Here is a 131047-nt window from a genome sequence, read left to right on the forward strand (position 1 = left end):
TTACACCACAATTATCATCACATTCATCATCTTAACTGTCATTGCAATTACTGAGCATAATGTCAGCTATCAGTATATATCTCAAACAGCATTTTTACACTGGATTATGTATTCAGCAGGTAGTTGCAAGGACCCATTTGAGGTTCACAGATAAGTAACAGATAAGATGGTGATAATGATCATGATGACTCCATCGCAGCTTGAACAGATAACTCTGTAAATATGGAGCAAATAAGTGAAGTTGCAGACAATCACTTGAGTGTTTAAATCAAAGCTCAAACTTGAGTGACCCATTTGACTAATAGCAGCATACATGTAGATACATGTATGCTGTAGATACAAGCAGTGTCTTTAAAGTCACGAGTTTTTCTCAAGTTATCATTCATATCATAGATAGATAGATTTATGATATCATTCATATTATAAAAACACCTATTGATAAATGCTTCATAAAAATCAAAATGCCATTACTCTCTACTTCCTGGAAAATAATCGATCACTTATGGGGAGGATTAAAAGCTCCCAGGAAAGTCCTGACCCTCCACCTATCCCATAATACAAAACTAGCTCAGTTTTCCGACTGATGTCTCTTTGGAGCACAATTGTGAATAATGCCTGATTAATGTCCTGCCTGAGAATAATGCTTCAACAGAAAAATACATTAAGTTATGAATGTCAGCTAGTCTCAACAGTGCTGTCTCATTGGGACTTTTGGAATTAAGCTTGTCTTCTAGAGAATGAGCAGTGAACAATGATACGATTGTATTTGTGTCCATACTATGGGGTTGTGCTATAACAAGAACTACAGGTCTCACCATGAAGATTTACATTTCAACATGACAAATTCCTTAAACAGTATGTAGAGCGCTATCAGCATAGCGCTCTACATGTTTGATGCTTTACATGTTGCACTATCTGATGAACATGTTACTGATTAATCAAACAAGCAGCTGAAGTGGGTGTAATGTTGCATTTTGGGGAGGGAACGCACCTTCCTCATTAAACAGAGCCATATGTGGCACTGTGTCTGAAAAGGTTGAGATCAATTTGACTATTTAACATTTCAAAATCAAGATGACTTTGAGGCAAGAGCACGAGTCTCCAAAGAAGCATAATTGAGGGTTTCAAGAAAAATCTTACTTCAATATGTTTTCCTAAACTGTGATTTTCCATCTGTGGCTTCAACCCAATGTTGTACTTAATAGGAAAATGCCATGCTCAGAGATGACATTCATGTAAAATGATGACCACAGGTGGTGTCCCTCACTGGTGTCATTATGGTGGAATAGAGCCATGAGGAATTGGAGAGAATATCATTTATCGTATCACTTAAATGATTAAAATATATTCTCTCCTATTCCTTACTTACCAGCCATACACATTCCTTTGCAAAGACAGAGTGCAGATATATTGTGCAAAATATACTTGGCAAAAAATACAGAAGAAACAAGAGACTATATGTAAGTTCTAGCACAACTTTTCCAATTCATGTTTTGCTTGTTTTCATTATCAGAAGACCCAAATCTATGTACTCTTTACTCCCTAAAAAACATAATTATAGAGGGTTACATGTATTTGTAATGGGCGATGTGAGTGATTGAGTCATTGCCTCATATATACAGCTGACTGTCAGACTGCACTGAAGCTGTGCACTTCTGGTCTTATGACAATGTGACTGACTGAACAGCGACCACATGTGCTTCATCGCCTCTAATCTACAAAACCATAAAACATGTGAGGAGACAAGAGGAAACTATTAGCTGTTTGGTCAGGGAGGCGTTCGGTACAGTCCGATAGTCTAGGAGTGAGCAAACAGCTTTGATTAAGTGTTTATATATATATATATATATGTATAGCCCGCAGACCCTTTTCTCTTTTCACAAACCACGATAAGCACTCACAAAAAGGTCTCCACTTCCACACTTTAAGTGCGAAGGCAAAAGGGTTTTGTTGTATCCTCTGAAGGCCCACTCAGGGTGTCACCCTGAGTGTTTAGCAGGTGCAAAGATATTTGTCTGATATGGAGGGAAGCCTAATGGGTTTGTCCTTTGAACTCACTTTACATGCAGAGGAACAGGCAGCTGCAGTTTAGGGTGGCTCAAGGCTATTACAAAACATTTCTGCTAGAGTTGGACTAAATTGTTCTAATATTACCAGAATGTTCTTCTGATTAGTGGTTATCAGGAACTGTGCTGACCTGAGACTATTATGTTATGGCTTGTAGGATTTGTCATCTTTTTCTTTTTCTTGGAGTTAAAACCCCTTGACAACTGATACACATTGTTGTGTTTCACATGGTGAGGCAGTGACAGGGAATTCGAACTTCAAAAGCTGAATTAATAAAACAAAAATTGTGAGTGTGAATAGAACAAGGCAGCAGCTGAAACTGCTTAGGAGTATTTTGCTCTCTGGGTCATCATGTATTGCATTTCAAAATGCAATGGGAGTTTATGAAATCACAACCGAAATCACCACAGTTACAATTTTCTTCACTCAAACACTCTTGTTGACCTGGTTGTTTTTCCAACTGGGGGAACAGTCGTCAGTGACCAGTTTGAATTCCTGAGAATCTCTGAAAAAGATAGGATACCATCCTCCCACTCTCTGTGCACTGTGTATCCTGTTGCTTTTAAGTACCAATCAGGTACAGAGCACATGGCAGACTACACAAACCAAGCGGCACTCCTATCCTGAAATACAACCTCACCCAATGAGGATTGCCGTGTGCCAGATTGTGGTAATATCAACACAAACATAATAGGAAATATGAGTCATGTAAGCATAATAGCAACTGAAATAATAAAGGTAGCCTGTTACATACAGTTTTCCCCTTTTTACCCCCTTACTGTAAGTAGCTTTAATGTATTCTGCTCTGTGTGACTGGATCAAATATACCATATAGTTTAGTGAAATATTTTAGCCCAAAGCTAAAAATTAATTCTGACATATTAGGTATATCAGTAAGAAAACTTTGGGATCTCCACTAGAAATTAAAATAAAGTTTTGTGGGTCTGAAATCACACACTGCATCAGTGTGTAATGAGCGGTTCAACATCTGCGTGCGACATGTTAAGGGTTTACAGTAAAAAAAAGATTTATGACACAGGGGCCTTCTAGTGACTGGATTATGATTAGCTAGTCAGGGGCCACCATCAGGCCCTAATCATTTTACTACACATTTGGTTCTGTTGCACACTCTGCCAAAGTAATTTGCAATTAATCAAATCACAGACTAAGGGAACCTGGGACTGCAATGGTACCAGTTGCCCAATTTGCCAAGGTAATAATTCATCCACAGTTGAGGCTAATGTTGAGCTGAGTGAGATCATAAAGCTGCATTTATGCAGTAATGTTGTCCAAAGTGCTTTATTTACCTTTAATCTAAATGGCAGTTAGCCAACATGCAATGCGCTGGCATAACAATCAGGAGCAATTTGGGATTTAGTGTCTTGCTCAAGGAACTCTGACGTGTGCAGGGGGAGACTGAACTGTGAATACTGGAGAAACCCCCCTACCTGCAGAGCCGCAGCTGCCTAAAATGTGGTTCACATGGTGCTCAGGATGCACCTCCAGAGTGAAGGGTATCATGCTGTGAGCAGCTACCCAGCAACCATCTATGGGAACTTCAAGTGCAACTTTTGGATTTTCTTTACCCTCTATTGCTCGTGTTTGTCCTCACAATAACTCCCCCAATGGGGTTAGAGGACTTCAAGGTACATTCCCCTGTAGGGAACCGCTGTAGTCCATATCTGCAGCCAACATGAGGCTCAGATATTTGATTTCAAACCATCTAATATTTTCTAACTACTGAGCAGTTCACCTGAGGCAACATTTTTAAAAATGAACGTAATGTCTCGGAATAAAACCCTCCTCGATTTCTTTGGATATTATCTTTGACTTTGTGATAGCATGTCAGCTGTTCTGGTATCTCTTCAATCTTTGATAACAACATGTTCTATTCTGAGAATATTGGGAAGGGTTGACTTTGGAGGGAGTTGGATACGTGTGTGTCTGTGTCTATCCGGGCTCCCCGTGGTCATTCTATTGGTCTTCTGAGTGGGTGGTCTGTTCCAAGAGAGGAGCACTGGAAACATTATACCTACATACACACACACACACATACACACACACACACAAAGGGAAACTGGGAATCACACCAACGCAGCACAGCAGAGGGTGGAACAGGCAGAAGCCTTCTTCCAGATGTGTGACATTAATTTAGTTGATCCAAAACATGAACCGGTAGCTCCCACTCACTCATCACCACAGTGTGTGTGAGTGTGTGTGTGTGTGTGTGTGTGTGTGTGTGAAGCATTCATCCTAACTTTTTAATATTCACACCTCATACTCAAGCACACGTCTTCCAGTCTACATTTTCATATGTTCAAGATAATTTGGCAAGAGAAGGAATCAAGATAAGAAAAGAAAGAAGGACTTCAATAAAAGCTCCCCTCTTGAGTGTTAGGTGGAGGAAAAGATGGAGCGGGGAGGACTACAGGGAGACGAGGTGCACGATTAAAGTAGGAGAGCAGGTTATGAGAACAGTCTCCACTCTGACCCATGGAGCAGCGCCCCTGGACTTTCATACAATACTTTCCACCAGAGAGGAGAGGGGGATACGGTGCATGGAAAGACAAAGAGACAGAGAGAGAAAAAATGAAATTAAATAAGAAGAGCGGAGGAGGAGAATGAGAGATGTAGGAGGACGGAAGTGGTTGATTGGGTCCCCCCAGAGATTCTTTTGTTTAGATTGTTCTGCATTTCACTTCTTTCACTCTCTCCACTCCACCTCCCTCTTTTCTGACATCTGAGGTAGATTACAACAGAGACCCTGGGTCACATTTATGACTTAAATCAAGAACATATGGTGTGTGCGTGTGCATGTGCACGTGTTTGTTCGTCCATTTCAATGCAGTGGGATTCCCCTCTGGTCCCCGAGTGGTGGTCAGATTTATTTTCTTGTCCATTGTCTCTCACTGGGACATCAAAGGACTATTGTTTGTTGATCAGCGAGGGTGCTGCAGGTTACTTGCAGGTCCCGGACGAGAGCGCTTCACCCCCACCCCCACCCCCATCCTATCTTCCCTTCTTATCTCCTTTTGCTGAAACTCTACTTTTAAGTTTGTCAGATTTCTGCGGAAAATCCACAGGATCAGCACTTCCAGAGAAACCATGTTTAGATTTTAAATGATTAAGTGAAGTTATGCCTCATTTGTTTCGTTTAGGCTCATTTAAATGCCCCACAGACACTACACTCTCTCCATCTGCCCAGCATGGCCCACTCTTCAAAAAATGCTTTTAATATAAACCTCATGCACCAACAAAATGCACCACATTCTTCGATCACTGCCACACCTAAGCCCTGAAATTCAGTCGTTAGCAGGTAAGAGATGAAATCTCCCCATTGATTTCAGCACAAGAGCACATCTGTAAAAGTGTCAGTTGACTTTATTAGGATCAGCTTCACTCAGTCGAAGAAAAACAACTTTTGTCTTTGGAACGTTTACCTAGGAAGAAAACAAATCTACAAAATAAGTTGTTGGAAGGACAATATATAAAACAATGGCATCAAAATATCTTTGACAAGAAAAAAAAAAAACAAAGAAAATAGGCTCAAATAGTTTTGGATGCAGGGCATTTTCCTCTTTTTGCCCTTTTGTTTACAAAATAATAACAAAAGAGGGAAAAAAAACAACAAAAAAATCAATAGTTATTTACAGTGCATATATTTACATTAAGGCATTTTTGCTGGGGAGAAAGACGGCTGATCTGATACAACCCCCACTTCTACACAAATAAATAGTCAGATTTACCATGATACATTACAGTGCTATATTATCTTTATGCTACCTGCAGTGAATGAACAAATACAGTTATAGGCGCAGGCTAAATCACGCCATCAACATGGACATTCAAGGGTATATTAAAGGGTAGGTTCACATTTTTTCAAATCTGTCTAGAAGCAACGCTCCCATGTCCGTATGTACATTAAAAGAGTTTTTAGTTGTTGTTCCTCTTGTCCATACTGACTGTGGCAAGATCCTCCGCTCAAGTGATGTCAATGCAAGCGAGGAAGGACAAAATCATTGTTATGTGGAAAAATGACCATGTTGCTATAAAGATGATAATAAAATCAAATGTTATCTTCCAAAGTTACTGCCTTTTTGGTGTGAAATTCCCTCTTTGTGCTGTTCCTCACCACAGCTCCACGTGGGAAAAGTGTCTCCAGGAGCACAAAGAGGCATTGTTTTACTGATAAGGCTAACTTTGAAAGACACCCATACCATTTTACCTTCAGCTGAACTTCACAGTGCATTTTTACACAGAATGAGAACTGCTGATTTTATCTGTCACTTACACTGAAAATGTTTAAAACCCTAACTGGGATCTTTATGGCTGGTAAGGACAAGAGGAACACTTGCAGCGACCGATAACTCTTACAACGTGACATGAGGCTATGTGAGCATATTCTTAAGAAAGATTTAAATGTGCAACTACCCTTTAACAAAACATGTGCCTGTGTTCGATTGACTGATAGAGCCAAATTGTGTGTTAGTTGTCAGAGAAAGGACTTTTACTTAAAACGCTCCCTGTTATGTAGGATGTCCGTGAAGTGGCCTGAGCCCAGCTGTTAAATTACAATGAATGAAGGGCAACCATTTAATTTAAAGAAAATGTACTTTTTTTTTTTTTCCTCCAAGTGGAGCCGAGAGATTCAATAGATTAAGAAATAAAAACAGCACCATGTGTATTCAAAAGAACTGTCTACATTGATCACAGCTCTGCTACTACTGAACAAACACGCATAAACCAGAGAAGGAGGCACTTAATAAGGTGTTGTAAGTTGAAGATGATACTTTGGTTAAAACAAGTAAAACGCTGGATGAGATAGATGTACAGTAGTTGTATTTTAAAGACGCTTAATTCAAGCTTGTGCATCAAATACAGTCAATTCTGTTTTAACTGAATGAATTCTAGGACACGTCTGAGGGTTCTGCTTACTTTTCTCTGGTTGGAAATCCATTGAAAGACAACATGAATAATTCATCACCTAATTGCTGCTCTTTAGCAACCATCCACCTCCCTCTGTTTCTCAGTCGTCCTCAGATCTCTTCTCTCTAAAATCAAAAAATCTTTTTATCTCTCCATCTCCACCCCTCCCTCGTTCTTTCCAGCACTATCTTCCCTCTCTCCAGAGTATAAATGCCTTCAATTTTTAATATCTGAACAGCAATGATTTGTGTGGTGTTCACAGAGATTCAGTCCAGTAGTGATAATGATCATTCCAGTGATGAATGAGATGCATGGGCCAAAAAGGCTCAGACTTTAGATCACCGATTCTAGTGCAAACCCAAGGATTTGGTAAAAAATAAAGTCTGGATATTCCAGTTATATGAAAAAACTAACAAACCAAGGAGTACACAAAGATTTGGCTTGACTAGTTCTGCAAATAAAAGCTTCTCCTTTATAAAACAAAATTATGAAGCCAATTCTATGTTAGAACAGAGACAAAAGACGTACAAGTTTTGAGTGGTAAGTGCTTTCATTCCAGTCACACAAAAGAGTCCAAATGGACTGGAGACACGTTTTTGGAGCTACCATTTTCTTTCTGTTATTATTTTTCTCCTTTGTATTTCTCCACATAAATCTATCCCAAATATATCTGGAGGTTAAGGGACCAGGAACTTCATCTGGCCATTATCTTTCTACTTTACAGCCTCCAAATTGTCCCAATCTGGGTTAAGAGCAACATATTTGTTAGACTATTGTACCGTTTTAGCACACGATGGCAGCACCAGGAGGAGCTGTGGTGTCAGTGAAAGTCGCTCTGCAGCAGGCAGCTTGTAACATTGTAGTTGTGACAGATGGAGTGTATGCTTCATGTATTTCAAGATAGTGCTTGTGTTTTTGTAGTGTGTGTGTGTGTGTGTGTGTGTGTGTGTGTGCGTGTGTGTTTGTGTGTGTATGCAAATGGTGCTAGTTCTGGTGTCTCTTCATGTGCAGGGCGAGGTGGTCGGATCGGGAAAAGGAGCGTGAGCAGACGGCGCATGAGAAGGGTTTGGCGCCAGTGTGCTTCCGGTAGTGACGCGTCAGCTCGTCCGAACGAGCGAAACGCCAATCGCAGCTGTCCCACGTACATCTGTACGGCTTCTCACCTGCAGGACAGGACAGAAAAAAGCATAAATGAGTGCAGCTGCCCTCTGAAAAAAATCTACAAACTGTAGAACTGAGCAGAATTTCTTGCTCATATGATCTCCAGTACTCCATGACAAAGCAGAGATGTGTCAATATGTGGTTAAGCAGTGGTGGTGCTGATGACACTGATTATTATTAAAACAGACGCTTATTCCCTCAGTTATGTGATTCATACAGTTGGGTGGAGGAAGTGGGAAAACAGGCTTTACTGAAAATTCCAGTTGCCTAACAACATATACAGTCATAACACTGTCACAAGCATTCATCAAGCACTGACACTGCACAAGTTTCCCACGGCAGCTCGTCTGCATTGTCTGCCCTTGCCTCTCATTTCTCTTTTGATGGATGCAGTTTGTTTCTCTGTCACTCTGCCATTCCAATAACTGGCGGCTGCAGCCCCGGGCACTTTGTGAAAACTAGTGTGACCTGTCTCCTTCAGGCCCACCTTGCGATGCACAAGCATCAGTCCTGATCTAGGTTAGAGTGGCACGGTGGTGTGGTGGTTAGCATTGCTCGCTGCAAGCAACAGGGCTTCCGGTCTGAACAGGGCAGCCGGGCTGCGTGGGTTCTCTCCGGGTACTCCGGCTTTAGAGACATTCAGGTTAGATTCATTGGTGACTCTAAATTGCCTGCAGGTGTGAATGTGAGTGTGAATGATTATCTGTCTCTATGTGTCAGCAGTGTGATTGCTGGCGCTCGCCCAGTGTCTTGTTGGATTGGTTCCTGCTACCCCTCGCCCACGACCCTCTGAGAATAAGACAGATGATATAGATGTATAGATGATGGATGGATGGACCTGGTTTTGAGATATCTGCCTCTGACATTTTTGCCACCTACCACATACAAAGAAAGGGATTTCATTTGTGGGACTGAAATCAATTTCATTTCATAAATCTAATTAATTTGAATAAAAAATGTGAGTATAATATACCCCAAAGACAACATTTTACAGGAAACACACGTAACTTGTGCCTACTAGCATCTCCACCATACCATACCATTTCTATGTATTTAGTTTCTGTCTGGTCACAGTGGGTATTTAAGATACAAGGCCATCTGCTTGTTTAGCTAGATCCCCTCTCTTTCTTCCTCTTCCTTTGGTCCTTTTTTATGTGCATTTAAAGGGTTAGGTGAGAAAACCTCCTATTTAAGTTAACAAAGTTTTTTGCCTCACCATGTAATTGATTAAAGAGCGACTTTAATATGAGCCACCGTGCTGTAAGAACAAATCTAAAGGAAATTGCTGTCTGGGTGCACATTTTTCCCCTTTTCCTCATTTTCAACACCTATTTACATGTTTATAATGATCAAAAATGGGCGAGAAATATGCAGACTATTGTAAATTTGCCTGCAATCTAAAATAATAATTCAATAACAGTGTGTCTTTCCATAGGCATTGTCCCCGTTTCTTCTAACGGTCCACAGACATCGGTATGAACAGTTTCCATTGGAACTACTATTGAAGAAATAGTGAAAATAGATGATAGTGTGTATTCTTGCCTTTTCAGACTGATAAAATGGTCGCTTCCATTCATCTCCATTAACTTTGGGTGGAAGAAGAAACCTCAGAGATGTGTATCTCAACACCTGGATAAATAAAACAGAACTATCTGCATGTCGAATGCCACACCAGCTAAGCAAGAAAATATGTTTTTTGTGTAATTTGGGTGAATACGCCCTTCAAACAAGCACAGCGAGCTCTGCAGCTTCGCTAAAACAACCACGGTAAACCTGCTATGAAATTAACCAGAGTGTGACCAAACTTAAGACACCTGAAACTGAACACCATGAGGAGAGACAATGAAAAGACACTGAGAGGAGGAAAAAATGAACTGGAGTGTTCAGTTTTCACAATACACTCTAAAACACATGCACACATGAGCACGCACACACACACACACACACACAGACAGACACACAAACAATCAGGGTAATGGATGTTGATGGAGATTAGAGTGGGAACTCCCACGGGGACCCAAACGCATTAGGAATCATCTCATACAGATTACTGACAGGTGTGTGTGGACATGTGTGTATGTGTGTGTGTGTGTGTGTGTGTGTGTGTGTGTGTGTGTGTGTGTGTGTGTGTGTGTGTGTGCGTGTGCGTGTGTGTGCGTGTGTGTGTGCACGTGTGTGTGCGTGTGTGCATTCAAGCAGCTGAAAAAGAGAAGTAACAGACAAAGATAGAAATAGGGAGGGGGCGATCCAGGGCGGATTGAAGTTGGGGGGATGGCACATAGCAGAGAAGAGGATGATTAGATGAATAAAAGTGATAGGAAAGAGGGGGTAAAATAACAAAGCAGAGAGGATACGGAAGTGGCTGCTCCATCTCTCTTCATGTGTCATGTTCTCGTGTTGTGGTCTGTAATAACTGCAATAACCACAATCAGCCCGCAGCATGAATGACGCCAGATCTAATTGTTGTGTCATGTTCCCTATGCTAAAATGCGAGGCATGCACACCCACAATGATGTTCTGAACAAGTAGTTCTAGGTGAAAAGAGGTAAGAGTGAATTTTGTGTGCGTGTAGGTGTGTGTGTGTGTGTGTGTGTGTGTGTTTGTGTATCTAGATGAGTGAGGAATGCGTAGATATCAACAGAAGCTTTGTTTTGTTAGCTGGAGTGAGGTGGGGCCCAACACCTTAGTGCTTGTTTGTTGACTTTATTCAACCAAAACTAGCAGTTCAAATCTAAATGCAAAAGGAGACAGACTGAAAGAAAGAAGATAACGAAGGGAACGACATAAAAAAAAAGGAAAACGAACAGTGAAGTGCACACAGTGATGACTGAGGTGGAGACCTTAGGAACAAGATGATCTGAGATATTTTTGTATCCACACAAACAGAGCTTGTATATATTTATACTGGAAAACAAGCCCAACTCGTCCCAGAAAAGCATATTAAAGAATTTAAACGTCGAACAGGAACTAGGATCCCAAGAGAGATGGCACCAAACGTCTAGCGCTGACCACATAGTCTGAGAGTCATCCCCCTGGCAGAAGTGTGTCACTTCCACCTGTTTTGATGGAATAGTATATTGGGCAGAGGATGGGAATGGGGTAGGATACATTTACACACACATGCCAGGAAGGCAACACTCTGCCTAGCAACATGGTGCCAGTGCAGATACCGAAATACAAGTCGGGTGGGCAGCGTCATTTTTTGATGGGTCCTGTTTAAAAAAGCTGCATTAATCAGAGGAATGTCTTACCCGTGTGAGTCCTGAGGTGGGCTTTCAGATGGGACGACTTGGTGTAGACCTTCTTGCAGCCTGATGACAGACAGGGAGATGAGAACAAACAGCGGGCTTAATCCAGATCCAAATAATTCACATGTCAGATATGTATTTACTTGATAAACTGAGCTGTGGTTCGCTAGAAATGTGAACTAATGAAAAACATAAGCTGTTCGAAATGAGTCATAGTAATCGTTTGTTTTCAAAGTAAGTAGATGTGACTGTGTTAGAAAGTGGCCAACTCCGTCTTCTTTGGTATTAAAACTGTTTAAAACTGGTGTGTTTACAAGGAAATGTATTAAACTGCATTCCACGCAGAATACTACTTTGTTATACTCCTGTTTAATACACCTGTAAGTTGAGATATTTTAAATTCAGTATCACAAACTCTTCTGCACATTATGTTAAGACACATCATGTGGACCACAATGTCGAAAAGGTCAGTAGATTTTTAAAGATTTACAAAGATATTCTTCAGATTTATTGTTACTTTAAATAGGGAAATTTAAGAGAATTTCACATGTTGCAAAGATTAAACAGTGAGCAGCTGCAGCGGTGTGACTAATACACACTTGAGTAAAGTGAGGATGTGTCTTCGTGTGGATATGATGGATCTGCTTCATCTGACTTTAAAGAAGTTAGACATGTGCTTACATGCTGCAGAAGGCTCCGCTTAAGCCTATTTTACGCACTGCCACAGGCTAGCTACAAGTAGCTGCACATCATACATCTACAGTGTGTGTGTGTGTGTGCCAGTTAAAAGAAAAAAAATAATCTGCACAAGCAATATGTGAGTTTGAGTGTGTGAAAATGTGTGTGAGACGAAAAAAGATCAAATGACTTAAGGAGGACATCTATCTAATTAACACCCCCACTCACACACACACACACACACACAGATTCATTCCACAATCATACCAGCAATGACTTCACAGGCACAACAATGAGTGAGAGCTCACGGCGGAGAGTACCCGACCCGTTTGAGGTGTGATAATGAATGCAAAGTAGTATTTAAAGTAGACAGTTAATTGAAAGGCAGTGAGTGATAATCTCCATAGCCAAAATATTTTAATTCCAGTGCTGCTGTGGCTGTAGTGCATACCGTGACTCATGGGCCTGGGAAAGTCATTCACAGCACAACATATAATTTTTTAAAAATGTGAGGTTGTCTTAAAATAAAGGTGGTTTTCTTAAAGCCGACCTTTGTGACTGACTCGATATTCACCTGACCACAGCGCAGTATAAAAATAAACACACACACACACACACACACACACACCACCAGTGACAAGACTCAGCATGCATATACAGTGGTGGACCTGTGTTATTGTTCTAACCTGGGTAGTCACAGTGGTGGATCCGTCGCTTCTCCAAATCTGGGTTGTTCCTCCGGTTGTAGCGGGCAGGCACAGTGGTCTGAGCTGGGGTTGGGGCTGGGGTTGTTGCGGGGCCTTGGGGAAGGCCTGCAGCTGGGCCTGGAACCGGCGTGGGACATGTAGTGAGGGGCAGGGCTAAGCTGCCCGGTCCCGGCCCCGGTCCGAGCCCAGGGGTGCTGCCTGCCAACTTGGAGGCGATGGTGGCTGCATATGAGGGAGGAGGGGACATGGCGTGGAGCAGCTCCTTCTGCCTGTCAGGGCTGCCGGGCTCCGAGCTCGGCGGAGAGGGCGGCAGGTAGGGCACCTGCTGCTGGAGGAAATGGGGGTGCGTCTGAGCGTGAGGGTGCGTGTATGCCCCGCCGCCCAGGCCGCAGTAGCCAGGCTTGGCAGTCTGCTCTTGCTGCGATGCAGACGAAGCTACCGGCAAATCATGGAAAGGCGTGTGGATTGTGGAAGTGGAAGTGTGTTGTATCTGCTGCTGCTGCTGCTGCTGATGATGATGATGATGATGATGATGCTGATGCTGAGCCTCCATACCATTGCCATGGTGATGGTCCAAGCCGGAGTTTAGTAGCTGAAACAGCGAGCCGCTGTTGTCATGGTGGTGGAGAGCGTGCTGCTCGTACTGTGATGACATTTCCTGTTTGACAAACACTTCTGGCACCGAATCGCCGCTGCCGCCGCCTCCCGACTGGTTGAAAACACTGGTAAAGTCCGGTAACCCTGTTAACGTCATGTTTATGGCTGAGGTTTCCATGGCAATACTGCCAGGGCCATGCCCTGATGTGCTGCAGCTACTGGTGGGCGTAGTGTTGGGGCAGTGCATCTGTATGTTGGGGGAGAAACACGGGGAGGCAGATTCTGTTTTGATTTGGGTAAGACCTGTGTGGTTCTGGTGCTGAGGGGGCCGCGCCTGCTGACACAAGCCCATCCTCAGATAGGTGGCGTCAGGGAGGTAAAGATTCATGTTGAGGGTGTAGGGAGCCCCAGTGTGATCATCAGTGAAGAAGTGATCCACCACAGACACACTGTCTCTCTGTGACTTCTGCTGGCTGTCTGCAGGAGGTGGAAGAGGAAGAGACTGAGGGGAGAGATACCTGTCCATCTCACACTTTGCCTGTTGATAAAAAAGACAAACACACACACAAAACGTCTGGTTTAGAAACATCGTTTATGACTATACGATCAAAGCAAACTTTGGTTAAATGTAAAGTACCCAGCTCAGACTTCAGCAAGTGCCTCTCGTGAGCCACCATGAAACTATTCTGAGGCCCTATTTTGAGAAGACAAAGGTTTGATAGGACAGTCACAGCTAAAACATTTATCAAGTAGTCATCAATAGGCGGTTGCCACATTCCCTCTCTGCGTGCAAGGCTGAACTCAAAAACCTACCAGCTGGGAGGCCAGCGGTTGAGGATCAGGCCATGCTCCGGTGGAAATAAAGAATCAGATCTAATACCTCTCATATGAAACATTAGGAAATACGTGCACACCTGCAGTTAGGGGAAAAGATCATGGAATCAGCCTAACATCACAGGTGGGGGGCTTTCTGTCGAAGTGTTCATATTATGATTTATGCTCTAATTCCTGTGAATCTTGGGGGATCTCAGTGGAATAAAAGTTAGAGAAGCCGTGCAGCAGAGGATGAAACAGCAACATGAAAGGGAATGGGGAAACACCCATGCCTCCCTGTCCGCTGCTGCAGCAGCAGCAGCAGCAGCAGCAGTCTGGGGATGGGCTGCTATTTCTAGGCTCCTGATCCTACCAGCTGTTCTATAGGACCCTCTCCCCTCTGCTGCACAAGTTTCCTGCTAAACTGGGGGGGTAGAGTTGCCGGGACCTTTCTGTCCGAAGCTGGAGTCAGTTGTTGTCAGTGTGGTATGATGGTGAGAAGGGACGCCAAGAGCCAACAACTGGTCACCAACTGGCTGGCACAGAAAACATGCGGTGAATGCGTTTGCAGGCGGCGGAGCAGCTCGGCTTCGCGTCCAGCTGGTCGCAGCCTGCTCGCTTATTACCGCAAATAGTGCAAAACAAAGTGATGAGTAACATCACGCAGCAAGGCCGATTGAAATTTTGGAGGCCAGCATATAAATAAATAAAATGAAATTAAAAAAACAGGGTCTACAAGCAATCTGCCACGCCCATTCAATGAAACACATCACTAATGTAGTCGGGTTGCTTTCTAACCGGTTTACCTGAGTGTAGTCGTTCTGCCCAGCCTTGTCTGCGTCTGTGATCTTGCAATCCAAGCCGAACAACGCCGAGTCCTCCAGGGGGAACCCAGCGGGCAGAGTCGCCTTCTGCAGCGGGTAGAAGGGATCCTCCTGCCCGCCGCCGCTCATCGTGAGTGTCGCGGCCATGAAGCTCCGACGCAGCGCCGCCAGTGATCCTTCGCCCTGTTGTGCAAAAAGGAGGATGCTACGGCGCACCGGGGAGAGGAGTGGAGCCGACCAAGTGTGGTGCGTGTGGTGGACTTATTGATGCGTGCCTGTCTGCTACATCTCCTTCCACTTGTTTCCTCCCTCCACCGGCCCAGACAGTTTTGTATCTCCTGTTGTAGGGCGGAGCGGCCCAGTGTAAATACAGCACACGCACCGCCCACCAAACCTTTAAAATGGCTTTGATCATTCATTCACTGGCCACCGCCCTACGCTCCATCTAAATACATTAACAACAGTGTCGTAAAGTGTACACAGGACCAGCCAGACAGCACACACATGCGTGAAGGTTAAACTCACCCACCAGCCCTTTTAAAGCACACATTAGTTTGTGCTCATCTATTAAAAATACCTCTCTTTTTAAGCTTATATCAAAAAATATAAATATGTATATATTTAATCAAATCAAAATCAATCAAATCAAATCAAAAAACGTAATGTCACTAAATATATCTAAATTTATGTTATTAATAGTTTGTGTTTAATTAAACTGGGGGTCTCAAAAATATACATTAAAGCAAGAACGACTTTCTACTGCCTAATGTGGGTCATAATACAAAAATCACTGAGTCCTACATTTCCCATAATGCAAGTGCCCCCCCCACAGCCTCTTAAATGCCCATTTCTGTCAAACCCTGCAGTCCCAGTTGGTAAAGCAGGCTTTCCGTTAAAAATGTTTAAGTCTCAAGCTGAGATCATTTATTTTTTCAAGCCTTTTTTCTGGGACATTTCATTCGTTGTTTTCACAGGTTGAGAAGTAATTCTCACGAGAAGTAAACTAATCTACAAAATCAGTGGAGTGTCTTTTTGATATGTGACAGTAAGGGATTTTAAACCGTTTAAGTCAACAGGACATCCTTGTAATGTGAGCTGGAGGGTGTGTAAAACTGCGCAGTGGCCTTTCCTCCACATTATGAAGTCCTGTCATGTCATGTCAATATTATTTACATAGAACAAAGTTGCGTGCTTAGCATACATTTTATTAGAAGAACATTAGAGAGGAGGGAAAAAGGGATATCCCAGCATTATGGCAGCTCTTTGGCAGAGTTTAATATGACACTTATAAGAGCATGGTCAGAAATGATAACGGTATGCCTACTATGTCTATATTTAAAGCCAAAGGAGCTTCAGCTTGTGCAAATCAGAGGACCCTGCAATGCTGCTTGCCTGTAGACCAGTATCTGCAAACCTGGAAAAGATGAGGAAATAATGATAGACAGACCTAATAAAATAGACCACTGCCAAGAAAGAGGAATTTTTGGGCAGTCAGTTAGCTAGGAATGTGTACCCTGTGGAAGGTAATACCGCTGGTTTTGGACCAGTACGCAGGGAATTTATCCTCTCTGAACAATATGTAACCAGAGATGAGAACAACAAAACACTCAGACAACAGCAACAGTTTCTGCTTTTGTATTTAAAAAAAAAAAAAAAGAAATTTGAAAGGAGGTGTGATTTACAAGTTTAAAATACAAACGCCTTAATAAAACATAAGACTATTAAAGCCCTGAGTGGTCAGAAATGTAACACAAATGACTCTTCATTTGGGTTTCTGCTTCACCTTTTGGTACCAATCAGGAACTTCTTTATTGGTCTGCAAATGAGAGAGACAGAGAGTAAAAATGATGGTTAGAAAGCTATGAAGTCCATGAAAGCAGGAGCTCTTGTTTGGATTCTTCAGATATTCTCACCTATTTGACTTCCTCCTGATTAACGCTAATATATACTATATACTAAAGCATATCTTTGCTCAGCTGACCGCAGTGAATAGCTCAAACGAAACTAAATGAAAAAAGCAATTTATCATTTCCAGTTAAGCTCTAGTTCTTCTTTGTCTGAACTTCTGTCCAGACAGGTTAAGGCGGTGTGACTCATATAAGGATGTTGCCAAATCAGACACTTACAAACACAGTGGGTTTGGGTTTGTTTGGTGACTCTTCTTCTGTGGTCCTGTTGATACGTTTGGACCGGTGTTTTCCTGCACCGGAGGTTCTGATAGCAGTTTTATCTGTTTCCGACAGGTTTAGAGCGTCTCCCTGTCTGGACCGCATGCTGATCAGGACCTGCTTCATCACCGCTAACTCCTGGAGAATCACATGGTTCGTAAAAACAGGGGTGTGAAAACAAGGGTAAAACAATAAACAGGAGTCTTTATGAGAAATAAGTGGGAGTGTAGCGTCCAAAAAGATAGAAATCTTAACTAAATCAACGGGTCATCTTCAACAGAGATCCTGACACTGGAATTGAAACAGGAATATATAATAAATGTATTAAAAATATTACACTGATACAAAAAATATTTGATTTGATTTGAAATGTTTAAGAATTCTTCATTTGTCTTGAATCACGGACAGACACGGCCGAGCTCTTGAAGTCCAAACATGGGACGACTTGCAATAAGTTCAACAAGCTCAAGGGTCTGCGGGGGTGGCGGCAGGGCAGAGGGGAGGACTCTGGGCCATTTCACGGTTCTATTTATCACCCCTGAGGACATGAGCCCCGGCATGTCACACACACGCACGAGCGCACACACACGTACACCAAAAACACACACATACACGCACGCACACTGGTGGCATCCCAAACAGTCAGGCCGAGGAACAGCTGTCTATGACAGGGCACATACTTCATACAGCAAACGGCTGGTTTGGGGGACGCACTCCCACGTGCACACGCAATCTTGAAGGAAGCGTTGCAACACTGTATGATAACTTTAAGGGGTAGAGCTGGAACGACTAGTCCATGTACAGATTCGTTGATCAACAGAAAATTAATCAGCCATTATTCTAATAATCGATGAATCGTTGGTAATATTCCTCAGCACAAATACCAAATGATTCATGATTCCAGGTTCAAAAAATGTGACAATTATTTCCTTATCCTTGTCTTAAATCATAATTACATTTTTTTTTAATATTATTTTAATATTTTTATTATTGGACTATTGGTTCAACAAAAGAACACATTTCATTTTTTTCTTTACAGTGTTCCAATGTCTTATAGACCAAACAATTAATTGATATATTAAGATGGTTAAGAAATTCATGAAAATAGTCCTTAGGTGCAGCCATAATAAAAAAGATTTTCAGATTTTGCTACAATTTCCGAAATGGAGAACAGGAATAACTGGTTGAGTTTGTGTTTCCACAGAAGAATTTCCTGTTTTTCACCATTTTGAGACAGCACAGTACGCGGGGACAGAAGACGCTGAATGCAGTTGTCACAACTAAAACACCAAACACGAAAAACAGCTGAAATCAAACAGTGTGACCATCATGGTCGTGCGTACCTCTCGATGGTTGAGGAGTCTCTCCAGATCGGCAGCCATGTTGTTTTTGACCTGTTGCAGAGCGGTCCGTTCTTTCCTCAGAGCACTGCGGTCACACCCAAAAACAAAAACAGAGATCAGAAAAAACGTGACTGTTTACTACAAGTTATGAATTCAATATTCAATATTATAGTTACTTATAAGGTAATATGAAACCTATACAACAAACCCTGAGAGTGACTGATCAGTGGTTTCAATTAATGATTTATGTGACTCTTTAGGGCAGGATGTTATAAGACTGTAGAAATAGTGTGATGTATGCATACAGTTGATGTCCATTGTTAAAGCGTTTTATTTTGCTTGAGGGTGGGGTCAGACTAGGGTCAACACAAGATCAGACATGAAGGTGTGGTATATGCTGTAATTTGAATGTTGCTTCATTTGAGTGACTGTGTATTGAAGTGTGGTTTCAGGGGATAAATAAAAATAATAAATAAAAAAGTTAACAAAATGCTGGGCTATAAATCAAATAGTCTACATGGCAGCAGTTAGGTTTGCTAGCACTGAGTGTATAAATCACTGGTATAAAACCATCAAGAACTAAACGATAAATCAAAAATGCAAATCATGAATTTCTAGGATATACTCGTGAGAGAAATATTCCCTCTCTACACAGTACTGTCCATGTGTTCTTTCCTGGGGCTGTGAAACATACAAGCAGGGGCTTATTATGGGGTGCTTCACAGCAAATGGTCATGCAAATCATGAAACAGCTTGGTACCATCATCACTGTTCACTGAGAACAGTGGGAAAAAAAGGGGGAGTTTAAACATTGATACATAACTACGCAGTTTTAAGTACAAAGGTGGAAAATAAAGTAAAATAAGATAAAATAAATAGGAAGGGTGATGGATGCATCGGGCTGTCTGCATTCTTGTCTGAATTTGACTGAACTGAGGTGGTCTATAAAAGGTTGTCAAATTTTGTAGAAGTTGGAAAAAAAGATATAAACTCGTGGGTCTTACAGCCTGAGATCTACCTCTGCTGCAGACACTGGTATTCGCTGATTTGAGATAAGTGAATTCTGAATATCGCCAAACAAACGGTGAATACAATTAATACTGAAGACAGAGAGATTGTAGTACATAAGGTGAGAATCCCCCGTGAGTTGTGTCTAAACCGGTAGCACTGCATAGCCACAGGAAAACATCAAAATCTCTGTCAAACTCTCCTGCTTGCCCCAGGTGAGCCTTCAGTGGTAGTGAGCAGCAAGCGTTAACCTGCTGTCTGTCAGGTTGCATATTTCTCAAGTTAAAATACAGAGGGTCACATGCAGGGTTAGGTCAGTGGCCATGGGTGTGCTGGTGGAAAACACTCACTTATTGGACATAAACAAACCCATGCACACATGCAGGTTTTCACACAGACGGAAAGAGCTAGGTGCAAAGAGGATAAAACAGAGACGCCTAAAGGCTGGGAGGTATGGCCTGCTGCCACGACGAGTAAATTACAACAAACAAATGAAATTAATAGAGTTTGGCAAGCAAGACAGAAGACTTAATGGCCTTCACTTTAAAAAGTTCATGTTTAGTTCTTACGTGCATGCAGAGACTTTGTGGGTGCATGCTCTGTGCTTGTACCTGACATCATCCTCAAGCGATGCCATGCGCTCCTTCAACGCGCTGATCTGAGCGTCGCGTTGTCTCACCGCCTCAATCAGGTAGCTATACGGCTGCTGCGTCTGCTGTAAGAGTTGGTTGGCGGCCAGCAACTGTGGGGCAACACCGGAGTTGGCAAATATAGGGACGAATCACTTCACCTACATAGTGTCAGGGTCGAGTCAGGTCAAGTCAGTGTCATCTAGTCAGCACACTTTCACAAATTTGCCTCAAGGGACTTTAATCTGCACAATCACTATATGTTAAATTGCACTTAACATGACTTTAACAATTCACTTGTAAAAGCTAATGTTAGCAGCTATGGAATATTTCTAATTTAAACGTGACTTAACATGTGGTTAACATTATAAAACAGTGCAAATCTGTCAAGACTTTCTTATCTCTGATGTCATTCAGGGGTGGCTTGTGTGCTCATAAAGACGAGTTCTTATGAAGGTGTATGTAAGGTGTATCCTTTTTTATTAAAAGGTTAAAAGTTGGAGTACACATTAATTAAAGATGAAGACATAAAGTGCAAATGCCAAGAAAAATCCCAATCTCGTTCAACCTCTCTTTACAACCTCTTTCTTACAATTACTGTCATAAATGGGCAATTATAATGTCATGACGATCACTAATATAAGAGTCTACACGTACATATCTTAATACAATATGGCTCAGTCAGTACAATGGTTAATCTGCGAAACGTTAAGGTGTTACACATTAACTTTTACAGCCAGCCAGTAGTGAGTAGAAGTGGGTAGGAGGGTAAGGACAATAGTTAGTTAGTCAGAGCATCTGTGTGGGTGGTTAAGTGGTTAACACCCTAGTGAATAAAAAGTATAATATGTCATGCTTTTCTTTCATCAGTGCCAGTCAATCACAGCTGACAGCTGAATGGTTGGCTTATTTAGTCCGTATTTAAACCTGCCCAGCCTCTTGGGTTGCACAATCTCTCCTCTCATTGAGATTATAATAAGTGAGGAAAAAAGCAAGCACGCTGGCTGCCAGAGCTGTCGTTCTCGTAATTTCAAACCTTACTGGGTGATTTTTAAAGTCAGAGCACAAGTAGTAGACATGTGACTTCGCACATAGTCATTCCCAGACAAAATACACACACCCAAAACTAAAGTCTCAACGCTGCACACACATGATACACCAACCACAACAAAAGCCTCAATGATTGAGAGAGTGAAGAGCGTGACGGTCTCAGTTTCACACTGTTTCTCACTGTGTGAACGAGCGTGACAGGTAATAGGAGTCAAACTTCTCGCTCTTCTCATATAAGGTCCACAATGTCTGCTCTCACACAACCTGTCATTTTGTAGACACTTTAAAGGTAGATTCAGAGATTTGTTTGTTTTGTCCTATCAGAGAAAAGAGTCAACCCAAATGCGGCTTCAGCTCAAGGTTCTGTCCTTAAGAAAGCGATAAGATGTGCTCTCCCCGCTGACTTTCACAGCACAGTGTTTGTGTGAGAAGGTAAATGGCAGATGATCAGAGAGGAGCCACCAAGCTTGGCTCTGTGATAATGATGCTGTTATGTCATGAGAAAGAGGTAAAAGCCAGTTAATATAAATCAGTATGGCTTTGACAGAAGATGTGGAATAACCATAAACTTGTGATGGTGGGAAAACAAGAGTGTGTTGCAGGTACTAACTTGAAGTGCTTTGAGTGTATTTTTTCTTTGAGTGTGTGAACATTAAATTAGAATTTGTCCCCATCAATGATGGTCCCAAGGCAGCTACACAGCTGGATGCTGTGTGTGTTTACCTCCTCTGTTATCTGTCCTTCCTGCGACTTGTGTCTCTCCAGCTCTCTCCGCAGTGATGTGTTCTGCCTCTCGAGCTGCAGCACCCTGCGGGCTAGGTGCACACTGCACCACAACATAAACACAGTTTTGGAAATTCCAAAACATGACAACAGCAGCAAGTTTACACTAGTTTATGTAACCAACAGTTGGGATCAATTTAACTTTTTGGCTGCACATGCATGCTCAAGAGAAGTGTGGCGTAAGATGCAAGTATTTAGTGCATAATTTAAAGAGAAAAATCCTAATGATCCTAAAAGTGCGTTTTCGCTTCATAATAAAAGTCACCCATTTTTCAATGCTTTTAATGTGAAGCAGCTCTGATGTAAGCAAACAGTGAGGCTGTTATCAGTAAGATGAAATGGATTACATGCTGCCTTCCTGTGACTGCCTCATCTCTAGGTAGACAATCCAAATCCAGCGCAGGAATGGCGGACTGTTAATGCATTAAATACATTCAGTGGCTAATACCGGCCAGAAATAGTATCAGAACTGGGGGTTGATTTCATGAAAATCTTACGAATTATAACAACATTAAAATGTTGCATTGCAAAAGCTTCATGAGGTAGAGCATGCATTCATAATGTTTCTTAGGCATTATGGATACAAAGAAAGCATTTTGGTGAGCAAAGTTGAATATTATTATATTAGCATGCTGGTTTGTTAGTGAAGTGTAATAGTGTATACAGTATGTACACACAGTAGCGATGGAAGCAAATTCCAGTTTTTGTTTGGTGACAGCTCTCTGGCCTACTGTTATTGTACCTGTGAAGTGTATCATATACTGTACCTCTGCTTTAGTCTTCTCTTGGCCGTTGTGGGAACATTGGCTCCATAGCCGTATGAGAACAAAACCCTCTCTGCCTCCTCTTCATTTTCAACTGGCACCGGACAGAAACACAAACACCTTCTGTATGACTCTCCATGACCATGATGTTAACAACATAGCAATGTGTGGTTAGTTTCCTTCTAAAATCTTTCTATTCTCCTAAACTTCTGTTCCATCCACAGTAACAGGGCTGTCTAGTACAACTCCACGACGGCTATTTCATTTTTTTTTTTTTCTTATATATTTTTATATGCTGGTCCCCTAAATCTTAATCCAATATGTTGCGGTCGTGTTAATTACACACACTCACTGATGCCATACTAAGGCATTTGAAGGAATTGGTGCTAGCTCGGTTGTCTTTTTGACTTCTAAGTAATGTGTGTAATGTAATGGGTGCTACGCAGCTGATACTATGTTCTTACTTTCGGCAGCCTGCATGGTGACTTGGTCCAACTCTTGCTCAAGCCTCTCATACGTCTCCAGCCGAGACGCCTGCTCGGCATTCTGAGCTTGCATCTCCGCCAACCGCTTCTCTGATGACGTCTGCAGCCTGTAAAACTCCTGGGTCAGGAGCTGAAGCACAGGAGGAGAAGAGAGAGAGAGAGAGACAGACAGACAGAAGGAGGAGAGGAGTAGGGGGAGATAGAGAGCAAACGAGGGAACCTTCAGCATTGTTTTCTGTGGTGGCCAGTTGACAAAAACATGCTATTTGAAACTGAAATGGAAATACAAATGGAATGATCTGCCTATGGAATAATGTTCATGTCTGTCTGTGTGATAAAATGATGGATAATGGATTCAAATCTCCATACTTTTAATATAGTAGACAAAAAAGCATCAACTAACATTAAATCAAAGTATGTAAAGTTTTGATGAAATTGTATAATTGAAATGTGTTTCATGTCATTCACACTGAAACTCAGCCTAACACCTGTTGTTAGTCTTTCAGAGTTGCTGTTGTGGTAAATGTGAAAATGACAGATGTGTATATTTACTAAAAAAATGTTCATTGTTACCATGCACCATTCATCGTGCTCCCATATTTACTGTAACACAGTTACAGACAAAGAGGAAAACATTCGCAAAGAGAAGTAAAAGAAAAAATGAGGGGGGAAAAAAATCTAAATGAAAGGACTCAAACTGGCTTTAAAACTCACTAAAATAAGGAACTGGAACAGAATCAAAGCTAAACAACAAACTCCACAGTCAAAAGTTAAACTTGCTCTCAACTCGCTGCGTTTCTAAAAACAGAAAATCTCTTCCTCCTTCCATGAACATGTGCAATGCATCATTACACCACGCATGTCCCTCTAGCAGGCAGGACAGGTTAAACACAGGTGAAGAGTTGGACCTCAGTTAAGTGCATTCAGACATGAAGAATAATCTGCACTCAATTAACTTCTTGTACAAATGGGTTTGCTACAGTGGAAAGAGATAAGAATGGAGCCACTGGATGCACATATAAAGACTGGATAGACATAATACTGAGAGTGGAACATTAATCTTTGGACTGCACATGGACTCCTCCCTAAATGAACAGAAATCAGTTGTGCAATCTTGATTGTATTAATTCATGTGATGTGATGACGAGAGCAGAAAATAAGACTACATTAGGATAAACTAGTAATTGGATATACGCCTGTAACGTAACAGTTAAAACATTTTCTCCTTTTTGTCTTCATGTTTGGGGTACCTCCAGTTTCTTCTGCTGTTTCTCACACTCCACCTGGCACTGGGCCAGGGCCTTAGCCGTCTCTTCCTTGACCATCTGAGCGCGCTCGGCTTCGAAGGAGTGCAGCTTGGCGTGGTTGGACAGTTCTGCTACCCGGCTGTCAGTACCCAGCTGGAGCTGACGGAACCTGCATGGATGGAGACGCATGAGTCAATCATACGCTGCAGATACACACACACACACACACACACACACACCTCACTACATATGAATGTGAGTAGGTGTGATTTGGCGCAGACAGATTAGACGCACACAGATAATAAAGCGGCTGCGTCTCGCACGGAGGGTAAACTCAGCTCTGGGCCCCTGGTTGAGCTAAGACAAGCCTGGTGGTTTCAAACAACTGTTGCAATGTCTTACTTCATATAGATACAATTACACTTGGTTTACAGGATAACATGTTTGTTTTGAAATTGGCAAGGAAGTGACTCTTTGGTATGCCTTGCACAGTAAATATCTTTTATTTGTTGAGTTTTTATATGCTTTAAGTGTTCTGTGGCACCTAACATCTTGGCAACTACAGCATTACACCAAGTCACCGAGCAGGAAAGCCAAGTCTTAAATCATTTCGTGACAGAGGAGTGTTTCTCAATGGCGCTCGCAGCAATGTTTGGTTTTGTTTGATCTTCCATGATTCTTGTTGGCAACTAGAGAAAGGTGTTCCTACATAAGTGTTTAGTAATGAGGAAAGAAAAAAGAAAGAGACATCATATTCGTCCGTTTCTGCTTTCAGATACAGTTCTGCATACATAAGCGGATGGGCAAGCTTGCACAAAACATTTCTAACAGAACCAAAACAAAAAACAAACTACTTAACTTCTATTGGGAACAGATCAACAAAACTGCAAACAGACCGCAACATGAACATAGGAGGTTCATCCTTTCGATATTAATTAATCGAGTTTTCTGCTTTTCTTTGTTTCATGTCATCTTAAATTGAGTATCAATGGGATACAAAAAGCAATTCAAAAACATCACTTTATGCTAAGGGAAATTACGGACGGTGTTATTCCATTATTTTCAGATATTTTATAGACTAAACAATTAATTGAAAAAATAATCAATAGACTGAGAGAAAATTTAAATAAAAATTTGCTGCAGCTCTAAAAGTCAAACAAGGACAGACAAGCAGTTTTCGCAACAAACGGTTAGTACTCTTCCTCAGGCAGCTTTCAAACACACACACACACACACACACACACACACACACACACACACACACACACACACACACACACACACACACACACACACACACACACACACACACACACACACACACACACACACACACACACACACACTCTATTAAACCATGGAAGTTGGTTGGATAATATTAATAACCCTCGATTACAGCTGACCTGATAGGATTTCATCATCCATAGAGCGCAGGGCTGAGCTGTGTGCTCAGACAGTCATGTACACATGGTTGACATTTTATGCTTTCTTTCATTAATGGCGGCGGCAATCATTTTAAGGGAAATATTTACAGCTACAGTAGGTAACAGCACCTGACTCTGTAGCTCCCCAAGGCAGTTTCGTTACAACAAGACAGAACCCATACTCAGTACTTTATCTTGGACAGGTTGATCACAGCAACAGGCCTGTTAGCCGGCATTCTGAAATAAGAGCACCTAGATTCAAGCTGGCCCTCTATGCCACAATCATCTGACGCCATTTCAAGCCTGTCTGCCTCATTCTTTTCCCCAAAAATAGGGGCATGCGTGGGGTTAGGGGTTAAGGGCTTGTGGCTAGCATCTGTCGTTGCTGGCTTGCGATACGACACATAGAGGGAATGTGATCGCAGCAGAGAGAGAGAGAGAGTGTAAGCGAGAGTAAAGTGTGTGTGTGCATGGAAAGACCAACAGCTGGTGGTTTGGATCTAAAGAAATGACCGGTATGTAGTAGTAACCTAGGACAGCAACTACTGCTGCTGCTGCTGCTGCTGCGTGTGTGTGTGTGGCAGATACAATATTGTAAAATTAAGTTTAAAATAGAGCTAAGTATTGAAATGTAAATGCCAATTGAGACATGTTGTGGAAACATATTTGTCTGCATACTTCTTTTTCAATACTTAAACCATGTTTCCAAAAAGTGTATGACTAGAAAATCTGGTACAAATATGCTTAATTTATTTATGGACAAACAGGAGAAATACAGCACAGAAACAGGAGTTGTTCAGGAGACTAACTGAAACACCTCCTCCAAGGAAAAAAACAAACAGATTTAAAGTGTGTGTGCATGTGTGTGTGGGTGCAGCAGGGTTCACAATATATCTGTTGCAATTTTCATGGAAGAATTGAAACTTCCTACAAGGCCATGACCCAGAGGCACCTTTCGAGGCTATACCGAGATGGGCATTGTTGCCTGGAGCAGAGATTGGAACTAGCAACATCCACACAAATCACTAAGAGTAAGTTTGAAATGGGAAATGTCTAAAAAGCAACATTAGAATAATTTGCTATAAAAAAAGCAGAGAAAAAACAAAGGTGCTAAACATTTGTTACCATAAAATTCACAATTTTGCTCCCTTTGTAGAGAACAAGAGAAAACCTGAAGCCTTTTAAAATCATTAGCAACAGTTTGAGGGGATTTCCTTGGCATATAAGCTGCCTCCACGGTATCACCTCTCTCACTTTGCATTCAACCTGCGCTGAAAGAATTTCACTCCCGAGAGGCAGGCAGCCAGGCCAGTGACACCAGTTGCTACTAAAGTGACCCTCAGTGAACTCTGACTTCCATTTGACCTTCTGACCCCTCGGTTACGGCAAAAGCATTCATGTGATCTTTACTAAGAGATGGACCACAGTCCTACCACGCCCACAACATGCGCTGATGACAGATTGCCGCTTGCTCGCACATCGGTGTCAGAGCAAAAACAAGCTCACAGATTTCAGGGAAAACACAGACATTCAGGCTGAATATAAGCGAACCCCAGTAGACAAATTCAGAACCAAGATTTATCTTATAAACTGATTTGTCACCCCTGTACATGACAAGCTAACACTTTTTGGATTGGCCTACAGGGACAATGAATGAATTTAACATATGAAATGGTAAACCTCAACAATAAAAACTGCACCAACGGCTTTCCCTGACAGTTTAATGGGTGAATACATACAGTCTATTAACTGTACATCCAAGAAGTGTTCTACATTTACTGTATGTGCAGCAGTTTTAGTTGGAATGTTTATTTCCTAAAAGGCCACCGGAGCTGTTAAACACGCTGATGCTTGCTAAACATGTTACATCATGTCACACACTACTGATGACACAATCCTTCTCCTTCTAGTCATAGGAGTAGAAAACAGAAAAGCAATGAATAAAAAGCAAAAGTTCAATGTACATCAACGAGGTTTGATATAATCTGTCAAACCTTCATGTGTGTGATGGGTGGCAAAACTCACTGTTCCAGCAGTTGGTCATATCTGGACTGAGCGTCTCTCTCAGCAGCAACTGCTCTGTCCTTCTCCAGCACCGCATTGTCTCTGGCCTCACGCAAGTTCCTGGTCAAACACACACACACACACACACAGACACACACAGACACACACAGTAGAAAGATGCCTTCAATGCCTGTGTGTAAAAGTTACGTTGGAATGTCCTTTTATTTTAACTGTGAAGTAATAAAATGCGTAACTTTCTCTGGCTTGAACAGCGCCCCAGATATTCGTTCATGGTTTTTAACCAACATTCAGTTTCATAAGAAACTTAAGTAGGGGGAAAAAAAAACAGACCTGTTCTCCCTCTCATACATCTCCCTGGAGGTTCTCTGCAGGCTGTCTATCTCCTGACTGGTTTTCAGCCTGATGTTCTCCAACTCCTCTCTCAACTTGGCCTCATACTCTGACTTGTACTGGTCTCTGTAGTGGGAAGAAGATGAAAGAAAAATTTCAACAGAGTTATGCAGACAACATTTCCCACAGAGGCTCTCTTTTCCGACTGATCGGATCAGAGGTGAGATGGACTGAATGATAATGTTGCTGGCAGATGAAACCATCAATATCAAAATTCTGTTAGCTCAGGTTCCATAACAAAAACATTAGCATATTGGCTGCTGATGGCTGATGTAAAACAGTAGAGCCTAACCTGGATGCAACATATTTTTCGTAGGCATCCTCCCTTGCTTTCTTAGCGTCTTCTAATTGTACCTGGACCACAGAAACAAGAGGTGAGAGCATGTTAGACGACCCTTTCCTGTTACTGAATGCCTTTTGAATTACATGAGCCTCCTAGCTGAGAGATCAACTGTTTGGACCTGCAGCCTCTCCAGGCGGTCTTCTTCATGCGCACAGCGGACACTAAGCTCCATGTTCTGCCTGTGCAGGTACTCCTTGTCCTTCTGCAGGAGAGTCACTGACTGCTGCAATGTCGCCACCTGGAGGGTAAGAAGAGAAAGAAACGGTATTAACTCTTAAATTAACTATTACAGAACACAGTACACCAAAAGAGATGTCAATGATGAAGACAGAATATAGTGTGGGATGGTATGTAAGCACCTCTTTGCTGAGTGTGTTCCTCTCTCTGGTCAGTGCAGTGTGAGCCAAGTCTAGCGTCTCAAATCTCCTCGTTAAATCCTTCAGTTCTGCCTCAAAGTTGTCACGCTCACTATAAACCACAGTGTAAAAGGTTAACATACACTTGAACCTGCAGTTTAGGTATCCAGAAGTTAAATAGTGGGTAAAACTATTTTTTTTTAGGTTTGCAGCTTTTTGAAAATAAAATTCAAGCTTTTTCAAGATACTTAAACCAAAAATCTCCAGACTCTAAAAGTCAAATAAGGTTAAATAGAGATAACTAAAGGTTACAGAATTCCTTCATACCCACAGCAATCAATGTATTTTGTCACCTTGTTTATTTTACCAGCTGTTCATATCATCTTTTATTGTATGTCCTGATCATGATTATTCAACCCTGACCCTGACCTCTGACCCGTTTCACTGGGCGTCTGACGTGAGACACGAGGAGACAACAAACAAATATGATAAATGGATTGTTTCATTTCAAACACTGACAGATTTTTGGGTTACACGAGAGACTGTGTAGATGAAACACCAGATTGCGTTTATAAAAGGAGTTTATACAAATCTGAGCAAAATATTTTACACACACACACACCGTTTGATGTGTGGGTAGTTGTCTCTGCGATAGTCTCCTTCTTGGATCTGCTGTTTGGTGTCGGCCAGTTCGAGGGTCAGTCTCTGGCTCCTCAACTCCAGCTCAGTCCGTAGCCGCCGTTCCTCCTCGTAGCTCTGCGCATACACAGAACAGACAACACTTACATCAAATGGACTATTCATAATATAAGACACACTGTGCAAATAAACAGGATTTTACTTCCCGAACGCCCTAATTTTTTACAGACAGGACCTCAGCAAGAATCCCTGTCAAAAAAGTTTCATGCTATTTTCTGTCAAATTCTTACTCTGCATTCAGCATGTTGCATCATTATCTCATCAAGTGATGAATGTGTAGGCATTAACTTGTTGTTGATGCCTGAAGATAAACTGGTTGTTTTTGCTGTGTAAATCACATCACTCTCATGCTGAACACTGCAGGCTGTGAAAAAGATCATGTAAAGGGCAGAGTAGCTGATGCGTCTAGCATAAACAGAAAATGTTTCAGGTGGCTTAGATCTTCCCCATTTTCCACAGTTAGTTTAAAACGGATCCTCTTGAGTTGTAAAAATAAGAATACAAAGCAAAAGTGTGACTGAAAACTTATTGTAAGGGTGCTCACACACACACACACAAGAAGGTCACAGGAAGCAGTGCCTTGTTGATGTGCTGCACAAACAAGTTCAGCAGTGTGTGTGTGTGTGTGTGTGTGTGTTACCTCCATCAAAGCCTTCATCTGGGTTCTGTGTGTATCCAGCTCTTTGGTTAAAGTGCCTCTTTTCACGGTGAGCTCAGCCAGCTGACCCCTCATTGGAGTCACCACCTCATAGAAACGCATCTAAACACGCAGCACAAAGAAAAGGTCACCATGTCGGGAGCGGCCTCGTCATACACCGTGTCACTTTTTGGCGGTGTACAGATTAGGGAGAGCTCTCCCATACTTACAGCTACGTATTCCTGTATGGTGATTTTGTCATCAGGGAGGTTGCGGAGCTCCTGGAACCTGTCCTGGGAGATGTCCAGATCCCTGAGGGACCTCCGCAGCTCTCCGGCCTTCTCACACAGCTGCCGGTTGGTTTCCTCTAGCTGCTGCTGCCTGAGCAGGATGGCCTCCATCTCTTGCTTACGCAGAGTCTGCTGCTTCCTGGTGATGACAAACTTTATTTTTGCACAGTTCGCCTTTCTATTTGACCAACTATATGAAGGAATGGATAACACAGGCGGAGTTATCCTGATTAAAACTCTTGTCATCCTTCCAGTACATATCCCTTTTGAAGTCTTTTGTCAATCATCTTAACTGACATAAAAGCAAGGCAACCACTGGAAATCTTCATCATACATTTCTTTTTAATTTAGTTCATTTGCATACACATTTCGGACTCTGCCGTTCTGTGTGCTACTAATTCAGTGAGAAGTGCGTTAATATCAATAACAATCAGGCGGGATGACTGTAAAACACATGACTGGAGAATGTTCATGAAAACAGTAAAATATGTTGTAGGAGAGACAGTTATGAGTTTATTAATTGGTCAAACTGTGTATTTTTGTGTCAATTTTACTGCATTTTCTGACTTTCTTGAAGAATTTCAACCTTTTTCCAGAGATGCAGATAATTCGTTTTCTTTTCTGAGTGTGTATATACATTTCAAAACAACACAAAAAAGAGCTTTCCTCACCTGGTCTCCTCTTGAGTTAGTTTCAGCTGGCTGTCCAGCCTCAGGGCAAACACTTGTTTCTGATGTAGAGCATCATTCAGCCTCTCCTCCAGCTCCTCAATCTGACACGCACACAAAACACAAGCATGGAAACAATCAAGAGGACAATCACTGCAATAAAGAATAAAGACGGTCACACTGTCCATCTTTTGACTTGGCAGTCTACCTTGGACATGTGGTCGGCCTTCATGTTGTCTATGATCAGGTTTTTCTGAGACAACTCGATTTTCAGCAGCTGGACACTGTGCAGCAGCTCCTTCCTCTCTATCAGCTGGCGGGTCACCTTCTGGGAGCCGTCCCGCTGCTCGTCGGACGAGGAGATGTCCTCGGTGGTGGGCACGGTTGTCTCCAGGCTGATGTCCTCCGACTCCAGGTCCAGGGAGCTGGACACGTTGGCTGCTGTCGGTTTCAGCTGCTGCTTCTTGGGAGGCATTTTGTGTGTGTTGTTTTGTGTCTTGTGTTATTTCTTGCTAACGTTAACTAGCGAGCTACTTAACTTAGAGGTTAGCTAGCTACGTGAGATTAGAAAGTTAATTAGGAGGTCACAGTCATCGCGATGCGTGAGCACCAGTCTAGCTGTGTCGTTTAAAACAGACTGCCGACGTCCGCACACTCAAAAAAGTAACATTTAAAGTGACAACCCGGAGCTGACAAGAGCAGACGGTGGGTTGTTTTTGTTTTTAAGAGTCCCGCTCCGAGCCGTCTGCTAACCGCCAACTGTTTGACTGTGTTGGTGCTGAGTGGCCTCAGCCTACAGCGCCCCCTGCGGTCATTAACCTGCATTACAACCAACGTCTATTGGTTACAGTGCACCCGTTGTGCAGTACCTCCTCCTAACGGCTGGGGCGCTGTCAGTTTAACCACTTGTTATGAAGCCTTCCCGCAGCCTCTCTTCTGCTTTGTTTTCATTTAACAAGTACGGTATGGCCAACAAAAAGTGAACACGGACTTTAATTTTTTTAAAGTTACTTAAAGATAGTAAAATGTAGTTGTGAATTTTTGCATTGCTTTTGTGTAATTTCTTGATACATATTTTAAATAGGGATTAACATACAGAAAAATCCACGATTTAAAGCGAGCATCTAAAAGACTAACTCTCGGCTGTCTCAAAACTCTGGGAATTTTTTTGTTGGCCCACAGAGTTAGTTTACACATGGGCAGCTAACACTCGTTGCTTGCATGTCATGAAATGGTAGGATAAAGAAAACATCGGGATTTAACTTTTTAGAGGCTTTTTATCGTCGTCATGTTGAAATCCAAAACCTTCGTGAAGAAGACCCGGTCGGGTCGGGTGATGAAGATAGTGAGGGAGCATTATCTGAGAGATGATATTTGGTGCGGAAGCGAAGTTTGCACTGTATGCAAACAGGAGTCCACGGTGCTGCAGAGGGACGCGTGTATTGAGAGCAGCCTGTGCTCTTACCCACACTATCTGGTCCCTGACACGAATGTGGTCCTGCATCAGGTAAAATAAGCAGAAAGAAGAAAAGTATTCAAACAAGAGGGGATTTGGATCACCAGTCAGTCTGATATAATGATTTCCAGACATCTTGACATGTGATTATACAGCCACAGTTTGTGCCTCTCACATGCTGTGTTAATACAGCTTAATACATCCCTTAGTATTTCATGTACAACTGGGGCCATCCAAATTCATATGAATGTCTTGTATGTCTTTTTGTGGCTGTAATATTACTGTGGTAAACAGCTGCAGTGGAGGTCTAACATACAGTTAGGTGACAGTGATTCATTGATTCATGGCTATTTGAATTCCTCCTTTTTTATCTGCATCCTTACAATCTTTGCACCTGATTCTGAACAGTTCTGATTCTCCTAAACCTCTTGCGTCCAATTTGTGTGTCCTGCAGATTGACGTGCTGGAAGATCCTGTGATTCGCAATGTGATAATCCTTCAGACTGTGCTGCAGGAGGTACGCCACCGCAGTGCACCAGTCTACAAACGCCTGAAGGACATCATACATGAGAAGGAGAAATACTTCTACACCTTCACCAACGAACACCACGGGTACACAGACACCACTGACTTTTTTACTGCATAACATCTTCTTAATTGCAGGATGATCATAACACATTAAAAGTAATCAGCGACAAAATACATTTAGGATACCACTCATATTACCTTTCACGTAAAGATCTCCCTTTTAGACCTCCCTCATAGTATATATTTCCTTTCCTTTCCATTTATTTTGCCTTTATGCTTGTTACACATTCATCCTTTTAACTTGTGTTCTTCCAGAGAGACGTTCATCGAACGTGAACCTGGCGAGAGCGCCAATGACCGCAATGACCGCGCAATCCGTGTGGCGGCAAAATGGTACAGCCAGCACCTGCAGACATCCAAGTCTGATGCAGATGGGATCAAGGTGGTCCTCCTCACCAATGACCAAGGGAACAAGCAGAAGGCAGCGGAGAGCGGCCTGCTGGTGTACAAATGTAAGTGGACGAGAAAGAAAATATCTGGCACAGAAGCAATTTGTTAGACATTAGTTTTAAAAGCTCTGCATATAGAACACAGCTCCCAAAAAACACTCCTGTAAATGACCATAAATTCTAACTCAGCGGTCGGAGGGTTAACAGTTATACACCATCTGGTATTCGGCAAGTAGCTCCTAAAGCTTCCGCATTTGGTCCAATGGTAGCAGCTGTATTTACCATCTTATCATATGCATTCATTCATTTACATTCTAGGTGAAGAGTACATCAAGAGTCTGATCGCGAACCCTGAGCTTGTGGATCGTCTGGCTTTGTCCGATGATGACAAGGTGATTACTTGCACAATTTTGTACTATGTACGTGTAGAAACAAAAGCTATTTCCGGTTTGAGGTAAAGTGAGACCTGCTCTTTATGTCCCAGCCTTGTCTATGTGTCCAAGCTCGATGGGACACCGTTCTCTCTTTTTTTACTCCTCCTATTTATGTTCTTTTTTTCCACTTCCCTCAGAGTGAGATAACCAGCAGTAAGGTATTGTTCCCAGAGCACCTGCCTCTGTCCAAGATCCAAGCAGGAATTAAGAGTGGCGCCTTCCTCCAGGGCACCTTCAGAGCCAGCAGGGACAACTACCTGGAAGCCACAGTGTTTGTCCAGGGAGAGGGGGAGGACAGCACAGAGGTATGTGTGTAGATTTGTCTGTGATTGGACAATGTTGTAGGGTCAGAACAATTATCCAACATCTGGAAATGTAAGGATCTCCCAGATCTCATCTGGGTTTGGGTGAAAATTCATCATGTTGTATTGAGATGTATGTTTCCAGTTAGAGGAATATTCTACAAGTTAACTGTCAAAAATAGCAAAGTGTCTACGTATGTGTAAAGCTCTCTACTGTCCACTTTGCTTGCTGCCAGGTTCTCATCCAGGGCCTCCAGAACCTCAACAGAGCAGTTTACCAGGATGTGGTTGCCGTGCAGCTGTTGCCACGCGATCAGTGGGTGGCGCCCTCCTCAGTCGTCCTGCAGGACGAAGGCTCAGCAAAAGACGATAACACTGAAGAGGACGACGACGAGGAGAAAGCGGTGAATTTGGATTATGGATTTTGATCAGACTGGCTTTGTCTCTGCTTACAGTTGAAAGGAGATGTGTGTTCTTGTAGCTGGAGTGAAATTCAGAAGGGTGTTTATTGGTTTGGATGGATGGGATAGTATCTGGGCACTGTGTTACATAAAAGAGAGCCTATACCTTCTTTTCACTTTGCCATTAAATGACAACCCCCCATGTGGCCCTTGTAGTAACCTAATGACCTCTGTGTGTCTGAGCAGTTGAGGATATCGGTTGCTGAAGCAGCCAGGAAGCCCACAGGCAAAGTTGTGGGCATCATCAAAAGGAGCTGGAGGCCATTCTGTGGCATGCTCAATGTCTCCCAGATTAAAGAGGTAAGTCTAGACTGCTCTATGATACCACACATAATACACATCTTAGATTTGAATTGGTTTGAAATTGGCCCCAAAGTTGGTATGTCTTTATATGTAAATAATTAAATCTTTGTGTACTGTATATCGTACAAACTGTCCAGCGCTTCCTTGTGCCATACCCACATCACTGACCATCTTTTTTTTCTTTCCTTTTACAATCAGTCAACGCGCCACCTTTTCACCCCAGCAGACCGACGTGTCCCTCGCATTCGCATTGAAACACGTCAGGCAGCCACGCTGGCAGGCCAGAGGATCATGGTGGCCATCGATGGCTGGCCCAGACACTCCAGATATCCAAATGTGAGACTTCAGCCTGTCAGATCTTTAGAACTTTGATTTCCTACTATGAGTTATTACAGTTACATTACAAAAACAGACAGGCTTGTCAGTGGATTTTTTTTCCTTTTTTCCTTGTTAGGGTCACTTTGTGCGCAGTCTGGGAAGTGCAGGGGAAAAGGACACAGAGCAGGAGGTGCTGCTACTGGAGCATGACGTCCCCCACCAGGCCTTCTCTCAGGCTGTGCTCAGTTTCCTTCCCAAGATGCCGTGGGTCATCACACCAGAGGTAACATGAACTTTTCTTGAGATACACTGAGTAACATTGTTGTCACGGTTTTATTTATCGGTGGGTTCCCTTTAATTTAAAAGCACATGTGTACAGATGTGTGTAAATGTGAATGTGGGCGTGTGTGTGGCACAGGACATGGCAAAGAGGGAGGACCTGAGGCTTCTGACAGTGTGCAGCGTGGATCCTCCAGGATGTACAGACATCGATGATGCTCTGCACTGTAGAGAGTTAGGCAATGGAAACCTTGAGGTACACATGCACAATAAAGTAACAGTAATAATTTATTTGAGTTTATATTTCATGTAAGCCCACAATGTGTTGTTTGTTTGCGGTAGGTGGGCGTCCACATCGCAGATGTCAGTCATTTCATCAGACCTGGCAACGCCTTGGACAGAGAGGCTGCGAACCGCGGCACCACTGTCTACTTGTGTGGCAAAGTAAGGAAACGGCATCAGAATTTGAACGACTATACAAATGTTATTAATATTAATATTTGACAAGTCTGCAATATTTTTACCTATCTAACTATTTTTTTGCATGTTTTTACATGCCCTCTGAAGGCGCCAATATTGAATGTTTAAAAAATGTTTGTATGAATTCAGTCCAGTTCTTGGGAAGATATATTTGGGATATTTAAGGATATTGTGACGATTAAAGTGCTTTCCTTGACCACTAAAAAGTTTAATTTAGAATTTGATTGATTCATTTGGTTCATTTTGTGTCCATCAGAGGATCGATATGGTTCCTGAGCTCCTCAGCTCCAATCTTTGTTCTCTACGCTCCAATGTGGAAAGGTGAGGACTAAAGATGCACACACACACATGCACTCCCACAGAAATAACAACAATAATGATGATGATGATGATGATGATAATAATAATAATATCAGTGTTTGCTCTTTTCCTAAAATATTGCAATAAATAAATTGATAATGTGGATAATAGATTTTTGCACTTTTTTACCAGGCTGGCTTTCTCATGTATCTGGGAGATGAACCATAAGGCTGAAATTATAAAGACCCGATTCACAAAAAGTGTCATTAACTCTAAGGTATAGTACAGTGACAAAAAAATAACCATTATCCTCAAAGACTTCGCAGTCCTGACTCATTCAAATGCCCTGTGACTAATACTACCACCCCCTGCCTGCATCAGCTGCTTGTAAGACACAAAATGACAGTCAAAATGTTGTGAGGCATGACTTCTGTTTATTTATTTCTCCTTGTTTTCCCCTCTACCGTTCACTCTGGTAAAGGCATCTTTGACCTACGCTGAGGCCCAAATGAGGATTGATGACACCACTAAGAACGATGATATCACCAAGAGCCTTCGAGGTCTCAACAAATTAGCCAAAATCCTCAAGAGGCAGAGGATAGAGAAAGGGTAAGGACTGTGTGTTAGGATGGTGGTGCATTTTAATGCTACAGGCAGAAAATGATATTGTCTTGAGTTTTTTATTGTGTATTCAATATAAACATATTATTATACAGACTGGAAACGAGTTTAGTTGACCAGAACTACTGTAACTGTTAGATATGAAAACTGGCTGTATTAACGTGTGTGTTTTATGCTGCCTTTGATATCCTTCAGCGCGTTGACGTTGTCATCTTTAGAGGTCCGTTTCCACATGGACAGCGAAACCCACGACCCCATTGACCTCCAGACCAAAGAACTCATGTGGGTAACTTCAAAAAGGAGCATTCTGCATTGTGTGTGTGTGTCAAATTGTGTTTTGTTTTATGTAAATAAACCTGTTTCTTGGTTATTAGGGAGACAAATTCCATGGTGGAGGAGTTCATGTTGCTAGCCAATATTTCAGTTGCCCAGAAGATTTATGGTGAATTTCCAGACTGTGCTATGCTGAGGAAACATCCAGCACCGCCTCCATCTAACTACGACGTCCTGCTCAAGGCTGCAAAGTCCAAGGTGAGTGGAGACGGGCTGTTTTCCATTAATTGGCGGTAGCTTCAGATATCCAAAATGCAAGCCGAATCTTAAACCTAGCTCCAGACCCCTGAATCCCTGCCCACATCTCTAATTCATTTTCTAATTCTTATTAGAATTCTAATTAAAATCTATTTTAACCATACATTTAGCTATTTATTTTAACAGTTTATATAATGTGTTGGGTAGCTTCATCTACAGGAATGCATCATATCCTATAAGAACATCATATGTCGGTAGCTCACTGTTATTTTGCATCACTGCCTATTTCCAGCTTTGTGACGATGCACTTTCCAGCTAATCCAAGGAGACTATATCTATCCCATTAGCTAACTTTTTCTACTTCTCTCTTCACTTGCTAAGTTTCATGCTCTCTTAAAATATGGTGTGGATTTTTTAATTTAAAGGATTATTTTTTGTGTTTAGTACAATTAAAACTGTGATAAAACAACACCTACAGAAAAATAACTATGCCCATGATATCTACTATTTTAAGCTCTCAGTGCTTTATTTTCTTTTCTTATCAGGGTGTGGAGATCCACACAGATTCGGCCAAAGCACTGGCTGACTCCCTTGATGTGGCCAAAGTGGATGACTTCCCGTACTTTAACACGCTACTGCGCATCTTGGCCACTCGCTGTATGATGCAGGCTGTCTATTTTTGTTCTGGCATGGACAGCGACTTCCACCACTATGGCCTTGCTTCACCCATTTACACACACTTCACGTCACCTATCAGGAGGTAGGAAAACAGATATTCTACACATCTTGACTTAATATGTTGGGCCTGGCCTTTAAATGTGCACTTCACTACAAAAAAAACTACCACAGCACAGTTCTTTTTAACCTTATCTAATCCATGTTCTCTGTAAACCTCTACCTCCTCCCTCCCTCCTTCTCCACCCTGTTCATCCTACACAGGTACGCAGATATAATAGTACATCGCCTGCTGGCAGTGGCCATAGGAGCAGACAGCACCTACCCAGATTTGATGGACAAACATAAGCAGTCGGCTCTCTCCAACAACCTCAACTACAGACATAAAATGTCTCAGTATGCACAGAGGGCATCTGTGGCCTTCCACACACAGGTAAACACATATGGACACAGTGGTTTGACTTCTGTGAACTGTCCCTCTATAACCCTACGAACTGGTTTAAGTAAAGATCAAGTTAAACAGACCACATCGTGCCGAGTAATTCACAGTATCCAAATTTTTAACGCAAATGATCTCTTTCCAGTTGTTCTTCAAGAGCCGAGGCATACTGAACGAGGAGGGATTTGTTCTGTTTGTGAGGAAGAATGCAATCATTGTGCTCATCCCAAAGTTTGGCCTGGAGGGAACAGTCTTCTTTGATTCCAAAAACAAGGCGTGTCCAAACCTTGTTTTTGATGAAGAGGTATTAACACATTGTTTTCACAGATGTTTGGCCAACAGTGATAAAATAAAATCAGTGTTAAAAGGTCTTTTGTGAATGTGTTTAGGGTCCCACTCTGACCATAGAGCAGCATACCTTCCACATATTTGAGAAGGTGAAGGTCACCATCAGCCTAGACGACTCCAATATTCAGCACCAGAAGATCCGCATGGCTCTCATTGACCCCGTGGTAAGGACTGTTACATCTTCACTCATAGTTTTAGCACACGAGTTCTGGGTGCTTTCTCTTATTTTGTCAGTGTTTAGGTTTGATTGAGGAGGATTAACATGTTTACTATTAGTACTAATAGGAGAATTCAGTGTTAAATTCACTCATAATTGTCAGCATTTTGTTTAATGCAGATTTTTTTAATTTTAGATCCCTGGTGTCAGTGTTCCAGTCCCAGACGCCGAACCACAAGCCAAGAAATCCAAACTGGACCGCTGACACAGAAAGCAGCAGTGATTCACCAGAGCCACCAGCTGATCCTGTACCACTCTGCTCATATTCTCATTTTCCATTACGTCAAAGACTCGTTGGTAGATAGACAAGGGCAGGTGCAAGTGCAGTGTTACCCCTCAGATAAAAGTGTAGTGGACAACACAATCATTAAAGTGTTTTTTTTTTTTACCTATTGGGTTGTGTGTGTTTTGTAAGCTTAAATCTGAAAACTTGTACAGAAAAATGGTTCAGAACACTTAGATGCAAGCTATTGTCTACAGCCTCTTATGCCAAACTGAATTAAGTTCTATGTACTGTCAACATATGGCAAACAGTTTTGAAAAATGACACTCTATTCTACTATTTTTTACATTGGTCAAATGTGAAGAGCATTTACATGGAGTAACTGAATTATTGGGAGCACAACCCTAAATATGTCTTATTTCTGGACCAAGCCATTACTTCAACATAAAACAGTGCTGAATACAAACATTGCAGAAACACCCACATCAAAAATAAACGTTTTCTCAAGACAAAGTATTCAAGTTAATTTAATGTGACGATCCAGCCCATGATTTTTAAATATCAAAAAAAAAGTAAACAAATGGCTCAATCAGTGTTCAGTTTGCAAGTGGTATTATTCAGTGTGTCTTATTGAGGAATAAATACTCTAACAATTGAAGTAAGATCCACAGGTAACCTGAATTTGAACTTTCAATAAAGAAAGAAGAAAAAGCTCATTTAAAAACATCATGATAACAGTTTTATAAAAATATAAATACAGTACAAATCTGATGTCATCTTAAAGTCAGGATCTATTAGGTCGATCACGTCAACACCACATAAAATTGAAATGAGGTTACTTTTGTGCACGTTTGATAAACTTTTTTCGTCTCCCTTTTCGCACCAGTATACAAGGACCAAAAGAACAGTTGACTTAAAATTATAGCTTTTCAGTGTCTAACTGTGGGACTATGATAAGCTATGGGTTAGTCTTGGCCCTTTTAACATGTGAAGAAAACTATAGTAGAACATGTGCTATCAGTCAGGCAACCCCTCGGTTCTGTTAATATATCGTTAGAATGCATCATTGTCCACCCCATTCAACATTAACACTTCAAAACATAGTGTAAAAGTGTAAGCCTTGTATTTGATTGCAAATAATCATCTTCAGCTGGAGGAGGTGCTCCTGTAAATGCATCAGATGGCTCAGCTGTGAGGATAAAATACCTGGAAAATAAGAAACCTAAGTAAGTAAGATGCACAACACTATCAGTAAAGTCTGCAAGATAGTTTCAGTAGTGTACTTTAGACCTGTAACAGTATCAGCTAAGTGCTTAAAGACACAAACTTCACGCATCCTAAACCCCGTGTTTGTGTGAAATGGGTTAACAGTACCTTTACTTTAGTGTGCCGGGTGATTTGGAAAGCCTCTTCTGCCAGGTTTGTAGTGAAGGACTCCTTGCTGTGACAGTCGGAGCTGAGGCCATCTATTAGACTGGCAGTGCCTGCTGAGGTAGTGTTGTACCCACTGTCCACCTGAACGCACAAAAAGCAGTCCATTAGACAAACATATCAAACAAATGACCAACAGGAATTCATTCAGAGTAATTTAGTATGAAGTGAAATACAAAAAGAACAACGTAGCTCTTAGTTCTGCCTGGATGAAATTGCTCAAACAAACCTGCATGCTGGAATCGTAGCGGATGCTGCTTCCCTCTGCCAGAAGAGATACAAACATCTGAGAGCTTTCTATTGCTGACACATTGCCCATACGAGAGCTGGTCAGCTGCCCCGAAAGCCCTGCACATTCCTCCTCTTCATCCTCCTCTTCTATCCCCGTCTCCTTGTTCTCCTCCATTTTCATGGGTTCCATAGGATCCAGGCTAACTTTCTCAGCGTCAGCAGGGTGAGTATTGCGGTCCATGGGTGAAGCTGGATCTAGCTCCATAGGGGGGAGAGAAGAGGAGGAGGACGATGACAACGACGGGAGTTGTTCCTCAGCCTCTTGACTGTCTTGGAGTTTAGGGTTGAGGATCGGGGAGATGAGGGGAGGGGAGGCCCAGCAGCGGACTCTGGGCCGGAGCTTGGGTCTGGCATTGTGCTGAGGCTCACTGTGGCAGTGGAGCTGGTGTGGAGAGCAGCCACGAATGGGAGAACAACCTTCAACAAATGGGCTCTCATTGCAGGGAGGTACATCTATGTCCAGGGGAACATCTTGTGGAGTCAAACTGCTTGGTAGCTTCCTCTCGGCTAAAGAAAGAACACAGATTTGCATCGAGCTTGGTTAACATCACAACATAGTTTTCAAATATTGTTAAAAACCTACTAGTAATAAAAAGGCCTTTTTCCAAAATCTACTTTATATTAAAAAGACAAGTCTACCTGAGCCTGTGGGTGTGCGTACTGCATATGCAACAATAGGAGAAATTGTGGGGGAGACGAGGCCAGCAGGAGAGGACCTATCAGGGAACAGAGGACTGGTGATGCTGCCAAGGCTGCAGTCCCGGAAGCAGCCATGCTGGATGGGACTGGACGAGAACTGACCCTACAGTTAAGACAATGCAGATGCATATTTGTTTTAACAGTGTAATTGTTCATTTAACTTAAAAAGCTTAATCAATATGCGAAAAAACTACCAAAGTCTTAAGTGCTAAAAGGATTAGCCAATTAAGATAAGATGGATATGGATTCAAATAATAAAAAAAATTATAAAATTTGCCGAAAAAATTTCACTTTCATGATAACTACATTTGTTGCTAACTTAAAAGATCTGTTACGTGACATACAGAGATATATCCACACAGGTACTGTGCTTTAGAATTGACATACCACGAATATGGCTAAATAATATCATCATTTGCACCCCCACACTTTTTCACTCACCGTTGAGGGAGTCGGAGCCGACACGCCACAGGACAAAGGGGAAGAAAAGACAGACAATATAGCTTCAACCCCTCCTACCACTCCCTCTCCTCGGCTTAAAGAATGCCTCTCCTGCTTGGCCTGGTTTCTCTCTGGGGTTGGTGGGCTAGAGCTATCAGAGCCACTGTAACTGCCCTGGCCATCGAGGAAGAGTTTTCGTCTTAAAGAAGAGGAACTGAGACTCTCCTGCACAGCATCACACGCTTCCTCGTGGCGGTAGTAATCCCCTGAAGAGAGGGATGAAAGACAGACAAGCACCGTGACCTGATGGTACTTAGTCATAACAGACTCTCTGATTTGATTGTGGCAGCATTCATTAGAGGCTTACCTAGTACTTTCTCCAAATCAAAAGCCAGAGGTAAAGAGAGAGTTGTCTGACAAGCAACTGTGAAATGAACATATTGAAGAAATGTCAAAAACTAGTTAGTAGATTGTGAAGGAAAGAAGAGGCACTGTAGAAAGTAAATTGAAAAACTCAAAGAAGAACACACCAACCTGAGATTTTTTCTGGCTCCTCTGCAATCATTGCAGACATACAACCTACAAGTGAAAAGACACAATACAGTCACATGAATTGCTCAAATAATGCACAAATCCAGAATCCAGCATGAGGAAGTGCGACTATTAAAGACTTTGAGGAGCTAAATACGATAACTTACTTTTCAGATAGAACTGAGGGCCTTTACGGCTGTTTGGTGCGGCCCAGGGGGAAGGCACGATGGCTTCTTTGGTGAAAAACTGTATTGGGAGACAGACAGATGATACAATTACAAAATGAATCGAAAAATCAATATATTGGCGTCAATAAAATTAGATTTAATTAGACTCACCATACCTGCTCAATTGCATTTTGACGCTTTTCCTCAATGTCAGAATCCATCCTAGATTATGTTATTAAAAAAAAAATTTGTAAGTTCAATTCCCTGCCATCTCTCAGGATTTAATACATCAAAATGGATTAAGCAAAGCAACACTATTTACTCTGTCTTTACCCTCCTCAGGAAACTTCACAACATCATCCTTACAATGTACATATCCACTAAGGCTACTGTGTCATTACATACCTTGTCTGGCTGAGGTAAAAAGACTGTCGCTGGATTTCCTCTGGATCGATGTGCACTGGGAGAAGACTGGCCATCTCATCAATAGACCAGTTAAACTTGGGTGGAGTCTGGGGGGATGGAGATAGGTGAGGAAGTGTAAAAACACTAAATATACCCCTCAGTACAGCAAAATACCTAAATACAGAGTATTTAGGTATTTGTGTCTGTGCATTTGTGTCACACAGTAGCAGGTCTAAAAGATTTGAGGTGTCAGATGATTAAACTTACAGCTTTACAAGGCTTGGATTTGAAGACGGATGGGCTGGGCACCAGGGGTTCACGGAGGTGGTGGTAGTCATTGGGGCTCTCAAAGGGGTTTCTGATGGAAGGCCTGCCTGGAGTCTCTGGAGTGATCTGTAGCTCAGCATGGTCCCCCATCTTAGCTGCAGAGAGCACATTACAGTCAAGGAAAACAACATTTCAGATATAAAACTGCCAAGATATGACCCCGCCAAACGTCAGCCTCGGTTTCATTTAAAGGTTCATAGTTTTGGTGCGCTGGCTACATTACTTTCCCTGTTTCTATAGCGTTAACGACTGGCCTTCGAAAGAGGCAATTAGCTAGCGTACACGCAATTTCTTGCCTTCTTCCTTGACACTTCACTCAAAAAAAGGAAAGCCAAACTTAAATATAACCTTTATACGTTTTGTCGTCGGTACTTACAACTGTTAACGAGCCAGGACTTTGAACACACAGCTACAAACAATCTTCATTGAAGACTCGGCAAACAATCGTCAGTGAGAGGGTTCAAACGTTTATTTCAATTTCGCCCATGAGACCCGTCAGCCAATAGAAATGTTGCAGGAAGTTCTTGGGAACCAATCAGCGAAGAAAGTCATTTCGTCATTTCCTCTCTCAGTTTCAGCAGTGAGCTTAGCGGGATAGCTAGCTTTAGAGCTAATGTTGTCCCTTAGTGATTTCTAATTTTTGGAGAACTTATCTAAAATGAATACGAGACATTTAAAGAGTGGCTGAGCTGTTGCTGTTACTTTAACTAACGTCTTGCATCGCGTCAGAGACCTCTTCAAGTCCTGTTTGTTAGCCACCTGCTAACAAGCGTCGGCTAAATATATTCATTTTAACGTTACACCATGGCAAGTGCTGCAAATGCAAACTTAAACGCAGTCCGGGAGACAATGGACGGTAAATATATATTTAATGCACATTCAGAAGGTTATATATTTGTAAAACTCTTTTAAATTCAGTTGCAGATAACGCAAATGTGCCTATGCTATCCCTGAGCTGTTTTTTATTTGTCTTGTGGTCAAATTAAATGAATCTAACAAAGGTGTGTGTAACTTGTCACCTTTTGCAGTGCTGCTGGAGATCTCCAGGTTGCTGAACACTGGTTTGGACATGGAGTCTCTGTCCATATGTGTGAGACTGTGTGAGCAGGGCATCAACCCAGAAGCCTTGTCTGCAGTCATCAAAGAACTGCGTAAAGCCACTGAATCCCTCAAGGTACAAAATCAGCCTCCTAAAGAGCTAACCAGTTGTCTTAAATTGTCTTATTGTTTAACCAACAGTCTAAAAACACAAGATCTACAAAATAAAGTGATATAACAGGGAGAAAAACAGAAAAACCTCATATTCCAGAAGCTGAATCCAATGTGTTGAGAAGTGTTTGGTATTTTTATTGGTTAAATGGTTAGTGTATGATTATTTAAATTGTTGTATATTGTCTGTTGATCAGCTAATCACTTAATTACCAAGAGTTTGAGCACATTCAGGCTTTGAATTGTCGTCTATAAAATAGCCTCCGAGATGGGAGGCCTTCAACTGCTTTCGTCATCCAGTTCTGGTCTCACATCCTAAATATCTTCTTAAATGAACTGTTAATAAAGATGGTAGATATGAATGTCTCCAGTGGCATGGTATAGGGTTGGTTGATATGACAACATATATATATATATATATATATATACGGGAAGGCGATATTAAAACTGACATGCCGTCTATGCTAAGGTATTCCTCCCTCAAGTATCTCTGGGTGGATCAGGCCATTGTGTATATTTATGAGAGTAAACGCTTTACAGCAACACTGGATTTTTCCAGAAAACATGCCAAAACATAATATACAATTAGTGTACATCATAGTAGTCTAACCATACCCCATTGTCTAAACATGGTGTTATAATGCTCAGGTTTTGCTCTGTGTGAACTGCTGAATTTGGCCACTTCTTTCATGTTGCCATATGTCATATGTTGAGCATATGCACTTATGAGCCACAGTACATGTTTTTGTGCTAAACAAACTGGCAAGATGATATCTGTGATGTGGGGTGTTACTATTCCAGTCACTGTTGAAGGAAGTGTCTTAACATCCAGACTAGAGGGAAGGTTTCAGTAAGACTGAAAGAAGTCAAATTTGCACAATGTGAGTTCCTAATAATTTTTCTTTGGTGTAGCTTTTGTTTTCTAGGCCTGTCAAACTCTATGATGATAACATAATAAATCCTTATGATGCATCATATATTTTCTTTTTCAGGCTTCTGAAAACTGCACTAACTGAATTTGCAGCCTACTCCACTCAGTTTGGGAACTTTAATGGCATCATGCCCCGTTCGTGGATCTGTACCTACAGTGGTCATATTTGTCAGTGTGTTGGCACTCCTTGTTTTTTGAATCAGAAAAGACTGTTCCCTCCAGGCCAAAGTTTTGGATGAGCACACTGTGTCCTCTGCGCCTCCTCGATGGCTAACTGCTCCTGCTTTGTGCTGTGACTTGTGTCGTGAGTTTTTGTGTCGAGGTGTTGGCCTCAGTCTTCTTCCTAAACAAAGACGCCTCCCAACATGAGGGCATGCTCGGCTGTTCTGCCTCAGATTTAGGCCAGATCCAAGTTTCTCCTTCTGCTGTTTGTAAAGTGTAAGATCAGAGAGGTATTAGCCATGACATCCTGCCTTAATTTAAGAGCCTTCTTCTAATGTCAACTTGTGTTGCACTTTTCATGAGGAAATGTTTTTTTATGATATTCTGTAATGTCTAATTTGTTATGAATTGTTTTTAATTTCATGCAAGCCTAATCCATTTTTCAACTTCCATTGACCACATAAGCATCAATGATTGAACAAAATCTAAATTAAAATGTTACAGTCAACAGCCACAAGGTGGTGTTGTGTCTCTCTTATTCAAATCTGAGTTATAGGTTTTCAATGGGTTTTATGCTCTTACTGAGCAAGTTTACTATCTCATGAGTTTTCCTGGTGGTTTAAGAGTAATTAAATACTGTGATATTATCAGTTTTGTTTTCAATCACATTTTCCATTGTAGGATGCAGCAAAGTATTTTTCCATGGTGATATTCTTACAGGCTTTCAAATTTTCAGATGTATTTTAGAAAGGAAAGGAAATGAACTTTCTGTCACACCAGGTGAAAGGTAGAAAGATTGTGGTGGAACATTTCACAACTATAAACACACCATATAGGGGTGATTATATCCGCATGTACAAAAGAGAAGATACTAACGAGTCATTCTTTACAGCATGCTTTCCTATACAACTGAAATCTTGGCCCCTCTTTATGCCCATACATTATTTACAAAAAAGTATGTTAGAGATATTGCAAACTTGACAAAAAACCATGTCTATGATCAACCCCAAATGAAACCCCTACATCATGTATCTAACCACACAGAGCACAGTGTCGTTTCTCCACTGTCTGTAAAATAGCTCTATTTATCTTCGAGACGAGGGAAAATGCTGAGAGCACAGAACATTCCTCCACAGGCCAATATACAGGCGAGATGCGACCTCTCATCCGCAAGGACTTGAATGTGTGTGTCCCTCTGTGTGTGTGAGTTCAGGTGCTCACGCAGCGCTGTAGATGTCTACAAATGAGTAGGCCCTAAGCCACCTGACAGTAACGCCTCACCCCTCACAGACACACCACCGAGAAAGCCAGCGAGTGAGCAGGAGGGCGCGTGTGTGTGTGTGTAAGCATTTCTGTCTTCTTCTGCTTTGTCTCGCCATCTTGACTGACAGGCTGTGAGTCTAAATCTCTGTACTCCTGCTTTGATCTCTTAACACAGTATCTCTCTGTTCCCCAATACCAGCATCGTGTTTGCCGAGTATGAGAGGCATACAGATACGGTGCAATGGCTCTCCTTGATAGCCCATAAGCCTAAACAACCCCTGGGCTCTGTGGGGGGCGAACTGCATGAGATGTTCATGGAGGGAGACCCACATTGAGAATCCTTCTCTTTTACAAAGGAAAATAGTTATGCATGGCTTGATTGGCTACTGTGGGCGTGGGATACAGGATGCATTGCTCACTGTTTGATGTGTTTGAAGGGTTTCTCCTGATCCTGCCCAGCTACTTTGATCTCTGTAAAACAAAATATTCACAAATCCCATAGTCCTCACTGAGAGATTAGCGTCCACATATGCATAAACATCTAAGAGGTGTTCAACTAGGGCACTGGTCAGGTCACATGACTGTATAAACTTAAGCAGGTCTTCACATCATAACTTCTAAAGGTGTTTATGTTTGTATGTCTGATAATTATCCAGGCTGAGGATTATTTTTCTGATAAATGAGGGCAGTCTCATTTAAAAGTGAAAGATCTATGTGTTGCAATTACGGTCCAGGTGTGTGCATTGGATATTACAAAAATAATTAGACTGGACTGATTAGAGTTTCTTTATGTATAAGGAAAGATGGTCTGTTGATGTTTGTACAAACCTAAATTACAAACAGTGTCAGGAAAACAAATACAGTGTACAGAGTGTGTGAGATGATCCAAAAGTCAAAGATCTCCATGTGCACGGTTATGTTTAGGTTACTAATTACCATTAGCCATAAACAGGCAGGTTTAATGGTCTCCCTGCAGAGACACGGCTTTGTTTGTTTGTGTCCATTTCAAGTTTCATTTCTCTTATGATTATTTCAGGGTTAGATGTTTTAAAAGACCATTGTTTCTGATGACTTTTGGGTTGGATGATGAACAAACAAACTAAAGTTTTATTTATTATGCTTGGGGCAGGAGACAAAGTTCTCTTTTTGTAATGTAATATATCTAAGAAGTTGTATTCTCGTCTGATTGTCTCACTACTGCTATGATTTGGTGTTTTAAAAGTCTGTGTGGGCTCGGCACTTGCATGTGCCTGACATACAAACTGAATTACAATAAGAACTCTATGAAAAATAAAACTAGAAAGAGGCGAATCAAAAAATACAGGGTAGATATATATAGAAGATAAAGTACGCAAAGTGCATAATGGTGACTGTAATAATAACAATAGTGGTAATGAAAATGTATGAATTAATTCATAATTAGTTATACTGTTGTATATATAGTGTAAAGTACATAGTATATGTAGTAGACATAAAAGGTATAGTTAAATAGTCTAAAAATATAGAATATAAAATTATAGAATATAAATGTAAATGAAAATACTCATTCAAGTACTAAGCACAGTTCAGAGGTTAATTATGTATGATACTTTTTACTTGTACTCCAGAGGGGAATAATATAATATTTACTCTGGTACGCTTATCTGACAACTACAGTTATGTTGCTGATTAAGAGTTTAAAACTCTTTTAATATACATATAAAATGCAATGCGTCGTTACACACTAGATTTAACCACCCAACAGGATATAATGTAGGTAGATTTAGCCCCACAGCAGCCAACTACAACATTAAAACGCAGCTTACATATTGATGCATCAGGCATAAGAATCTAATAGTATAATAAAATATCGCATTGGCTTTTAATTTAGTAGTTTAGGGACATTTTGCTGCTAATCTTTACATGTCTTTACTTAAAATGAGACTTTGTAACTCCTGCTGAATAGTGGCCATCATCAGGCGACCTGACTGAGGGTGAGTGGAACAGGACCAAGACCACAAAACAACAAAACTGTCCCCTGTTTATGTTCATTATATTTACATCTCATTTCAAAATGTTCATCAGCACCCGTAGAGAAGGGCAACGAAGTCAGCAAACAGCAATATCTGTCTCAACTTAGCTTTAACAGACCATGCGAGTTAAATTTATCAGATTGTGTTCTTTATTCTCACTGAAGTTACACAAAACCACTTTAAGTAAAAATGTGAAGGCAGGACTTTCACTTGTAATGGATTAATTTTACACTGTGGCTTTCCAACTTTCACTAAAGTAAATAATCTGAATACGTCTTCTGGCACTGACAATAAATGACACAACCATCTAAGCAGTGTATTCCTACTGCTCTGAAACCCAATTATAGTCCACCTACAGCAGTGTACACCCCCCCTGAAGATTTATATAGGTCTGTACTATGGCACTAAAATGGTTGATTTATTAATATTTTTTCATATATCTAACTGATGGAGCCTGCCTCTCCCTCATCTTTCAACACTGTGAAGCTGCACCGACTGTATTTGCCTTGAGAGGAGTTCTGTGACCTTGTTAGAGCTTACTCCAACACACCACCCCTGATTAAATACAGGCCACACTTTTACACTGTAAGATTATACTATTTAGGTCCCAATTAAATTCATAGCAGGGAAATTGGATCATAAACTCTTTAAAGGATCGTTAACAATCATTAGACAGGATAATGGCATGGCAATCAAAATATGTTAAAAAAAAAAACAAACTTCTAAAGTCTTTTAGTGACTTTGTTGTTTTTGGACATTTTCCAAGCTGATTAATGTAGAATTGATTGATTTACAGTTGTAATTAGCTGTCTTCTGCATAGATGCATAATAATCGTATATCTCCCTACTTGTTTTAAAGTATTAATTGGTTTCATTAACAAAAGCAGCTAATTGAATAACAATTAACAAAGTTGTTGATGGCATCGAGCGCGTGCAAGCTCCCTTGTGTTTTCCCTATGATGATAATGAAACCACCTTTTTATCAGATTGGAATTTTGTGTGTTGGACTATGTAATGACTAATATGATATTGGGTTTATTAGTTTATTTGAGTGGCTCACTGAGGCGTTAAGCTGGTATTGAACACGTTGTGTTTAACAGGTAGGCACCATATGTTGCCTTAATCAGACACTGGAATCACATTTGGCTGTTAAATTGTCTTCTAATAAAAGCAGGTAGTAAAACAACTTGAGCTAATTCAATTTCAAGCCAGTTTTGGTGAAGTGAACAGCTGTTCATATTTGTTGAATTGCTTTAACATTCCCTCTCATGTTTATTTATTTTTTCTGTCTTTTTTAAGGTTTAACTTCAACAGCCTATTTGTTCTTCAACTTTTCTTGTAGAAAATAGAGATGGAGGGTGGACTAGCTGTCCACTCTCCTTAAAAGAAGACAATACCAGGCATATTGTAGTGACAGCTTGCATTGTGTGTGTGAGAGTGTGTGTGTGTAAGAGAAAGAGTGAGAATAAGGAGACAGGAGAGAGAGAGAGAGAGTGTGTGTGTGTGTATGTTAGAAAAACAGAAAAATAGAGAGCATGTGTGTAAGTGTGTGTGTGTGTGTGTGTGTTACAGTGACAGCTTGTATTCTCCGTGATTAATGATGTGCTGTGTGACTTGATAAGTGCTTCGGAGGACCAACGCTTGTTTCAATTAGACCTTGTGAAGGTCGCGACGCCGCGCCGGCCTCTCATTATCATATCCATAATCAATCCACATTATCATAGGGGAATGTGGAATGGATGTGTGATATCTTGGTCATACACACACACACGTACACACACTCACACACCTAATCACATACCAAAACACAATGACATACTCTCTCACTCACAAGAGCACACACACACACCCTTCACTCCAAGTTGATTTGAATCATAACAGTGGCTGTCGGAACGGATTGTCTGTTCAGATTAAGAGTGTGTTTCTGAGAATTAAGCAGCGGTGATGGTGGTGGCATTTCAGATCTCCTCTGCAGACACAAATGCCAAAACATAATTCTGTCACCCCCTCCTTCTCTCTAACACAACCACATTAACGACAAAACGCGCGCACACACGCACACACACACTTAGGCCTAACCAGGACCCTGGGGCATTTTTAATAGAGGCGAAGTGATTCGTATGTTTTTACTCCTCTAATGAGAACAGATTGAGTGGTATTTACACTTCATCGGCTGATCTAGCCACCTACACATTTCCCTCATGCTTCTGCTGCTCTCTGGCCAAAACAGACATGTGGAAAGGACCAGAGCTTGGCTTTCAAACAGCGACACAACATGAACATTATCTTTGGCTCATGATGGCAATACAACAAGATAAATATGAATTGTTAAAACAGGAAAACTGCAACCAGATTTTTGTCTCTCTAAGGAAGTGTGTATTTGTAAGAAAACCGTAAGAAAATTAAAAGGGAAAGGTGTCGGATTCAAATCTGGCAAGCACATTGGTCCAAGGGGGCGACTCACGTTGGGATCTCATTGTTTCCCAGTGAGTCTTTAATTTAATCAGTCAGGTCTACCTGAGACTGAAACATACGGGAAAAAAGAAGACAGGTCATAACAAACCGATTCAGACCATGAGATACAACAACATGAATCACGGGAAATGTGGGAGGGTAAAACGTAGGAAGATATAAAAAAAAAAAAAATGAATGAACTTGTTTGGAGCAAATGAAGGGAGAGTCTTCCTTGGCAGTCATAAATACGTTTGCAAAGTGTGAGGAAGAGAGGCAGAGGTAAACACAAGTGCCTACAAAACCTTGCCGCCTAGATTTACCCAGATTTTTGACATTTTCAAACTTGTAAGCTTTAACCTCAACTGACGCTGCCTAAATTGACATCACTTGAGGCACTGTATCAGATTTCACGCACCTTTAAGCCAAAAAGGGCTTAATACGACTTCTTTTTTTCCCCCACATACGCAGTAGACCTGAGATCTGTAAACAAAATTGATGGTGTTCCCCTTTAATATTACACAGCTCAAGTAAAAGTATGACTTCTTTCTTCTCCTCTGTATGCTGCGCTGTATTTTTATACAGATTTTGCAGCAAGTATTGGTTCATTGTTTCATTTCATGGGACTTTAAGCACAATAGCTGCTGTAAGACTTAAACCTATGACCTTCCTGTTGTGAGACAAAGTCGCTTCCCACGAGGGCATCCTGCAACTCACTAGTAACAGGGTTCTCTTCAACACTGCGGTTGCTTACCAAACCATGGGTGGATGCAACTAATATTTTAGAAAACTAAACCAAACCTTGCATCTAACGCTATAATCCGTTCCTTAGGCTGACATATTACTCATCAGGTTGTTTATGCCACCTATTATGGGCTAACTGGGTTCACAGTACATAAGGAAATCAATATTATCAGATGATGCCACATAATAAAAAAAAGTTGCAAAGCAGTGGCCTGGGAGGTTAAAACTGAACGCTTGACTACTCATTAAACACTTTAAGGTGGAAATTTACAACATGAATCAGCTCTGCTTAACACTGATGGCTTTATCTGTGTATTTTCTACAGATGGAGAAAGAGAGTCGTGACATTTCTTTTTGGCAAGGAAAAGGCCATACTCAGCAGGAGTTATCAAAGGCAAAAAGTAAAAAGTTCGAGTTAGCTATCTCTCTCTCTCTCTCCCTCTCTCTTCCCCTGGAGATACTCATGTTAAGCATAATTAAGCAGATTTGATTAGCATCAAGCCTGGCTTCCTCTCTTGACTTTTAATGAATGTAAATCTACCATCTACATCCTAAAGATTAATTTCTGCCAATTAAAAAACACAAGAGGGCTTATTGGGGAGAGGGAGGGGGTTGTGAGGAAAAGAGTGTTAAAGTCCTTTGAGTTGGAGTACAGTCGGAGTTTTATCCTCTTCCCCCTTGTCTTATGGTGAGATGGTCTCTGGAGATCTGTGTCTCTCTCTCCCTCACGACCAAGATCATTATCAGCACAATGTTCCGTGAAAGCCACTTTGAAAGGACTGCGAGCTCCATATGTAAATGATGGGAGTGCGTGTGTGTGTGTGTGTATGTGTGTGTGTGTGTGTGGACTGGATGAGGAAGCAGTACAGGGAACAGGTAAAGAGGTCAATTTGTCAAGCCAAGGTTACTGGCCCCCTTATGAGCTTTTGTACAGTCTCTCATTTCTCTTTCTGGATCCCGGTGATTCAGATTCAGATTCAGATTTTTGTTGATTTAAGACCACAACGCTATGGAGCGTAAACAACAGTACAGTGAAGATAAAACAACGGCACCCGGCAGGAATAATGCGCAACACAAATTACTTGAGGTTGAACAGCCTTTAAGAAGTCACCTGATTACCGTATAATTTTTCGGCTTATCCAGCTGTAGTCACAAAATTAAATCAAGCATGGATGTCCTACTAATTTGGCAGGTATTTTCCCCCTATATTTCACTATGTCTGCATTCTTATCTTTTAAAAAAAAAACTATTACAAATCATTACAAAGGACAGAACCCCTCTTTTCCATACCCAGGCCATCATAAGGCTTGGCTACATTTATATTATATTTATACTCTTGATTTAATTTAAAATGGGCGTAAAGAGCACATGGAGATACTTCAGATTTCACTATGACATTGATGTGAGACACTGAAATGAACAATATTTGTGTTTTCCAGCTGTTTATCTGACAACTATTATGAATGAATGAATGAATGAATGAATGAAAGAGCGTTGTTCTGAAGTCTCTGTTTTTGTATTATATTCCAAATCACTCTCGTACAGTCATGTTTAATAAAGTCTCCTATCCATGTTAACTAGCACGTACACATGGAGAATAACAGCTCTCAAGACGAAATAACTACAGTAATCAGATCATGACATTTTCAGGGATAACATAATTATACAACTATTAGTCCAAAACGGTTTTGTGGGAAGATTACAGTGATGAAGGTTTATAAATAAGACAGATTGAGTGCCACAGACACGCTAAGTCCCATCAGAAGCATTAATATTAAAGTGTCTTTTCGTTAGGCGTTCATAAATAGGCTTATCCAAAGTTTATGTAGGCTAATCTTTGCTGTCTCCCTCTCCTCTCTCTCCCCCTCTCTGTGAAAGTGTCTCTCACTCTCTAAGAACATGCCCAGGCTCCTCCTCTTTATGATAATGTGACAGGAGCATCTCCAGCTCGGAGACAAGCCTCCTCTCATTCTGACTCAACTATGTGATCTGTTTTTCCGCACACGGACCCCGTCTATTCTCCTCTCTTCTCCTCTCTTCTCTTCTCTCATCCCCCTCTCCTCCTCGGCTCACTCGATGCGCATTCCCCTCTCGCAAAGCAGCTGCGTTTCTTCCGCGAAGTTACTTTGTTAAAATAGTTCACTTTGAAGTTTACTTCTGATCTAATTCTCGGACATGACTACCATGGCAGCTTCCTCTGCTCCGACTCTGCTCCCCGCCGCTCCACTCGGGCACCACCCGGCGCCGAGTTCCGTCTCTCCGGCCACCAACTCTCCGCCACCTGCGGCCACCTCCGCCGCGTCCTCCCCGGCTCCTCCGGTGGCGCACCCGGCGCTGCTTCACCAGTTCAGGGCGGACCTCTTACTTCCGAACGGGACCCCGATGAAGACCGGTGGAGCTCCCGTGCCCAGCAGCGCCAAACCCGTGTACGCAACCCCGTCGCCCGTGGAGAGCACGCCGCAAAACAACGAGTGCAGGCTGGTGGAGGTGAAAGGTGCCAAGCTGGCCTCGTTCACGGTGAAAGACAAGGAGCTCATCTGCCTGCCCCAGGCTTTCGACGTGTTTCTCAAGCACCTGGTCGGCGGGCTCCACACCGTCTACACCAAGCTGAAACGGCTGGACATTGCCCCGGTGGTGTGCAACGTGGAGCAGGTCCGGGTGCTGCGGGGGCTCGGGGCCATCCAGCCCGGGGTGAACCGGTGCAAACTCATCTCCAGACAGGACTTCGAGACGCTCTACAACGACTGTACCAACGCAAGGTGAGTCAAATGTGGGGGGGCAGCAGAGGGGAGGCGGGGGTGAGTCAGCGTGACCCGGTCTGAATACAGTTGATGGCAGCGCATGATGAAGGGAGGGGTGCAGCAGGTGGGGCCGTCTGAAGCAGGTATGGGACCTCTACACACCTTTATACCGTCTATCTGATGGGGCATGATCAAACTTCCAGGATGCACAAAATATAAGTAATATAGCAAATTGTGTGTCAGTGATAATTATTAGTTTGCAGAGAGCTTGTGGAGTTATGTTTTATATATCACAATGTTTCTGTAATATTTCAGGATGTGGTTGTGGCTTTACACTGATATCAGAGAGTCCTCTAAATTGAAGGCTAACAGAGTCCTCTAGAAGACACTGTTGAACACATAAAGTAGCCTACATGGTTTAAAAGAATATTCCATAAGTCAGTTTTTCTTAAAATATGATCTGTTCCTATTGGGAGTTGTGTACCCTTTGATGCTGGCTGACTGGAGGTCCAGTTAACCCCTTTTTATTTACCACATTAGTGCTGCTAGGCCTGTCACTAATTACCATTTTAACGGATGATAAACGCTGCGATGGTGATGATGGTATTGACGATAATGAATTTTAGTAATCCCAATTTAAAAAAAAAAAAAAACACTTAAAAGTTTGTCATGTTATCATAGGATATGATCTCTCGCTCTCTCTGACACTCACACGCAGCCTCTCTCTCTTCCTCTCTGACATACACACACACATTGAATCTGACACTGTCATTCTGAGAAATTGATTCTTCACAGAAATTAATTAATTTTCATTTGGCCCCAAGCGGCAGCTTAAATCAGGACAAGCTCACTCACTCACTCACTGATCCCTTTGCTCTCCTTCCTCTCTGCCTCCCTCTCTCCCTCCTACTCTCTCTCCTTCCTTAATAACTCGCTGTCTTATCATATCAACACTCTTTAGCCCTGAGCATCAGAACAGAGAGAGATGATTAAATGAATTCTCGGTATTTATGATGCGATTATGCAAATGAGCTGTTTTGCAGAACTCCGATGGTGACCAACTACGTGGGTCATCAATCCAGTGCACCACAGAGATGTTTGGATAAAGGGGGCTAAATTGGTGGGGATTTGTGGTTTCCTGGTGCCTCAGTCTGCTGTTGTGCGGACCACATGCTCATAACAGCATGGGTTTGAATCCAGAGGAGTGTGTGGATTAGCCTTAGTTTGGGGAATTTATATTGTTTGATAGTTAATCCCTGCTCCTTGGAGCATGAATGATCCAATTTACACCTGCCATTAAATTCAGATACAGGATGTGTCAAGATATGTACAGATAGATACATAAAAAATGGATTTTGCAATGTACATTCTATTTTATTTCCATTTCTTTATGTTTCCTGGGTGTAGGACAAATTGTTCAAGTTATTTTTTTTTAATCTTTCAGCTGTGTTTTGATTATAACACCAGGTCTTAGCTTTTGATACAAGCTTCGACTTGTTGAGCAAAACCAGAGACAGTCTTAAAAGAAACAAACTATTGTGAGAATCAGCTTCCAGCTCCATGATGAACACGTGCCCCAAAGCATTTGAGGCCTTCCAACCAAGACTAAATCAGATGCATCTTCTGGTCTGCTTTGGGATTTCTTCTATGTCAGGTGTTAATGGGAATGTTGTTCTACAACCGCTGAAAATACACAGCCTCCGCCGTCTCTAATTATCCACATAACACTCAAACAGCCTTTAGTTAATGAGATCTGAACACATCACTCGTCTGAAGTCTTCAAACGACTTCTGTGATTCTTTGTCTGAAGGCTTCAAATGTGCTTTGGTAGCCATTAGTATCATCCTCCTGCACTAGATGTTTCTAAGTAATCCCCTGTGTGGATGGAGAAACATACAGTGGCAGGTAAAAAGTAGGACTCAAGATCGTTAAAGCAGGAAGGCCGGCCGACTAAACCCACAAGATTCAAGAGCGTCTCGGAGAATGTGATGTTACGGCTCTCTGACAGCGTCAGGCCTCAGTGAGGTTTTTGTTACTGATTAAGACAGCCATCACTTATTATTCTCCAGTCCAGTGCAGTCAGACAGGCTAGAGGAGAAATAACAGGCTTGTCTGATACTTTAACATGACTAACAGAAGACTTTACATGGATCCCTGCTGTTTATTCATTTGGCTGTTTGTTCGTTCACCGGTTCTTTTTTAAGATTAAAACAAAACGTTTTGAAGCTCAGTATGTCCAGTTAAAAAATGTCCTCTGTTTATCATTGTCTTTCCTGCTCTTCTTTGTCTCACTCTTTAACTCCTGCTGTGCACAAACACACACGAATGCACACACCACACACGAATGCACACACACACTCACCTACACACACACACTGACCACTGCCTCATCAAACCATGAAGACGGGCCGACTTCACCCTCAGTCAAAGTCTAGTTATAAGTCATGCATAGGTGGCACACAAACACACACTCTCATCTCTTAACACGCGCACACACACACACACACGCACACACACACACACACACACACAAACTCACATGGTCACGCCTGTGTGTTTGCTGGCTTTGCTGCTAAATGACATTAGTTCCACAGAGAGAACATGGCGTGTAGGAGGCAACCTGATCCTCCGTCCTTTTCTTTCTCCCTCACAAAGGAACAGTTTCATTCTCTGTTAGGAACACACATCAAACAGCTCGCTCAGGTCAAACTGGGCGTGTGTGTGTGTGTGTGTGTGTGCATATATTGTAGATATATATGTATAATTTGTGTAGAGCACACAAATGCCACCCCCAGCATGTTACGTAAAAGTAATACAATGTGCCGAAGTACAAGATCTCTTGTTACTAACAATAGTTAACAACAGCACATTTCTACACTTGTGCATGTGAACATTTTTTTACACACAAAGGCCTGGAAAGTAGCACAAGATATGGGTTTCATGAGCGATGCTACTTTAAAGGGTTAGTTCATCTAAATTATGAAACGATATCTTTTATTATTCGCCACTTATAGTAATACTTGATATAAATCATGCAGATAGTTTTGGCTTTGTTTTCCCCTCAATTTGACATATCTGCCTCTAAGATTTCTGCCTCCAGCCCAATAAAGTGGAAGTGGACCTACCTGTGAAGAAATAGTGTGTTAAGTAGATTATCCAGCATTACAGGGAACTCCATTCACCTTCACTGTATAGGGGCAGAAGCAAAAAAGTAGTTACCACTATAGGTAAAAAGGAAAAAATTTGTTTTTTATGGTAAATTTAGGTCAACTGACCATTTAAGGGATCTGTTGGAAAATGACCTGAGTGTTTCTTTGTAGCTCTAACAACATTTACGAACGCAGAGTCAAATATGAAGCAGGTGTATAATAAACACGAGGCAAAAAAAGTTAGTTAAGTCAAATGATGAATGATAAATGAGATGAGGCGGCCCGCAGAGTACAACAAAAGCCGTCTCTTTGTGTTTCTCTGTGGCAAACCTCGGCCGCGCAAGTTGGCAGCAATAAGTCGGTGGTGTGTGTGTGTGGGAAGGTGGACTCCTCAAAGCCGAGCCCCACTGCCATGCCATAACTCACTGTCAAAGTCGCCAGCGTTAAGATGAAGGGGAGAAGGACTGTGTGTGTGTGTGTGTGTGTGTGTGTGTGTGTGTGTGTGTGTGTGTGTTAGGCTGGGGTGATTAGCTCAACTTTAACCTTCGCACTCTTTTGATGTTTTATAGAGAAGAGCAGGATGAGATAGAAAGGGGCCTCCATGTCTTCCACTATGACAGGTTTTAATAGAGTACACACAAGCGGCCACACACTTGCACACACACACAGTTTTGACATCATCTTGACCCTGGAATGTGGGAGAGGAATGCAAGGCGGTATCAGTTTAGGAGATCAGATTCTTACCATGATCAAACGTCCTGTGTGCATGTGTGTGTGACTGTGTGTGTGTGTGTGTGTGTGTGTGCTGTCCGGCCTGCTTCTTTCATGACATCATCACACAGGCTTTCCTAATAACAATGGCGCATAAAGCTTTTTCAGCCCCCGATTTGAGAGGAAGATCACAACATCAATCTTTCCCTGCCTTCCCTAACCAGCAGCATAAGTCTTCCTGCGTACAGCGACGACGATATGATTTATCAAACCGGACCGTGACGGCGAATACAAACCCGTGTGATAAACACAGATTGAAAGGATGGGAGCATGGGAGCTGTAAACCGCTGCTAATGTATTCCAAACAAAATCTTGTTTCAGCTAGTTCTCTTTTTTTTTTTCCTCCCTCTCCCTCTCCTACACACACTCATATAAACACACACAAACACACACACACATACACACACACAGCTGCTACCTATCAGCACCTCAGTCCCTCCAAGCCAGTAGCTGTTCCACTGTTTTGACTGTAACACTTCCTCTTCTTTCATTACTTTTCTCTTTCCCCTCAGTGCGTGTGTGTGCGTGCGTGTGTGTATGTGTGTGTGTGTGTGTGTGTGTGTGTGTGTGTGTGTGTGTTAGCGAGGAAGAGAGAGATCTGTCATCTTTGTTATGTTTTGTTTCTGTTCCACCTGTGCTAAGCTCCAGCTGCCATGTTTGGCGTTTCATGTTTCAGGTAACACACACGCTAAGCTTGGAGGACAGAACTCAATGTACAGAGTAAAAAAATGTGTGTGTGTGTGTGTGTTTGTGTGTGTGTGTGTGGTCACAGCGTTGGCATGAGGGAGGACGTCTGGGTGAGATTTTAATTAAAGTTTGAGACAAAGAGGTCATAAGCCATACACCCCCTCCTCTACACACACACACACCTTACACACACACACACACACAATGCACTGTTTTCTCTCTTCCCCCTCCTCTCTCTCATTCCATCCCCTCAGCTTGATGACTTTTCCATGAAAGGCTTTTTCATTAATCCTACCTCAGGGAACCGGTGCTCTCCAACCTCACACACACATACACTGACAAAACACACTCGCATGCACAACACACACATAGACCTCCCTCTACGGGTCACTTTGATGTATCAACACACTTGCAGACTAAACACAAAATTAGGTTCCAGTTCTTTATGCCTCCTAAAACGCAACATATACAAAGGCACACACACACACACACACACACACAGAAGCCATTAATTAGTGTGCACAAATAAACAGTAGTAAGGGAAAGGGAAGTGGCTGCAGTAAAAACCAACCACAGTCTTTGGTCTCTGTGTATTTTATTTCCCCCCACTGGTTTTTGCTTCTGCATTAGTGTGTGTGTGTGTGTGTGTGTGAGTGTGTGTGTGTGTGTGTGTGTGTGTGTTCATGTGAGGTGTTTCAACAGCAGTTGCAGTGGAACTGTCGCTTTACCTTCAAACTTGAGACCTAAAAATACATTTCCTGCTTTTGTTAAGCACAGTATGCTTCTCTATATGCACTACAAAAAAATATTGTGTGATGTGAATGCACTCCACCTCCAAAAAAACAACACATTCTTTCACATACTCACACACACACACACACACACACACACACACACATCTACACATCCATCCCTCTTGCACATTCCTGCTGTCTGTCTGTCATTGTGTGTGTGAATATGTGTCTACCTGTGTGTGTGTGTGTCTCTCACTGTCTACGTGCCTGTGTGTGTGTGTGTGTGCGTGTGTGTGTGTGTGTGTGATATCTGATGTCAGCTGTCACATCCCAGTCGGTCTGGGCCCATAATAAGAGACAATAATAACAACTCATTAAAACCGAGGGCAGGAACTGTGGAGCTCATCGGCTCATCAAATTAACCTTTGAACACTTCACACACGCACACACACACACTCACACACACATACCACACACAACCACACACACCAGACTGAACCACACACACGCGCGCACACAAGCTACCTGTTTTTCTCCCACAGTTAGTGACTACACAATCTTTCTGTCTTTTTGTCTCTCTCCATCTTCCCCCCCCTTCTCAGCCAGTGGGTGTGTCAACAGGGGATTGGTCCTTTCTGCTGGGTAATTGATGAATTATATGCAATATGCAAATAAGGCGCCATTAATCTCCTGACTGACAGCTTCGTTTATGGGGCCTTAATGACGGCTGGATTAGATTCTAATTAAAATCTGCTCAAAGACACCCCACGCTAGGAAGCTGCTGCTGCTGCTAGTCTATCTCTCCCTCTTTTTTTTTTTACTCTTTCCCACCTTTTTTCACTCTCGGTCTCACCCATCTTTTGCTCTCACTTCACATCTCCTCGTCTTCCCCTCCATCTCCCTCTTCATCTGTATTGTTCTCTCTGTTTCTTCTGCGTCTCCTCGTTCCCCCCTTCTTCTTTTCCCCTCTTTCACTCACTCCATATTTTGATTCACAGACACATATGCACACTTGTCCACATGCTCATGCGATCCAATGTCAAGCTGGTATGAAAGGAGATGAGCTGCGCTGGTTGTCATTAAGCCTGATGTGGCCCGTGTCATTTCCCCTGTCAGGACATTCACACCGTTTAGTCAGAGCCAAAGTGATGTCTGACAGCTTTTCACATACTTCCTCTAGGATTGATTGAGCATGCCCGGCTCAATCAAACCATGTGAATCTGCTTGTAGTCACAGCCTTTATTGAGGAAATTTGTGACATGGCGGGAAAAAGGGAATGAATGACCAAATGAGGAAGGGATGGAAAGGGAAGGAGGCGAGCAAACACATTTAATAAGCAAACAAATGAATGAGTAAGCTGAACAGTAATGAGGTGCTTTATTGATGCCATAGGGGAACTCCTTTTTTGCTTGCTCGTATCCACAGGGAGGTCAGATTTGCTGTACAGCAGCCTTCCTGGAACCGGTCAGGTTTCAGTGTTTTGCTTGTTGACACTTCAGCAGGATCAGAGGTTTACAGACTGAAGGACAGTTTCTCTAACCAGGCCACCCATCTCAGTCTCAGCATGAAAAACTTTCTGACTGAGGGAATAAAGTATTAAACTGCCTAATGACTAACGTTAGCTTGTGTTTTTCTGCCTGCAGTTCGAGGCCTGGACGACCGCCCAAGAGGCTGCAGAGTGTGACAGAGGGCGGGACTCACCACATGCTGTCCCACAGTGGTCTGCTGCACGCTGGGATCATGCCTCCAGCAGGTGACCACCCAGGCCTCACCATGCACATACACTACACATATACCCTGGTTCACACATGTGCAGTAGAAACAACATCATACTAATAATGTCTGACACTGTTTAAATATGATCCACATGGTCCATTGTGCATCTTAAACTGACTACTTTGCCACTGTACAAAAGTTGCAATTTAAAAAAACAAAAAAAACTAAATTCGACTTCCTCTTATATAAGTTTCCTTTTACTTTGTATGGTAAAGCAATGACCTTTTGATTTTGACAAATTCTCGTTCCCTATTTACTGCTTCTAGTAATTTTTATTTGCTTAACACAAAAAAATCACAAAAAATTGTCCTGATCAGGATCTCAGTCAGATCCGTACCTCGTGCCCTCACTCTGCATATTAATAAAAAAACTTGTAGGGAGAAAGTCTATGCACCAGGAATACAGATGTTAGTGTTTTCAATCACGCAGAAGATTATCTGTTCAACTAAAGTTACAGAAGTCTGGTGAAAAAGAAGTTTTTTTTCTTTACACACTTTTATAGTCAAATAATATTAATTAATAATGATGATCAGAGTCAGGGTCCAACCACAGTGGCATTGTGGGAACATAAAGTTGTAATGAGGAGAACATGGAAATGGATGTATTAATAGAAAAATGAAGTTACTGATACATATATGTAGTTATATACAGCATGTATGTAAGTAAAGGTTAAACATGTGGAATAAAAAGTTAAAAAGTAAGTTTTGCATGCAAGATTAAAGGGAAAATAATATATTCAACAACAAAAATAACATTTTACTCCTTCAATAAACCTTTTAAATCAAATTTAATAATTAAATGATGTGTAATTTATATTGATGTTATTTGGAAGACAAATACAATCATTTGGGTTCAGTTCATTTTATGAAGATTTTTGTCCGTAACTGTCAATAAATTGTCTTTACCAGTAAATGCACACATATGCTATTACTACTTATTGTAAAGTTAAAATTAATTTCATATTAGTGTAGCCCAGTGAAATACACATTTCTCTTTTCAAATAATTCTGTAAAATACAATATGGTAGAATCATCTTTCAACTAGAAATTATAGTTAAATAAAAAAAAAATCACATTAAAGAGTCAAACACGGCCAAATCCCTTCAATTCACTAGCCAGTGTCTTCTGTATCAAAGAGTCATTAAAAGTGGAAAGCCTCTCTGACTCTCTAAATCCCCCTTTTTCACAAACCTTTCATAAGGTCTCCAAAACTGTACAGAAGTCACAGTAGAAATCCCTCTCTTGGCTGTAGGAGCTTGTTTAAAGAGTGAATTAGTGCCATATTGTTGCTTCAGCCCTCAGAGGAGCTGTTCCTAAAGTTCAGATTTTGTTCTCTGTTGTCGGAGAGTGAAGGCAGTGACCTGGCAACCAGCTGAGTTGCTCCATCAGTTTGAAGGAAGAACAGGTATCTTAAGCAGAATAGATGCACAATGGGGCGGTTTTTCTAGTTTTTTCTGCAGACCCTCATAATGACACACTTTACCCATCATCAATAGTATGAGGAGGCGGGGTTCTGGGATGCTACCTGTGTGTTGATGAATAAAATTAGCATACACGCTGCTGACACATTAGAAACAGCTCATAACTTGCAAGTAGGTTTTTTTTTTCTTGAATTATAAGTACACAAAGTCCTCTGATAAGCTGAATAAGAGTCATGATGTTTCATCATCGCGATGTCTAATGAAACCTCTTTGAAATCAATTTTATAATGTCCCTAAAAATGTTTAAAAGCATAAGCAGAAATGAAAATATGTTTGTGGCCCATTCTTCTAGTGTCAGTCGCACTCGAACTCATTAATCGTCTCTTCAAGTTTTGTAGCAGCAGGCAGGTGAAAATTTGAGCAAAAATGTTCATGTGTCTGAAGGAAAAGCTGTTATTTGTAATGTCAGAATCTGTCTTAGTCAACTGCCTGCTAAAGGCCATGGTGCTGCTTGTTCTTGTCACAAACAGTTGTGTGTTTGAGTCCCTATTGTAGTGTGTGAATGCGGGTGCGTGTGTGCGTGTGTGTGTGTGTTTGAAGCACAGAGAAAGGGAGAAAAGTAATTGTTGGCACCTCGCCGCTCTCAAAGTTGCCCTTGGCTTTGTGCTCTTCACTGCAACCTGATCTTTTCATTCCCCGCCTCAAAAGAAGCCATTTTCTGTTAGCTCCGCTTCCTCTCACTGTTCAAAGGTGCTTGAGTGTGTGTGTATATGTGTGTGTTGTGTATGCGTTGAGTGTTCAAGAGCATCTTTCTCAGTGGGAAAAGAGTCTTTTTCCACCAAAGGAGAGGGCACGGCGGCAATGTCAGCGCTACTGATTAGAACTGGCCACATGAGAGGGGAGAAAGAGACAGAGAGAGGGAGGACATTTGAGCGTAAAAGGCAGGGAAAATCTTTGATGTGATCCTCCTTAGTCTCTTATTCTCGCCCTCGTGCACTCACACATACACACATGCAACACGGTGGCTTATGTCCCGCTGTGATGCTGACATTTGAAAAGGTAAAGTAAGGAGAGGGGATGGGAGGAGAGCAGGAAAGAGGGAAGAAAAAAGAAAAAGTGAAGATGAGAAGAAAAGGAACAATTTGTTGTGGTTGTCTACGTTTTGGACAGACAGGCTGTTCACCTCAGACAGCCACCGTGCAAGAAAAAAACCAGTCAGCAGTTCAGCTTGTTGCAAATGTTTAGATGTATCTAAGATCAGGAAATTAAGACTTATGGTTTGTTTGCATTTCCTCTGTGGTGTTTGCACAGTTGCGCGGTTTGTCCAACTTTAATAATTCACTGTGTTTGTCTGTATTAGTGCAAGAGATATTTAATTTTCTGTGGCATAAGATGGTTAAGGTTAAGGTTGCTCTGTGGGTCAGACTACCTCCAGAGGTCCAAGACACAAATTAAAATGTGGCTCAGCCCTCCTGCCACATTTTGTCACGCTCCATTTCGTAGTATCAGAAAGTACACAACCCCTATTAAAAAGTATCTTCACCTTTTTTCTCCAATGGTGCTTCTAATTTATGCTGATGAAGAAGTGCTTTATGGCGGAAAGGTGGAGCTGCTGCCGCCGCTGAGTGTCGTCCTGTGTTGTGTGCTGTGGGATGTGATTGTCCCTGTGTGGGAGAGATGAATGTCTTGGCTTGTTCCTATCGCTGCTGACTCCCTGGCAGACTAAACGGGCAGTGCAGCGGTGCAGTCAGAATGAATGGCTGGCCTCTGTCTTCCCATGACAACCTCCTGCCTACCCACTGCTCTAATCCTCCACCGGGGCCATTGATCTGGCTCTTATTGATTCTTTCTCTTTCTTCCTTTCCTCCTTTTTCTTTTTCTTCCTCTCTATATCTGTCTCTCTCTCAGATCTGTCTGCCCTGGCCAAGAAGATCAAGCTGGAGGCGATGGCCAGTTACCACAGCAACCAACAACATGGCGGGCCAAACGGAGAAAACGGCGACCACAACCCCGGATTGGGTGAGTCTCATCCGTTTGCCCGTCCGCGCACACACGTATGCGTGCATGAGAAATCTTTAATTGCACCCGCATAACACGTTGCACCGTTGTTGTCTGTACACATCTGCGATGCCAAGCCAATATGACTTGCGCAGCTGTGTTTATGTGCGGCTGCTGAACCAAGCTGATTAAAACCAGGATGTGACATCACCTCTGGTGCCTGTACGTTTCCTCTGAGAGACGGTGAATGAAAAACAAACTACAGCAGCAATGAGTCAGTTGTTCAGATTGAATTAGAAATAGACATCTGGGTCAGGTAATCCAAACCATCAAACATAAGGAGCTGTTTTTTTATAACTTGTATATATTTATCACTATTTTTGCCTTTTTTCCATTGTGTTTGTGGCTGTGATAAACGCCTGTAGGGGCGACTATGTGTTTAGGCCGGGATTTGCTTGCATACTTGTGGGATTCACTGAGATTCAGGAAATGCATCCTGAACAACTCAGTGCTCATCCACTCTGTATCCTCAAAATCTTTCCAGCAAATCATTACTACATATTAGTCATTACATCAAGACAGCATAGACCCAAACAAGCTCTGTTACTCATCCTCAACACGGCATTGGTCATCACACTGAGTAACATCAGCTCAGAATTTACTGGAAGAAAGTCTTTTCAGAGCTAAGTAAACCTAATTTACAGTTACATCTCTTTGTCCCAGGAAAGCACAGAATCACCTCATTTTGGAAATGAATCTATTTGGCTACTCATTACTCGTCCAGGTATAATTTTTAGTCCTTTGTTATTAAAAACTGTTCCCTTCACTGCCACCGATCCGTGGCTTTGCAGTGAAGGAGAGCAGGCAGCAAAAAATGGAGCACCGGCGGATGAGAGCAAGCGCACCGGGATGATAGAGAGATGAATAAGATGAGAGGCTGAAGCCAAATCAATAGTCTTCTCTCTAATTCACTATCCTGAATGCAAACGACAAATGCTGGACAATCGATGGCGGAACGGACACACGCACGCACATGCACGCACGCCTTTTCACACAAACATGAATGCACGCACACAAACAAGTCGGACGCACTGCCCCCACTGTTATCGACAGGTTAAAGCAACATCAGTGTGTTTAGACAGATGACAGGGCTTATGGAGGTCTGTGTGGAATACGCTATCAACCTGGGACACATACACACACACTTATGTGGGGCGTGCTGCACGGCTTTGGGGCAGAAATGAAAGAGAAGAATTTGTCCTTGTGTTTTTCATAAATTAAAAGGAGAAAAAAGTAAATGAACTGTAAAGCTTTAGCTTACTACTCCTTTTTTTGGATTTGACCGTGTGTGTGTGTGTGTGTGTGTGTGTGTGTGTGCGCGCGTGCACGTCCATTTTTTTTCTTCACCCGTGTCAGTAAACAGTCCCTGTCTTAAGCGTTGTTTACCATTGTATACACTGAGTTGCGACTGCCAGCATCTGTGCACAGTTAGGTGGCATGGTTACCACCAGCCATTATAAACCTGTAAAGCTTAATCACTGTTAATGATAGAGTCAAGTGGAAACACACACACACACACACACACATGCAAACACGCACATACACAGCGCAGGCATACATACACTCATAAGCACGATGTGTTTTTTCCATACCGCCACCCACTGCCTTATGGGAAGGATGGGCCCCTACCAGAGCTTTAACCACTACAAAGGCAATCTCAGATTACACACACGCACACACTCACACACTCACAAATGCTGAGTGTGACACCTTATGGGCTGGGGAAGAGCGGGCAGCAGCCATTTCTGCATTTAACAAGATCTTCTGGGAAATTTACAGTAACTGTTTGTTTACAGTAATGGTTTGTTTGGATAAACATAAGAGAGGCACTTTGACTTTTGATGTTTTTTAATGAAACATAAGAGAGAGTGATGGGAGGGCCGAGAAAGTGAAGAGAGGGGTAAAAACAGAGCGACGAAGAAGGAGAGAATGAGAGTGAAAATGAAATTATAGAGGAGGGTGGGGTTGGAGGAGGGGGTGAGGCGGGGTGGGGGTGGGGGGTGGGGGGGTGACAAAAGTGGAGCGCTGGTTTCTAACCAAGGCTTAATATTTGGAGTTGGCTGCTAGTTGATTGTCGGAGCATCTGGTTATTTAGCTCCATTCAGACAGATCTTTTGTTTGGATTGGTTTCTGCTCTGGGCAAGTGAGAGACTAATCTGCCAAATGCACAAAGCACTGCACATATGTCCAGTGAGCCCGACTCATAAAGTCAACACCTCACTCTTTATTTTTTAGTTTGCCTTTTCTTTTTCTTTCTTTTTTTTTCTGTCTTTTTTCTCTTCTTCTCCCTTCCCTCCATTATTTGTTCTATTTCATCTCTGCTCTTTGGATAGCTTTTTTTTTTTTGTTTCCATGCACTCGTTCTATTATTTGTGACAATTGTGCAGAATAGAGTCCAAGATTTTTTCCTTTGTGTTTATAATTACCCAGCGTGCATTGCTGGCCCAGCACCAGGACTGCCATCAGCTTCTTTTGTTCCACTTCCTCCCTGTGTTTCTTTTGTTTTTGTTTTTCCTTTTATTAAATGATAAATATTTATGTCATTTTCTCCCCCCCAACAGGATTGTTTGTTTCATGAATAGAGGGACTGCAACAACCGCCTAGGGTGCTGTTGAGAGGAAGGATTTTCTTTAAAGATAGTGGATGCTTGTCTTAAAGAGAGGAATGCGAACAACAGATTGGCCAAGATAATAAGAGTTTGGTTTGAACCGCTGAAAAACGTGTTGGATTATCGTCAAGAACATTCAAAGAGGGCATTGAAGGCAAAGTTAGCTCGTTGGTCTCAATTCCAGAGAGGCTGAATTTGTGTTTCTGCAGGTGACACACACCAGAAAAATTTAATGCATCTTGAGGACAACTGTCTTTATAAGTTTGTGCTGTAATGAGCAGTATTTCTCCGTCATGTCTTCTTCCACTCCCCTCGCTTTTCGTCGCCTGACACGCACATGAACACATATTTTCGAGTCGTGGTTTAGCAGCAGAGCAATCATCCAGGTAATACTGACACCACAGAGGAATGATATTGGTGTCCAGTTTCAATCCTGTCATCAGAGAACCAGAGACGCTGTGGGTTTTCAGTTCGGTACACACAGTGTTGGGTGCATGTAAGGTTTTGATGACAGAGCTGCTGGTTTGAGCTCACAGACTCTCACCGTACTCTACTGTGCTCTCACTCCTTAATACGTCTCTATTCTATTCTGTTTTATTCTCTTCCCCCCTGACCAGTTCTGGATCAGTTGCCCTTCATGATGATGTCACATCCTCTGATCCCTGCCAGCCTGGCGCCGGCCTCCGTTTCCATGGCGATGGGCCAGATGAACCGACTGAACACGCTAGCCAGCATGGCCAACGCAGCGCAGCTCCACGCCAAGCCCCATGCCAGGGCACCCACCTCCGTCATTAAGGTGAACTCAGAGGCCCATCAGCCCGGTGGATCCGACCACCACCCTGTAATCGTGTCCATGTGACACTCAGGAACTCATGACATGAAATCTGAGTTTTATTTACGTAAAAGTGTTATTTCAAAACGGGATGTCTAAAAAAAAAAAAACAAGAGGCATTACTGAATAAAGTAAGTCACCAACTTGATTGATTTTTCTTATCCCTTAAATTTCAAGATGAATTAATCTTTTGATCATTTATATGCAGAATTTAGAATCAAGTTTTTATTTCTCTATCTCTCCAAAGGTCGTGGCTAAAAACCGGTAATTGTCCAACTTCTGGATGACGACCAGAATGTAATCAGTTGTTCCTTGGCTTAAGGCCAATCCTACATCTATTTATACATTTTAGGTATCCTGCAGACGGACATAAACTCTGACCTTCTTAGCCAAGTTGGCCACTTTGCTTAAAAACAGTCTCTTCTTTCAGTAGCTTCACCCATGGTTTCATGATTAAAGAAAGTTAGGAGGGATTTTATACTACCAAAAATTTCATATTGTAAGCGTTACACCATGTCCTCATCAGTCGCAGGAAGTAACTCCAGTCATAATTTTAACGATGCTGACCATTGTGTTTCATACACTGGGCTGAGGCCCAAAGATGGTTTATGAGGCTTAATGAAATGAGCGCCAAATTTTGCTGTAAACACCAATGATAATCACATAATGTCACCCCAAGGCGTTCCAAGACTATCATTTTCTTTGGACTATAAGCCCTGCAAAGCCAACATGCTGCGGCTACATATTTGTATAAAATTTAATGAAGCCAAGAAACTTTTTTGACATCTGTTTTACCATATAAAAATGATTATTCCATAAGAATGTTTAATTTCTGTGATTGCAGTCTGAAAAAAGAGACAGGCTAGGTGACAACTAAAGCAAAAGAGCTGTATAAAGTAAAAGACAGCTTCTGACTCTGACGTGAAATTCACCAAACTTGGTGTGCTATCCTCAAATAACTTATTTGAATGTATTCAACTCCAAACTGATTTAAATAAATTGATTAAATTGCAATAGACAGAGAGTAAGACAGAGATCCAGAATGCCTATGAACTATGAACTGTGAATTAATTCCTTAAACCATCTACTTCAAGTAACCAAGAACATGGAAGCGTGTACCTATTATATTTGCCCCTTGTATTCACTATCCAATCCAACTTGTTTGTTTAAATTTAGGTTAAAAAACATCCTTAAAAGGGGCAAAATGGATTCATAAAACTAAAGTTTGATTCATGTTTTGTAGTTTCTTTTCTTCTTTGTATGTTTGGTACTTTATAAGCCATAATATTCAGCTGATTTTGATACGATAATCATTGTTGGTGTTTGGTAGGAGCGAATGCGTGACAGCCCCTCCCCTTCTCCCTCATTGGAGGAAGCTCAGATGTCATCCAATCACAGCAGCAGCGTGTCGAGCTCACCGTCACACACAGAACGCACTGCAGAGCCCACACGTACGTACTTACCTGTGTGATCTGTCCACAGCAAGAAAGCACGAAAGTATTGTCACAAAAATGAAGGATGCTTTAGGTGCATCAATACCTGTGAGGGATTTATGAGTAATGATCTTTTTGGCTTTTTATATTTTCATTCCAGACCGACTCGATGACGGCCTGTCCTCAAGTCACAGTGTGCTGGGACATTCCCCTGGTGTGATGCCCGGGGCCAGAGAGACCGATGTGACTTCAGTGGAATACAGCAAGGAGAACAAGAGGGGTCACACTGACAGAGGTGAGATAAACTTTTATGTTTGAATCGCTTTGGTCAGCATTGGATCTGGAAAGTTAAAGAAATCACAAATTCAATCTTCAAATTCTAACGTCTATCTCGTATTCAGGTGTCTTGTTTTAAAAGCAGCGTGAACTGTCTCACATCACACACATTTATTGAACAACGTCAGCTTCTCTTCAAAGGTCAAGTTCTTGCTGTTTTCTGAGAATTTCTAGTTGCAGTCATTAATCATTTAATGATTATTAATGAGAAATGATTATTTCGCAGACAAATCAATTTCCTTTGAACACAGTCTGTCAATAGAGTACAACAAGCGTTCAGTTTCCATCCAATCCATCCATCTATGTCATCATTTGTACTCCATGGATTTGAACACTTGTGACAAGTGTGTGATGGTTTATTTAACACTATTTATTTAAAAGAGAAAGGCTTTCTAACAGTTTGAAAGAGAGAAAGACATATTTCAGTAACAGGTCAATATGGATTCACTGTCTCACCACTTCTCTCCTCCTCCTCTTCCTCTCCCCGCTGTCGGTGGCCCCACTGGCTTCCCACGGCGAGCAAAGACAAATAATTCTGCAAAACAGGGCTCCATTAGACCAGGAAGCAGTGTTACATTAGCGAGCCATTTGCCGGGCCGCGGCCTAACGAGCCAGGCGGCCTCCCGCGCTCTCAGCTGGACCTCATCTGCATAACGACCGCCTCCCTGTCGTTAGGGCCCGCGTTGCCACGGCGCTGCAACGTCAGTTGTTTGGTTCTCTCTGTCAGGGAGGTTTGCATTAGCTTAATGAGGACTGCTCAAGGACAAACAGTCAGCAGAAATCTACAACGAGAGAGAGAGAGAGGGAGAGAATCGGAGAGTTTGTATGTGTGTGCACGCGCCTGTGTAAATGTATTCTAATACTGAATCACATTATTCAGTAATCGAATCTAGAAATCACAAAGGCCTCCCAGGTAAGGTTTCAGATGCTGTCAGGTATCTGTGAACGTATTGACAAAGCAGTGATGGCACCAACAACGTGAATGCCATGCATCACACATTGCATTTATGCAATTGATTTCCAATTGATTTTGCTGCATGCAAATGAAATGCATGTACATTTGCTGGATCGCAGGCTTTTGTGTTTGACCTACAACATCACAGAATAGGTTTATCGTGGATTGAACAGAATTTCAAAGCACACTTCAGTGCTGTCACTCTGTCAATCCATTGTATGATAATCTCTTAGTGTATGTGTGTGTGTGTATGTGAGTCAGTTTTGGCTGTGTGTGCTGTTTCAGTGGTCTTTGAACAACGTATCCATGCAGCAAAGATCAGAGGCCATCCCTGACACCTCACTCCCATTAACCAAACATCAGCAGAATTTTATTCTCTCTCTGTCTCTCTCTTTCTCTTCCTCCTTCCCTCCCTCCCTCCCTCCCGTTCTCTTCCGCTGACTGGCAGTCTTCATGTGGTGAAGTTCATTAGCCCTGGGGACGGGTGGGAGAGGAATAAGAGAGATGAAGTTGGGAGAAAAGAGAAAAACAGACAGTGACCTTGGTTAGGAAGATGGGTAAATGATCAAACGAGCTGGCAGCCGTGTGTGTGTGTGTGTGTGTGTGCATCTATGCCAAACGTGTGTGTGAGTGTGAGGTAAAGTAGGCGTAAAACAGTAACTCAATAAAGGATCAGTCACATCCAAGGAGCCTGGGGAGCCCACGCTGCTGACTGCGCACTTCAGCGGCTACGAATGTGTGTGTGTGTGTGTGTGTGTGTGTGTGTCTGTATGTGAGCCACGGGAGTGTAGTTGGATGCCCTCCGCTGAGCTCGCCAGCACCTGCTAATTACCTTTCTCTACAGAGCAATGCTTTTAGCAAGAAAGAGGGAGAAACAGGAGGGGGAGGGGGTGGGTATTGCTTCTCATCTGTGAAACACCTTGAATGTGACAGTTGCCAAGACATGAGGCCGAGGCGGAGAAGGGGAGGTGGGTGGATTTGGAGCAGAAGATGCTGTGGTCAGCTAAGTGGAGAAAACACTGTCATTTGTCACAGACAGAGAAAAGTGCCAGATATCACATCGCACGTTCACACTCGTCTCTGCTCCAGTAACCGTCGGACTCCCAGGACGTCTTCGTCCTCAGTGGCTCAGATGACAGTAAACGCATAAAGCGAGCAACTGCCTGATGTGGAAAAAAAATGCAGAAAATGGCTAATCTTCATCTCCCCCACTGTCACGAATCGGGAACACGCAGTTCTCAGGTTTACAAACAGATGGTCATCCATAATGCAGCTTCTTAGCTGTTTTTATGGGAGATGTCAAGCTGTGATGCATTATCAATAGGCAGAGTGCCATCTAATAAAGGGTAACCACATTTTCAAAACCCCAAACCAGGACTTCTGCGTATGTGTACACACACGCATTAATTAGTGTAAACACCTATTAACTGTTGGGCTTGACATGTTTACAAGATATGAAGTAAATGGTATTTGTAAGCTATAAATTATACAAATTTGCATTCAACCTTGGTTACATATTGTTGCTGGAATGATGATCATTTGCAGATTTGAAAGAATCACCTGATTGCTTGGAGACGGTATATTATAGCAGTATGTTGGTGGTGGTGGTAGTGAAGCTGCTCACGTTAGTCAGTGGCACAGGAAAAGACGGTATGTAAACTTAATTTACACAGCACTTAAAAAAACAGCTCCTTCAAAGTCCTTTACGGGAGGAAGTGAAGGAAAAGGGAAAGATAAATCACTGTCTTGTCCCCGTTCCCTGAGTCGGTCGGACAAAAGCACCTGCCAGACGGATGTTATATAATATAATGTAAAAAGTAGAGAAACAAAGATGTAAAATGTGAGGAGTGGAAAGTATGAAGTTTTAAGAGCAAGAAAAAGACTAAGAAAACAGGTGGAAACAGGTGTTTTAGAAATGTATAATTATTTGAGACTCCTTTGCATCAATAAATGCACTAAACGTTTAAATGTATAACTTTCAAAATGTGAATTTTCTAAAGTAAAGCCACCTACTGTATCACTGCGTAAAAGATGAAGCTGGCTGGTGTTATCTATATTTCTTGTTGTCAACAAAACCCAAGAAAACCGAAACAATATCCTAATGCCATCTGACCTCCCTACCCTGTCTGTCCCCAAGCCCATCTGTCCTCACTGGAGACATGAGACTTTAAGTAATGAATATATACTACCACTGTTATGACTTTCATTTTCTTCAAACAGCTGGGTTTTAGCAGATATTACTGAGACATGAGTAAACGGTGCATTTACTGGGGACTATTTTCAGTTGCAGATTTGGTGATTTTGGCTATCATCAATTCAGTGCCGGTTTTGGCCTTTTTCGAGAGTTTTGTTTAAAAGAATATAGAATACGGCCGCAATTTTACAGTAACCTTTTGTGTTCAACGGATTCAACCAGATGAATGTTGACTTTACCCACTAGACTTCAAAATGTCTCTCTGCCCTCCAGATAACAGCTCCATGGCCAGTCACACAACCAGGGAGAGCTGTGATAGACAAGTCTACCAGAAACCCCCATCGGGCAGGGAGGGCTGTGAGAGGGTGTCTTACCCTGCGGGACAGAAGCTCCCAGCAGGTCTCCACCACACTCCCTTCATCTTCCCGGAAGGCTTGTCCTCCATAGAGACCTTGCTTACGAACATCCAGGTGAGGCTCTGCCGGCGCTTTATTATTATTACACAGATGAATAGGAAGGCTGATGAGCCACTGTTTGGGATTTCCTGAAATGGTAAATAGCAGACGAAGCAGACATTTAGGATATGCAGTAATTGGGATGGGCGTGTGCTGACCTGCTTCTCAGATTTTACACGTCTTTGTTATAGTGGAGTCACAATGAAAGCGCTCACTGGCTGGGTTTTCACATGGGGAAAAAAACATTTTTTTTTAACCTCACCTGACCCTGATGTGATGGCAGTTCCATTTTAGCATGTAGTTAAAAGATCAGAGTTGACTTTCATGAGGTAAAAAAGCATATTTGTTTTTTTTTTTCTTTTGCTGTATTAGTAAATCCAGGATTTATACACCGGGGCTAAAACATTGCCTGAGGAAGAGCCCATTTCTTTGAGATCTTTTTCCTTTTAAAGTGAGGTGGCTTACGTACTCTTTTTCTATATTAACTGTTCGTTTTAAATTACTTTAATCTTAATGAAGCGGTGATGAAGTAAGGGTTTTGTCTGCTATAGATTTGAAGTGTTTGAAGAAGACAGACATCTGTCATCCGTCGTGGCTGCTGTTCAGTGTGTAACCTGTTGATGTGTGTGGCTTGTGTGTCTCCAAGCAGGGTCTGCTGAGGGTTGCCATAGAGAACGCCCGGGCGCAGGAGAAGCAGGACCAGCTGGAGAGGACGGAGCTGAAGATGGAGCTGGTCCGAGAGAGGGAGCTCAGGGAGACCTTAGAGAGACAGCTCAGCATGGAACAGAAAAACAGAGGTAGGTCGCACCATGGCAAGCATCGCAGACAGCATATCAGGGAGAAACTGCTCAGCTAGACTTTACAGAAACATCAGCGTAATTCCTCATCTGTCAGTGGTAACTTTAGATTTTTCCTTGAAAATTATACTCCTTGGCAAGTGTTGATTGGAGTGTCATTTTTCTCCCTTACAGAGCTACTATTCAAAACTATGAGTGTTAAATTTCTCCTCATGAATTTACACTGGCATGGTGTTAATTTTTTCATCAACACTGACAATTCTGCTGTGCAGATAAACACAGTTGGTCACATCCACTTCTCAGCTGACAGGACGTCCAATAACTTGAAAGTCAAGAAAGAGCGTCTGCAGGAGGCAGCATGTTACAAACTAAATCAAAACTGGCATGTTCACAAAGCTGTTTTGATCATTCAGACCAGCAGTGATGCCTCAGTTTTGTCACAAATCTGTCAAACGTCCTCTGTGAACACTTTGGATTTGATTTCCTGTAAAGTATGCCACACTTTTACTATTAGTTAACTGGGCGTCACAGCCTCACTTACTATTAGTTATAAAATTAATATTTCATTCAAACCCTAACAAACGCTCCATGCACTCTACCTTACCCTCCTTCAAAGCGCCACAAAGCTCTTGATGTAAAGATCCAGGAAGGTCAGGAAGCAGCAAGATCGCACAGAAATATAATAAACAATTCCTTCAACAATAGATACAAATGAAGTCAAGTATAAAAATATTAGAAGCACATTGTCTTGCAAACTTTTCTCACACCCTTTGTCATTTGTCTTTCTCCTTCTTCTTCCTCTCCATACAGTTCTGATCCAGAAGCGCCTGAAGAAGGAAAAGAGGAATAAGAGGAGACTACAGGAGGCCTTGGAGGAGGAGGTCAAACTCCGTGATCAGGCAGAGCACACACTGCTGCACACCGCCAGCACACACACAGGTACAGACACAGAAACTCTGTCGGAGAGACCGTGAAGTTGTTACCTTCTGCTTCGTCTCAGAATTGAGCTTAAAGTTATGGCAGCCAGCGTTATTCTCATTTTCATATTAAATGTCACCAAGCGTTCAGTGCGACATAGCCTTGGCTGTTCATTTGCCTCTAATTAAGTGTCTTCATTAATTAATGACCAAACTACAGGCCATCAATCATCAGCAGCGCCTCCTCACACGGAATCTGTGACCCAGGACGCAGACGGGAGCAACCACGATGACAGCAGGCTGGACACCAAGGCAACAGTACAAGGTACAAGAGTCCAGATAATGAATAGCGCTTCCTGAAAACTGTTTCATATTCCATTCAATAAAAAATGTTGCTTGTTTTTAGACGGAAGAGTAGAAAAGCTCCTGTCACCAAATGACAACTTAAAGGAAATAATAATGTATGTAATGAATAATAATGTTCACGTTAAGTAAGAACCCTAAACTTTTGAAGCTGAAATGAAATGAGTGATACTGGCTGTGTGAGCTTGTTACCTTTTCTCTTTTCATCTGGTTCGTTTAAAAAAAGGATGGATGTATTTGTTTAAAAGCAGAGATATGTGCATTAAGGTTTGTGAAAGCACTGCACCAAGTTTGTGTGAATAATTTACTTACTGGCAGTGGTAAACAGACAGTCATACTCACTTTAAAATGCCTTTTCACCGTTAGAATTGAGAAGTAAACTGTGATATATACCTGCTGGAGCTTTATGGAGCTCCTATCCTAACAGCTTAGACAACAGATTTCATAATTTCACCTACTGCCAGCTTTTGATGCTTAACTGACCAGTCTGCTGGAAGGCTTTTCAAAGATTTCACAGGGAGACCGCTCCTGAGAAATTGAACAGAATTAAATGAAGCGTGAGGCTGTTCGCCGGGGCTACCGTTTTAATGGAGACAGGCGTTTAATATATTTATTTTTGCCAACATTGTTGTCTTCATAGGGATAGATTAATGAGAAAATCCCACATGTAACCCTTAAACAGACAGAAAAAGAAATGGCCACGATCTCTAACACGGCCTCATCAAAAGAGAGCATGGTTCCAGCCCACCTCTGCTCCGCGCCGTGCCACGGCCGCTGTACCAGAAAGCGTGCTTGTTCAAAGGCAATTTTTAATTGAATGTCAGTGAAGCAAGAAGAGAACTGGCCACTAATTAACGGCTGTCTTAATTGTCCTCGTGACGAGTTTGTTTGGACATCATTTGCATAATTAACACCCAGTAATAAATCATTTAAGGGGGAATTGTCTGTCAGACAGCAGGGCAAGATGTGGTTCCTTTGTGCCAGGAAGTTTTATCGCCAAAAACAGGATTCGGGGATGAAAAACACTTCTAACTGAGCCTTACTTAATAACGATCTTTTGTTAACGATCTTTGGTTGGACCAAAGGACCTTGTTCAATATGTTATATATGTCAATATACTATCAGACAGCAGTTATCCTCCCGCTGTTACAGTCACTGGGGTCTGTCTTAATGTATTACAACTTATTTCAATAGAGGGTATAGAACTGTATCTGTGTTTTACTAATCTGTATTTCTTTGTGGATTTCAGAGGGCAGAGTGTTCCTGCAGACCACTGGGATGTTCTGAAGACGGGATGGAAAGATGGATGAATGAATGGATAGATGAATGAGAGAAAAGAGTGACGAAGCTTCCTCCTCTATGAGAAATACAATCGACAGGCATGCTCAGTCGCGCAGAGGCATCTGAGATACACCCCCCCGCCCCCCCCCCCTCCTCCTCCTCCTCCACAAGAGGACTCCCCTACATTTCAAGGGTGACATTTGAACTTTTCCACTGTTCTCTTGTTTAATTTATTGCATTTATCACCGAATTTCGGCCGTAGTGGGAGCAGTACTTTATTCTGATGATGTGTTTAACTGTGTTTCTTTCAATCAAGATTTTTTAGATCCTAGATGACGATGACCATAGTTGTTTTTTTGTCAGTGCTGTTATCTGGACACAAGTAATGAATATAACTTGTAACAGAGTTGTGTACATATATATAGTCATCATTTTTGTTATTATTATTATTATTATCATTATCAAAAAAGCATAATGGCATGTTGTACAGTCAGTAAATTACTTGTATTGTGTATGTTATGCAGTAGTGCAGTTTGACAATACAAACAATACAATCCTTTTTATTAAATTGTGTCAGTTCTTTCGTTATTCATTTAATTAGTTTTATTGATTTCTCTGAAATACATTACACCTATGCAAAAAAAAAAGCATTCATATTATAGTTTAGTTGTGTTTTTTTTGTTGTTGTGAGAAACGAAACAGTAAACAGTCAGTAAACCCTTGAGATTTGCATGTGTGGAGGAGGGGATGGTCCACGTGTTTTGCTTGTCCGTACATATGTGAGGGTGTGGGGAGTGATGTGACATTGATTCCTGCTCCATCTCCAAAAACATACACGTAAGTATTGACAGACAGACAGGAAGGTGGTGAGCAGGGTCGCATGTGAGCTGTCCTTTAGTGAAACATGATGACGGTGCACTCTCACTCTGTGGCTGCACACATTTTTATTGCGTTTGCCCGTTGGGATAGACGGGTGGGGTGAGGCACCTTAGAAGCTAAACTTGAGTCAATAAAATACTTTGGACCACATTTTTAGTAAATTTGTATAAAGACGAGACAAGAAATAGACAAAGAATCATAAGACGAAGAACAGACACGTTTGCTGCATGAAGATTTGAGGCTATTTTTGTCATATTTGCCTGCCAAATGTTAGGAATGCAGGAGATGGAAGCATCTCTTATAAACTACTGAATAATATTTCCTAACTTGTTTTGGATTGAAGGAAAGAGAAGAGTCTGTAGCTGGAGACATGCAAAAACACACCAAGTGCCCCATAACTGATGCAGAGGGCTAATGGATGAATAGGCCTATCTAATAAATTATGTAAGGGGCCAAGGATCACAAATGCTGTTGAACATTTATTGTTAGAAATATCTGAAGCTCATAATTTCCTCTAGGATATAAAGTAAATGCCCAGGATCCTAATTGGCAAGCAATATGAAGTTTTCAAAACTAATATATTGCACATTGTGTTCTGAAACCAAATCTTTGAAGTCGGCCAGATTTTGCTCATGCAACCTTGTCTAAATGTGCAGTGTGCCATTTCCTGGACACAAGCAGATAAGCTGTGATGCAGGACTAAAACAATACCTCTGTTATAAGCAATTCTTCCTGATTACAGAGTGGCTGACAAGTGAATTGCTATGATTCACATAAATGAATGTGAGAATGAGTCATCAGCTTTTCAGATGACCACCTCAGAGGCTGTCTTGACTAAAAAGGTTTGTGACTTCATTCAGCACCGCTCTCCGCTTTCACGCTGCCTTGTATCTCTCTCTCACACGCTTGCACACACACACACTCACACACTCACACACACACACACACACATCTCTCACAATTCACTGAGTAGTATTGTCCTGCCGAGAGATGTGTAATGGAAAAGATAAATGGAGGATAAAGCTAAGGTGACAGGACTGAGCATGTGTGTGTGTGTGTGTGTGTGTATTTGCATGTGTGTGCCCGCATGTGTGTACTGCACAACAGACCAGCAAACCATCTGCTCATCTCCTCTTAATGAACAAAGCAAACAGCAGGAGTCAAGGCTGTCTCCAAATCTGGAGTCTCTTTATTGGTAAGCACACACAAACACACACACATACACACATATACACATCTCTGCGCTGTTTAATCTGATTATCTTTGATTGAGAACAGGGGCAAAGCAACCTTTTTAGACCTCACTCCTACATCAGTGACAGAGAAGGTCTGAAACACAATTAGCAAGCTGTTCCTGAGCTCTGCTTTGCAGTCACATCTGACCACAAGCAGCCAAATAGACCTAATGGGTGGGAACTAACCAATGAGAGCTAACACGCTACTGCATCTGTGGATGATGGGGAAATGCAACACTATTAGACAGCTGTTCGCCATATCTTTTCAAATGTACTTGGACGTGACATAAGCATTGGATCAATTGGCTCAGGAGCAATCACAGCCAGACATAGACTTATACACACAATTTGATGTGAATTAAACCGGATTAAAGTGAAAGACAAAGGAAGTCTGGACCTTGACAAGGTATGACACTGTGTGCAAACGGCCAGATGACCATAAGAAAAAGTCATTAATGTGGAGTTTGCACAGCCTCATCCTGCTCAAGGCCCCAAGGATAATTAACACTGTTACCACTCTGTCAGAAAGCTGACCACATGGGTTCAAGACATGAAACACTCCCTGTCTGCTGCTTCTGTGCATATCCAACCCATAAACATATATTACACACTGAGCTAATGGTCATAGATGACAAGGTAAAGGTCAAAGATTATTAAACCAGTGCTTCAGAGGCTAGGAACACCCTGTCTGGGGTGCAGAGAAGAGAAGAGCAGGGCGGGTAAGGAGACTGCTTCAGGAGAGTGATGAAATTGATCAGTGTCCCTTCTGAAATGCCCGCAAGACACTAAATCCCAGTTGCAGGGGTGCTGCAGTTGTTAGATCAGTGGTTCTCAGCCTGAGGATACGGACGTCTGAGTACAACTGTGAGTCACAGTTGTGTGGATACACTACTAAAAAATAATCTTGTGATAATAATTTTCTCAACTTTTTGTATTTTTACTATATGAATAATTTCTTGTATGTGTGTTTTATTATTATACTGTGACCTTAGTTTTTCATCATCATCGTCATCATCATCATCATCATCATCATTATCATCATCATTATTATTATTATCATTATTATTATTATTATCATCATCATCCGTACTAGTAGTGGTAATGATGGTCACTGCAGACCGAAATTCATTTTCCATTTTTAGAATCTTTTAAAATTTGTAAGTAAGTACTTTATGAAAAAATAATCTGAGGATGTAAACTCTTTTTTTAAAAAAAATGGAAGTAGCCGTACACTCCTTCAGCTATCGATCATAGGAATCTCTTATCGATATTGTGCTTTCTCTGTAAGACCTTTCATAGAAAGATGTTATCAGTAAAAATATCTATGATGATCATCTCGCCCTCCACACGGAGCAACAGCGCCCTCAGCAGCTCAGCTTCACGCTGGGCTTGGCGGATTGCGAAGTGACACCTTTTGGGCTTCTCGGGCTTCCGTAGGAGAGCCCTTCTCCACTGTCCCTTTCTCCTCACAGCATGGATTCTCTCTCCAGCATAATCTCGCTGTTTTAGTCTCACTTTTGTGCTGCCTCGGGATTAACCGTCTTCCTGTGGACCCTGTAACCCATCTAGACGCCATGTTTACCACCACCGGTTCCCGGGGCCTCTGTAAGTGTCCCGGATCCTCCCTTAAACGACGGTCGCGGTCCTCTCACCGTTGTCTTCTCCTGTCAGCTCCAACTGCAACAGCTAGTTTAGCTAACAGATGTTAGCATCCCGCTGTCATTCATTTACTCGAGGCTGTATATATCAGTTAAAGTACAGCTTGCTTGGGGAAACTAACAGCTGGCCTTAGTCGTGTCCATTCAGTCGGTTGATTCCGCTACGGTGTCATCATTAAAATATACTTAGACAATAAACTATGTTGTGTTTGTGCTGCACAGACAAGGCTCCTCTGTCTAAAGGCCTCCTGTTGGTTCTCAATGGGCTGACTGTGATGTTCACCCTGCTGCCACAGTACCAGGAGCTGTTTGTATACAGCCTGCAGGCTGTCACACAGCAGCACCAGGTATGTCTGCACCATCCATCAGTGTGTTACTGAGTGATTTTATCTCCAGAGAGCACTTCTACTTTGTGTGAACGCCATTAGACACACTTTGTTTTCATTGGAGGGAATAGTACATTGATCACCATCAAGACAGGTGTTTTTGAGTCATACTGACTCAGATCCAGTCCAGCAAGAAGCAGTTACTGCAGAAAAATAAGCCTTTGAATCAGATGGCTCATCCTCACAGCGCGCTTTGACTGGCATATTGGTTTAAAAATAAGTGTAAAAGTCAATTCATGACCGTGGCTGTAGTTTGACAGCACAGTAACGTTCAACCACATCTCATCGGCGAGGGCAGACTGGCACAGTTGTCAAAGCGTAGATGCTGTGGCCCATGTAACCTAAAGAACTTCGACCATATGATCGCACAAGAAATTGGTGCTATGACCCAGGGGCTCTATCGGTGAAGCTGTAAGGATCCTCGATAAGAGACTGAACAAACTTAAGAAACTGGACATCTGTGGTTTGTGATCACCAGATCAGACCCAGTTGACTCAGACTGGGAAGTGAGAGTTTAAGGTCATAAACCGTAAGAGAGCATTTCACTGGAGTACGATGAAATTCATCCACATCTGAGGCCAAAAACATCCTCATATGACCAAAGATTCATTCTCAGGTCACGTGATGATGCGTGCCATTCCAACCTTGATTCAATATTAATTTGTCAACCTGTTGATGATTTGATATTGAAATGTAGCGCTGTAATATGTCAGATAAGGCAGATATTTATTATTTTATTTAAAGGCATTATTACACAAAGTCATAATGTTGTCTATCTTCCCCTGTGCTCTATCTGCATGTTGTGTGTGTGTTTATAACTTGACTCTCCCGTGTGCTGCAGGTATGGAGGCTGTTGTGTGGCAGGCTGGTCTGTCTAGACGTGAAGGACGCCTTCTGTAGCAGCCTGCTCATTTACAACTTCCGAATATTTGAGAGGAGGTTTGGCACCAGGAAGTTTGCTGTAAGTACCAAACCCATTGACAAGGTGAACACACAGATGGATGCAAAGAGTGCAAATTCAATACACTTGCTGATATTTGTAGCTGAACTGGATTTTCTCAAAATCTAGCATGGATGAATTTGCCGTTTCAGACATTTCTGACATGTTCTGTAACACCTTCTATATTATTTCTTCCCCAGTTACTTTCATAAACAAGAGTAGTATGTTAAAATCCCTTGTAACAGGATTATAAGAATGATCAGTCAATATGAAGTTAACCTGCAACTTCATATATTAAGGAAGAAGAACTACTATTTATTTATTTATTAGGAAATGCTATTTCCTCTTCTGGCACGAAGCAGTTCTCACTGTATTGTTATTGTTACCAACTTTTGGCAATGACTGGTAAAAACATAGTGAAATGTCAGAGGACATGGGCAAGACTTTTGTTTTATAGGTCTGTATTGTTCTAACCATCATTTATGGTATTCTTTTGAATTCCAGTCCTTCCTGTTAGGCACTTGGTGTCTCTCTGCGCTGATGGACTTCCTGCTAGCCCAGGCTTTCCAATTTCTATTTGACTATGAGGTTGAGGAACTGCCGGCAGGACTGTGAGTAGCTTGGTCACTTTAGTAGCCACAGTACATGCCAACAGCTTTTCAGTTATGTTTATGGCCACTGACGATCCCGCAGTTAAAATATGGATACCCTGGTATTGAGTGAGGTTTATTATGTGCAGCAATGCTCAAACTGAGTGCCACTTAAGTGGAAAGTCTTTATTTTTCACCTTCACATCACCATGTAAGCCTTATGCAGTATCCATTTTTGAATGTCTTAATCCCCTCCCTGCATTATATTTGGGTAAACGGTATTTAGATGTTGGTGGCCTGTGACAGCAGCATACAATGCACCTCCACAAAAGGAGATAATAAAAATTGCTTGACAAACTTAGTGAAATAATAAGTTATTAATCAGAGAAAGTATGACACTAAAGTAACCCAATACCCCAAACCCAATTTTACCAGATTACATGAATGTATTTCTATGTTAATATCTGTTGAAAAGCTGTTATCTTAAGCTGCATAAAACAACAGCTAGTAATTACACTGACAAGTTTGAAATTCAGTTCATTCAAACAGAAGTGTGTCTGCCATGTCTCCTTTTGTATCTTCTTCTTGACTTGTCCCTTTCTCCTCTCACAGGCTCGCTCCGGTCTTCTCTCTGTTTGTGCCTTTCTACCTGTTGATCCCCAGGATGCCGGTCACCCAGGTCCTGGGCCACATCCACATCACTAACAAGTCTCTGGTCTACGTAGTAGGCTTGCAGGTAAGCCCATGCTCTGCCACAGGTGGAGTGTATCTATCTGTTTTGCTTTCTCTTTTGCTGTTTGTGAATTGTAAAGAGTACATGAAGAGTTCCTTCATGTGTCTCTCTTCCTCTCTCCTCCCTCTGTGGTACAGCTGTTGACTTCTAGCCCCTTCATGTGGCTCCTTGCACTCAGTGGTCTGGTGAGTATCCAAATTCCTCTTGACATTTACCGTGCACCTGTATTTAAAACTGCAATGAGTAGGAGGTCCATGAGGTGTTTTTTTGAAGGCGGAAGGATTTACAAGGGGCAGAGAATCAAAACAATAAGCTAAAAAAGGGGCTAAATTGCTGTTAATTCTCTGTGAACTTTTCACATTAGTAATTTCATTCATTGTAATGTTGCTTAATACAGTATCATGACTTTAATACTATACTTGACCTATTATTTGATCAATATGTCTTTCAGATGTCAGGCGCACTGTACCACTGCAATGTTCTGTGGTTACAGAAGCTCCTCTTTGTGCCCGTCTGGGTGTCTTGTATTGGACGTTACGTTCTGGAGCCGCTCTTCTCAAGTGAGTCCAACCATTAATAATGGCATATGCAAATCCTGTACAAATCCTTTGCACAATGACCGGCGTTACAGTACTTTTACCTCTCAGTCCTCAGTATTAACATTTGTACATTTTTGGCATTTGAAACGTGCTGTGATGCAGAATGACTTTCTGCAGTAAAACTATGGTTAAAATCAGCTGTCTTAAAAACTCCAGAGTAATCCTTTATTAAAAACCTTTCACTGATATTACACCTATGGATGTACAGATCTTTAATACAGTATTACATGTTACTGTGTTATAAACATCTTTGGCTATCAAGGCTCCCAACCAAGCAACGAGACGCCCCTGGGGATGGGTGCCACTCTCGACATCCAGAGACAACAAAGGATGGACCAGCTCGACCAACAGCTGCTGCTGGCCCAGTACAACGAGGCCAGGAGGAACACCAGACAGCAGCCACAGGTAGAAGGACAAATGATGCACAGACACAGGCGCACATACAATATCAGAAATGTTATTCAAATCAAGCATCACATGCCAGTAATCGCAATGCACTCCAGTATGTGCACAATCACTGTATATGAGCTTGATTCTGCCTCCATGTGTGTGTAGCCTGGTTTGTTACAGTGGACCAGGTTGTTTCCCTCCCTGAGACACAGAGGACAGAACCGACCCGCAATGCAGCCCAGCCCTCAGGCTCAGACACACCAATCCACACAGCCACCACTATTGGACAACTCTCCTGTTGCAGAGGAGCAGGTGGGTGTTTGTGTGTACGTTTATACATATGTGCCTTTATTCTTGGTCCTTTGCACTGTGTTTTTCAGTGGCTGGTTTACTTTGTGTTATTTGTAGGTATTCTGTCACATATTTTCTTGGCCCACCTACACTTTACTTTGTGCAGCCTAAACTCTTCCTCCCAGGTGATGATCTGTCTCCTTCTGCTGTCCTAGCTGATATCTCTCAACTCATGTTCTGTCTTTGCCCTATAGGTTGCCCGGTTGGTGGAAATGGGCTTTTCCAGGATTGATGCCCTCGAGGCCCTCAGAGCTTCAAATAATGACATCAACATGGCAACCAACTTCCTCTTGCAACACTGAGAGAGAGAGAGAGCTCAGCAAGAAAACAGAGGTGAATGAGGAAACACAGACAGACAGACAGACAGAGAGAGAGAGAGAGAGAGAGAGAGAGGAAGAGAAGCAACCAAAGCAGAGGAGCATAAAGCAAAAGAGGGAGAAATATTGGAGAGAATCAAAGACAGTGAACGATGGAGAAAAACGATATTTGTACAGATAATCTGAAGGCTGTGTCACTGCTCCCTGAAGCAGTGTTTGGCTGACCCAACCTGAGCTGAGCCAGACAGCAGGCTGATTAATGAAGAAGTGTGAAGCACAAAGTGGAGGAGATTTGCGTCATAGCTTTCTGGCAGCCGTAGTGTGAAACAGGCGTCACTGCTCAAGGCAGATGAGTTAGACCTCTAAGTCCAAGGGGTTCCTTGTGAAAAATATACATAAACCAAACAGGTCAGAGCTTTCTTCACAATACATCTTAAAAACACCTTCAGTCCAGTTGAGGAAATATAGAGTGGGTATTTTCTTTAAAACGGGGCTGATGCTGAAGCACACAAATCAGCTGAGATCAGCCCACACCAACTCCACATGGATATCAACTCATAGCTGTCTAAATAGAGCTGTCATACATTGTCATGTACTGCCACTCTACTTCCAAACTGGCTACGATGTAACCAGCATCTGATACCCCAATAACTGGTTAGAGGTGCTGAGTGTGAGATAGAAAACAGATTTACATCTCATAGTGGACGAAGTAAAGTCCTTGTCAAGGATTTTAGTCCATCGGTTCTTGGACAGGTTTTGTTTTTCACCGAAACAACAGGAGTGAAAACAGGAGTGCAGCACCTGTGAAATGGTTATATTTAATTCCATGAGGAGATGCAGAGGTCATGATTACAACTTCGGAATTTCTGATTAAAGTATATAACAATATAACTTGCTTTACCATGATTTTGTGACATGCTTGTTATTTGTTAATGTTGGCAGCGTTTCATGGAAGTAGCAGGGCTCAGCCCTTTCCTGCTTGCGCTGTTTTCACAAAGCAGCCTGACTGACAGCTTCTGTAGGAGCCAGATTTCTTCCGTGCTGACCGGTTTGGCCCATTTGTAACTCTATGAGTACATTGTTGGTGACAGACAGGGCTGTTTGTCAGGATACAGGTTAGATTGGCCATCTCAGGATCTGCAAGCCGACTGCTTCTGTTAATGGCCTAATCACATTTACAGACGTGAATGCAGATACGCAGGTCCACAGATGCGCAGTAGCCCTTCGAGGAGGTCATGTTTCACACCAGTGACTTTCTTTCATCATTTCATGCTTTTTACATACATATGCACACACTCCTCAAGGTTTTATTTATTTTGTCTTAACCGAGCTTGAGTCTTTTCTTTGCCAACACACGTGTCAACAAGTCTTAAAAGACTGATGGTATTTATTATGCAATGTCATGATGAGAAATGTATGGAGACTATGCACTGCATAGTAACTTGGTGTGTATAAACGTGCAAACATTTTGTGCAAGAGAAGTAATATTGCAGCCACTATGTATTGATGTCAAAGACAGATGCTAGTTTTCTATTTTGTGCATAATGATAATATTGATAATATATGACCACTGAGATGAGTCTGTCATTTGTGTGTATGTATTTTTTAGAGTGCTATAATAGTATATGGGTGTGATGAGGGAGTTGTTGCATGGACAGCTTTTCCAATGAACTGTAATGAATCATATTTGATCTGTGGAATAAATCAACGTGCTGACTCAAATATTTGCATCGCATAGGAGGTATTCATTATGACAAGCATGTACATGAGTGACAAATAGTCTACAGTGTTTTCTGTATTACTAATCCTGAGTTCATATGAACACTTAATTGCATGAGTTATTCAGTGAAATTGGAAGATCTAAAATGGTTCATGGTGGACTGATTTTCCTGAATATAAGCGCTGATATTCTCTCTCTTAAGCTGGCAGACGCTTTTTTTACCGAACATGATTGATGGAGCACATTCTAGCAATCCAGAGAAAGCTTAAGGAGAGATCCTCTACAGTTTTCCTGTGTAAATTAATTATTGACTGTTGCACTCTAATACCTAATGCATGCTAATATTGAGTTTGCTGAGCGTATCTTTAATCTGCCGCCACCTTCCCAAAACTCTAATATTGAAAGTGGAGGAAGAAACAGACATCTGTTAGGCTGCAAGATTATTATTCTCTATGCCAGGCGGCCAGTGCCAAGTATATGATCTACAGAGATGATGCTGCGAAGTTCAGAAAATACAAATTTACCATTTGAATAACATATCGTAATAGCTTTAATACGATCATCTATTCACAGCGGATCACTACATGAATGTGGTACTACTTTTCAACACATGGTGGTGCTCTTGTGCTAAACTGATACAGGTTCAGTTGTATCAAAGGAAAATGTTAAATCACGATACATATGAGCCGTGTATGGAAATTAAATGAGAGATTGTATGATTTAGACTGCTTTTAAAACCGTAAAATAAAAGTAATGTCTTTCTTAAAATTCCTTGTGTTCAGTTTGAAAACTGAAAAAATCAAATTAATCACAGTTTAATAATAGTTTTAGTATTCAGTTGAAGTTCACATTTTTCTCTTGATTCTTTTTTTGGTGAAATGTTGGATAGTTCTGCCTATTTGTGCCTCTAATGCCTCTAAGTTTTGAGGTAAAAAAAAGACTGTCCACTACCAAGAGACTCATAATAAGGCGTCACATATAGACACAGCTTCAGTTAAAGCCAAAAAAAGTTTGGAACCACTATTCTAGAGGATATAATATCTTCCAGCAGCTATCCTGAAACTCCCCTTTCAAACGTGTTTTGAGGATGTATTCTTTCACTTCCTCCTGAGATGTCTGTTGTCTCCAAGCCTACGTGAGATCTGTCAGGCAGAGACCACAGTATATAAAACAGAGCTATTATGCTTATGCTTTAGTCTGCCTTTCCTCGCTGCCTGTCCAATGACCTTGTTAGAGGTTCTTGTGTCTGCTTTTTAGGCTTTTAAATGAAATCCACTGCAGAAATGTAGAAATATTCCTCTGTGGATCATTACAGTACAAACTTACTCTCACTGTACACAACTGTCTATGACTTTGAGTACTATGACAACAAAAAAAAAGATTTAAGCAATTCATAAATCTAATTTTCACCAAGACATCTCTCTGCCAGCTTGATACTCATCAGGATTTGTAAAAATGGAACAATATTTGTAATTCCTCAAAGGGTTAAAGGAAACATGCACCAGTAATTTGGAATAAATGTTGATTCTACACGTCACGCCTGTAATATTTCTACTCTACACTGGGACATTATGCACGACACTGTTCATTTCATGAATATGCAGTAGATATTAGAGAAAAAAAAAAAATATTGACCAAAACTCACTTTGTGGCTGATGGGCATTTAAAGGGTTGCATATATATCAGGGTACATATTTCTCAGTGTGTAAAGACCTGAGATTACACACACAGAATTCAAACGTTCAACTGGACTGTAAAAGTTCTGAGAAACATTTTTAGAAACGTGACTGTGATTTCTTTGTTGATGAGGATAACTCCACCTTTTCATGCTAAGTGTCTTTGTATCACTAGATGGAGACATTGAGTCACATCCGTGGTGTTGTTGTTGCCAGTTAGCCCTCTGCCACACCCACCCGCTCCCATTATTCCACTGAGCAGACAGCTCCAGCAGACAGTCTCGCTTCAGGGAGGCTGAATTTCAATGTAGAGAAATTATGCACCTTCAGGTCGAAAGAATTTCAGTGGCATGTGGTTCGTCTACTAGTCCATGAAACAAAGGGCAAAATTATACTTTGAGCAGCCTATATTTTCCACCCAGCATATGCTGCTCTTGAGATCTCATCTGACCTCCCAGACACTCAAGAACCATGTTTTCTTCACTAAGAGGTCTTCAGAGTTCAGAGTGACACATTTCCATCCACCGTCAGCCGAAGTCGAGCTCAGTCAAGCGGTGCAACCTTTAAGGCTGCTGAATTGAAAAGCAGCTTAAACCAGAGTGATTAATATCAATGTGTCTCTTTGTGTTTCAGTGTTTAATTAAAGTCACTGATTAAAGAAAAAAAACACCACTGACAACCAACCTAATTAGGCAGATTCTTTTGTGAAATGCCCACATAATGTGCAGCATTAATCACGCCTCATTGGGGGGTAATGATTTTGAATTTCTGAGCTTTGGGAGGATGTTTAGTCATTTTGTATTCCAAATTAAGGGTAAGTCATGCATCTCTTTGAGCCCATAGGTGTTGAAACTTGTTTTGACTTTTTCTTCGTACTTAAACCGCCATGTGAAAATGTAACTGCACATCCCTGTGTTTAACCAGGAGCATCAGCAACAGTAACAAAATGATGATGTATGTTCTGGAGGTTTCTCCTTGTCTGGCAGGGGACCTATTATCGTTTACAGTACAGCCGACTGTGGCCTTGAAGCATCAACCACTGTGTTGGGCTATTTGTCATTTCAGGTAAGCCGTCTGTGGCTCTATTAACCAAGGCCTACTGTACTGTATATCATTACACCTCCATCGTGTGATGTTTGTGTGTATTCTTTTTAGAAAATTAAAGGTTAGGTTCAGTTTAAGATGGCTTTGGGAAAATAATGCTTAAAGGTATAGTTAAACATTTTGGGAAATGCACTTTAAACACTGTTAAATATGAAGCAATGCCTGGAGCCAGGTAGCTTTGTGTGGCACAAAAAAGTGGGGAAACACCTAGCCTGACCTAGTCTGTTCCACCTACTAGCATCTCTAAGCTCATTAATTTTATATCCTGTTTGTTTAAAAACTAGGCAGACATGAAAGTGGTATTAATATACTCATCCAACTTCGCCAGAAAGTGATCAACACTGTCACAAAATGTCAAACTATTCCTTTAAAGTGGTATCAATTGACTTGGGGAGTGTGGTACAGTGCTCTCAGAACAATGCTGCTGATATGGAACAACACTATCATTAATTTGGCATCATGTTCCTGGCACCCTGGCAAATGCAAGTCCAGGATTCCCTCTCCTTTTAGCTCTGCTCCACCAATCCTTGAGAGAAATATTCGGCTCGTTAGCTGCTAAATGCTCCGCACTGTTTGCCAATTTGTCGTTTGGTGCTTTGGATAGGTGGTGTACACTGAAACATGGTTGATGAGAGAAAAAAAAGAAAAGAAAGAAAAACCAAAACAAAGAGCTGAAAGATGCTAAAATGCTGCATCAAGTGTAGAGAAACTGCAAAGCTGGATTTTAATCCTCTATGACCTCTTTCACATAACATGTAGTCATTTGATCTATTGTTAATATGAAAATACAGCTTGTTGTTTTGAAATGTACACTTTTCATGTCAGCACCGGTATTTATTCACAGAAGTAATATGTTAATTTTTATGTTTCAGTGTGAGTGAATTACTTGCTAATGCTGTGCTGCTGGCATGCATGTATCTCTTCAAACAGCCAGAGGCCAGCACCAGCTCCAACACCGTCTCTGCTATATTCCCTCTCCAGCTCTGTTGCCATGGTGAGTGCATGCCGTTTTGTGTGGTTGCCATGGGGACCCCATATTACAGCCTCCCTCCTGCTCTCATCATGTTTCTGCATGATCATTTGTATGCCTCCTGTACACTAATGCTTTAAAAAAAAAAAAACATTAGCAGCACAGGGGAGTGCCCTCAGGGACTGCCTTCTGTAGGAACATGCCGAGGTTTACCTGCTGCTGTTTGAGTAGATGACAGAAATAACAGCTGAGTGGCTTTCTCACTGTGACTTTGCATGTTTGACAGTGAACGTCAGATGTATGAGAATAATTCAGAACAAAGCCGTCTCTTTCTCTGTCTCACTCAGCTCATAGCATTGGAAGGCAAGAATGCCAAATGCCTCCTACTGATATGGTAATAATATTCAAGCTAGTGCGCTTTGCAATAATGACATCATTTGTTTGCTTGTTTCTTTCTTACAATTATAGCCCATCCATGTCTTTCAGACTCACAGGTTATTGTGTCTTTGTATATATGCTGTCTGTGTGTGTGTGTGTGTGTGTGTGTGCGTGCATGTATGTCTGCACCACATGTGTGAGTGTTTGCTTCACATTCTCAGTGCAGCGAGCGGCAAGAGCCTCTGATGTTTTCCTCTAGTCATTTTCAGAGGAACTTCACAGTTAATGGGGCACAAAAATGTACCTGCCCTGAGGCCATTCAGGGGTTTGGCATTTCACTTCCATTGTGTGCTGGCTCCTGTATGCCACTTGTGGTCTGTTTAGTCTCTGCTTGCTTCAGTTATGTCAAAAGAATCCCGGTCTTCTATAATCATCAGGGTTTGGCTAGGTTCACATGAGGCTTTTTGAGTTTGTTCAACCTGCTTTTCATCTTCGAGTAATGATGACAGTTTGTTGATTGGCAACTTGTTTTTTCTTTCTCCTTTTCCTTTTGTTTTTTGACATCTCTCACTAGATCTGTGCCTGTACTTGCCTGAGCCCAATTATAAGAAACCGACAATCCCACAAGATGCTTATCTGGTCATTTGGATCCTCGACATCTCAACAAAGCACTCTCTAATCAGCACTTCTGTGAGGTAAGCAGCCATTTCTCTTGACCATCAACCACCACTGACCCCAAGCACATGTCCATCCTTGTATCTACAAATTATGATAGCTATTGGAAAACTTGTCTTTCCACCGTTGGATTACCACCTCTGTTTGTGCCGAAGTGACAGAGAGCACATTTACTTGACGTGATGTAGCTCCACTGTGTGAGATTTAAAGGTTCTCTATATGAAATCTCAGCATCTCAGACCAAAACAAATGTGCACCTCACCCCCGCTGCTTTTGCTGTGGTTCCTGGTCCCTGGTTCCTGGGTCCGTCGACTGACAGCCTCTTTTAGCTTGTGTGCTGCCATGTTAGCCCGGTGGCTTAGCTGAGTCTGTTGCTGGACAGCAGCTCTAGGTCGTCTCAGTTTCACCGTGCTAGGGGTTTGCTCACTGAACAATTCATGGACTCACATGCACTAACATGCACGTGCAGCCATCCCAAAACAAAGGACAGAGAGCCTCGGATTACCACACACACACAGAGGGAGTGTGACTTCATTCTCTGCTCAGGTTACCATTGCTCCATTGTATCTTTAAATAGCAAATAAATATACTTTATTAATGTTCTGAATCTATCTCATATAGATAACCTTTAAAGACCAGAGCAAAACAAAATTAATGGGAGTTGGTTTTGAAAGAAAGTTCGTCTGGAAAAAACTTGTCGCCAATGTCAGAGTCATCTGTAAAATTATGCACTAATGTGGCCTTAACACTCTCTCAATGTCTCTCCTCCTCACTCCATTTCCTGCTCTCTCGCACACAAATGAAACTCTGATACACGACAGACATTCACTGTAAAACTTAAGTGCGCAGAATGTTGACAGGAGTGGAAACAGCCTTCTTTGCTCTTTCCCTCCTCCATAAACTATAGCTTGCTCTTTCCATGCCTGGTTATAGCACACTCCCAGGAATCTCTCTGTGTCCTCTGACCTTTAATAGGGTTCACTTCCTCTGTAATTGTACACACACACGGTATGACATGAATGCATGCTTCGTGCGCCGGTGCATTTATTTTTATGCATCTGTGTATGCATGCTCATGTGTGTGTCTATAAATGTGATGAACACAGAGTACCCATTCAGACATCTACTTAAGGTGAAGGTGCTAAGCTGATGAAAGCTTTCTCTTCCGTTGCTCCCCAAAGTGAACTTTACACACACACAGGCTCCAGCAGATCCATTACATCCGGTCTAAAACCAACTTCAGTAAACACTTCCGACATTGTCCTGACTGTGGAAGCGTCCAGCTGTTAGTGCATTTATCATGGAGGCTTAGAGCTGATTCTGGTTCTCTTTCTGCACCACTGACACACAGCAGGAGGACATTTTCTTGACTCAACAAACCGGGAGAGGAGCCTTTTTAGCAGACCCATCTTCTTTCTGCTCTCTCCTTTGCTCTCTGCCTACTCATGACCTTACCCTACCTGTTTTTGTGCTCTATCAGTCTTTCTAAGTAGTGCTAATGGGGCATCCTGTTTCTAAAACTCATGGACTCACCATCCTATTCCAGTCTGAGCACATCAGCTACTTCAGGAATCAGCAACTCTACACATGGGTTTTGTTTGCTTTTCAAATGGTCATTCTATTACATTATGTGAGGTTAAGCTCTAATATGATGCAGCCAAATCCTATCATGGTTGTTATTTCAGTGTAGAACATGTGTAGCATTGATATGGGCTCTGACCTTGTCACTCCCCACAAGGACTAAGCTCAGCACGGACAGGGGTTGGGGAGTAATGATAACAATTTTCCAGGATGAACACAGACGTAGACCCTACAGGTGGATGGATGCTGGATCAGGCTTATTAAATGCTATATAATGAGTGACAGCAACATTATCACATAAATAACAACAAAGCATCCATGAACAAATAAAACTATTCAACCAGATAATCACTTGTACTACAACAAATAGTGAAAATTTAAGGGCAAATTGCATGACAATCCATCCAATGGTTGTTGAAATATATCAGTCTGGACCAGTCTGACGTCTCAAAACCATACCAGGTTTTTTTGAGGGGTTGTGAAATTGGTAAAGTGCAGCGACCGTGTTACAAAGCCACGCTATATGCTATGCTGCACTAGAGGTCAATCATGCCAATAGAACTAAAAATGAGATAAAGGGCAAATTGTATTTAATGTGCTGCAAAAAGAACAATCTGCAGCATTACCACCAGATCAAAACTATTATCGATGAATTAATAGTGCAGTGTGAGATGAAAAAGGGGGGAATAACATGGGTGCACCTCCACCACATGAATACTGTTGGTCACGCTGACGAGAACCCAAATCTCAAATACAGACATCTCTATCAGAACATCCCTGGTTCCTTTTCACATCGACATGCATGAATGGTCGGATTCTTTGATCACCTCTGTGTTGGGAAGACACCACAGAGCTCGAAGTGTTCTTTTAGTCATGTTTAAACACAAAGAGACCCTCCCCTCCCCTTCCCTTTTTAGTCTGTGCTGATTCACAACGGTCTGGAGCCAGCCAGCTCTGGAAGCTTGTCTCCATGGAGACAAGGGTGGGAAGGAGCGTGATGATGTTGCTGGCAGAACAGCAGTCCCGAATCAACCATGTGTTTCAGTGTGTGTTTGTGTGGCTATATAGGAGACAAACAGAGGAAGCGGTGATATTTTCCCTCTAAAATGAAAGGTAACTTCATTGTCTAGCTCTGCACGCAAGATGGCTGTAACAACGTGACTTGTCAAATCTGGGGAGGAAAACAAACAGCTCGTATTGACGCCATGTAACGCCATGCTCAACGCTGATTGACGGTACAGGTTGTGACAAGCAGAGAGCACAATCGATTTCTTGTGGCACGCATATTCTCACATATTCAGATAACAGATAGCGACACAGAAAAAACAAAGGAACCCTTTAACAACTAGCACATAATCTGAAATGTCAATATGAAGGCTCGGCCTCATCTTTCATCTCATTTAAATGCTGAAAAGTGAGTTGAGGAGTCTGAGAGGTACCGGGGCACACAGAGGAAATCTGGTTTGACAGTTAATACTAGTGTTGGTCTCAGCTATTTAAATACTGTATTACATGTCTACACAAGTGGAATTTCAGGAAGCAGTTGAGATGTGGACTGTGTGGCTCACTGGTCATTTCTGAATTGAAATCGAAACAAACTGATTAGCATAAATATCAAAATTAGCCGTGAGTCTGCACTTGCACACAGAGTTGCAGTGGTGACCATAACGATGATGATGATGATGATGATGATGATGATGATGATACGTTGTGGTGCAGGTATTGAGTCAGACAGGACAGCTTTTGCTCCGCCACTGAAAACATCTTTGTCTTGTTGACCTGCTGTGACCCACCTTGCTAAGATTAAGCTCAAAGATTTGGATGCCATGGCGATGGAGAGGTGTTAATGGCAAATTTAGAAGGGATGGAGGTGGAAAGGGAGGGGAGGATTGGTTAGTCATTGTTTAGGATGAGGCATGTGTGTCGATGAGACATGAGTGAATTACACTCAGTTGGTTATGAATATGGAGAAATTGGTCGATAGCTGGGATTACCATTGCAACAGTGCTGTATCATGTTGGATGGTTGACGATGTGCCCTGCACGATGAGGTGTCCCTATATAGCAATACAATTGACAAGGCACAAACAAAACAAGGATTCCCTCTAAAGAGTCCATTGTTTTTGTGCATCAGGTCTAACTTGCCCCAAGGACATGACATTTTATGTGAGTCATATGCTACAAGATGCTGAAGTTGTCTTCTAATTCAGTTTCAGAGGTTGAGGGGGAAGTTAAAGGAAAATATAAATGATGATGATTAGTGGCTGTTTGTCCATGTTTGCATTACTTACATAATAGTTGTTAAAAATTATTAGACACCATAGTAAAATCCTTCAGGTTTTCATGTGTTAATAGTGGTGGGGGTTGTTGTTTTATTGTGTGAAGCACATTACATTTTGTTTGATTGATTGAATGATTGGTTGGTTGATAAAGCAGTTAAAACCCACTGAAAGCTTTATTCTATTTGTCTGGCTCAAAATCGAATCAGAAATAGATGAACAGGAAGACTACTGTTTAAAACACAGTGTCAGATTTGCAGAGGATTTTCTTTGGCATTCTTGCCTCCATTTGATAGCAGACAGAGAGACCAGTTGAGGCAGAGAGACTCTGAAAAAACCATCAGGACACCCCTTGTTAGCAGGTATCCGTTTTCCAACATCATTTCAGAACAACTGAGGAAAAACACACAAAGCGCCTGCAGATTAAAATACAACTGTTGCTTTAACCAATCAGATTTAGAGTTGTGACCCCGGGCCTAACGGTACGGTAACGGTCGTATTTTGTCGTCCTCTGATTGGCTGGTCAGAGAGTTTAGCCAAAGCTAGCCATTCTCATCCGTAGCGACCCGCACAAGCTAAAACTTTACTTTAAGTATTAATTGCTGTTTTTTTTTTAACCCACAATGGCTGACGGAGAATTTGTTGATTTGGTCGCAGATCTGCTTAGAAATCCGTTTTCAAGGCGGACTTTCCAAGAAAAGCTGGACATTTTGAGGAAATGCCGGCCAACCCTGAAGCTAGCTAGCCTGTCCCAGCCGGGGAAACGGTTTGTCCTTACCCTTGGCTTACAGGCTCCGAGGAGCACTGCAAGTTGTATTGCCGGGAATAGCTGGTATTGGCAAATGAACGACTCGGTGTTTGGAGCCACGCTGGGTTTGCAAACTTGAGTTGTCTATCCAAGGCAGCAGCGAGACACCAAAGCACGGCACTGATGAAAACTTTTGGAGAAACCCGAGTGGATCTACAGCTCAACGAACAAGTGCGCAAAGAAACGGAACTCCACAACGAAAGGGTGAAGAAAAATAGGGAAATATTGGAAAGACTGATGGATTGTGTCATACAGCAGCTGTGGCTGCAGTGAAAGGAGACTTGTTGAATTCTTTTAATTGGGTGTCTTGCTTTAAGACCTGTTCATACTCCGCAAGAACAGAGAAATTTGTTCTCTCTCTCAGGGCTGCGAGAAAAAAAGACGTCATTATTTTCTTGCAGCTGGTTCTCGACGCATCATCTGAGCAAAACTTTTTTCTCGTGTGGTGTCCGAGAACTATTGTGTGATTGGCCAGAAATTTGAATTGGGCGTGGTCAATGCGGAAAGTGCGGAAATGTCATTCCCGCGCGTGAGCTGTGCTGCAGCTTGAGGGCCCTATGAGGACTTCCCAGGAGTTCTGCACTTGGGTTTCTCGTGAAGTATGAAATGTCCTGGCCAGATGTAACTTTGTTTTTGTTCTTGCCACCTCGATAAAACTAACAAATTGTTTCTATAACTTTTCTATAGCTGTTTTCTATAGCTGTGGCGTCATGATGATGGTATTAAGAGGTGGTTTGATTCAGGTAGGACGCCATTGTTTGCCAAATAATGAATAGTCTTTGTACCATCGTCACTCCATCTGACTGTGGCAAAAACAATATATTGGGTAGTTTATGGGCATTATTGAGATGCAAAGCACCCCCAGTTACGTTTGTTTTCATTGTTAAGCATAATCTGTAAAGATGTATAGCAGATACCTAAAGTGATTTGTTCGTACAGAAACAATGACTTTGATTCAGTTGTGCCTTCAACTCCCCTGTTTGCCAACGTGAACATGTGTAGAGGGCTTAGCACAGCAAAAGAACTCCTTTGCCAAAGGGCTGCTAAGGGAGATAACATAGCAGAATACATTATGATGTTATTAACCAAGACAACAATGACTGACGTTTAAAGCTGGAGGGGTAGCAGACTTCTGGTGTAATCAGATTTCTCAACAGATCACCTCAACATGAAGACATAGTGATGTAGTAGCAGAGCCTTAGGTTATTACAAATGACATTTTAATGAATATAATAAGGCATGTGTAATATTTACAACATCCAAACAGGAGTCTTTTAAAGGGATATGGGTTAATACTTGTTTTTCCATTTTCTCCTCTACAATTAAAGAAATGATACTGACATATTGGATCTCTGTTTTGTTTTTCCTCTCATCACCTCACTCAGAAGCGCTGCCCCTGGATTTGCTCCCTCTGCCCTCCTTAAAAAAAAACAACTCTCTCATGCCGGCTCTCCATCCTCTGGGAATGTCCTCCTGACATTAATGGCCCTTTTAAGCAGGTAAATGCAATTTCATGCTGTTTCAAACGAAGCCATGTCAAGCGGTAATGGTAGGTAATGGTGCTGCGTGCTGAGTCACTGGAATAAGTTATCATCTAATTCCCGGGATAGAATGGCACTATCCAGATGCAATCTCATTCAGTCATTCCATGACTCAACAATTATAATTGTAGAGAACAAACAAATCACTACACAGCGACGATTGTCTTACTTGTTTACACCCGGGGCGTTGAGTATTCATATGACAGTAGAGCTGTAGCACCACAGACCATAGAGCACTTCTAGTCAACAATAACGTTTAGTTTTTTGGATGATTTCCTGTCATCCAAGGGTCTCTTCTTCCTGCAGTTTCATTACAAGGGACTGTTTGAAATGTTTGTATAAAGCACTAAATATATTGTAAATTCATTAAAGATGTATGTGCAGTGTCTGCTGAACATTTATTTTATTTGTAAGGGATCACATGCAATATTTAAATGACTAAATCTGATCTGAGGCTTTTCGCTGCAAAGGAACAACTGAGTCATTTCTGTAAACAAGTATGAACTATTTCAACTGATGATTTTAATGAAATGATTTTATACTGTTGTGGATATCAGGTCATTTGTGGAGTTTCACATTACACGCCATCTTTTGAGTCCTGAAAGTTGTCTTTAAAATTGAATCACGACTTGCAATCATTTAGACTTTAATTATTCCCATGATAGCTAGCGAGCGTTCTAAAGATTGCAGCCCTATTGTGTTTTATTGGATGGGAAACAAAGATGAGTAACTGGGGCAGAGAAGAGAGGTCATATGGAACAATAGGAATGAACCAAATGCAAACCCCCATCATTACTGTCATGGAATGGTACAAATCTATGTGCGCTAAACTCAGTGATTAATAAGGCTACATGAAGATAAACACAATTTCATTTTTCCTCAAGAAGAGGAGAGATGACAGTTTGGATTTTAACTGCATTTGTACAACCTTGTAAATTATGTAGTGAACTGAAGTTCACAGTTACATTACCACACAGCCATGTAAATCAGCACTTGTAGACTGAAGTGAAACCGACCTCCATAAGAGAAGTCGTTCATCATCACTGCAGCAGTTGACTGAGCCAGATCATCAATCAAAAGGGAGCAAAGGCACTTGTTGCTTGTCAATACCCTTTAGCCATATTTAATGTTTCAATGATCTGTGGCTGTTTTGAGTTGCGTCTTGACAAGTTTTGTCATTTTCTTCACCTGTCTGAGACCTGACCTCACCTTACGCTTCAAGATAAATTTCAGTCCTCTATGTCCCATCTAGTCATTACTGAACTGTTATTACCTTAGTTTGGGAGTGGCCACTTTATCACAAAAGTAGCTATTTCATAAAATAACAGTAATTAGAAAGGGCAGTGTCTGGTGCACCTCTCGTACTTTAACTAACTCCTTTCCTCTGCTTCCCATGGCTGCTCCAGCACAGTGACACTGGATTGACTGGAGGCAGCCACTGGACATTGCAGGGTCAGCAACAGCAAGGTAAGTGCAAGGCTCTTTGTCACATCTACCATTCACACTGTGCTCACTAGATACAGACAAATACGCGTTTGTTTTAAAGCCCCTCTTCCACTGACACATGCACACAGAAAGATGAATACAGATATTTGCAAGTGCATGTACTGTGTATGCATGCAGAGAGATGTGAAAAGCATCTGCTTCAGCACCGTAAAACTGAAAGACACCTCAAGAGGAAAATCAGAATGCAGAAATCAATAGTCGGTTCTTTGTCATGTTTGCATTGCATGCTGCATTAATTTTCACAATAACCAGCCAGTTGTGATGGGAATGCCTGGCACCAGGAACAAAGCACTGAATAATGAAATACAACAGTATTGATTTTTAAGAACACTGCATGCTGGAAAGCAGAATTTGCCTCTGCCAATTAAAAGACGTCATGTTTATTTGCTCTTGGATGATGTGTTTGCACAAGCTTTACAATATTTGCAGAGCGGATTAACTGACTGTGAGAAGTGACTCAGTGTGATACAGATTGGGAAACTAAGAAAAACTGTTTGGTGAGAAAAAGTTTCAGGCTGGACATGAATATGTTGAGAGATGATTTTTCCTACATCTCAGTGTGTTTCTGCACATTTTGTTTTGGGACCGTCCACCCTAGAAGAACAAATCCCCTGAAACATCGTCGGCCATAGGAATTATGATTCTTGCCCGTCTCAATCTCAATCTCTTTATTTATATAGCGGCAATTCATAACAGCGTTATCTCAAGACGCTTTACATAAAGAGCAGGTCTAGACCAAACTCTTCAATTAGGAGAGAGACCCGACGATTCAGGAATTCAGAATTAAGGATTCAAGAATCCCCACATGAGCAAGTATAGATATTACGAAAACAGTGGCAAGAAAAAACTCCCCCTGATAATCATGAAGATAGAGTTTGACTAAATACGTAAACTGGACTAAAACCGTTTCTCTCCGCTTTTAATCTTCTCTCCCCATGTCTAAAAAATAAAATGTGTTGTCGCCCTTCTGAATAGAATCAGGTTGCTTGCTATGCTCATTTTTGCGTTAACATTGGCTAGCGATACAAATGACTCCCCATATGTTGGAATGGAATCGTCAGTAAAAACGGAGCCCCATCCTCACAGCTCTTATCAGTCAGGGAGCACCTGTCCGGACATGACCTGATTACTGAGGAAAGTAGGTCTGAATTTAACCCTCATTGTTGTCACACTAACTGAAAGGACACAGCTGAAAATGAGCCCTCGACTCTCTGTACGGATTTAGTACAGTTAAAAAGGAACTGTGGGCATGTGTACGTTTGTGGTCCCATATCTCTGTCTTTTAGATTTTCGGCGTGTGGAAAGTTTTGCTAATTTCAGCGGCCACTTTGATCTCAGTTCTTTTCAGGGCCATTTATGGCTGAGGACCTGGCTGGAGGGTCCTCATGTGGATAGAAGTACAAAATACATTTGCATGTAGGTGTTTCTAAGCTTTTCTCAAGCTCTTTAGTCAATGTTTGTTTAATCATCTATACAACTATGCTGCAGTATGTGGCAGCTGAGTTTTCATGTTGTGATATCAGATAGGCTTGGGAAGAGACATCCTTACATATACTCTGAGGTGTGTGCGTGTAATTATATGGACAGCAGCAGTTTTTGTCCCTCTCCAGTTCTAAAATGAGCGAGTATTACGTTTTTGGGATGGTGTTTCATTTTAGTCAGAATATATTGCATTTGTCCTGGCCAGAGGCTTACCTGCCACATCAGACCAGGCAGCCACTGCCAACCAAAAGGTGCCTTAGAATAACTATGTGTGCCAGAAGGATGCCTCTATGACCAAACATGTTGGTTGTTTGTTTATTCATTGAAAATGCAGTTTTACAAATGTGCTTTGTAAGGTGTTGAAAATACATTTTCATAGTGCAGAGCTTGACTTGGCATATTATCTATAGATTACTGCAATAAAACAAGAGCTGCTGTCATAAGCCGACTGATTGGGGTAATGATTACCTCAGTTGCATTTATTGATTTCAGATAAACATACCGGTCAATTTTAAAATGCGAATTAAAATGAAATAGAAGTTGCATCCGCTGTTGAATTGAATTGATGCTTAGCTTGGTATGATTCATTGGGGGGTTGTTTTCATGGAGGAAGCAGCATTCATCTTATGTGATGATTGATTTCTATTGAAGGGGGCGCCTGATTTGTATGGAGCCCCGATCATCGAGAGCCTTGGATGGGAACCCCCTGTAGAGCTGTCTGTCAGGCCCTATCTGGCCTCTGCATACAGCACATTGATCAGCGGCTTTCGATCCAAAGCATGATGGATGTGAGAAGACACTTCGCTGCGGAGGCTTGTTAATGTGGCTTTAGTCGCAGTCTGGGTAGCTGACATGTCTTGAGTTACAGTTGTGGCACAGAGTCCTTCCCAGAGTTACATGTGCCTTAGAATAGCCAAAGCCATTTCAATGGACTAGAAAAATCTGACCTTTATTCCTAAAGGGTCCCTTACAGTTTGCACACTTAGTGACCTTTGGCTCTATGCATGAAAGTGTTGACCTGTAGGTCGGTCCATCGCTTTATTCCAGACTTAAATACCTCAAGTGATTCTGCATAGACTGGCATTATAGTTTGTACAGATATTTGTTGTCCCCAGATGAATGGATGACTATAAACAACTTTATAGTTATAACAACTTTACCTCTAATGCCTCCAGCAGGTGGATAGTTTTACATTTTAGTCAAATATCTTGAAAATTATTGGGTGGATTACCATGAAATTTGGTTCAAGTGTCCATGGTTCCCAGATGCTAATTTCTAATGACTTTGGAGATCACAAGATTTTATCTACATGATATCTACTATTATATCTATCTACTATCAACTTGTTAGCATGGTGATGCTAACATTTAGCTCGAAGCACTGATATGCCACTAAGTACTCTTACATGGTTGTAGACTCTTAGTCTTCTAAGACACTCTGCTTGATTTCCTAGTGTTTGTCAACAACACATTTGTAGGTCAGAAAAGGAGTCCACATTTTTAAGGTGCAGTTCCAAAGATAAGATTTTATGTTTTTAGATTTCTGTATGATTCTTCATCTCCATCTCTTTTCATTGCCTATATACTGTGAATATCCTCAACTTTGTGGCGACCACTTTCATCTGTGGTTTTGGGGGTCTGAAAGCAATGTGAGCAAAATTAATTTCTGTGCATCTCTTCATGTGTCTGACTGTTTGGATGATCAAAGTCACACTAATGGCAAATCTAACTGCAGCCAAAAGATTACAGTCTGATCCCATGACATTGTCTGGTCCTTGATGCAAGGACAAGACTCCTACAATGATAGATCTGGAGACAGTGGTTGCTTAATGTCTGCCTCTATCAGTTTCTCAGCAAATACTGTCAGGAGTATATTCATTAAATGCCCACATGCTAAATGATTATATAATGAATGAATATCTTATAATTTAGGAACAAATACATATTTTGAAAAAATTACCCCTTTAAACATTGTGTATGCAGGCTAGGAATAATATTATTTCCTTATCATTCTTTTTACATTATCAAATTATCATCATACTCAGCATTCTGCAGTGCATTCAGCACTATCTGTGCTATCATTGCAATATTCATGCTATTTTTCTCAGATTCTAATTACTGGCAGCTCATCAGAGTGTCTCTAAGTACTTAAACATGTCACTGTAAATGTAAACCTTTTAACAATGATTAGTAATCATGGATGACCACAGTACAGTGACATCTGCCTTACAGATGACCTACTGTACTCGAGATAACCTACTGAATGTCTCCTTACAATGATAACCCACCTTTAGTCTTCAGTCTGCAGGCAAGAGCACACACACAGCCCAATATTCTGTAAATCTTTCATCCAGAATTTGGGGCTTGTTGTTGGCACTTGTCGTGATTAAAGACAAAAAGAGAGACAAGCTAGATTTTTTTCATTTAGTGTGTTTTCACCAGAGAAAATGCAATAACAGTGTCAGCTAAATATAAAAATGGTTCAGTAGGGTGTTCGGTAAACAAGAGCTGAAATGAACAGAGCAGAAGCAGTGCAGAAGCAGGAAAAGATGACACCACGTTTGACCGTGCATCTTTGTCTCTTTCTGTTCATCTGTCAGTTGGTCAGATTATTATCTATCTCATTCTCTTTCTCCCTCTACCCCTCTTTCCTCACGCTACATTATCGGGGACATAACGGCTGGTTTGGGGACGCTACGCCTGCCTCTTTAACGGATTACTGCAAGGAGAGAAATGCTCCTTTTGATATGGAAATTCAACATCCTCACCAAATAGAACTCCTGCTCCAAAAAGTATAGCAGGAATAATGTGTGCACACCTTTAAAATACGTTAGGTCAACAGCTATATGCACCAAGTAAGCCAAGCCAAGTGTGTCCAAAGGTAAATAAAGCTGAAAATGTTCTTTACTATTTAGATGGTAATGGAGCATGCAAACTCTTAAGAATCAACAAGATAGTTATGTAACAAATGACAATTTGCAAAAGATAAAGCAATGGGTTGAACAACATGTTTACGTAGCTGATATACAGTTTTAGTGATCAGTGTGGTGAACATATACACTCTACATTGTTATTACACATCAGCTTTAGATATGTATACATGACACTTGTTTTACATTTTACTTATATGAAGACTATGGAAATTTCTTACCGCAATGTGCTCTTTGTTGCTCATTTTATCATGCTATAATGAGTAATATTTCTCATTATAGCACAATCAGTCAGTGTGTTGGAATGATGATTTCTAATTATCTTGAAAATATCTTTTTATAATATGAAACTGGGCCGATTTTTTTTTTTTTCATGGTGGTTGTAATATGTTGTCATAAACAGAAATACACAGATGTGAGTGAGTTTAAATTCTGTTTGACTTTGTGGTGTTTCCCGGTGTGAGGTGTGAGGCTTATAAATCCTAATAAGCGGCTGGCTGGTGGAGCTGCCTACTGGCATAATCAATAATAACTGCTGCTGGCACCAGACCACGCCCTGAAAAACACACACACACACACACACACACACAAATGTGCACAGTGCACATCATCAGCTGGAAGCACCCACTAAATCAAACGTGCACATATCCCCATCAGCTACACTGTATACTGTACGTACACATTTCCTGTCACGCGAAATGGAGTGAGGAGAACATTTCCAGCCGCAGATTAATGTTTGAAGCAGTGTGTAATCCCTCTCTGCTCTTACTCTGAGGACTTGGTGTTGTAGATGGGAAAAGGTGGAGTGAAGAGAAGATGACAGAGAGGAAGATGATGGTCTTGACTGGAGGACATCATATGTCAGTGGGGCTAAAGCCAGTAATCTGTCGTGAGCTTTCACTTAGGTAGAGCACAGAGTTAGTGCTATGAACCCTTTATTGAGCATAAATCCTAGTTCCAAATTCTGTCCTCTTTTTAAAAAGAGTTAAGTAGATTGATAGCTTTGACATCTGTGATACAATATTTTGATTTAATGTGTGCATAAATTACTGTTGGAGGAACTTGTGAATCACCCAAATCCCTTTTCTATTCCTTTTTTATTCAACAATCAATTTTGTTGGTAAAATTTACAGCATCAGCAGACTTGTGGCACAGCTCCTCCCTCCTCTCTTCCTTATTTAATCCTTTAGTATGTTGACATGTAATTAGGTGCAGTTCCATGCTCTCTGAAGTGCCCTATTCTGTGTTGTCAACTACTTTAAGCTTATAATTAGTGCAAATAAAACTCCAATCAAACCAGTTTAACTAGTTTGATTTATGTATTAGTTTGATTTATTCGTTGCGTAATCGTTCAGTCTGATTTCTTTCAGTGATTTGAAATTACGCATGTGCCAGAAAGACTGCAGAGTAACTGAAGCAGAACAGCGTTTCTGTACACCAACAGCAGCAAAGCCAGTGGTGATGGGAAAGTAAACTAAAATGAAGTAAATTCATCACTCCCTCAATTTTACTACTTACTAATGAGATGTTTCCTGTTTGCTACCAGACAAGATTGCAAACATTTACCCAGTAACCACATGGAAGTAGTCACAGTTGTTGTTTCTGGTTGTGTCTCTTGGCCCCGTTTCTGATGTAAAAAGCCTTGAATGCCTCAGTGGATCTTGCCTATTTTACCAGAGGATAGAGTAATACATATTTCAACACATAAATCCTTTTTCAGTGGCATCACAAAGGGGGTGCGGCAACATGCTATAGTCTTCATTATGTCTCTAATTTGATTTCAGTTTGGAACGGCCCTGTCACTAATTAGTTTATGGACTGTTCAGGCTGGTGTCAGTAAAAGTACCAGTTTAACCGATTTTCAGTTAAACTAGATTCACTCAGATTGAAGATAAGATTATTGGTGAAGAATTTGTCTAATTTCTTTGCAAACCACCTTTTACTTTTTATTCTGAACCATGTCTGCTCGACTTACACCTCAAAGCAAACTAATTTGAGATCAACTCTGCCCTTTTCTCATCCTCATGGCACGACTGGTGTCATCGCTCTCTGCTGGACAAGCTATGCGATGGAGACGCTGTCTTTAAATGATCTCAAACATATTTTTGACATTTCTGTTGCAATTTCTTGCTATTTATTGTCTGACATTTACACAGCGACACATCTGCACATCGACCAATTTATCCGCCTAGCTGCAGGATGTTAAGATTATTAATACTATAAGTAAAACAAAATTATTAATTATTAATTATTTTCTAATGATTTATTTATGTGAATTTGTCCATAACCAACAGATGGACGTGATACAGGTTCTTGCTCTAGCTAGCTAACAACACGCAGCCACTCCGTGTTATATGGCGTGTACCTGTAAATGTGTTTGGTACAACCAGGTCATTCATTTGTTTTGTTGAGTTTGTCTTCTGTTGTACGTCTATGAAGTGGAGCTCTAACATTATTGCTTGAGGATATGCCAAAGCTGAGCTTATGCGTCTTTGCATCCATTTGTTTCTTTCCGTTTAGAAATTTCTGGAGACACTGTTGTTAATCTCTCTGTTGGGAGGCAGAGGCCAATTGACATCTAACAGCATGGCAGTGATGGCATACAGCCTGTCAGGAGCAGGAGGGGGTGGGTGGGGGGGGTGGTTAACAACAATATACCACCCAGAATAAAGAACCTGTTGTTTAGAGGGCAATCACCACAAACCCTGCCTCTTTGTGCCTCTGTCTGCTCCTCATTTGTTTTTTCATTTGTTCTTTCATCCTCTCCATGCCTCCTTGGTTTGTCTGTTTCACTGATATCACATTGTTTTGTTTTTTTTCCGCTACCCATCCTCGCCGTCTCCCACTGTTATGTTCTCTCTCCTGTCTGTTTCTCACCCTCAACTCACCCCACCCCTCCTTCTGATCTCCCCCTCTGTGTCACCCAGGGCTTTTTGTTCCCATTTTCTCCCCCTGTCCCTGATTCACTTGCTGTCCCCCTGCCTCATTAGCTAGATGTTTCATTGGTGGAGAGCACTAGCTCGTCGGAGCTGGGAAGGTGTGGTCTTTCTGTCTTTGCGAAGTCTCTGTCTGGTGAGTCGTCACACAGGCATGTTAATGGTTATTGGTTGGATGTGGTTTGGAGATTATCAACCTTGTGTACGTGTCTCCTTTTCACCCTGCACCTGCCTGTCTCTCTGTCTCACACACACACTTTTACACACACACCTCGATCAACCCAGTCAGTCAGTCAGTCAGTCAGTCAGCCAGCCAGTCAGTCAGTCAGCCAGTCAGTGCCGGGTGCAGTTCTGTTCTGTTCCAGTTTCCAGTAAGCTGATCCTGCTGGCAGAGGCTAGTGGGGAGACTTCCTTTTCTGGAAGGACCTGATGCATCGTGTTAATGATCCTCTCTCTCTCTCTCTCTCCCTCTCTCTCCCTCTCTCTCCCTGTCTCTCTCTTTCTCTCTACTGGCCTGTCAGAGCAGTGGAGAGCCTCATTTCATATCACAGCGTCTGTGCAGGGAGCAACAGCAGAAATCATCCAGCCGGTAGAGTGAAGAGCCTGTGTGGATCACGCCCCCCTCTTCTGTCTCAGCCTCACGCTCTTTCTGTCTTTCACTAACACCAGTAACACCATTTCTTTCTCTCATTTTCTTTCTCTGCTTTTGACCCACCAATTTCCTGTCTTTTCTTGCCCTGTCTCTCTTTGTGTGTGTCTCTCTCTACCATTTTTTGTGCGTCTTTGTCTCTTCCCCTTTTGGGAGAGTGTCTCCAGTCTCCAGCCTCAGGTAGGCAGCAACACATCCAACCAGGAATACACTCCTCCGGTCTACTTCTCTCCATTTTCTTCTTCCTTCCTTCATCATACATATCAACATCATTCCCCTCCTCCTCCACCTCCTCATCTTCCACCGCCTCCTCGATCTCTCTACTCTCTTCTCCTGCCTCCACACCCTGCCTCTGAGTGCGCTGGAGAGAGTCGCCAATTGCGCACGGCAAAGGCAGCAAGTGGGAGTGGACCTCCGCGAGCGTGCTTGCAAGTGGGTGCGAGTGTGTGTTTGTGAACGTGGAGAGGAAGAGGAGAGGAGGAGGAGGAGGAGGGAGAGAGCATCAGCACAGTCCTCCCAGTCTCTCCTCTCTTCACGCACACTCCCACTCTGCATGGAACAATCCTTCGTTCACCGCTTCTAAATGGACATTTCTGTGGCAGCGTTTCACCAGTGAAGACAGCAGCTGCTGCCGCTCCACTCCACAAGCTCCTACATGCTGGATTTTAAAAAAAAGTGAGGAGAGGAGTGGAACAGGGGGAGATCTCTGAACATGAGTGAGGAAGCTAAGGAGAAACCAGGCGGCGGGAAAGCAGCCCATCGCAAGAAGAAGGGCAAAAAGGTAAGAGAGCTTCCTTTGTCTTGGTGTGTTTCCTTTTGCTCAGTTGTTGCTTAGGCTCAGCAAAAAATGTTTTATGTGTTTGTATGGGAAGTAAGAGGTTCCTGGATGGGGTGAGGTTAATGGGTGCGATTGATGAACCCATTAGAAAGTGACTGAAGATGTGTTTGACCTTGTTTTTAATGGTTTTTAATAGATTTTTTGCCCGATTTATCCTGATCAAGTCTCGATTTATCAACACATCTCTGATGTGTAAGATTGAGTCGGTCTATATTATGTAAGAGCCAATTAATCTAAAGCGCAGCCTGTACACCTGGTTTTTAAATTTTTTCTGTCTTCCACAAGCTGGCATGTAGCTCTGACACAAGGGAGAACTATTTGTTTTGCCTCACCTTAAATGATACCACAGGCCACTGAAAGGCTGTCTGTCAGTCACCAGTTATTATAATCCTGCCGTTGCGACTGGTTGGTCTGGTTGTTTTGCTTTGGATGATTGGCTGGGGGAGCAGTGGTATGTGAGAAAGAGTGTGTATAATGGGAGGCAAGGGGATGTCCTCAGGGGTAAGGGTGGGGGCAGCTGAATGCACGCACTGCACAGGCATCTGTTCTACTGTCAAACTCCTCCACAGCTGTGTGTGTGTGGATGTGTCTTTTGTGTGTGTGTGTATCTGAGTAATGCACTATATGTAATGTATGCATAGCTTTCCTGTTGTTTTCCTCAGGAGATGATATTATAGCCTTTAAGTGAAGGTGGTTGGAGTCGGTGAATCACGTTTTGAGTTATGATGTGGAATGTTGGTTTGTGTGTGTGTGAGTGTGTGTGTGTGAGAGTGTGTGTGAGAGTGAGTGTGTGTGTGTGTGTGAGTGTAGGCTGTGGTCTACAGTTAAACACCTTGAGCATGTCTGTTTGTGGTATAAGCATCACTAATGCACATCGCTGTCTTGCCCCTGTGCCTCCCATACTGTTGTGTCAATGTGGCCACCCTATGATGAATGTGTTTTTGTGCTGAAAGCCACTAATCATACACAAACAGTGTCACAAAATGCACAGGTTTGCACACATATACACTGTTTTTTCTGGACCATTTGAGCTTGGATGGAGCTGAAGCTATATTCGAGGTGGCCCTTGAGATCAGGGATTTGTAGGACAGGGAAACACCAAAGCAAAGCAGAGAAGCACAGTTACAGCAGATAGCCACTATACGTTTTACAGGGCTGAGTGAATCTGTTATTGAGAAGGAAATTTATTCAGTTTCCCATTAAATAATTTATAGCTGCTGTGATATGTGCAACCCTCAGTGGTAAAGCTGTCAGTCTGGTTCCTCAGCAGCAAGAGACAAAGTGTTCAAAGTATTGGCTTCAGCTATGAAATGTTGACACAAAGGAATGTCACACATTTAGTGACGAAGGGGCTTTGAAAATAAATAAATGTGAGCAAACTGAACCTCAAGACCCAACAGATATAAAAAAAAAAAACAGACAGAATACTGCAAAATGCAAAAACAAGGTTAAAAAAGGTGCAAGTATTAAGATTTATGTAAAATTGTCTTCAGGGGAAATAGTTCGTTACGGCAATTTTTAACCTTATGGAATCAAAATATGTAAAAAGCAGCACAGTTTGTGGAGCAGAGAGCAGTGACAAGCTGATTTGTCAACTGTAAAATGTCCAGCTCTCACAACATTTCTTGGTAGCAATGAAGGGATGCTAAACAAAATGTTTGTTTATGTTGTATAATAATAATTTATGTAAAAAAAAGAAGGAAGAAAAAAACATCCCAATATTATGAAGATTCAATTTTTCTCAACATCAACTCCATTTCCTGGCAGATTAAGATAAAGGAGGACGGGTTAAATTCACCAACAGGATTAGGCCTATCACTGAGGCCCTGAGTTCTGCGTTGATGTATTTTCCCCAACAAGCCTCGGCCTGTTATCTCACCCACACAAGCTCCAGACCGCAGCCATGAAACTGAAAGCGGCGCAGCAGAATGATGCATATTAATGCTTTTTACATGTATGTTGTTTGTTTGTTTGTTATGTGTGTACATGTGCATATGTGTGTCCATGTGTGTCTGTGTTTCACTCTGCGCGCATGTGCGTGGCAGATAACTATGCCAGATGTGTTAGTGATTGTAGTCATGGCAACTAGTTTCTGTTCTGAGCGAAAGATGTCGAGGGTGAGAGCAGGCAGGAGAGAGAGAGAGAAGGAGAGAGAGTGAAGAGGGGGTGGACTGGTGAACTTGGTGGCCAGAACAGAAATATATTTTTCATGAGGCAGCTGCTGTGATGGGAGAAGCTCAAGGATACAATCAAACATCTTTTGACTCAAGGTCCCAGACTTATCCCGATTAAGACGGGGGTCGTAAATCAACACCAAACACAGTATTGTGTTTGCCTTGTTGTGGATGTTTGTGCTTTATGTGTGTGTGTGTGTGTTTAAGTCTACCGTGTCTGCTGTGTGTGCATTTGTGAGTTTGTGTAGCACTTTGATGTTTCTCCAAATGCTCTATGATCTCAGAGAGGCTTAATGATAAGAATTTGATGTAGTGATAGAGATAATGAGGTTTACATAACACACAGACACACAAACACACACACATACATGCAGCCAGTATTAACAAGAATTCAGATGCACATATTTTCACCATACAGAAGCTGCTGTTGGTCAAGTGAAACCCTCACATCAAATATTTGTACGCGTCCGTCGGTTTGTGCTTGTATGTGTGCATGAAGTATGTCCGTCCGACTGGACATCTGGTTTGCTGGGCTCTGAGTGTGTCAGTTTAGCTGCTTAAATTGGACACAGTACAGTTTTCTTCCACAATAGAAGACAGAAATAAGGGAGAGAAATGTGCCTGCAAGATAAAAAGACCCCAGGGGACTTAGCAATATCTCACTTTCAGAATCCTAATAACTATAACTAAGCTCAACAACGTTCAGCTGCTTGACTAAAGGAAGAAATTAAATGCTTATGTCATCAGGATAGTAAAAATACAGCGAGAGACTTGCATAAGTGTCCCACATGTTTATATACAACAGACTATACCCAAGGAAGAGGTAACACAAAGTAAACTGAGAAGTAGAAGGTTTACGTGTTTAAAGGATCTAGTGTGAGCTTGTGAATTTGAAAACTGAAATGAAAGCTTCGATGATGGACAGAAAAAGTAGTGCTAAGGACAACTGTACGCTATGCTCACATCAATGGCTTTTCCGAATAAATCTCAGCAAAGTCAACACATTGTTACATAAGAGATGCTTACATAGCAATGCTGTAGAAACACCATAGTTTTACCAGGATTATATCCTCCAAGAATAAACTGCCCTTGACTGCAAGATGTGCTGTATGTTTACACTCCGGATGATTGTGTAAGGATTATGTGAGGAACGGTGGTCTTTACTGTCAGGAAAACCTAAGCAGAGGTGTTTTTAGTGTTTTTGTCAAATGTGATGATGGATGGAGACATTTGTGAAATGTGGCAACGCTGAAACACAGAAATTCAGTCACAAATAAACTACTGCTGCTGTACATATTTCTCCACGGTCAGTGTATTCTGCTGCACTCCTCAAAGTAGATTTTCACAAAACGGCTAGAAGCAGGTTAAATTTACTTGTTGATATACTGTAAGTGACATGCAAGCTTCTATAAGCCTGCAAAATACAGCTGCTTACAAACTGAACTTTTAATGTGAAATGCTTTATTGTTCTATTGATAAATAAGCAGGAAAAATGAACAAAGACTAAAATAAAAAGGACAGATGACTCTTGCTTTTTCCCCCATCATTCCACTTTTCACTGGACTGTATACATCCCTTCTTTGTGTTGCCTCTGTTGTCTTGTTCCTAATGAGACAGCCAGGCAGCAAGGCTCGGGCAGCTCTGTTCTTTGTCTTGGATGGAAAAACCCTGCCAGAGACAGAGAGCCCCACGTCTGGAGGACTGGTGAAATAAGCCGTTCTGTGACAGTGCTTTCAAAGAGAAATGGCACATCACATCCCCCAGATAACAGCAGGGCACTGGTGAATGTGCTGATGGAAGATGTGAAGTGTGTGCGTGCATGTGTGTGTGGGGAGACACTAAGAGAGAGAGAGAGCGGGAGGGAGAGCAAACGAAGTGCTGCTTTTGTTTTTCAGATTAGGCTAATGGACTTGGCACAGATGAAATCCTTAGGAGGGGTGATTGGAGGAGAGTATTGGGAGAAAATGTGTGCACTTCAATGGGAAATACACTAAATACAGCATTATTCTGAACAGAGCTAAAACAATCAGTGTTGATCAACAAAGTAACTATTTTGATAATCAATCGTTCAAGACATCTTGCAGCAAAAATGCCAAAGATTTCTTACTTCTAGCTTCAGCAACATGAAGACTTGCTTTTTTTGTCTGGTTTGGCTAAATATAAACAAATTATTTTTGGATTTTGAAATGTTCGTCAGACAGAAGACCCTTTAAAGGCATCACCTAAACTGGGATGGAGATTTTTTTTTTACCATCTTTTGACATTTCATAAATGATTAGTCAATTAATCAAGAACATATTTGGCAATATGTGAAGAGCCAATGTGTTCGTTCAGATTGGCCTTAATATATGGGTCACCATTTTTTGATGATATCGCACAAATGAAACAATGATACATAAAAAAAAAAACTTTTTAAATGTCAAATCTGGTTCAGATTGCAGATTTATATTCAACTCTTTAAAACTAGTTGTAGGTATAATGGCAAGCACCAGAAAAAACACCTGACAAATCACTTTAATATTAATATTGGTACCAGGCCAAAAAAATCCTGTAACCTGTGGTTCCCCATCACATTGGCATTCCTTTTTTCTGCAGCATAGAAATGTGATGACTTATATAAAGCTGTACACGCACATGTGCTGTATCAGTTGGAGTGTGGAGGTGTACCTGTGCGCTCCCTCTCTATCTCTATAAATGTATGCAAGCATGTGTGTGTGTGTAGGTGGGTGTATTCCTGCCGTTTCTATGTGGATGTGTGTTTGGGGAGGTAGGCGTCGCAGAGCCCGGGCACAGCTGCACGCCCTGGGGAGAGGGCAGAGGGATCAGCCTGTCAGAGCTCCATCACTCTCAGATGAACTATCTCTGTTCCTCTCTTTCCACCGAGGGAGGGAGGGAGAAAGGGATGAGGTGAAAAAGAAGACGAGGAGCCAGGGGAGAGAGGGATGTGGACGGGAGAGAAGGAGATGAAATAGAGAGGGCTGAAAAGACCGACTGAAGACAGAGAAGTGCGAGTGAGGTGTGAGCCTGGGAGTGACAGGAGTAGATGGTAAGGAAGGGGAGTGTGAAGGAAGGGTGTTTCTTGCTCTGTCGTTATGGAGCTGTCCCTTGATCTCCAAACCACAGTAGGGGAGGTTTAAGGGGCCTGTATGCGTCATCAGAGGTTCTTGCTGGATGGTCGAACAGCTTCAGAAACCCACTTCCCCTGGACAGTTCTTACAAACAGAAGCACACAGAGACCACAGAGAGAAAAAATACTCAGCGGCTTCGGCTAACTAACAAGGCTGTTGAACCAGACCTAATCAACAAAAAGGCCTAACAAGGGCTCGACACTCTTCGCTCTATCCATCCATCCCTCCACAAAGCTCTGTCCTCACCCCCCCTCCTTCCATCAACAAAAGCAAGCAATTTGAAGAAATGGCTTGGTGAGTTTTTTTTATGTTCTGTCGGAGAGAATGAATCGATACCAGTGAGAGCTCAGCGCAATTTAAAATGACTTTCTCCCCATGTGAGAAACGTCTAGAGCCAATGTTGGGTTATTATCTGGCATCAGAATGCTTCTGTCTATTAAACACATGTGAAAACCTGTCTGTAATTAAAACAAAAGGCCAGATTTCAGTCTGAAAGTTATACCTTTGATGTGCTGAATAAGATTTTGGGCTTTTGATCAAAATACAGTCAAAAATAGTCATTTCACATGACTAGAATCGCTGAATCACTATCGAATTTGACTGTAAAAACACCCAACATTTTCAACCTGGGCTGCCTGGTGACTCAGACTGGAGTTGCTTTGAGACTTCTACAGTGTAATAATGTTTGCCTTGATATCCACTCTACTGGTATTTTTCTCTGCTGGCAGTGGCTGCCGCCTGAACCCCGCTGCCTCTTCCGTTTCCCACAGCTCCGTCCGGAAGGCTCTTTACATCTTGCTCTGTTGTGCGTTTTCCTTTCCCCTTCTTCTCTTTTCCCCTCTTCTTCAAAAGACTCCACAGCGCAAGTCGGTAATGGAAAACAAGAGAGAGTCAAATAGAGAGTTCTACTGTCAGATTTAGAAACCCCTTTTATCGAGTTTGGGATCCTCCTTAAGCCTCTCCTGGTTCGCCGTCGCCATGGCAACAGTTAAATGCAACAGAGCAGGATAACAAAAGCTTTTGTTCTGTATCAAAAGCAATAACAGTGGTTTATGCTCACTGTGTTGTTTGCAGACCTTGCCGTGACTGCAGCATTGTCTCACCTGATTTCTCAATTATTTAACATCAGTGGTTTTACTACGGCTTGTATGAACGTATGAAAACGAGCAAAAGGCTAAATGCAAGCAGATTGAAATGGTTGGTATATTTATGGGTCATACTTAAATGAACTGAGTTACAGATGCACTGGCTCTTAATTGTTCTTCACAAAGAATTAGCACCACAGAAATGGATGTATGAATGGATGTAAAACTGAGGTCGTGGTGCAGGGAATCTAGCAGCCATGTGTGAGAGCTGACAAAGATCACACTGTTCCCACACTAATTCCCACAATAAAGCAGCAGGGAAAAGACATCTTGTCATGTGATGTAGATTCCTGTTTGTCATGTTTGATGTGCAGGCTGATTGTGTTTATTCACAATAAATGCACACAGCGAGCTGCAGTGGGTGAAAGCAGTCTAGATTTCAGTTTCAGATTTCAGAGCAGTGGCCCTACCAGGACCTGAATGGTGTCAGTGAAAGAAAACCTGATGTCGTTTATAATTAAAAGAACTTAAGTGAACTAGATTCAATTAACTGAAGGGGAGGCAAATAGGTCCGCGTGGCTCACCGTCCCCTTTGGTTCTCAGGTGTTGTTTGTTTGACTCAAATGATGCATTGTGAGATCATGAATACATCCACAGTGGAGTCAAGCCAGATGGCTCACCCCTGCTTCCTCCATGGGATAAAGAATTAAAGCTTGTTAGTGAATAAAAGAGGTAAAATTAAATGAAAGATGAGCTGCGTAGAGGAGATAGCTGCTGTCTCTCCCAAAAAGGCCATGTGTTAAGACCCTTCTACTGGCCCTCAGCTGGAAGATGCACTTAACAGCACGATCTGGCTTCCTCTGAGAATCAAATTATCTGACAGGTAGCCACAGAACTGAGGCTCTGTTTTGAAATGTAGAGCGGATTGCCAATTTAGCACTATTCATGCTAAACTGCTGCCAGAAAACCGGTGACGGAAACATCCAGGAGACATACAGAGAAATATTTTTTCAGTGAAATTCATTTGCTGCTTTACAATGTTTAGTATTAGTGTCAAGATTTGCTTATGTTTTACTCTGTGGGAACATGTCTTCCCACCGAGAAGGTTAGGTTTAGGCAACATGTACATGCATGTATATAAATTAAACATGTGTCTTGTGCTTTAAGTAACTGTTGACTTTTTCAATATTAAAAAAAGACCATGGTCTTTCCATAACCTTAACCTTGAGTACATAAACACAACCATAAAAAAGTCAAATCATGCTTAAGTCTCTATGAGTGGTAGTGTATATTATAAATTTAGGCATTAAACATTAAATCTGGTGTCACTAATCATTATGTTCAGTTTCAACATATTGCGACTTGCAGACTCGACATTTTGCATGAACAGTGGGATTGTCATCAGCCTTCAGCGGGGCTTCCACACTGTTACAATTCTCTTATTCATGGTTTTATGGCTTTTCTCGGCTGTCTGGTGGCAACCCTATCAGTGGGACTCCTGAAACGGCACTGAGAGAGGTTGCGGGGATGGAGGGCGGTATGCCGAGTGGGAGGACCGTGTCAAATGCTCCTCTTTTTTAAGATTTCAGTTCAGGGATGACAGCAGCGTTATATGAGCCCCAAGGCAACATCACCTGAGCCAGATGGTACAGTAGCATTGGGGAAGAGGATTGGAAGGAATGAGTGGTTAAGCAGAGGCAAGGCAGAGGATGATGATGGATGAGAGACAGAAGAAGACAAGAAGAGAAGAAAAGAGAGTGCAGAGACGTACGACAAGTGCAAACCACAGGGGATTGGGAGGTGTTAGGCAAAGGACAGACTGGGAGGAGAGGAGTTGTGGGAGAAGTGGATTAGTATGGAATTGCAAGTGAATACTCACATGTACACCCAAAATAAACCCCTTCAGGCATGCATGAGATACACATTCCCAGGGGCTTCAGTGACATTGATGGTACAGATACAGTTTTCTCTATCACAGTGTTGCATAACTCAAGAAATCATCTCTTTGCTGCTGTAGTGAAACTGTGACATTTGTCAGGTTTCGGTGTAAGAACAAAACTGTGCACCTCATCTCTTCTGTAACACTCTCTGCCTTCCTCTCACAGCTACAGAGTGGAGGAGCCAGACAAATTTGCTTGATATTGATATTGATAACTTGATTTCTGTTGCAGACAGACCAATGGGGTTTTGATCTGATGATATCCGATGATATTCCATTCTCCTTGGGGATGGAGTAAAAGGTGCCTCTCTGCTTGGTATTTATGTGGTCCTCCATTTGCGGGGAGACATTTTGGACTTCTGAGACACTGACCTCATCTAATGCTGCTTCAAGCTAACTTCAAACATTAATGATGAGACAATCTCGGTATTTATTATTGTGTTGAAACCCTTCAGTGTACTTCTTACTGCACCCTTTCCTCTTTCCAGCACACCTTCCATTCCCCACATCATTGACTTTAATGAGGAGCCGACATGGGTTATATGTGCTCCATCATTTTCCAAAACACCTGCTTCGCTCAGCAGCACACATCCCAGATGTTATTACTTTTCAATCGAACATCTCCATTTTTCGATGTCCACTGTACAAACAACGGTGATGTAATGGCCTATTAAATGAATAAGCTGCAAGCCACGGGGCCACATTTCACTATCCTGTTTGAGATTCCTTAGGATAGGTGGGGAGGCAGCTATCTTTTCCCAAGTCATCATTTATGTTATGTCTCGATAAGGCTGAACACAGAATAAAGCCGCTTTCATTGGCATATCTTTGTTACTGTTGTCAGACGAACATTAGATAGTGGTTTGATTGAAAGTGACGAATGCTTCCTGCTCACCGGCAAACAGTAATTCCTGAGCAGCTGTGTCGACAACCTTGACAGACAGTTGGCTTTGAATCACTGCTGCTACACGGTGTTCAACTATGTCTTTGAAGGTTGACAGTCACGCAAGCATTTTCACAAAGCTCTGTTTTCTGGCATTTTTTATTATAACTAATGGCTTCTGGTGAAGCAATATGTTTATCACAATATATATTTTGGTAATGCTGCCCTTTTCCAGATGGACATTCAGTTTCACATCCACTTCTTTCACCGGCATCTCAAACGAAGCTTTGTGGTTGGATTTGAGTGTGTACTTTGATATGGAAGCCAAAAAATGCAGACTTTCTGGCTGTTGTTGTGTTCATTTGTGCTGTCTCATGTGGAGGCTGTTTGATCTATTCATATTGAGTAAAAAATGTTCAAAGGTCATCATCATTTTTGACTACTGAATTTTATCACAAATCAAGATCGTATCAAGATCATTTCATCATCCAGCCCTGCCTTCTAGTGACAGCCACCATTGTTGTATACACAAACTGTGTCTGAACCGTGTTTACTGGGTTTGCAATAAGCTGAGGCGTGAAAGTAGCATTGCCCGAGGCTTAGATGTGGCATGTGGGAGTTGTACAGTGGTAGCATGATGACAATTTACAGTTTCACAACATTCCGGTGTGTTTCAAATTAGTTTTGCTCGCTCGTTGTGGGTGTGTGTGTGTGTGTGTGTGTGTGTCTGTGTGTGTGTGTGTGTGTGTATGTTATGGAATGCCTCAGCGTTTCTGCAGAGGGCCGATGAGTTGGTTGGGCTCTTCTTACAGTCACAGGGTTTCTCCTGCCCTGTGGTCAGTGACAGTACACACACAATGTGACAACCTCCAGCTGTGAGGGTGTGAGTCTGCTAATGAGATACCCCCTGGACCTGTGTGCGTGTGTGTGTGTGTGTGTGTGCGTGCGTGCGCATTTATTTGTTAATATAACAACCTGGACATCTTACAAGAGGTGATGCAAAGATCATGCGGTCATCAGTCGCCTGTTTTAATAGAATAACAGAAGGCTATTAAATTGAAGCTAAAAGGCAAGTTCAGTGTTTATTGCATACAAGCTAAAGCAAAAGTTATAGAAATATGCTTGTTCGTTTCCTTCTGTATGTTATTTGCCAGACTAATTCTTGGCTGGGACCAATAACTTAATGGAGTCTCAGCTGTTGTTAGGCAGATTTTTGTTACCTTTGTACAGAGCCAGGCTAACTAGAGTGGTGTCAGGCAAGTGAATTTCCCCAAAATAGGGAACTTTTGATTTAAAGTTTTTGCACTAAACATTATATTGTGCCTTACAAATTAAAATCTGAATAAATTAATTCATAATTTTATGCGATTTAAAATAATGTCTTCATAGAAATTCACTACATGCATGCACAGTGAAAATGAATTGCTCCTGACTCTGGGTGATTTGATGTGATTAATATGAGTAGGTAGAAAATGAGAGCAGGGAGGGGGCATGTGGGCAGTCTGGTGGGATACAGCAGAGCGGATATGAGGATGATGTGACGGTGTGACTAGGAGGCAGCTGAGGAAGGAGAGGGCTGAGGGAGCAGGGAGGCGAGAGGACGGCTGAGTCTTCACCCACTTGTGTCATGAATAAATCACTGCTGAGATCTCCTCGCCGTCTATCCCAGCATGGACCAGTACGCTTTCATGGTTGTGGCTCATCCCAGATGGCCTAGTTTACCCACAGAGAAAAAGCCAAGTCGTAATTTGCCAGCTGGGAACTCTTTATGATTGCCTCATCCATCATCAATTATCCAGCACAGCTAAAGTCAAACACCTCAAACACAAGTATGCAGGAGAGATTCTACAATGTGGACATCCCTGGTATTGAATATTACCTACATGAACACAGAATCTTAAAGGGAAGATAGAGTGGAAACTGACAAATATCACCACATAAAACAGATAGAGAGAGGGAAGCCAGGTAATTACCAATGTATGCATTCAGAGCTTTTGATGACTACATTACAGTACATGCACCTGACTCCTCTAAAATTAAAATGAAACATAAAACACTTTCTAAAAATCACTGCCCTCTTTAATACAGTCACAGAGGAGGGTGTTATATAAAAGCGAGTGGGAAGACGAGATGAGCGCCAACAAAAAAAAAAAAAAAAAAAAATGGAGTTAAAATTTCTAAATGATGTAGTCTTGTCAGCTCAGTACAGTACTGCACACCCATACAGACAGAAATGGAGTTGTAAGGGAACAAAGAGAAACCATTTCCTCCCTCAGTGTCATTAAACAATGGAGACATCCTCCTCGCTGGCCAGGACAGAGAGGGATTGAGTGGGTCTGGAAAGACCTATGTTTCACTATGGCTGTGATTGATAATGCTATTCGTCATGGCTTGCCAGTGTCTGTGTGTGCGTGTCTGTGTATTTCTTTATTACAGAGACATGTAAAAGGCACAGAGACAAAGAAAGAGAGAGAAAGTACAATAGTACAATTGAGAGCCAAAGATAAGATATCTGTTTTTCTCTGCAGAAAAAGGCATCTGTCACTAGTAATAAACGATCATCCTGGACTGGACGTCACAATGCAAACATCACTAATTTAATCCTCAAACCTCTCGAGTCCGCTGGAAAATATGTATTGATCAGTGACCACAGCTCACTGATCTCACCAGTGAGATTGCTTTTGTCATTCAGCCGTAAAGGAAACTCGAGAAGAGTTTGTCAAGCCATCAACATTAGTGAAGATTCAGATCTCTTTACAGTCTGCAGTATTTCTTCTGTTATAGTGGCAACTTTCTGAGGCGTGTTTCCCAGCCATCTTTGACCAGACACACTTCTTTAAGGCACTTTAATTTAGACACAGTATGCTAAAAGATATTAATATTTGCACCTTTTGTCTATAAGCACGTTTACTCAACTGTGCTCAGTCATGAACTTGTCCCTTGACTTGACTCACTGGACTCGACTGCATCCCTGTATGTAAGACATGAAGTTTAAGGCATCCTCTTGAGCAACTGACAACTGAAGCGTCTCCAGGGTTCCCCTTGTGCCCTACTTCAGTCGTCCAGATGGCAAAAAATGTTAAAAATGTATTACTTACCCAAGGAAGCAATGCCAGAAAGTCATTTTAAGCTGCATATTTTAATTATCCACATATCATCTATCCGGTGATCTCTGAGAAGTGCCGTCCTCCATATCACTCTCTGCTACAACGCTGTGCTGCTGGAATTTAATTCAATCTTAATCTGCTATTCCATTCTTAATCTGGTATTTAATTCAATAACTTCAACACCCAGATAGTTTTCTGATTTGCATCATTGCAATAATGGCTGTTCATAAGGCCTTCTGTATGTGCTAAAACTTCCAATACATTCCAGGGAAAACAGTATTTCCTAACAGAAACAGGCAGCTAATTGTCTGCTTTACCAGCACAGTCACGGTTAGAATTGAATAAAGACAGCATTAGTATTGACCCTACATAGGCCTGTGCCTGGGTGATGTGCGGAGAGCTGAAGAGATGTGGCTGACAGTGTGGTAGGCAGCGGCAAATGAAGTTAACGTGGCTTCTGCTGCACTTTTGAAATCAACACCTAACTTAGTTTACACTCAAGAGCAGTTTTAGTTGTCTGGGTCTAATAAATCACAGCAAACAAGGACAAAAAGCCAGAGGCATTCGAGGCCAAGACAGAGAGTTCCCCTTTTTGGTGGCTCTCTTGGGTGAAATCTCCACATAACTTTGTAGTTAGATTAGCCTACTGAAGAGGGTTACACATGAGGTTCTGAGGGGATTTTCTCCAGTGTCATCAGGGATGAGATTGGAGAGAGGAATGATCTACGCTCTACAGTGAGTCTTTACCTCATTATTCCATCTATAATACCAACTAATTGGAGCTGTCAAACTGCTGATAATCTGTATTAGAGTGTGCCATTCAACAAGGCACCGCACAACCTCAACATCACTAAGAGAGATGATTAGAGGGCGAGTGTGTATGTGTGAGTACCAGAGGCAGGAAAAAAAAAATTAAATAAAAATTAAAAAGAATCGTTAGAGCTCGTGAGAGAAGAGGCCAAACCCAGCAGTGGTTTGCCCGACAGAAAATGTAATGAAATAGATTAATTCAAAAATTCTCCTCTGCTTTTTCTCTCTGTCTTTGAAGACTTTTGAAGGTTTCAGTTTTTCAGCACAAGAAAAAGCCTGATGGGTAAGAACAGCCTGTGGCTCCGAGGCCCAAACAGAAACATTTTTCATGTGATGTTTGTTGATGTCTTTAAGTACAAGTAGCTTAAAATGATCTATTTTTAAGGACCAACTCTTCAAGTCACATTTGATGAGTTACTTCATGACACTGTACCAACTTCCCTCAGTCACTTCATCCGTCCATTCATCCATCAATCCGTCAATGTCCATCTGCCTCTAAAACCAAAGCAAAACCTTCCACCTCCAGGCGTTCACACTCTCCGGCTCAATGCAATAAAACACTATCCAGTCTCTGACCTCCTTTTCTCCTCACACTCGCTGCTTCTCGCTGCACCACTCTCTCTCTCTCTCTCTCTCTCTTTTTCTCTCACTGTCGTCTCTCTTGTTTCTTCTCTCTTCAGTTTCCTCCCTCACTGTCAGCCTGTTCGTTTTCTCGCAGCTACCTCAGAGTGACGGGGAAGGAACTGTGAAAACCTGAAGGAGGGTAGAATTTTTGACTAAGAAGTCTAGTAACACACGCACACACACACACACACACACACACACACACACTGACACACAGACACACTGTCTCAACATCAAAGCTCCCGTCATTCTCTGCCAGCCAACAAGCCAGATCACTGGGCAGCCTAGAAGGGAGAGAGAGAGAGAGAGAGAGAGAGGGAGACAGAGAGAGAGGGAGGGAGATAGAAGAGGAGGTGAGAGAGTAAGAGGTTGGAGACAGAATGTAAAACAGACAGATCACTGTTGAAATGTTCTCATCTTGGTGCATCTGGGCATCACTATGTGCATGTGTGCTTGTAGCGGAAATGTGTGTGTTATGCCGAGACCTATGTCTATTTCCTATTTCCTCTCTTGGCACAGCCAGCGGCCACTCAGCCCAGCATGTGGCATCTGGAACCTGCCTGCCAGCACACTCTTAACAAGGCCCCCAGAGTGTGTGTGTGTGTGTGTGTGTGTGTGTGTGTGTGTGTGTGTGTGTGTGTGTGTGTGTGTGTGTACTGCATGTGAGTGATGGAGTAAACGTCTGTCCATCTGGGCTGCAAATGTTTGATTTCTACAGTTTCTACTGTTGTGTTGTCTTGAGCTGTCTGTTGTCTAAAGCACAGCTGATAGCATTAGCAATGACAACAGGTCAGAGGGGGATGGTGTTTCCTACTGTTGACAAGGAAAGACCTTTCTCTCTCTCTCTCTGTCTGTGCCCCAGTCTCAGTCACTCACCCCCTCTGTCTGGGTCAGCCAGTGATACTTTATCATCTGTTACCCTCCAAAATATTCATCAGGGTCTGTGTTTGCAACTGCAACAGCATATGGCTGCATAAAACAAAGCTTAAAACTGAACAAATGCGTTTGTTTGCACAAGATGTGATATATAAATACTGTATCAGTATGCACAGCTGTTTTCCAAAAATAGATTTGAAACTGCACATTTTAATCTAATGCATTGTCATTTAAGCCAGCGTTTGGCATGTGGTTGTTGCAGAGCAGCCACTGTTTGCATGTGCTTGACAGCAAAAGCCATTTCCCACTTTTGTGACTGCAAAGTTTAACAAACACTGTCTTAGTGTGTTTATAACAGTTTATAGATGCTCTTCGTGGGAGCATAACAGTTTCTTTATGGGAACTTTAACAGTCATAAGCACAGAGTCATCACCAGGCTGTGTTTACATCCTGTTTTGGAACTCAAGGAAAACTAAAAAGTCTATTTTATTTTCCCAGCCAGGGCTAAAATGTGCCTTAACAGGCAATGATATGAGCTGTCCTTTTAAGGGAAATCTGTGTTGGCTTAAAAATGGATTAAAATGACTGGCAGCACAGCCCTAAAGTAGTTAAATATGTCAGACACAACTGTGTCTGACATATTTTTTTTTATCCAGCTGTAGGCTTATACAGAAGATAAACAGTGAGCGACAGGAGGCATCAGGTGTGCACCGAGAAATGCCCTATTCTGAAAGCGTATCATATAAACAACACTTTGATTCCAGGGGGTTTGGAAACATCTGGACTGGAGTCTGTGCAACGCCAGTAGCAGGACCCATGTTTTTTCTTCCCCTGTGATGGTCTATTCACGGCTCCCGTGTGCCCGAACGTTCCCGTCCTTGTTTCCATGGAGACCAAAAGAGGTGTGGAGAATCCTGGAGCCCTTCTGTGATCACGGGCTTTGTCATACGTGCTGCCAGCCGCCACCACTTACCTTTAATAGCCCTTCACAGCCGGACGCTTTGCAAAGGCACAATTTCTTGACATTGCTCATTAGAAATAACAGGTGGCTCGACTAATTCTAGACCGCATCCAGTGCCTTTACTCATATCACGCTTTAACTCACACAAAATGAAGTCACAATGTAGTCACAGTTTGTCACAACTTCAAATGTGTTGCTCTGAGATACAAAGCTAGCCCAACAATTAGTCCAATACAAATTACTTCAGTGGAAATTCCCACCGGCAGGCACAGCTTAATACTCCTGCTGCACATTCGACCCTCATTTTGATCTGAATTATGACAGTCATACTCCCTTTCCATCCCCCCTGTTGTTCTCTTACACAATGGCATTGACCCGCTCTATTGTCTGGGAGGTTGTGTCCTTCTTTTCACCACTGAGAGGCTCATTTGTTGATCTCCTAACTAGATTATAGCTTGTCTGATTAACTGCTTGTAACCCCTGCTGCTACTTGTCACTAAACTGGGTTGGGCAGGGCTTTACGCACACTCTCACTCTCCTGTCTTTGGCTGGTTCATGGCCTTCGATATGCTTTCCCTTTTTGCACCTGGTGCACTTGTGGACAATGCCAGACACGGTCAGGATTAACTGAAGATGCAAGGAGTTGAAAGGGTGAGTTTAAAAGCGCAGTCACATGGGTTTGAAGGGATTTTTTTTTTTACGTGTCGTTTTTCTTTATGTGAAGACCTACTTACAGTACAACTTCCCACAGAGCTGCTAACACTAGGCTAGCAGGGCTCTGGTTTTAGTAAGTAAATACACTGGTGACCTATTTATCTGCTAGTTGGATAAGTCTGTGTGCATCCAGGTAAAGGTGAGGTCATGGATCCACGTGGCTGTCTGTTGCCATTACCTCAATAGCTGATGAGGTAAAACACTATGTAATACCCAATCTAGTTCACTAAGATGTTTTTGTCCATCTAATACTACATCATCACAGTCATTCTCACTTTACACGACATTTTCATTTGTTGTTGAAATGCCTCAACAACTATTGGATGAATTGCAATGAAATTTGGAACAGGCATTCATTTTTTCTCCTGACTATGTTTGTAATCATTGTTCTTGATCATGAGGCTTTTCCTGTTAGCAGTCATCAGGCCAAAATTTCAGTAACTGAACACTAGCATGTTGGCATTGTCGGAGTGTTAGCATGCTGATGCTTAGGCTCAAAGTACAAAGAGCAAAGCTGCCAGCATAGCTGTAGACATACAGCCAGTGACGATTAAAGCCTTCAAAGATGTATTTCACCATCCTCCCTAATGAGCTTTTATTAGCGATTGGTCTGATTTAATTCCACTGTCTCAGTGTTATTGTATTAACCTTTAAGGTATAGATTGATAGTAGGATCCTGGCCTAAGGGACTTCCTGTTTCCCCTTTGACCCATTACCTTTTCATTCTGGCCCCTGGCTAAGTTAACATGACAGGTTGAACTCTAAGGATGAGAAGGTGAGGATACAATATGAAGGGGTTGAGGGAGGCGAGTCACAGTGGGGGTTTGAGACAGAAAGATATACGCATGGCCGGACAAATTCTGCCTCCGAGTGCTGAAGTTGGGGTGACAGCCATCGTGTGGAGACTAGGGACAATGGGCTGAGGGAGAATTGTGTGTATGTCTGTGTATGGCCTTTGCAGCAATACTCCCCACACTATCCAATCACTCAGGCCGTCTCCTGGAGTGACATTTCAGGAAATTTCCACTGATGTGGGACTGGGGCCCCAGCTGTCAAGATGGAGAAGCAGGGAGGGGTTGGGTGGGGTGAAATGAGTAGGAGAGAGAGACAGAGGCAGAGGAGCGTTGGATGTTGCTTATCTGTCTTGGCAAGATCTCGCAGCTTTATGGCTTATGGGGGAGAACATTGATAAGTTCTCTCTCTTCCTTTCTTTCTCTGTCTCTGTGCCTTATTGCTTTCAGTGATAGAGTGAATGATAGCCCCTCTGTGATGTTGGCAGCACAAGACTTATCTCACAGAATGACGTTGGTTTTGTTTTTTGAGCTACCTAAGATGAGATAAATGACGCTTCTCAGCTCCACATTTATAAAACCACATCAGCGCGTTGAATATAGATGGGTTTCTGGTCAGGAGAGAGAGTTTGTGTCTAAGTGGATGTTCCAGCTTTTCAATAAATGTTGTGTATTGTTTAATGCTTCCTTAAGGGTTTCAGTGACATATTTAGGCAAAAACTTAAAGAGATTGTACGATATATTATAGTAACTTAGTATAAACACTTAATTATAATTAACTTCACTCGTTATAATCTTGATTTTTTTTTTTATGTATGCATGGGCGAAAGCACGGTGTGGAAACTTTGCAGAACAGTCTTCAACTCTGTAGTGTGGTTGGTGAGAGGACATGACATTTACACCACCTTTATCTTGCCCTACACTGTGCCTACGATCCAAACCCTCCAGTGAGTGTGTGCGCGTATGTGCTTTTGCATGGTGATCATTGCTAAGGTGTGAGAAAGATGAGGTTGTTTGGATGCATGTGACCCGGGCTTTGTTTGTCTGTACAGTACGTATGCTTGCATATGTATTTTACAGAGTTTGCTGCTCAGCTCTCACTGTGCAAACGCAATTAGCTGATTTGCATCCAATTAAAACTTCAATAAACTCCGTCTGTAACCTTTCCGTCCTCTCCAATTTCCAGATACCATATCAGACAGCATTTCGACCTTTTGGCAACGCTGTTATGAGAAATTAAATGAGCTAAGCAAAGTCGTGCTACGTTTCCATTACGAGAGTCAGCACACACCGGCTGTCTGGGTGGCTAGCACCTCTGGCCGACGCTCGGCCTCCTCTTTCCAGTGACTGAAAATGAAGCCTGCATGTGGTTAAACATCCCAGCTGTTACTGTTACTAGGCCAGAGGTTACTACGGGAAACCATGGGCTTCATTCCATTTGGTACGCTTTGTTCCACCCTACACCCGAAATGTGTCTATTTTGATCGTAAACACGTCCACGAAGTATCTCTGGTCACAGAGAGCAACCAAAATGGAAATGTTTGAAAACTACTTTCAGCCCGAAGGAATTAGTCTACACTGAACTTATTGAAACACTTGTTGAAAAGCTTTTCACATAAAGTTCTGTCTGCTGGACTCTTCCCAAAGCGTATATTCCACCTGTTTGGCATGATTAACAGAGCAATGTAATTGATAGCTTTGAGAAACTGATAGTAGTGAGTATTTATATGTCACCTTGCTTTGAGGGTACCACTAAAAATAGAGGAAGTTGAATTGATCTTACAGTTTGTTGCGTGGTTTTATTTTATTAAGCATTGCTCCAACATGCACGTATCTCATTGCGAAACCTGGTATTATAATTTTTTTTTTGCAGCTTACAGCTTTTACATTATTACAGCTTAATGACTGTTCACTTAATTACATGTTCACTTACCAGTATCTTGTTAAAACACTTGTTCATTACATTTGTTTAGGTGCATTGGCACAACGTTTAGAGGCATATATAAGCTTGCTGTTACCAAATACTCTTGAGTGATAGGGTATATAAATGATAACTGAAATAGTGTGGTAAACATCTCAAGGTTGAAAAAAATCAGGTGACAGTTGACCTTTCTACTGTGAAGAAAAGCGAAAGCACTGAAGTGTGTGCGTGTGTGGAAATGTATTTGCCTTTGATGTGTGTGTACTCACGCAGTAACACAAGACTTTGGGGTTCTCTGGCAGTGCTTTCCAGGTGGTTGCTTTGTGTATTTGCGCGTGTGTGTGTGTGATGATACTTTGATATGGAGCTGGCGTTCTGTACCAGAGTGAGCGAGGCTCCCTAGGCACAGCGCTTCTTGGCACATCTCTATGATCCCATCATGACGGGGAAACTCGACACTGGGGAAGATATTCCTCTGCCGAGCAGCTAAGGGAGAGTAACAAGGCTGCACAAACACGCAGCTCCTGCAATTCCAGTAACAGGGTCCGATGAGGTTACGTCTGCACAAACACACAGGACTTCACGGACTCCTGCAGTTTGTCACATAAACACAGAAACTCATGCGCAGTACGGACTCAGTGCTGAAGTATGCAAGACTACAGACATACACCTAAACACACCCCCATCCGCACATCCACACCCCAGGATTGCACTAATGAACACTCCAATTGCTGAGCGGACAGTCAGATGATTGGCACAGAGAAAGCATTACACCAGCACATTCAGGCATATGGCATGTGGACCCACTGATGGGCACACACATATGGCGCTGGTGGCTTCTGCTGCTTCGCATGGGAGGAAGGCACTGTGTTCGCCTTTGATCAGACTCCAAATCACAGAACACGGCACATAAAGTACTGCCTAAAAATCTCTAACTGTTTGGGTTACATCATTTTGTCACATTATTATAAAATCTAATACAATATGTGTTGCAGCTCCCTTCAGTTTTTGTTACTTTGCAATCACAGTTAAAGTTTTAAAAAATCAACAAAATACTGCAATTTTTCACAATACGACGTACAATTTTATTAAATAATCTGTCTTTCATGTAAAACAGTGTATAATTCTCTCATGGAAAAGGGAGCCCATTGGTTGTGAACCAGCTGTACACACATATGAAGTTCAAATTTGTGTTTTTCACATAAATATATATATATATATGTGTGTATATATATATATATATATATATATATATATATATATATATATATATATATATATATATATATATATATAATATGTTTAGCTGATAGCAAGTTTCTGATTTTTTGAGGGGAAAAATTATTAAGCAGCCAATAATTATATCTATCTTTGTACTGTTTCTTCGGTTTTCATAAACATAACATTAGATAAATATGCTGTATGCTATATTCCTTGAGTCCACATAAAAGTACTCCACTAGGAATAATAATAATAAAAAAAGAATAATAAAATGTGATACTGACAGTAAGACTCAACAATATTAAAGACAAAACAACAAAATAACTCATAGTTAGTGCATAGATGGCTCAATAATGCCAAAACCAATATCACTTTTTTATGAACCACATTTGCATTAACTGACAACAACATTTACTGTGTGTGTTATTTTTCTTGAGAAAACTGGTGCAGTTCTTAGTCGTTCATCACCCTCCGTCAGCAAAGTCAACCTCCAGTTGCCATGGTAACTTTTGTTTTCTTGATGTTTCCTGTGTGTCAAGTTCCCGGAATATCCCACCAACTCGACCACCAGACAGATCCCGAGGACTCGGCCCATAACTGTTAAGGGACCAGTCGCCATGGTGACAAGCCATATCCCAGATGTATACAGTGAGAGTCCAAGAGACCAGATTGATCTCAGATTTTGTTTCACTTAAACCTGCAAATAATCATAAAGTTTGAGGATTACATGTTATGACATGTAAAGTAAAGAAAAATAATTTAAAGTTCTGTGCTATTTCTAGCAAAAAATGTATGCAAAACTGATCAACTTAACTCCTTTGTACAAAAAGAGGAGTAGATCAAATCCACCTGAATGTCACCTTAACGCATGCTTCAGTAGAGATGGTACAGCTCAAGGAAATCTGACCTTTTGAACAAAGGAGTTGAGTTGGTCACATCCATAAATTTTAAATATTTCCTCTTCATTTTACATATCATAACTTCTTGTGTTTTTAAATGTTTCTGAATCCTCAAACTTTCTGATAATTTCCAGGTTTACATGAAAATACATGCAGTTTTCAGTGTGGTCTCAGACTTTTGGACCTCATTGTATATGCTGGGTCTGGTATCTGTGATTGGCTGGAGTGACAGGGTCATGACATGTGAGGTGTCGGTCAAATATGTGTTCAGCCATCAACAGGTTGCTGATGATCACCTGTCTCTCTTTCTCTTTATCGCTTCTCATCATACATTTTGTCCGAAACACGAATCACATCTCCATTTTCCTTGTTTTGTTTTGTTTTCTTCATTCTCCTTTGCCCTCCCATTTAGAGTCAGGCTATCAAAGTAAAAACAGAACAGTCCTTTCCTAATATTTTCAATTAAACACCACTTAGGCTGACCTATAACGTTCACCATCAG

At 41.8% G+C, this 131047-nt stretch overlaps 7 protein-coding genes across 9 annotated transcripts; 4 read left to right on the plus strand and 3 right to left on the minus strand.

The window, feature by feature from the left end:
* Positions 1-5430: 5430 nt before the first annotated feature.
* LOC139211222 (Krueppel-like factor 5) lies at positions 5431-15436 on the minus strand. Its single transcript, XM_070841505.1, is given in 6 exon segments — positions 5431-8156; positions 11406-11465; positions 12767-13922; positions 15004-15194; positions 15197-15394; positions 15397-15436. Coding segments are annotated over 6 exon segments (1824 nt in total). The 3' UTR covers positions 5431-7977.
* Positions 15437-16321: 885 nt separating this feature from the next.
* On the minus strand, positions 16322-32090 carry pibf1 (progesterone immunomodulatory binding factor 1). 2 transcript variants are annotated; one of them, XM_070840994.1, is made up of 19 exons: positions 31539-32090; positions 31334-31434; positions 30603-30801; positions 30376-30495; positions 29659-29792; positions 29040-29148; positions 28799-28918; positions 28630-28691; positions 28278-28403; positions 27948-28046; positions 24502-24667; positions 23231-23381; positions 22770-22860; positions 21943-22045; positions 20152-20282; positions 18533-18617; positions 17148-17327; positions 16805-16837; positions 16322-16435 (listed from the first exon to the last, which is right to left on the minus strand). In XM_070840994.1, exons 1-19 carry the CDS (start codon positions 31803-31805, stop codon positions 16388-16390), a joined length of 2325 nt encoding a protein of 774 aa, XP_070697095.1. In that variant the 5' UTR covers positions 31806-32090; the 3' UTR covers positions 16322-16387. The 2 variants fall into 2 exon arrangements, with proteins under 2 accessions (XP_070697095.1, XP_070697096.1); XM_070840995.1 differs by lacking the exon at positions 16322-16435 and having other exon boundaries at positions 16641-16837.
* Positions 32091-32533: 443 nt separating this feature from the next.
* Positions 32534-39859, plus strand: dis3 (DIS3 exosome endoribonuclease and 3'-5' exoribonuclease). Its single transcript, XM_070840734.1, has 21 exons — positions 32534-32837; positions 33241-33398; positions 33630-33826; positions 34082-34155; positions 34335-34502; positions 34736-34903; positions 35147-35260; positions 35462-35599; positions 35718-35864; positions 36000-36116; positions 36203-36304; positions 36597-36661; positions 36833-36917; positions 37122-37249; positions 37457-37543; positions 37636-37792; positions 38338-38552; positions 38732-38900; positions 39052-39210; positions 39296-39418; positions 39608-39859. The coding sequence occupies exons 1-21, from the start codon at positions 32619-32621 to the stop codon at positions 39674-39676; spliced, it is 2859 nt and encodes a 952-aa protein (XP_070696835.1). The 5' UTR covers positions 32534-32618; the 3' UTR covers positions 39677-39859.
* Positions 39860-40376: 517 nt separating this feature from the next.
* On the minus strand, positions 40377-44443 carry bora (bora aurora kinase A activator). The gene is made up of 12 exons (XM_070841356.1): positions 44363-44443; positions 43927-44081; positions 43660-43766; positions 43431-43476; positions 43255-43333; positions 43091-43135; positions 42924-42980; positions 42557-42822; positions 42056-42218; positions 41355-41923; positions 41069-41209; positions 40377-40900 (listed from the first exon to the last, which is right to left on the minus strand). The coding sequence occupies exons 2-12, from the start codon at positions 44074-44076 to the stop codon at positions 40880-40882; spliced, it is 1644 nt and encodes a 547-aa protein (XP_070697457.1). The 5' UTR covers positions 44077-44081; positions 44363-44443; the 3' UTR covers positions 40377-40879.
* Positions 44444-44563: 120 nt separating this feature from the next.
* On the plus strand, positions 44564-46791 carry mzt1 (mitotic spindle organizing protein 1). Its single transcript, XM_070841251.1, has 3 exons — positions 44564-44842; positions 45015-45160; positions 46188-46791. Exons 1-3 carry the CDS (start codon positions 44791-44793, stop codon positions 46209-46211), a joined length of 222 nt encoding a protein of 73 aa, XP_070697352.1. The 5' UTR covers positions 44564-44790; the 3' UTR covers positions 46212-46791.
* Positions 46792-54781: 7990 nt separating this feature from the next.
* Positions 54782-78739, plus strand: dachc (dachshund c). Of its 2 annotated transcripts, none has more exons than XM_070841015.1 (11): positions 54782-55517; positions 62484-62593; positions 65945-66055; positions 69320-69498; positions 70865-70985; positions 71128-71262; positions 74726-74922; positions 75554-75704; positions 76515-76643; positions 76842-76946; positions 78234-78739. In XM_070841015.1, exons 1-11 carry the CDS (start codon positions 54934-54936, stop codon positions 78269-78271), a joined length of 1860 nt encoding a protein of 619 aa, XP_070697116.1. In that variant the 5' UTR covers positions 54782-54933; the 3' UTR covers positions 78272-78739. The 2 variants fall into 2 exon arrangements, with proteins under 2 accessions (XP_070697116.1, XP_070697117.1); XM_070841016.1 differs by having other exon boundaries at positions 75557-75704.
* A 3089-nt stretch (positions 78740-81828) lies between these two features.
* ubac2 (UBA domain containing 2) lies at positions 81829-88290 on the plus strand. The gene is made up of 10 exons (XM_070840827.1): positions 81829-81983; positions 82259-82383; positions 83264-83383; positions 83867-83973; positions 84565-84688; positions 84823-84870; positions 85137-85245; positions 85547-85689; positions 85840-85986; positions 86220-88290. Exons 1-10 carry the CDS (start codon positions 81953-81955, stop codon positions 86325-86327), a joined length of 1062 nt encoding a protein of 353 aa, XP_070696928.1. The 5' UTR covers positions 81829-81952; the 3' UTR covers positions 86328-88290.
* The last annotated feature ends 42757 nt before the right edge of the window (positions 88291-131047 follow it).

Source organism: Pempheris klunzingeri, chromosome 12 (assembly GCF_042242105.1).
Source record: "Pempheris klunzingeri isolate RE-2024b chromosome 12, fPemKlu1.hap1, whole genome shotgun sequence".
Taxonomy (NCBI): domain Eukaryota; kingdom Metazoa; phylum Chordata; class Actinopteri; order Acropomatiformes; family Pempheridae; genus Pempheris; species Pempheris klunzingeri.

Bases quoted from the DNA above. Each gene is read 5' to 3' on its own strand.
- dis3 (XM_070840734.1), top strand. From the start codon at position 32,619: ATGTTGAAATCCAAAACCTTCGTGAAGAAGACCCGGTCGGGTCGGGTG. The intron at 35,865-35,999 runs GTAACATGAACT...TGTGTGGCACAG, and splicing joins CGTGGGTCATCACACCAGAG to GACATGGCAAAGAGGGAGGA. The intron at 36,918-37,121 runs GTATAGTACAGT...ACTCTGGTAAAG, and splicing joins AAAGTGTCATTAACTCTAAG to GCATCTTTGACCTACGCTGA.
- mzt1 (XM_070841251.1), top strand. From the start codon at position 44,791: ATGGCAAGTGCTGCAAATGCAAACTTAAACGCAGTCCGGGAGACAATG. The intron at 44,843-45,014 runs GTAAATATATAT...CACCTTTTGCAG, and splicing joins AGTCCGGGAGACAATGGACG to TGCTGCTGGAGATCTCCAGG. The intron at 45,161-46,187 runs GTACAAAATCAG...TTTCTTTTTCAG, and splicing joins AAGCCACTGAATCCCTCAAG to GCTTCTGAAAACTGCACTAA.
- bora (XM_070841356.1), bottom strand. From the start codon at position 44,076: ATGGGGGACCATGCTGAGCTACAGATCACTCCAGAGACTCCAGGCAGG. The intron at 42,981-43,090 runs GTTGGTGTGTTC...TTCATTTCACAG, and splicing joins GGAGCCAGAAAAAATCTCAG to TTGCTTGTCAGACAACTCTC. The intron at 41,924-42,055 runs GTAGACTTGTCT...TTCTTTCTTTAG, and splicing joins ACGCACACCCACAGGCTCAG to CCGAGAGGAAGCTACCAAGC.
- pibf1 (XM_070840994.1), bottom strand. From the start codon at position 31,805: ATGCCTCCCAAGAAGCAGCAGCTGAAACCGACAGCAGCCAACGTGTCC. The intron at 28,692-28,798 runs GTCCAAACAGTT...TCTGTGGTCCAG, and splicing joins ACCGCCTGGAGAGGCTGCAG to GTACAATTAGAAGACGCTAA. The intron at 20,283-21,942 runs GTAAACACACAC...GTTGCCCCACAG, and splicing joins AAGGACAGATAACAGAGGAG to TTGCTGGCCGCCAACCAACT.
- dachc (XM_070841015.1), top strand. From the start codon at position 54,934: ATGACTACCATGGCAGCTTCCTCTGCTCCGACTCTGCTCCCCGCCGCT. The intron at 66,056-69,319 runs GTGAGTCTCATC...CCCCCTGACCAG, and splicing joins CGACCACAACCCCGGATTGG to TTCTGGATCAGTTGCCCTTC. The intron at 75,705-76,514 runs GTAGGTCGCACC...CTCTCCATACAG, and splicing joins CATGGAACAGAAAAACAGAG to TTCTGATCCAGAAGCGCCTG.
- ubac2 (XM_070840827.1), top strand. From the start codon at position 81,953: ATGTTTACCACCACCGGTTCCCGGGGCCTCT. The intron at 82,384-83,263 runs GTATGTCTGCAC...CGTGTGCTGCAG, and splicing joins CTGTCACACAGCAGCACCAG to GTATGGAGGCTGTTGTGTGG. The intron at 83,974-84,564 runs GTGAGTAGCTTG...CTCCTCTCACAG, and splicing joins GAGGAACTGCCGGCAGGACT to GCTCGCTCCGGTCTTCTCTC.